At 36.9% G+C, this 114,651-nt stretch overlaps 1 protein-coding gene across 1 annotated transcript; it reads right to left on the bottom strand.

The window, feature by feature from the left end:
* Positions 1-20,524: 20,524 nt before the first annotated feature.
* On the bottom strand, positions 20,525-80,086 carry LOC149816269 (uncharacterized). The gene is made up of 9 exons (XM_089986862.1): positions 79,582-80,086; positions 77,288-77,347; positions 77,161-77,204; positions 28,093-28,993; positions 27,881-27,957; positions 27,344-27,389; positions 26,915-27,104; positions 20,726-20,810; positions 20,525-20,606 (listed from the first exon to the last, which is right to left on the bottom strand). Exons 1-9 carry the CDS (start codon positions 80,084-80,086, stop codon positions 20,592-20,594), a joined length of 1,923 nt encoding a protein of 640 aa, XP_089842988.1. The 3' UTR covers positions 20,525-20,591.
* Positions 80,087-114,651: the final 34,565 nt, after the last annotated feature.

Below are 114,651 nucleotides of genomic sequence, written 5' to 3'. Positions count from 1 at the left end.
CTACCAGATGAGCGAAAGCCTTGTAGGCAATCGATGCTACTGCTTTTTTTTTTGAAAGGCAAGCTGGGGCTAGGCAGACCCCTACCAGTTATACAACCATACCATTGGGTTTTGAACCTGCAACGGCTCAACACAACCGGAGCCCCAGTTGGTCAATAGATGTTACTCAAGGAAAGGATCTTCCAACATTTATTTTCCCTTTTAGAAAGGTAAGGGGTCTTCCTAATAACTAATAGCTTGTGTGATCGCCTGCCAGAGGGTGTGCATGCTCTCTCTCTCTCTCTCTCTGCAATTCGGTGCTACAAAACTTGAGTTCCATCACATCATGCTGCTAGCTGTAGAAAATTTCCGTAACTGGAACAGTTATGTAGCAGGCAGTTGTCCGAGGAATCGGTTTCAGACGTACCATTGATTTCTTCTTGCTCTTCATACATGAGTAAAAGTGGGCGTCGGCACAATCTTTTCTATGCTTGTCTCTTTTTCAAGTCGATGAAGGTACAAAAGGAAATAGGAGGCACCATTGTCCCTTTCCTGAGCTGCCCTCCTTGACCTTACTTGTGAAGCCAAGGTTCAGGTAAACACAAAGATGCTTTGGGGGTGGCTGCCTTGAGCGCCGTTGCTACTTAGAACCGGCACACACACTTTTAGCCTGTTTGGTAAACCATGTCACTTAATGGGCTCGCTCCCATGTGAGATAACCCCCCGGGTGGGGTCACCAACACCCAAGCCCTTACTGAACCCACCACTTTAAGGCACCCACACACTATGCAGAATTCAAACCTAGGACGAAGAAGTCAGCACCTTCTCCCCAGGTCCGCTGCCACTCGGGGGCGGAGAGGATGTTGTGTATTCTCCCCGGAACACAAATTCACGTGTTCTGGTGTGTACGGAGGAATATTTTGGGACCCGCGATAATTCATATCCAATGTTGCCCACGATGACTTTATAATAAAATAATATATAAAAAAGGTAGATATGCTTTTGACGGAAATGTCCTCCCGTAAGATAAATATGCGTTGGACGAAAATGTCCTCCCCCTCCCGCTCCCCCGTAAACAGATTTGCACGTTCCGCCTTTGTTTTTAGCTTGTGTTACAACACATGGCCGCCTTCTCGTTCCTGCCTTGTGTTAGATAGAAAAATTTTCCAGGTTCGTTCCTACCTCGCGGAGATAACTATTAATCGAACGACTGGTTTGATCATTGGTGAGCGTCATAGGGGGATTTGTCGACCATCTCTTTTTACAGTCTTCTATTCTTCTTCATTTTCGTTAGGCAATATGAAAAAAAGCAATGACGCACAAACATTCCAACAAGTGCCATTAAAGGGCGGTGAGTACCTTTCCATGTCATCAAGCTATTGTTGAAGAACGTATGTCGTCGTGAGTGTCATTAAGGCATTGTTTTGTTATTGCAGGTAGATTTTATCGTTTCAATGGTTGGAAACTTGAAGACATTTGTAAGACGCTGGGACCTGTTTACAAGAATGCTTGGTTACAGATGCGAGCAAGGGCCTCTACCCCATCCGGTATCGTCTATTTACTCGGTATATTCAATATAACGCAAATCGCAGTTGTAGTAACACGTATATCGATTTGTAATATATTATGCTGAAATGCCATATATCAATTTGTAATATATTATGTATTTTCTAGTATCGATTTGTGAGATATTGTTTTACTTGATAATATCGATTTGTAATATATTATGCTGAATTGCCATATTCGGTTGAAAATCTCGATTTGTAATATATTTTGTTGAATTTTTCTATATTGATTTGTAAGATGTTATGTGTTTTTCAGTGTCAATTTATGAGATATTATTTTGTTTGTTAATATCGATTTGTAATATATTATGCTGAATTGCCGTATATCGATTTGTAAGATGTTATGTGTTTTCCTGTGTCGATTTGTGAAATATTGTTTTGTTTGTTAATATCGATTTGTAAGCTATTATGTTGAATTGGCGTATATCGATTTGTAAGATATTATGTGTTTTCTAGTGTCGATTTGAGAGATACTGTCTTGTTTGTTAATATCGATTTATAATATATTATGCTGAATTGCTGTATATCGATTTCTAAGATGTTATGTGTTTCCAGTGTCGATTTGTGAGATATTGTTTTGTTTGTTAATATTGATTTGTAATATATTATGTTGAATTGTCGTATATCGATCTCTAAGATATTATGTATTTTCTAGTGTCGATTTATGAGATATTATTTTGTTTGTTTATCTCAATTTATAATATATTATGTTGAATTTTCGTAAATCGATCTGTAAGATGCTATTTATTTTCCAGTATCGATTTGTGAGATATTGTTTTGATCTGTAATATATTTTGTTGAATTGATATAAACGTATGCACTTGCTAACGTAAATTGATGTTTTTCTCGTGACAGTGTTCAGCATATCAACTGGTTGAAGTGAAGATGATATGTCTCAATCACTGGAAAGTCATGAAGCAATGGACATCCGTACTATCAACACATCTGAAGAAGTGAATATCACTACAACAAAGCAGTAGATTAGCGATGACCACATTCCGTCGCTAATCCGTCGCTAACCATGTTAGCGACGGATTAGCGACAACGCGACGACAATATGCTTACGTCGCGAATATTTCGACGCTAACTGGCGACGGAATAATTCCGTCGCCAAGTCCGTCGCTAATTGCGACGGAATAACGAGCGCTATATTCCGTCGCCAATCCGCCGGTACTAAACGGCGACCACGGCGTGGCGACGGATTTAATTCCGTCGCTAAGCCGTCGCAAGATTAATATGAATAGCGACGGAATCATCCGTCGCTAATCCGTCGCAAAAACGAAAAAAAATCAAAAAAAATTTATTTAAAAATTAATTACCGAGAACTGTACAATTTATATTTCCTGTACAATTTATATTTCCTGTAAATAAAAAACAAACCACACAAAAAAATTCATATAACAAGTATCTATAATAATTAATCGTTCCACCTTAAAACTAAGAAGTTTAATTATTTACAATTCAACAATTACAATTAGGAAAAATAAAAAAAATAGAACTTCTTCAACACAGTCCTCTAATGATCGCCAAGATTTTGTGCGTCTTCTTGTTCATTGTCTTTATATGTCCCTTCAGCTCCACTACCCTGATTATCGCTAGCAGCCTACACAAGAAAAGAACAGTCAGTATTGATAAACAAAATATAATGAAATAAATTACACACTATATGTGATTCTATCATGTGCTCATGTGTGATCTAAGGCAATAAAAAAACTCTATATGTGATTCTATCATGCTCATATGTGTGCTAAGGCAGTCAAAAAATTGAATATGTGATTATAGCATGTTCATATGTGTTCTAAGGCATATAAAAAAACTCTATATGTGATTCTACCATGCTCAGATGTGCTTTAAGGCAGGCAAAAAACTATATATGTGATTCGATCATGCTCGTATGTGTGCTAAGGCAGTAAAAAAATTGAATATGTAAATATAGCATGCTCATATGTGCTCTAAGGCAGGCAAAGCCAAAAATTTTATATGTGATTCTATCATAAATGATATATAACATGTTCATATGTGTTCTAAGGCAGTTAAAAAACTCTATATGTTATTATAGCATGCTCATATGTGTGCTAAGGCAGTCAAAAAACAGAATATGTGATTATAATATGCTCATATGTGTTCTTAGGCAGTAAAAAAACTGAATATGTGATTATAGCATGCTTATGTGTTCTAATGCAATCAAAAAAACTTTATATGTGATTCTATCATGCTCATATGTGCTCTAAGACAGACAAAAAGTTAAATATATATATATGTGATTCTATCATGCTCATATGTGTGCTAAGGCAGTCAAAAAATTGAATATGTGATTATAGCATGTTCATATGTGTTCTAAGGCATATAAAAAAACTCTATATGTGATTCTACCATGCTCAGATGTGCTTTAAGGCAGACAAAAAACTATATATGTGATTCGATCATGCTCATATGTGTGCTAAGGCAGTAAAAAAATTGAATATGTGAATATAGCATGCTCATATGTGCTCTAAGGCAGGCAAAGCAACTTTATATGTGATTCTATCATGCTCATATGTGTGCTAAGGCAGTAAAAAAATTGAATATGTGATTATAGCATGTTCATATGTGTTCTAAGGCATCTAGAAAAACTCTATATGTGATTCTACCATGCTCAGATGTGCTTTAAGACAGTCAAAAAAACTATATATGTGATTATACCTGAGAGGGACCTGGAATCGAAGATCCCCTATCCTGAACAGCGGCCTTGATCTCATTTCGGAGAAAGGGGGCGACGGTGTATTGGAAGTAGTTATTCAGTGATTCATTAATGATCTCGCGTACATCATCACCGGAAAGAATAGTCGGCTGCTTGGAGCTTATGTCGGCGCAAGAAGTCGGTGAGCCGTAACTGGAAGAACCAATAACTGGTGAAGTGTTCATATTACTCCCAAACCCGAACACGCGACCTTTTTTGGGTTGACCTGCTGCAGTCACCCATGCTGTAGGATCAAATGATGGATGCTGAGTAGCGTCTTCGCCATATCGCTCTACCATCTGTTGCTCATATGCCTCCTACAAAATAATGTTTAAAGTATTCATTAATAATTAATGATAACATTATGATGACTTGTATATATTTTGCAATGATTATTAATAGAATTAATACATACCGTTGTCGTTCTCGCCTTCTCTGATACGAAGACTCCCGTGGTCTTCCGTTTATGTGTTTCTACAAACACATCCTTATATGGTACACTGCCTCCTTTTTCTGCTTCCTGCGAAGTTAAATGACAAAAGATTTAGTACACAAATTTGCAACAATACTTATAAAATTAATATTATATATTGATGAGTTACCATTTTCTTTAGGTGGCTCCCAAATGTCTTAGATCCACCTGTGTGTAGATGGGCTTCGGGCATCTTCGATCGATTTTGTGAAGCCTTCGCAGAGCGATTTTTAAATGCATCTCCCGCCCACATATCGCACATTTCATCCCAGTAATCTCTCCTGATAGTAATAGGACCATGGCCCTTCCACAGTAATGGATCATCTACTACGCCAGATGCTTTTTTTGCTGCAGTCTTCATAGTGTGCAGCATGTCTGCAAATCGATTGGCAGCCACCTTCTGCCACACCTTTCTTGCATCATTTTCTTCCACCGTAGTTGCAAAGCGATTCGAAGCCTACAAATATTTTTAGAAAGTTAGTAGACATTGCTTAAATAAATTAAATATGAAACACATTAACTATGAGGAATAACTGTATACCATGAATGAGGACCACAATCTGTCTAACACCTCCTTTGGGTACTCTTTCCATTGAGCAACTGGTCCTGGTAGATGTTGAAGAAGTGAATTCCTAATCTCCCGTACTACTTCTTGTGGCTCAAACCTCGTGCTGCACATGAATTGTTACACAGTAAATATCAATATAAAATATTTAAAAGATATGCAATAATTGAAAACAAAATACTTACGGTCGATTATCGATATACACTATTCGAATGAGTCTTCTTGTGCCAGCCTGAGAAGACCCTGTTTCCTGTGTTGGCTGTTGACTTGTGCGATCAACTGGTGTAGGTGAGTCGTGTACAGGCGCAACATCATCTGTAAAAAAATACACACCAAGTTCTCAGAATGTGCATTTGAACTAATCAAGCATCTAATTAGTTATATGATATACCTATCACAGGAGCCCGTGAAGATGAAGGTTGAGCCTGGCTACTACTGGATGAGCGACCACTATAACCTCCACGAACCATATTCTAACAAATAACATATGTCATACAATACATTCAAATAATTCACATCAAGTATTACAATGCATTCAAGTCATTCACATCAAGCATTGCAATGCATTCAAATAATTCAAATCATTGACATCAAGTATTGCACTAATTCAAATCATTCGTTAATTGCATAAATTATAATACATTCAGATAATTGAAATCATTCACATCAAGTATTACAATGCATTCGAATCATTCGTATCAAGTATTACAATACATTGAAATAAAATTTTTAATCATTCACATCAAGTATTGCAATACAACTCACATCAAGTATTACAATGCATTTAAATAGAGGTTTGTAGTATAAGATTTTGCTCACTAGCTTGAGAATTCTTCCTCGTCACTAGTTTGACTTTCTTCTTCTTCTTCTTCTTCATTGTTTGCCCATCCACTTGGTACATCATTTGGATCACATTCCTCTATGAATGTTTCATCAGCCAATGGAGATATGACATTCATATCATGCGCAACATCGTGACCATAAGCGAAGTCACAGACATCATCTGATTGATAGTAATCACTGTCTTCAGCTAACTCATCTTCCTGTAATTGATCATACTCGGGGTATAGTTTGGATTTCACCTTGCAAACTGCCCACAATTCATTTCTATCTGACTTTTTTATACTCGGATATGAAGTATAATAAACTTGTTGAGCTTGCGAGGCTAATATGAATGGTTCATATGTTCCAAACCTGGATTTATGATTCACCTCCACAATGCCTGAAGCTTTATCGAGTCTTGTTGCAGTTGGATCAAACCAATGACACTTGAATACCGTAACCCTGTTATTCATGCCTAAGTAAGTCAACTCCATTATTTCCTCTATAACACCGTAGTAATCATGTTCATTTTCACCGTAGCTGCTACCCTTGACACACACGCCACTGCATCTTGCTCTCGATCTGTCAATAGCCTTGATCGACAACTACCAAATGCATGCCCAAGTCGTTGAAATATCGACAGCTTGTCAGCTACAGTTACTTGTTCTCCATCATCGTTACAGGGCGGGCATGTGTAACGTGTTGAAATATGAGGTTCGAAGTACATAGATGAGAAATTTGAAATCTCTTCTAAAGTGTACGCCTCACAAATAGAGCCTTCTACTCTTGCTTTATTACGAACCTTTTTTTTTAGGTCGAACATGCATCTGACAAGAATATATATTTCAAATTTTAAATATCTGTCATTAAAGAGACAAATATAAAAAAACATATACCTTTCAAATGGGTACATCCATCGATATTGCACAGGGCCACCAACCCTTAGTTCATATGGCAAATGTATGATCAAATGTTCCATAACATCAAAAAATGCTGGCGTAAATATCTTTTCTAACAGACAAACAGTGGTGATGACAGAGTCCTCGAGATTCTTTACATCTGATACAATGACCTCCGATGCGCACAATGTTCTGAAAAATCCGCTCAACTCAGACAATACCCCCCATATAGGTTTGTCTAACATATCATGGAATGCTAGGGGTATCAATCGTTGCATAAAGATATGACAATCATGGCTCTTCAACCCATATAACTGTCCATCGTCAATCTTCACAGCCCGAGCAATGTTAGAGACATATCCATCTGGAAATCCCAGTTGTCTCAACCATTGACATACATGTTTTATTTGATCAGGTCCGAGCACGTACTTCGCCTTTGGTTTCAGTACTTTGCCATTATACTCTTTGAGTTCCAATTCTGGTCTTTTACATATTAATTTTAAATCCATACGGGCCTTCGGATTATCCTTCGTTTTTCCTTTAATATTCATTACTGTATTGAACACATTATCAAACACATTTTTCTCTACATGCATCACATCCAAATTATGTCGTATCAATAGGGTCGGCCAATACGGTAGTTCCCAAAAAATAGATTTTTTCGTCCAATTGTGTTCCTTCCCAAATCCACGGAAGGGTGTAGGACTGCGGGCATCTGTTAATACATCTGGAAAGTATCGCAATCTTCTTAAAATCTCTATGCTAGACAATCTTGAGGATGGACCTTCCATTTCAGTTGTGCCTGCTGTAAATGCATTCTTTTGACGTCGGAACGGATGATCGCTGGGTAGAAATCGACGATGGCAATCAAACCAGCAAGGCTTCCTTCCATGCCTCAATCTAAAAGCTTTGGAATCCTCCATGCAGTACAGACAAGCCAACCTCCCATGTGTGCTCCAACTAGATAACATACCATATGCAGGGAAGTCACTGATTGTCCATAGAACAACGGCCTTCATGTTGAAATTTTGTTTTTTGTGGGCATCATACGTGGTAACACCGTCATCCCACAGTACTTTTAATTCATCAATCAATGGCCTTAGATATACATCAAGATTTTGGCCAGGTGAGGTCGGACCAGGGATCAACAGAGACAAGAAAAGATTTGGACGTTTCATACACAAGCTTGGTGGAAGGTTGTATGGAGTTACAAATACTGGCCAGCATGAGTATGGAGTTGATCTACCCCCAAATGGATTAAATCCATCTGTACATAGACCGAGTCTAACATTTCGCACTTCCATTGCGAAGTTCTGATGAGTACGATCAAAGTGCTTCCAAGCTTCAGCGTCAACAGGATGCGTGATCTTGTTTTCATCGTGTCGAACTTTATTTGCATGTCATCTCATGTGTTTAGCTGTCTTTGAAGACATATACAATCGCTGCAATCTAGGAGTGATAGGAAAGTAGCGGAGCGACTTGTATGAAACTTCCTTTGATCTCGTGCTACCATTGCCTCTTGTCTTTGGCTTGAACCGAGGATGCCCACATGACGGGCATGATATGTCATTTTCCTGCTCCTTGAAATACAACATGCAGTGATTTGGACAAGCATCAATCTTTTTGTAACCCATACCTAGAGCGTTGACCATAACTTTCGCACGATAGAAATTTTGTGGCAATTTCTCATCTTTAGGCAACATACTCTTCACAATCATGCACAAACGGTCAAAACATGATTGACTCAAATTATACTCGGACTTCAAATTCATTAGTTGAAGAACTGCAGACAAGATAGTGTGACTCTCACAACCGTTCCAAAGTGGCTCATCAGCATCTTTAAGTAAATCATAAAATCTACTAGCTGCATCGTTTGGTGATTCTTCATCTACGGCAGTTCTTACATCACTAGAACTCATAGCAGAACCCAGTTCTGTTCCTGCAGCATCAAATATCAAATTCGTATATGGATTATCGTGCACCACATTCACCCGTGCATCAAAATCGTTTCTAAATTCTTCTCCATGAAACGTCCAGTTCTGATAATCACTCACAAAACCCTTCCTGTATAGGTGATGTCTAACGCCATGAGGTTCTACAAATTGATTATTCTTACAAATCTTGCAGGGACACCTAATCTGACCTGTGGGATCTACCGTACTGACACTCGCCGTTGCAAATTCAATAAAACTATCGACACCATCCATATATTCATGCGATAACTCATTGTCCACTATCCTACGGTACATCCATTCACGGTTTGCAGTCATTCTGTCGTATGATGTTACGAATAGTATCCTAACGAATTAAGAAAAAAACAATCAGAATGCTACGATGAAGAAAATATCAAATTTATCATGCAATATACTATGTCAAACAATAACAAGAATTTTGATGCATGCATTGATAACTTAATATTTTCATGTGCAAACTATTAATGACATGATACAATCATTTGAAGCATGCTTTTATTATAAAATTTCACATGGAAGTCAAAATCAAATTGAAAGTAACTACATGCAAGCATGGATACAATTACATCAAACATTGCAATACATCATAATCATTCATATCAAATAAATGGCAAACATGTACCTGCAGCAAACACACTTCAATATCTCACTAACTACTACCATGCTTAGCATGGACTCCGTACTCCAAAAATAAGAACACTTCCATATTTCTACATTAAAATCATGCTCAGCATGATCTCCGAACTCCAACAAAGCAGTCCTAGATATCAACAACTAAGTGAGTGTGTGAACAATAAAGTGCTGCATTCAATAAATTAAATAACATGTGATACGTTTGCATCACTTACTCACCACGGGTATTTACCCGATTTGCATTGTTTTTGTCATTTACTTACCACAGGTGGCCGAGCACGAGTTGGTTCCATTGAAAAATCTGCACAAAAACAAAACAAATTAAGTAACAAACTAACTAATCATGAAACAAGATGAAACACTAACTAAAAAAATTAAAACAAATTAAAACAACTCTAACTAATTGAAAGAAGAGAAAAGAAAAATAGTATATATGTTAAGCCAAATCTAACTAGAAGATGCTAATTTAACAAACCAGCTATAACATGTTGAACCAGTCGACTAACATAAAGTCATAGACAATTTCTAATCTGAACTACTTAGCAAAGGAATAGTAAATCAATCAATTAGTTTACTAGAAAAGATGTGAACTCCGTTTAACCACCACTATCATAAAGAATTCAAATAGCCCTAATCTAACTAACTGATTGTGAGAACATTAAATACCAATCTATTTAAGAAAAATATAATTATAAAAGACTAATAGATTGAAATACTCTAACTAACCAGATTTCAAGAAAACAAATTGAAGTAAAACTAACTACCAGTAGACATTAACAAACTAACAAATTGATAAAAATTTATGAACTACTCTAACTAGAACAAACTAACAAATTGATAAAAATTTATGAAATACTCTAACTAACCACAGTTGATTAAATCTCAACCTAGCCAGTTGATTTCGATTTGAATTTTTTTTTTATAATTAATTTTTTTTTTGAATTTTAAATCTCAACCTAGCCAGTTAAACCACCTGCCTTTCCGGCAGGGAAGGGGGTTAAACCCCCTGCCGGAAAGGCAGTTCCGGCATGGGGGGTTGACCCCCTGCCGTGCCTTTACGGCAGGGGGGGGTCGACCCCCTGCGTTTTCGGCAGGGGGTCGACCACCCCTGCCGGAAACGCAGGGGGTCGACCCCCCTGCCGGAAAGCACGGGGAGCGGCGACTGGCGAGGTCGCCGGTGGCCGGCGCAGTCGACAACAGAGAGGGGGAGACCTGGAGCGAAGCTCGGGGGCCACTGGGTCGCCGGAACTCAGAGCGGAGGCGAAGAGGTGGCTGCAGGGAGGATCGTCGGTCGTCGGCGGCTGAGGACGCCGGTTGCGAGTCGCCGGCGAAGGGGAGACAACACCTCCCGGCAGCAGCCACAGGGAGGAACAACAGGGAGGAGGAAGAGGTCGGCGGCGGGTCGCCGGTGCTCGGGGTCCCTGGCGCAGCCGCTAGCCAAGCAGGGAGGTCGGCAGCGAGGATCGTCGGCGAGGCGGCGGCGGCCGGACGGTGGCGAGAGCCGACGGGCGGCGGGAGGGAGAGGGCGGCGGGCGGGAGCAATACAGCGAAACAGGAAAAAGAGAAAGAGGGATGGGATTAGGGATTTACGCGATATTTAGCGACGGCTTAGCGATGGAAACATTCCGTCGCTAAGCCGTCGCTAAATCAAAATACAAAAACCGCGACAGAATATATTCTGTCGCTACTCCGTCGCTAATTAGCGACGACAGAGTTCCCTCTCTAAATCCATCGCTAAAATGGTGTTCTTGTAATAAAAAGTAGCGACAAAAAATTTAGTCGCTAATCCGTCGCTAAGTAGCGACAGATTAGCGATAAAATTTGTTTCCTCGCTAATCCGTCGCGAATTAGCGACAAATTCTATCTCTAGCTAATCTGTCGCTAATTAGCGACGGAAAAAATCCGTCGCTAATTAACAATTTTCTTGTAGTGTATGTGCACTATTGATGCACATGATAAGAAGGGTGCAAGCATTGGATTCACTCTAGACTTGAATATTCCAGCAGATGAAATGCAATTCGATAATGATATTCCATCAAACGAAATGCAATTCGATAATGAGGTAGACGATCATGACAGTGCACTTGACAAATGTGCAAGCACCTCAAGTCTACATGATATTACACTTGACTCTGTTCCCGTAGAGGGAATGCAGTTTAATAATGAGAAAGCTGCATACAAAATTTATAATGATTATGCCTTAAAACGTGGCTTCAGTGTCAGAAGGTATTCTTAGGCAAAAAATGCACAGGGTGTCATGGTGAGAAAGGCATATGTTTGTTCTAAGCAAGGTTGAAAGAAGTCAAGTGAAATTTCAACAAGGAGCAAGCCAGATTCAAGATGTGGCTGTCCAGCGAGAATGGTGTTCAGAAGACTTCCTAATGAAAAATATGTAGTTCGCACTTTAATCAATGATCATAACCATGAATTTCCCCCTTTATTTATGACTCCTATGTTAAGGTCAGATCGTAAAGTAATCGAAGTGCATGCTGCAGTTGCTAAAATAGCTGATAGCGTCGACATTGCACCAAAGAAGACATACAGTTTATGCGCTCACATAGATGGTGGTTACGAGAATGTACCATTCACACCTATGAATCTAAGAAACCATTTGAGAAGGAAGATGTCAGACAACAAGAAGAATGAAGGAATATGTTCTTTAGTTGATTATCTACAGAAGAATTCAAGCAATGACCTTCGTTTCTTTAGTGCAATGCAACTGGATGAAGATGGGTATGCTGTGAATATATTTTGGGCATATTCAAAGTCAAGAGTATATTATGAATGCTACAATATCTCACAGATCGACACTAGAAAACATATAATATCTTACAAATCGATATACAACAATTCACCATAATAGCTTACTAATCGATATTAACAAACAAAACAATATCTCAACAATCAACACTAGAAAACACATAACATCTTACAAATCAATATACGACAATTCAACATAATATTACAAATCGATATTAACAAACAGAACAATATCAACAAATTGACACTATATCAGGAAGCTTCATTCTCAAAAAGGGGGGCTGAAGATGCCCATAAAAGCAAATCGCGACATAGACATATCCCGTAAAAGTAAACCGCGATAGCACGTGGCCTTCATACGTCATTTTGTAAATCACGATGGTATATGTTATTCACTTAGACAAAGCTTATTATCTAAAAGACATACGTCATTGTGTAAATTGCGATGGTATAACGATTTACACAATGACGTCTATGTCGACCGCATCTTGATAAAAACGTGGTGCATGAGTACAAATCATGTTTGTGCAAATCGTTTCAGCCGTTTATCAAAATTTATGCAAAGCGATTCATTACTAATAGATTGCTTTTAAGTTTCATAATTCATCGTTTCAAACATTTATTAACTCAACTGTGTAAATCGCGATAGGAACAACTCGTAAAAGTAAATCAGTGGCATTTTCACTGTACACAACGCTAAACGATTGTTTGATTTTTATTTACGAATGCCGATCATTACAACGATTTGTTCAGTGACAACGGTTTAGTCTATTTGCCTTTGTTACAAAAATATTGTCATAGTATAACCCAATTCGATGATCAAACATCATACAAATCGATATGGAAATTCCTGTTGATAGCTTATAAATCGATATACAGAATCAACATATAACTCGATATTTAGAATCATAACAATAACATATAAATTGATATTAAAAATCAAAACAATAACTTAAATCGATGTCAAGAATCAGCACAGAAATCAATATTAAGATTCAGAACAATATCTTAAATCGATTTGAAAATTCATTTTGATATCTTAAAAATCGATATTTAGAATCAAAATAATATCTTAAATCAATATTAAGAATCAAAACATTTTTTTAAATCGATATGGCAAATCTTATTGATATCTTAAAAATCATTGTAATGTTTAGTCGATTTGCCTTTGTTACAAAAATATTGTCAGAGTATAACACAAATCAATGATCAAATATCATACAAATCGATATAGAAATTCCTGTTTATAGCTTATAAATTGATATACCGAATCATCTTCATAATCGAGGGTTTAGGTATAGGGTTTAGTTTATAGGGTTTAGGGTTAAGTTTTAGGGTTAGGGTTTAGGGTTTAAGGTTTAGGGTTTAGTAATATATTAAGGGTTTATGGTTTAGCATTACTGTTTAGTAAGATATTAAGGGTTTAGGGTTAGGGTTTAGTAAGATATTAAGGGTTTAGGGTTTAGGGTTTAGGGTTTAGGGTCTAGGGTCTAGGGTTATGGTTTAGTAAGATATTAAGGGTTTAGGGTCTAGGTTAAGGGTTTAGGGTTTAGGGTTAGGGTTTAGGTTTATATTAAGGGTTTATGGTTTATCATTACGGTTTAGTAAGATATTAAGAGTTTAGGGTTAGGGTTTAGTAAGATATTAAGGGTTTAGGGTTATATTAAGAGTTTATGGTTTAACATTACAGTTTAGTAAGATATTTAGGGTTTAGGGTTAGGGTTTAGTAAGATATTAAGGGTTTACGATTTAGGTTTAGGGTTAGGGTTTAGGGTTTAGGGTTAGGGTTTAGTAAAATATTAAGGGTTATAGGTTTAGGTTTAGGGTTTAGGTTTAGGGTTTAGGGTTTAGGGTTTAGGGTTTAGGGTTTTAGGTTTTAGGTTTTAGGGTTAGGGTTTTGGGTTTAGGGTTTAGGTTTTAAGGTTAGGGTTTAGGCATTAAGGGTTTTAGGGTTCCTGCTTTAAACGTACAAATCAGTGCTTCAAACGTACACATCAATGTAGAAATCACACCCTTCATAAGTACATATAGTTGTAACGTTTGGACTTCAACATTAAACATCATTGTACGATTTAGCAAACTTGATTACAAATCTTGGTAACTTTATAAATCATAAATCTCTACTGCATTAAATATATAAATCGTCGCTGCTTTAAATATGTAAATCATAAATCGCCACAACGATTTGCCTTTGTTACAAAAATATGTGTCATTCATTTGTAAAAGAAACATCGTTTCACATCCCGCTCCTTGTCAAAAATTGATATGCCTTATGAGACCTGAATTCCGGTTGTGATGTTTGTGATTTAAGCAATGTTGTCTATGTAAGCAACAACGATTTGCCTTTGTATAGAAAATATTAGAATAGTATAACACAAATCACAGTTGTAGTAACATACTATCAATTTGCAAGATATTGTTTTGTTTGTTAATATCGATTTGTAAGCTATTATGCTGAATTTTCGTATCGATTTGTAATATATTATGCGATATGTATATCAATTTGTAACATATTATGTGTTTGCTAGTGTCGATTTGTATGATATTTGTATTATGATATTGAAACGTGTGTATGCAACATTTACATTGTTGCACGATTGCAGTGGCGATGTGCATATTCAAATCCCTGTTTATTTAAGGATTAAAATTGAAATCGCTTCGCAGCGTCGTAGCTGTCATTAAATAGCTGTTTCTTGAATCACTATTGTCAACACACATATACAATAAGTCATTTTTTTATTGGCATAGTAAATAATAACTCAATGCATAGTATAGTGCAATGCAACTGACGATCATGACAAATAATATGATATGTGCATATAGATTTAATTTTGCATGGTCGACAAGAAGAAATCCTTTTGCCTCATAAGTGCGCATAGTTTTCATTCTCCTTCTCCTTCTTCCTTTGCTTTTCCTTCTCTTCGTCATCCTTCTTCTTCATCTTTAGTTCTTCCTCATTTTGTTTGCTTTTCATCTTCAATATCTGATGGATCAGGCTCCGCATAATAAATATCCAACAATTTGTTTGTCTTTTTTATTCTCAATGTTCTTTATGTAACCCTCACATATATCAATTTGGCGGATGATTTCTCCAAGAGTCATCCCCTCAAACGGCGAAGGCTTTCTTGTCTTACGAATTGTAGTCATTGCAAACCTGCACAACACATAAATTTAACCGCATCATTGTATGTTACAACCGCTTTTCCAAGTATATATTATTACAATTTATCACATTCGTTACACAATCACCACCATTACAAGCCTTCGTAATATTTGGCTTCATAAATAAACATCGTAGTACGATTTAGCAAAATTAAATATAAATCCAGGTAACTTCATAATTACACATCGTTACTGCATCAAACGTACAAATCATTGCTGCTTCAAACGTATAAATCGTTATACAAATCGCACCCTTCATAAGTATATATCGTTGTAACATTTTTGCTGATTAAGTAAACATCATAGTACGATTTAGCAAACTTAAGTATAAATTGTGGTAACTTCATAAATCATAAATACATATTACTACTGCTTCAAACGTATAAATTGTTGTTGCATCGAACGTATAAAGCACTCCTTCAAACATATAAATCATTGTAAAAATCAAACCCTTCATAAGCACATATAGTTGTAAATCATAAATCGCTACTGCATTAAATGTATAAATTGTTGCTACTTTAAATGTATAAATTATGAATCATAAATTGCTACTACTTCAAATGTATGAATCGTTGCTGCATCGAACAAATTGCTACTGCATTAAATGTATAACTCTTTGTTAATTTCAAACTTATAAATCGTCGTAGAAATTTAGCCTTCATAAATACATATCATTGCCTTTCATGACTCTTGTTTCAGTATGAAAATAGGTGTTATTTAGCATGTATAGTACAACCACTTGTAAGACTTAACATTCAGATTTACAAATCGATTTGTTCACATAACGAAAACTTACACAAAACTCACCTTCTAGGACATAAGTTTTGCTAATTCGACAATGGGGAAAAATACCTAGAAGGTAGATGCAGCCGATGGTGGCAACGATGCTTCGACTACGCTTTGTCGGGAGTAGACGATTGCAAAAGGTGCTTCGGCGGCAACAGACGATGACAAAGGCTGCATCATCAAAGGGCGTTCCTGTTACATTAGATGGTGCATCGTCAAAGAGTGATCCAGAACGTTTAGGGTGACATATTGCAAGAAACTCCTGTTAAAGCAGAGGAATTTACTCCTTAGGGCAAAAACAATGATGATTTTAACCCTTTCTGGCGGGAGGAAATTTTTGTCCTTTACTCGAAACATCATTTTATGGTGCCAATGGCGAGAAAGGGTACTTAAGTATTTGCAAACTCTGGCAGGATATTTTTGTCCTTTACTCGAAACATCGTTTCATGGCGCTAATGGCAAAAAAAAGTACTTAATTAAGTCTTTGCAAATGCACCAGACTTTGATGCTAAGTGATGCAGACACACACGGGGAAATGAGCCCCACGTGCTTACATACATGGTGCTCATTCAGACCCGAGAACACACACATGCATGTTCCGGGTGGGAACATATAACCTTCTTCGCTCGGGGCAGGTGTGCAATTCACCATCATTCACCACCATTCTTGATCTTCCAAACCAAGGTCAATCAATGAATACCTACTTGATTGGTCATTGACTTTTAATTTATTTATAATGAGGAGAAACCACCATTATGGTTTGGATCTCCTATTATGGGCCAAAAGGTGCCAGTTGACCATGGCTGTTTTGGTGTCTATTGCGTAAAACTTCACAAGTACTTCCCCTTTTCCCGTTAGGAATAGTTTCTCGTTGGTTGGCACGACCTTGTCGCAAGGGATGTACACCTTGGGTATCGAACTTGCAATGTCCTTCAATTTGAACACCTTAAGCCAAACCACCTAGCCAATGTGCAGGATACAGCATAACAAGAAACTATTTTTTCTTGAGCTAGGCCTGCACAGGTGTTAAGCACCATAAAAGAAAACGAAACATTGGAGACTTCACACCCATAAAAATTTTCACTTCTGTGGAAATTGTTAGTCTCCTGTGATTTTTTCCTCCTAAGATACTTTGTTTTGGTCCACAATTATTTACGTCAAGATGACTCCTGCGAATATATGTGCACAGGTTCCTTGTTTGGTGCAAGTGAGAAGAGGTACAAGTGTGATATCATCAGAGAAAAAGTGCATTTTTGAACGTGTTTGGCTGAATGGGACTTTCAAGGATTGTGTGCTTTTACTTCTTTAACAAGGGCAGTGAAAATATTGGTGGTGGTTTCGATGTGTCATGAATGTCGTCGGGTGCAATATGATTGCACAAATATTTGTTCATTAACCACCCTCCATCTAGAAGACAGGCCTGTCATTTGTGGGTCCCAAGGCTTGATGGAGGACGATGCTTAATGCATAAAATTTGTGCCATGTGATCGCACCTGATCCAGACTCGTCATGAATGGTGCAAGTCAGTCAAGCCTAAATCACGCCCTTGACAGGTTTGCCAAAGTTTGAGGTTGACTATAACATACTACTTCCAGTCTACGCAAAACCTTCCACAATTGATTAGACCTAACATAAACTTTTAAAATACTTGGCCATGGAACAACTGGATCATAGGACCAAAATTCTTTTAAAGCCATCAAGTTACATAGACAACAACCACAATATTAAACAAGACTTGGACCTTAAGCTTGAGAAAAAAAGGGGCCTGGTGACCGCCCCTCTAAGCCATCACCAAACTCAGGAAATTGTTGTAGTGCCAAACTGTTGAATTTCTATATGATATGAATCACATTAGGGACCGGACTCGAAACACACACGAAGCTTTTTTATGATGAACGGCATCCAAGGTACCTTTGACGATTTTCTGTCCAAGATTCCTTGGAACTGGTGCACTCATATTTTACCAAAGTGGCCATCAGGTACACATATTGCGTTTTGATGGTGCCATCAATACAATGTCGAGATGCCAAGGCAAACACAAGCCGGTTCAGCTATAACCATTTTTGTGCTAAGCAGCAACACGGATGCAATGTAAATGAAAATTTATTCTAGGCACCCACCCAACTGGGTGATTATCTTGTGCATGCCATTAATAAAGAGTTTCCAGTGAACTCCATTCTGTCCTTTTTCTCTTTGCTCAGTCAGAGTTAGGGTTTAGGCATAGGCAGCTACTGGCTTATTAATTTTACTAGATAAAAGATATAACAAGTACCATTCAAATTCAAAACCCTAAAAAAATTACAGTAACATAGCTTCTTCTTTTCCTGGCCACAAAAGCCTAGCCCAGCTATAACTTCTGAAAGAAATAAGTACTGTTCCTCGAAGTCACCATATGGTAGCAGTTCTTTAAGTTACTTTCAGTGAGTTGAGAGAAAATTTTGTCCATCTGGGGCCCACTAAAGTTTTGAAAAAGAAATATAAAATAAGATGTCCGTTGGCTAGGTTTTGACCTTTCCTCAAAGGATATTTGAATCTGCAACACAGCAGATGCATTATGCTGCATCGAATCATGTACCTGATCCTAGGCCGTGTTTGGAAGTGGCATGAATATTCATGTGAAAAGATTTCATATGAAGAGCATGGGATGTATGGCAAGGGCTTTTCCAACAAGCAGAGCCACTCGCTCATGTTCGGCTCGTACGTAAAGATCTCGTTCAAACTCATAAAATAGGCCCGGCAAGCTGAATATAAGAACAATAAGTACTCAGCTCGGGTTGACTCGTATAAGCTCGTTAAGTAGTAAGAAAAATATATTTTACATGTATTTTTTTGTAGTCCTATTTCTTCCAGCTGAAAAATAGTGTATTTTTTCTACAAACATGCCAGTTCTAACTAGGCGAGTTTAATTAGTTTGAGCTGATTATGAGCTCAAACTTGGCTTGGCTCACCAATAGAATGAGCCAAGCTTGAACATTTCAACTCATCTCGTATTTTTTTAGGGGGGGGGGGGGTGGGGGTGGGGGGGTCTGTTCCGAAGGGGTTCCGTGGCACCCCATTCATTGACAAGCAAACACCCCTTAAGAGGGCTATTTTGCTAATTGTAGCAAAGAATGCAAGCTCACATGTACATGCACTATAACATACAGGCAGGACACGTGCATGCACACGTGCTGCTGATAAGACTCCAAAAATAGGTTCCTACTCATTCCCCAATCCACGACCCTATTATGAGCGAATCTCTATTATGAGTGATACAAGATTATTACCGTGGAAGAAATTGGACGTCATGTGGTGTGTGTGTGGGAGCTGCCTTCCTTTCCCTTGCTTAGTCTTGAAAACAATATCAGCTTAGTTTGCAGAATAGAAACTTGAGGAAGTTAAATGAGTTTGAATACATAGGAACTTATTGACCTCTTTTAGCATCCCTCTCTCTCTTTCTGCGCGTGTGCACGCACGTGTGTGTCATGATTATATATTACCAAACTGTCCATGAAGAGTTGCCTGCCCCGGGTTGCCCAAGTGGTTAGTTCATCAGTTCTTGGGAATATGGTGGAACTCCATCTTGCCTAGGATCCATTTTCCTTGGGAGCTTGCCCGGTGGGTGTCCTTTGTAGGCTAGGGCACTTACCCGGGGTTTACTATCTAGGAAAAAGGGCCTATTAAGTGACCCCGTTCTTAAGTAGGATCCTTGTCATTTAAATAAATAAAAAAAACCGTGAGTGAAGAGTTGCTAATTTATAAAGAACATGAAAATGATTTAAGCATGTGTGGGAAGCCACAAGGAGCAAAGATGCATGAAATGATGAGCATAACATTATATATATGGTACTTTCAAATGAATGTAATGGTGCTGTGCATATGTCAAAGACCAGAACATTATTTACCTTCCCAACAGTTACATAGTTGTGCCACCATATGACCTCTATCTATACTGTCCCAATCTCTACATGGAAATACCAAAATACTAAACGCTGGAAATCACCCAAACAGTTACATTAAAATCCCTGCGCGTGCGATTGGTCTGCATTTCCCATGTATGATCTGTTTTGGAGTTTGACATAGACAGTGTTTTGTAATTAGCTACTGGAAATCGATGGGATTTACCCATGTAAGTCAATCACAGTCGTTGGCTAGCTAACCGGGTCTTCCTAGGGTAAACTCCAAACTTGGGTTCTTAAGGCTTAAGAAAGGTGCAGCTGAGTCCTTTAGTTGCATATCATTGCTCTCCTGAAATAAATCATTACGTACACGTTGCATCATGTGGCCATCGCCTATACACACACACACATTTTGACAGATAATAGATTGGTGAATAAAAAAAATAGATTGGTGAATAAGTGAAGACCATGTCATATATGAAACCAAACGAAGGGGAAATATGGCCAATTACCTCTCTTCTGTGTTCATATGTTTCTTGAGATGGCACGCTTGTAGGTTCTGCATCCCTTGAATTGTTTTGTGACCAAGCTCCTCTACTGAAGGATGACCATGAAAATAAATCTGTCAGTTTGAAGTCCAAAACTAAACTCATGCCGGATATTCTTGAAAAACATATGAAATCAATTGAGCTCCAAACAAGATATACCGAAGAGCACCAGTTTTTCTTTTCCATACTGCGTCTTCTTGAAGAATACTTTACTCCATACTAAATTCATTAGAATATTATATGTGTGAGAGAGAGAGAGAGTCCGTTCATTTTGAGTAGAAATTAGGTGCGATAATCTTGAAAAAAGGGTGACTTCGAGTTCCTAAATAGGTTGGCTTGATAAAAATGTGTCGTTTACTAAGCTTCCATGCATTCTGCCGGTACTGTCGACATCTTTTTATATTCTGTATTATTATGTTTCTAAAAGCCTAGTTTTTATTTTTTTTTATTCCATGTTGGCTAGTCCTCACATTTATTTTCATCTTCCAGTAATCCACCTTGGACATCTGTTCGTCATTGAGTGGGTCATAGAAAGATGCCCACCAGTGGATCCATTTTGTTCATCCTTGCACAGAGACCTAGAAAGGCTACAGGATCGAGCTGTTGCGTTGGAGATGGAAACTATGTTGGTTTGCCATAAAGGCCAAGGAGCTGGTGTTAGTCAAGGGTTTCAGTTTGACAGTGTTGCTTTGCTTTCCAGTACTCATTCTAGGATTTGCTCTACTCTGATAGCGTGCATGAGAAACCATACCATGCTATAATTTTTTTAAAGGGGTGGCATGCACATGCAAATGCGTCACACACATATGGTTAATATTTGGTGCTAATGAAGGTACAAAATTATTGAGTATAAATCTCCTTTATATATATATATATATATTTGTAGATGGTACCTGATGTGATCTAAAAGGTTTGTTTATTAGAAACTAGTTTTGAATTATGTAATTTGTGACATGTAACAAGGTTTTTTAAGGACTTCAAAAATCGACAATTTACAATGCAGTAAAATTCATGACTTAAACAATTATATTTTTTAACCGAAATAACATGATCCAAGGTTTGATCATTTACAAAACAAACCATGCTGAATACAGCTATGTTGTTAGATTGGCTCAATCAAGCCTGAACTAATGATTTTCAGCTCAATAATCCCATGACTTCAATATCACCAAATATTAACCCACACATATATATAAAGTAGAGAAGAGAGTAGCTGACTACATGTAACGGTGCCTATCGCTGCCTACGAGACTTTTGAAGGGTTCTTTTTCATGTTTTTTTGATGGTACAAATGTGTTCTACGTGTTTGATTTTATAGAAATGAACTCCTGCATCATTCGATTTCCTTGCACAGATAGGTTTTTATAAGGTCTGAAAATCGACAGTGTAAATTTTTTATAAATATCATAAATACTGAAGATTTAAAAAATCATGTTCATGATCCAAGTATTGTTTCATAGCAAATTGACCATGCCAAAAGCATATGCATGATCAGAGATTTGAGAAAAGCAACTAAGAAGCTACTCCCTTCTCTCTTTTTCTCTCTCTATATATGGGTTTAATATACCATGCACAACGAATTTAAATGACCAAAACATTCTTCAAAAGATGATATTTTTTAAAATGCCTAGTTATTTTTAAGGTTAAAAAAAGGATACTTTCACTTTTCAAATTTAAATAAGTACATTTTTTTTGAATAATGAAACATTAAACGCTCTCTTGGGATTCAAACCCAAAACTATCTCATTCAATTCCATTAAAGTATGTCGTATTGCATTTTTTAAAATTGTGTTTGACTTTATTTTCTTCTATACAATAAAATTCACCTTTATCTCAAAAAGTAATTATTTGTTTTAAAAATGACTACTTTAAAGAATGTTTTGTTCATTTGATTCACTTGAACTCGAAAGCAGATCATGTCCAAGGGAGCTTGAACAGTAAACTGGACAAGGTATTTTGGATACTGTCCATCATCAAAATGAATGGCACCTAAGAACCAGCATAGCTTCTTATTTTAGACCAATCTCAGCCATCCATTTTCAACCACTGATGCGGTTCATCTAGAAAGTGAATGGCGTCCAAAATTTCTGTAGGGCCCATCTAAGTGGGGGCCATCCTTTTTGACAACTTTTTGGGTGCTGTCCATCTTGATAATGACTGCATCCAAGGTACCTTGGACCTGATCTGCTCTCCTTGAACACTGCTGATATTAATGTAAAAACTCAGATAAACCCATACACACACTGCCACACATACATGCACACAGGCCGCTAACAAATTGCAGATATAGAGAGAGGAAAACTATGTCACTTCAGCTTCTTTAAACTGCACGCAATGCCCTAGACACACTACATCTTGATTTCCAAGAGCTTCATGCAGCAATTTAGCTATCAATAACAATACAGAAGACTAGTGAGACGCACACTGCAAAACCAATCAAATAGTGCCCCTATCACTCGAGTAGCCAAACCACCGTATCACTGGCTAACAATAGCCATACTGTTTACGATGGATCATACTGTCGAACAATCAACAGGCAACCGCTGATCCACCGGCCAACCTAACCACATGTGGGGCTACCACTAGCCAAATTCTTGGCCCATCTCCTGCTTGACTACACTGCCATGCCTTAGTTCTCATATTTTCAGTTTTGTATATACGACTTGGAGTATCATCGAACAGCATAGGTGCAAACCGTGCACTAAAAACAAACACAAAAACACATTTTAACGGTAGTCACACGGCTGCTAAAGGCCACATTTATGGGTTTTTTTAGCACTGTTGGATCTTTGGGATCGAACAATGCTAGTCCATGTGCTTGCCATCCACAGCTATGGTCTAGGCAGCAGCACCCTACTCTAAATAAATAATTTGGTACCACTTTTTCGGCCTATAACAATAGGTGATTTTGGGTCATTTTTCACATATCTGATGCTGCAAACGTGCATGATCAATTTGCTAGGAAAGACTCTTGGATCACGTTTTTCAATAAAAAACATGATCTTTTAAGTCTTGATTTTAAGACCTTATAAAAATCTACCTGTGTGTTGGAATCAGACGATCCAAAAATCAATTCATATACAATCAAGAATGTAGAACACATCTATGCGGTCGGATTTAAAGAAAACAATAAAAAAACCCTTCAAAAGTCTAGTACGCTAGTGGTAGGCAGCTACCACCAACCATATATATAAAATTTCATGTCTTTACAAAAGATAGAGTTTCAAGTGGCCAATTTTCCCCTAAAGCATATCCATATATCTGTGGGCTTCAAAAGGCTTGTTAGTGAAGTCATTTTCCCTTTTTGGCTCCCATTCTTCATATCCATAATAATCCTCTTTTAGGTTAATTAAGAAGAATAAAGACCACAAAAGGAGTCTAATAGGAAGATACGCTAGAAGGGATAAGGGCTATCAAAACCTTGAGTGCACCCATGGGGTATCGATATTTACAATGTAAAGGTACTTGGGTGTTCCCATTCGAAACATGCTAGAAGGCAATACAAAGAGAAGTATATAACGCGTTAATATAATAAACATAATATCAAAATGCCCTTGGTTCTATATACTTAGTCTAAGAGAAGCTTAAAAAAAGTCTAACCATGTTTCAGATCAGATGGAAGGCATCAACCGAATTATTAATACATACCATTTCCTCAAAATGATTACCCTGCTCTCTATATCAAAGTCAGCTAAACAATGCACATATTTTCTTTTCTAGGAAGAAAATAAATGTCAGCTCTTCAAGAGCTCTTTTGCTCGATGGTCATCCTCTTATAACCATCTGCTCATTTCAATCTTTTGATGATCCAATATCACGTGATTGTCCACAGATACAATAAAATCAATCAGTGGTAAAACTTCAGAACTCTCCCAGTTATCCAACCAATCGAAATCTTCCAAAGCCAAAGGCGTGCAATTTTACCTCATGCATGCCTTCTAAATTTCTGTACACATTCCCAGTAATATATATAGCATGGCATCTTGTATAAATATCTATTGGTACATCTTATTCCATTCGAATAAGAGGACACGAAATGCATATAAATGCTAAGATTCCAGCAACGTACTACACTTTCATATAAAAAATGTAGGACAAACTAGTCTTGCAAATTTCGTCCCTTGCTCTTTACCCTTATCTCTCCTCAGAAACTATACGGCAGCTTCATGGTGTGGTCCCACTACAAGCTCCTACTATGCAGAAATGGCTGATAAAGAACAGAGTATATATATATATATATATATATATATATATATATATATTCAATAGTTTTCTTTCTAACCTGCTATATTCCACCATAATTAAGTTGTCACTAGGGCTGGGAAACAAGCCAAGCAGTTCATGGCTTGGCTCGTAAAGAACTCGTTCAAACTCATAAAATAGGCTTGGCACTCGTAGTAAGAAATATATTTTAGCTATATTCATAGTTACCAGGAAATGAAATAGATACGAGAAGCGATGCATGAAGAGGAAGCGAGTGCTAAAAAGTAGCACGAAACAGGAAGTGGGATACAATTGTCAATTAGGGATTATACAAGCACATGAAAATGAAAAGGAAACACATAAAAAGTAATATGAACCAAGAGTAGAAGCAAATAACAAATAACATAAAGACAAATAGAAATAAATATAAAACCAACACAAACTTGTTATAAAAAATATTTTAATTTTCTAATATGAAAAATGTAAAAAGTAAAAGAGAAGCGAGTGAGAAGCAAGAGAAAAACATTAGGGAAGCTAAAATGAATTGACTTGAGAAACAAAGAAGAAGCGGGCTTCACACTAAAGGGAATCAAGTTTTCCATAATTTGAAAGCGAGTTTTCCAAAAGTGCCCCTCATTCCAAGGAAGGGAGGAGCTTCCCGCTTAGTAAGTGAGCTTCCAAGGAAGCAAGCTTCCCCATGTAGCAATAAGCTTATGGTAACTATGCTTATATGTATTTTTTTTAATCCTATTTTTTTCATCTCTAAAACAATGTATTTTTTCTATAAACAAGGCAGCTCAAACTTGGTTCATTTAACTTGGATTGGTTATGAAGCTCTAACTCAGCTTGGCTCACCACAAAATGAACTAAGCACTTCAAGCTCGTTTCGTTCAGCTCATTTATCAGCACTAGTTGTCACATTGTTTAACAATACAGAACAAATGACTTTTTTTTATTGAGTATTGGAAAAAGAAAAAGAGAAAGATTGCACCATATTATTGTACGTCCACCTTAAACAACTACATCTAAAAACTAGCTAGCGTTCTAGGGCTCCTTGTCTGCATATCTGTGTGCATTGCGTAGCAGCAGATGCTTCTATCAATCACGTACAAAATAGAACCTCATGCACGTATAAGGCTACCCAGCCTAGCTTCTTTAGAGGCATCCCCAAAAAAGGAATAGCTCCAAAACGCCCGCAGAGAGAAAAGCACAAGACGCAGACTGTGACAGTAGAAAGAAAATGGCAAAATGTACGTGGTGGTTGCTCATGCAATCCAAAACATGCGAGATATATCAAGAATTTCCTCACTTTGGGATTCATAAAAATGGACAGAAATCACATTATCTAGCATTCAAGACTCTTGGTATCATGGTAGATCTTGTGATTTATCTAGTGGAACGTAAATACAGGTATTATGGTAGATAAAAAAGAGAAGTTAAGTACTTAACATGCAAATAAAAGGAGAGCAGGGAACTAATGTCAAACACTTCCTTTCATTTTCTAATGGATATAAATATTCTATTTGAGCCATCCCCCTTAAGCTCAAATATTCTGTTTGAGTTTCTTTAAAAAAAAAAGAATTTCTATTTGAGCAAGCAACTCAAGAAACAAGGAAAAGAAAACACTGAAAAGGAAAGATCAGTTTGTGATTAGTTTATTGTTTTCAAGATTAGACTTTAATATAATCTAAAGAATGATCCTTTCTTAAAGCCAAATCAATAAACAAATATTAAACAAAAGGCAAAAGCTCAAAGCAGAAGAAGGGGACGTGATTGGACAATATAAACTTCCCTTTGCAGAAAATCTGATTCGGGAGAGGAAAAAGAATTAATCATAATGGTAATGGAAAATAAAAACGTGGAACGTGTGGCTCTAGTTTAGGAAGAGAGAAGAGAGCCAAGAAGGATGGATTAATTCTTCTTTTTTCTTTTGGTTTATGTGGTGCATACCTTGAAGAATTGGTCCATAATGTGGAAGAGTAATTCATCTCTTGTTGAGGGTGCAATCTGTTACTCTGAGCCATGACATTTGAATCGAGTTTGTCCACGATTTGTTGGAAATTCGGGCCGTTCTCCGGCTGGTTTCCCGGCATGAACTGGTCTTCTCCGGCAGGCCCACTATCGAGCCCATCTGACTGGCCTGAAACCACCCCCACTGAGCCAGCGTCAGCACATTTTGACTAACACGCACTAATCGTGTTTTTAGAGAGAGAGAGAGAGAGAGAGAGAGAGAGAGAGAGAGAGAGAGAGAGAGAGAGAGAGTAACAGTAATTTCTACTTTAGTACAAAGATGAGAAACGAGAGAAAGGAAATGGGGAAGTGGTGATGGAGTCTTAAAGCTGCAGAAAAAGCTGAAGGGGGGCTGGGAATACGACATACCTGAGGAAGCTGCAGGCTTGTCAGTGGTCTTAACAGTTCGATACATCTGCAATAGGAAGTGGTAAAAGAGGGGAGAGAGGGTGAGTGGATGAGTGAGAAACAATGAAGAAAAATGGGGAAAGAATTGGGAACCGTAGTTCAAATCCTTTTTTCTCGGTTGGAGATTTCTTGTGTTTTTGCTGGGATTGTCATTGACCAGCCATGTGGTGCTGTTTGGTAGGATTAATAATGAACCTATTATTGTGAAATGATGGCTTCTTTTCCTTTTATCATGCAGATACCACAACTCTCTCTCTCTCTCTCTCTCTCTCTCTCTCTCTCTCTCTCTCTCTAAGCATAGCTGTCTCTTGTATCAGAAAAAGACCAGACTGAACGATTCATTCATTCGCCACAATCCTATCCATCGACAACTGCGCCATAGGGAGAGAAAAATGAAGAATGCCCCAACAGAGAAAAGATAAAATAACTAAAAGTTTTTATCTTACTTTTATATTATTTCTTTGATTATTCTGGAAATAAGCATTTTTTTGGGTTTACCTGTAGATGGCTCTTCACATGAGCCAGTGTAAGATCTTTGACATCCATGAGCTCAAGAACAGATTTTGGTGTAGCCCCTTCAATAAAAAAACGGCAATAACTTTGATTACCAACCACCAAAAAAGTTCTGATCTTATTAAGATAAAGAAAACAATAATAACAATGATAATAATAGCAAAAAAATAACACGAAAAGAAGTAAAATTGGCATACTTTCATGGCCACCAAGGAGTTCTACAGCATGAACAAATCGAGCATGAAGGGTACTCGTCCAACGCATTCTTGGTGCCCTCATGCTTCTCTTTGTAGGAAGCTTTGACATGAATCTCGATCTCAATATCAGACCATGAGATGCATCCGGTGACCCACCAAAATGATGCTGGTGTGATTTCAATAATTCAGAAGGATTGAACCCGCTGTTGAACCTTGCCGCAGCCGCAAACCGGTATGCGGCAGCATCAGCCCCGGCCGGAGATGAAGAGGAAGTGGGACTGGAATGCAAAATTGCCATCTGATCTAGGCCTCCTCCAAAAATGGGAGTAGAAGCTGAACAAGGTGATGAAGCAGTAGCAGCAACAGTAGATGCTGGGTAAGAAAAGTGGTAGAGATTCATCTTAGGGTCTTTATCATTGAAGCATCTGCCCCGAATTGCCGGATGATCGCCCGAGATGAATGGGAACAGCCGGTTCTGATACACCGGAATCCCTTTGATCGGCCGCAACCGATCAGATGCATCCAACAGTGAGACATCTTCACTGATGTGGTTCATTCTGCTCACTCCATTCAGATCATGATGGAGACTGCTGTAGTGATAGCAGTGAGGATGATGGCTACTTTGCCTGAACGCATCGCTTTGAGCTTGATCCCGACCCCTCACTAGGAAAGTGCAGCCTGGATTCGCCAACGAGAGGTCGGTGTAGGCCTGGTGGAAGGGTTTTCCGACAACAGAACCGTCGGCGTTCGACTTGAGAGTCCGGCGCCAAATCTCGAAGCCACCGTCTAGATCGCCGCTGCCGCGAGCTGCTGTCGGAGTTCTATCTGGGGGACTAATGTGCAATGATAAATCAGGCATGGCAGAGGTTTCCATGAAAACCCCTTGATGGGTTATCCTCTCCTACAGGACGCAGTTCTTTTTTTATTCACTTATTCTGAAATGAACCCACAAGATGCAGTTATGGCTAGATCTGCTATCTGTAATGGCGTAGAACTAAAATCTGCAATTGGGTATCTGTCCTCTCTCTTTGCACCCTAGACTCCTTTTCCAGGAAAGAACAAAAGAGTGAAGCTGGTGGTGTTGGTGGTGGTAGGATGGAGTTGTTTAGGGTAGAAATCAAGGAAAAGGGAAGGAGGCTAACCTATAAAAGAAGAGAAATTTGGGAACTCGAGGATTGAAAAGAGAGAAGGGGGAGGAGATCAAAGATGGGATTAAAAAAAACACACACACACAGATTGGGAATGAAAACAAAGGCACCTTTCCCTGTACAGACATGCTGCATTAGTCGGCACGGAGTATGAGAGAGAGAGAGAGCAGCTACTTGGAAAATGAGAAATACATGGAAAAGAAGCCAATTCTGCTGTCTTCCTCAGAATGAATCAAAGGACAATGACACTCGACCACTACACACACCTTTAGTTGAAGGGAGTGGTAGTCAAAACGCTTAAACAAAACATCAGAATGTGGGGTGACTTCCCCGTATTACTCGGGTTAAAAAAGGAGATATAGCAAACATTAAAAAACAGGGAAAGCAAAGAAAAAGGAAAAGAAAGGTCATGGGGACTCCTTTTCATCCACCCTTTGGGTTTTATTCTCTTTTTAACACCATGAAAATGCCTGGATTTGATGTTTCTGTGCTCCCCAATAGAGGCATCACCTTTAAAAACCAATAAATAAAATTTTGAATAAAAAATTAAGAAAAAGGTAAATCAAGGTTGGCGATGAAAAAAGTTTTTTCTATATGCCATATACTGACTAATACTGGATGTGTGTGTCATTTTTTAATTTTGTAATATGAACCATTAAGTCCACATACAACCTTCTAATTCCTTCTCATCCTCCCAAATATTCCCTTCTATAACCTTTCTACACACTTGTCCTGCATATTAGATTGATTATGCCATACCCACATGATCATTCACCCCCCACACATTGAGTTGACTATTACACACACACATTTCTAACTCTTAGGTTAGATCACATTATATATAGTAGCACCACAAATATTTTAATCCCAAAATGCTCTGGCTTCGATGTCTTAATTACTGCATAGCCAAATACAGTTTGTGACTCGAGGATTCTCTTGGATGACTACATGCTTGGATGATGACGATGCCACTATCACTCAAAGCATGAAAAACCCTAATGCTTTTTACTTCTTAAAAAAAAAGCCCTGACGCTGAGCCACAAAGAAATAGAAAACCAAGCTCACTTCTCAAAGCTCACAGGGTTTTGAAAACTTGGTATTTTTTTAATTCCTCGTCACATGCCCTCTGTGCATAGCATTAATTGGCTGTAGAAGTCCACCTCAAGTTGAGATTTCAATCAAAGGGAGATTAATTAAGAATATTATTTTTAAGCATGTCGTGAACATGATCACTTGTAGCATTTGTCACATGTACAAATAATTAGATAAGTAGAATAGAACATTAACGAATGTACCAATGTACATATTTGATGCATATAGGCAACCAACTTGTTTTTGAATGACATCCACACAGTTAATCACACATAGTTATTTCACTTGTTCTGGTTTTCCTAGTGCTTAAGCTTGCTAGGGTTAGATTTAAGGGTTTCAAAGGCATTCTATAGCATTTGGAAATTAAATTGAGGTTTATTGTCAAATGCTATGTGATAGTGGCCCTTTTTACTATGAATCCTAAATAAGTTGGTTATCCAAAGCTTCTAGATTTTTTTTGAGAGAAAAATATTCAGATATTTCATTTCAGATTGAAAAAATCCAAAGCTTCTAGATTTACATACATAAGAAAGACAAATATAGGGAAACACTAATATATTTCAGACAAAATGATTATAGAAAACCTCGAATATAAAACTTAGGATATAAATGTTTCAGCAGGCTACACATGACATTTATTAAGATGAAAAGACTTTTCTACCCATTGGAAAGATTTCGATACCACATGATCAATATAGTAATTGTTGGTTCAAACATTTCTCAAGTTGTGTTATATTTTGTTTAACCTAGCAATTTGAATCATAATTTTGGTGTACAAATGAAAGGGTCGATAACCTTAAGTTAGCCATATGGAGTGTTTTTCTTTTTAATTCAAAAATATAATTTTGTAAAATAGGCATGAATCAACTTGTACACAAACTTCTTTTTAAAACAAAAAGGTTTTGATTTCAATAGAACTTTCAAACAAAGCATGGCCCCATGAAGGTTAAGAATTTGGCTAAATGGTCATTGGCTCTACTAATATTGTACACTTAAAAATTTACAAAACAATCAAGTAACGTCCTCATAAGATAAGCTACATAATTTAAAAACATGATCCAATCGTAATGACAATGCACCTTAGATTAGAAACTCAAGCATGGTCTGGTGCACGGGTTGGAGACCTAGAGCTAGAGGTGACAAGAGACCACCTACTTCAAAGATGTACAGGAGTTGTTACATTTTGTGCCACATTTTTGTATGGTTGCTTTTGCCTTCGCAAAAAGAAATTAAATAAAAGCTTAAACATTCATGATAGGGATGCAAATGGTTCAGATCCGGAACATCTAAATACATGGAGATTCAGATTGGAATCGGATCCAAAACAGCCAAAGATTGCAAAAGCTCCATCCTGGATCCAACCCATTTTCATCGGTGATTCATGTGGATTTATGTATTTCAATATGCCGTATAAGGTTCAATCTTTTGAAAACTACTAATAATACTAAGCTAATCTAGCTTGATCAAGCGTATTGAACTAGGCAAGGCTTTCTACCACTTATCCAGATTTAGCTAATTCGTTTACTGTACATGGCTCATAGCTAATTCGTTTGCTCATTGCAAATCTAGCCTTTGTTTGTCTATTGAAAAACAAAAAAATAATTCTATGCGGGTTTTCCTAAGTACATGGCTCATAGATAAGTTCTCCACATTCATGTAATTTTTTTTTTTATTTGAATAAGTAAGGCAACCAAGAAAAGAAGCAAAGGACACAAGAACAAAACGAAGTCATGTAAATAACTAAACTTTCTTCTTTCTTTATGAACCTTGATCTATTTATAGCTCTACTCGTTTCATGTATAACAACAATGTCCAAGTTGATAAGAAAGCTGCTTTCTGTTTTTTCAATTACAGTAGTAAAAAGCCTAAAATAGAAATTCTCAAATTCAGGAGAAAAGTGGCTCCTTATTTTTACCTACATCGTTTAACAAATTGTCTAGTCTTCTTGTTGGAAGAAGGTGTACTTTTTTCTTTAAATGAATGCAAAACATCTAAAGAATAGATTCAAGACATACATTCCACATATTTATTACATATTTGTTAAGTGTAGCCAAGACCTTTCAAACACAATTAGGGTTTTGATTTTCATATACATACATAGAGATGTGTATCTATCTATACACATACATATGTGAGACAAGAGATAGACATATTTGTCTACTATTTTTTTTAGAAAAAAATATTATTTTTTTGAGCTTTCATGAACTAGAAAGATATTTGGCATTTGCAAGGTTTGCGTAGAAGAATAAATTATGTTCTAGTCTGAACAAATATTTTCTTTGTCATTTCAAAAGTTTGACAAAATAGCTAATTGCGTACAAAATGTAAATGCATGCACAAAATATCTTATAAAAATCAGCACCAAATAGGTCATCCACATCTTCAATTTGCTCGTATAATCTTGTTGGGTTTGATGCAATAAACAATCAACACATCTTTCCTAACTTAATAACATATGGTTGTTGATTTGGTAGTTGATAAAATGTGAAAGACAAGCATCCTTCTCAAGTAACTTTCTCTCATGAATGAACTTTTGGTTCTCTTGCTAATTCATGTGCTAGTGGCATTTCAAACAAACCTTAGCTTCCTCATAAAGAAGAAGGGCATGTAATTTAGTTTAACTACATTGAAAGATCTAGGTATAAGTTCTTAAGATTTAAATAGGAAATAAACAAGAATATGCTGAAGAAAAAAATTTATTTGTAAAATCTAGAAACTCAGTAGCCAAAGGGTCAGTACAAGATCATTGTAGTATCTTAACTAGTGGCTCTTAAGTGAAAATTACACTCTCGGTGCTAGAAAATAAAAAAAAATGGAAATATGTTTATAGCCTATCAAGCTAGTATGGAGACTTTTTAAAGATTCATTTTTTTAAAGAATAATAAAATTATGAATTAAATCTGAAGATGGAAAGAATTACATCGAAGAATCTAAGTGATGAGATATCATTAAGGATGAGATGATAATTACATTAGATGATACTCACTCATCACATTGGTAAAGTGCCAACGAGTTGGAGATTATAATTGCAGACTAAGTACATCTTGAGGTCCTTCTCCTTGAACACCTCAGACATATTACTTGGAGTTCACATTTAGCATCTCAATTTTAATCTTTTTTTACATGCACACTTTTTTTAGCGCTATCAAGTACTAGCTTGATAGGGGGCATGAAAGAAAACGTATGTGCAAAGGTAAGGTGAGTCCCCTTAATCGATGATCTAAATATTATGTTTGAAGGTAATGGAGCAAGATCACACAAAGGATCCCAGATATAGACCTTAGCTACTATCAGAACCTCTTGCTTCTTAAGATGACAACAACCTAGAGGAAAAGCAGGGTCAGAATAAAAAAAGTTTTAAAAAAAGGTCTCTTCAATGGCATCGTTTATGGTGTGATGCACAAAGGGAAGAGAAGTTGGGCTATCAATGTTTTGGGCAGGGAGGCAATCATCAACTTCTTTATTTAGAACAGACCAACCAACAATCTAAACAACAAAAGAAACATGTTTCCTAAAATAAGAAGCATCATCAAGAGAAACAACATCCTCAATTGGCTACTGTGGGGGAGCAACAACTTGTAACTCTTCCTGATTCTCCTCAAGAGTCTTAAAAGATTTATGATTTTCAGGTGAGACTTTTAGGACCCAAATTCTTGCACAAATGATTTACAATGGCATGCGATTTTACTTTACACATCTCACAAATATGTGCACTTGCATTAGCCTTTATAGAACTTGCCACTTCTACGAGAATCTTTTCATAGTGCAAGTGGACTTAGGAAAATGTCATTTCATCAACAATAACCAACTTTTCCTCTAATGCATCTGTTATCAAACAAAAGACATCATTGCACCAATAAGCGGGTAGAAGACCATGCACTCTAATCCATACAAGAATAGACCTTAAACTCTGAAATTTAGGCATGCCATATCCATCCCAAGTTTTTATAAGCAAGGTGTGACTAACAACCATCCACAATCATCTTCTCAGAAGCGACATCATATCAATATATTATGGTTGTAAAATTTGTTGACTTGTCACTTGACTCATCCTTGAATGACCCGTGACTCCGTTGGGTCATGTTAACTTTATATTTTATATAAAATATATAAATATATGTATATACTATATATATTTTATAACATTTTATCAATATATTATATATAATATGCATTATATGATATTTTATAATATATTTAATTATAATTGTATTAATATATATATATATATATATATATATATATATATATATATATATATATATATATATATATATATATATATATATATATATATATATATATATATATATATATATGACTCGCCCATGAGTCGACTGACTCGTCCATGAGTCGAGTGACTCGTCCATGACTTGGCTGAGTCAACTCGGTGACTCGATCGAGTTTTGTTCAAAATGAGTTCGTACTCATTTTTGACCCAATGATTGGGCAATCCGAACCGTTGACCCGACGAGTTTTTAAATTATATCAAAAACTCACTGTTCAAAAGTGCCAAAAAAATCAGATTAATAGGAAGTTTCCATCACTTACAAAGCTCACAAACATAAAATTCTCGTTCAATTGCCTTAGTGTCCCACTTACAAACCAGACAATGGCTGAAAGATTTCTGTTTCTTAAGACAAAATGATTGAGGAAGAAGAATATTGTGTTTTTCATCAATCATTGAGCGCCTAAGAAGGTTTTGATTAGGCAAAATTGATGAGCAGCCTACCACTTGGGCCCAAGAGCAAGAAGCAACAAGACCACCACCAAAAATATCACTAGCTGCAACCGAAACATCCTCATCCTATGGGTGGGTCTCTCGACTATATCCAAAACTTGGTGAAAGCGATTATAAGAGAAGCCCACAACCAGCAACTGGCACCACCCACCAGCAACCAACGCTCACAGGGAGGAAATGAATGGCTGGAGGGAGCATCCTTCAGAGGGTTCAACCATTAGAGCCCACCATTGCTGGAACCTCATTCTCTGTGAGGGTTCCTTAGGCCCTGACAGAGTCGGTCTTGCTAAGGCACTTCACGAGCTCCATCACCAACCCTTGGTCATCTTGATCGACAATCCTTGGCTGTCCTCCTCACGCCCTTGAGACCCCTTGTAAAGATTCATTTATCATGCAATTCTTGAGAAAGGCTAAATTCATATAACTACTTTGGCTTCAAAGAGATAGAATTACCATTAATTATCAAAAAATATGCAGCAAATGTTTCTCATCAAGAAACTCAAACATGAGTTCAAAAACCATTACTTGCATGATAATATTATATAAATTATACAAAAAAAAGAAAAATGGGCACAATGAAAATTTGACCACAATTTTGAAGTAATTGCTCCCAGATAATAGTGTAATGAACTTGAGCATATTTAATCGCTTATAAATGTAAAAAAAAATTTGAAGGCAACAAAACTCAAATGAAATTGAAGATGATGTACCAACATTTCTAAAACATTAAAGCAACACTATTTTGTCAACGAATTCTTGACCACGAGTTTAATTGTTTCTTACATGACCTCCATTAATCAATTGTGCCTACAGTCATTCTTCAAACGAGTGGCCACAAATAAGCCTTATCTAAAACCCAATGTGTAGCTTTATGCATCTTTCCTTTTCAAATAAATCCAGTTGTCCAGCCATATGAAAATTACTTATCACCCCTTCATAAAGTGATGGGCCCAGATAATGTCATGTTATTATCTTTCTACAGAATGAAATACACCAAAACCTATTCCTGAAAAACATATGATATCAATATGTAGATTACAATGTTGATTACAGTAAGGCATGCTTCATTGCTTTTGTGTTAACATTTTATAAAGGACAATGTGAAAAGATACATTTTCTTTTAGCTAGCTTCAACTTATAAAGGCTCTACTACAAAGATTGATGGCAATTAAGGTACTGTTTAATCACTATAGAGTTTTATTTGTCTAGTCTTGCCAAGGATTTTGATTTAAAATAATAATATATGTAAAAGCACACCGTCATTTATGTATAGCTTAGTTCTTTGAATTACGTCAAATTAATGCCAATATCCTTTGTGCTAATGATTAATATGCAGAATGGGGGAAGGAAGTTAGTGTTTCTAATAAAGAAAAATATAAACTACCTGATCTGAATTCTTTTTCTTCCATATCATGCTCTGCAAGTCCAGCATCACCATATTACATCAAGGTCTTAGAAAAGAAAATCATGAGAATAAATACTTCTAGAGGGGAAATATATATTCAAAGCTTTTGGTATATATATATGGAACAAGGTATTAGTCCCAAAATGTCAGACATGTGGTCGAATGCGTCCCCGACGTTCATATGGGTTAATTAGCGGCGGTCTTTGACCGCAACTAATACTCTAGCATAAAAATACCCTTTAACGCTCAGACACATACATACATATATATATATATATATATATATATATATATATATATATATATATATATATATATATATATATATATATATATATATATATATATATATATATATATATATATATTCTAGGGTTTCGAAAGGTGGCTATATTTTTTTGGTAACTTGACCTCACACACACACGTACATATTTCATTGCTTTAAAATACTTTTACTTATCTAATGTCACAGAGCCCGTTCTTGGGACATCAAAAAGGAATTTTTTTATAATAATTTGAAATTTCTTTTAGGAAGATATCTACGAAACTTGCAATGTCAAAAATAAGTATAAAATAATTAATATGAAATAAAAACAATTCTATTCAAATCATTATAGCGTTGCGATATTTTAAAAGATGGCGATATGATGAATTTATCACAATTTCATTGTGATTCTTAGATTCTATAAATCTAGTGCAATAAATAAGAATTGCCAGCCATAGTGGTGATTATATTTGCGATGCAAACACCTAACCCTTAACTATGATAATATGGACTCCACAAAAAGTGTAAACATGATCAAATCATAAATCTATTAATGGAAATAATAACCATGTTAATTAAAATTACTTTGATAATAGTTTCATAATATATTACTCCATTGGGATATCTATGTTAATTGAAGAGAAGTGATGATTTCAAGAGTTGATCCTTTAATATGGAAGGCAGTGGACCGGGGCAGGGGCGGGGGACAAGGTCTCCAACCCCACCCCGTCTCAAAATCCGGACCTCCATCCCTGTTTCATGTCCTCCATCTCTTGTCCAAATGGGGAGAGGCATGGTGGGGCCCTGTTTCCCCTCGGTCCATTGCTATCCCTAAAGAAGGATTGGGGATGGGGGTAGGGTGGGGCAAGGTGGGGATCGGGATGGGGCAGGGCGGGGATCAAGATGGGGACGGGGCGGGGCGGGGCAGGAGAAGCGTAAGTCCATCCCCGCCTCCGTTTTGATTTTAACCTTCATCCCCATTTCATGTCCTCCATCCTCGGTCCAAACAGTGCGAGTCGGGGTGGGCCCCCGTCCCCCCCCCTTCCACTGCCATCCTTATCCTTTTAAGAAATGCAAAACTAATTAAATGGATATGATGGAACATTAAGAGATCTAATAATTGAGGGTCAACATTAATAAAATTAAAAGTCTCTACTGCTATTGACATAATGCTAAATAAACATCTTATATATATAAGGTGCTTATTGGGTAGCAAAGGTTACATGGAATTTGGTAGTTGGGCTGGTCCGAGGTGCATTGTGTTAATTGTGTCTTTTTTTTTTGAGAGAGCATTGTGTTAATTGTGTCAAAATACATTATTAAGACTTTAATATTGCATCTCTGACTAAATCTTTACGAACTCTCTCTTTCTCTCTCTCAGACAAACATGCGACTATTATCATGGACAAATGTTCGTTCGAAATATATATATTTTTGAAAGAAGTTCGTTCAAAATACTTGAACTACTTGTAATTGATAAAATATGCTGAGGAAGCTTAGACCTTGTGATTAAATGTTTATCAAACAAAGTTTAAGGGGTTCTACTTTGATTTGGGTTCCCGTAAGCTTCAAAACAATGTTACGTGAGTTGAATTATTTCAATAACCATAAGAAGGATTCACATTTACAAATGCTTATCAGTTACAGGTGATGGCCTAAATCATGAAACCCAAGGAGGAGCTAATGTTTGCTTGACACTTTTGTTGACAAAGGTGAGGATTCAATAGCTACTTGAAACTTTCGTAATTAACCCTACCAAGAAGTCCACAAAATTTCCTAAAATTTGAATATTCAAACCCTAAGCACCAAAAATGGCATTGTTATAAACTTTTATGTTGTTAGCAATGACACTCACTCAAACCCTAGGCACCAAGAAAGGTGCCGGTAGTAAAACTAACTGTGTAAGTTTTAGGTTTTCCTTTGGAATGATTATGACAAACCCTTCTATAAAAGGTAATCCAGCCAATCACCATGCATCCCAATGAACACCATAATCAAATCAAAGCAACAAGATCTATGGATGATGAAAAACGACTACATATCTACTGTGGATGCACTCCATGCTTTTGAACCGTACAAGGAATATAAATATGCGATGAAAAGGTTCACACAGCTTATGCTGGAAACTTGTACGAATGATGCATGCATGGCCACATTGCTATGCAGCAATAAGGACATATGCATGTCCATCCTTATCTTGGTACACCTCTCTCCACACAAGAATCAGAAAAGAGGTCAATAAAATAAAATAAATGTGGTTTTCGTTTGTCAAGGGTCCTATAACTATAAACTTTAGAGAGAGAGAGAGAGAGAGAGAGAGAGAGAGAGAGAGAGAGAGAGAGAGAGACTTTGGTAGGGCTAACCTTCTCTTGTGAACCCTATCATATTTTGATCCCTAAGAAGTAGATGGAGGCGTGCATGTTTATTCGTGCCTACCATAGACATTAACTCCTACCATTTTTTTAAAGGCATACCTACATCCAAAAGATATTGTTTGTTTAATAGCTCAGTTCTAGTCAGAGTTCTAAGATGCATTAACTCTTGGGGACACAGTATAGTAGGGCCTAGTTTAAGCTGACCTCCTCTAGGTAGCAACTAGTGCAGCTTATGGCAAGTTGGTTAAGGACCCGACCCGATTGCAGACCGACCTTAATTTGCCTCGAGTTTGGGACCCTAGATTTCAATTTGTGTGTGTGTGTGTGTGTGTGTGTGATATTTTTGTTTTATTTTTTTCAAGAAAGGTTCCTACCAAGTGGGCTCTGCACACTTGGCTATAGGGATGCAAACGGTTCAGATTCGGAACAGCTAAATACATGGGGAAGTCGAATCAGGTCGGATTTGGAACAACCAAAAATTGCAAAATCTCCATCATGAATGCAACCCATTTGCATCCCTACTTGACTTGAGAGGGTGGCACAATTTGTCTTGACATGAAAGCACATTGAGTTCGAAACAGGGGGTATAAGGGAATACCATTCAAAGCATAAGGGTGTGTTTGATTGCTTGTTCAAGCTAGACAGTCTGGACATTCCTGACCCAGCAAAGGGAAAGCTTTTCCAGTGCTCCAGAAAAAGGGAGTTCCCATTGAGTTTTACATGCAGGGCACCGGAATAGGGCACATGTGGTCACGAGATCAGGTGCAATGTGATTGCACACTTTAAGCGTGCTGCTGCATCTGATCACACACCATCTGCTGTTGGGCCCCACAGTTAACAGGCTGTATCCCAAAGATGGTTGGTGATCAGGTGCAGCAGCACACTAGAAGTGTGCAATCACATTGCATCTGATCTCCCCTCGCTGGACCCTTGGGCAATCCAAAACATCTGCGGTTTCTCCTCTACATAAGAGAAAGAAAAGGTTTCGGTTATTGGCAATTTTCCCTTTAGAGGCTCATTTTCAAAATACTCCAAAAACACGCATTAAGTTTTCTTAAAATTCATTTAAGGTCCCATACTAAAACTTTCAAACAGGCTACCTCAGTTAGATTAACCGTGATTTATATTGTGAAATTACTAAACTGACCCTATTCTCTAATAACCAAACATGCTTTTTCAAAGCAAGATTAAAAGTGATATGTCATCATACACATCTTAACCATGGAATGAACTTGAGGTTCATTGAAATGTTGGGTCCTGAACGACTTTTCAGAAACCTTGGGTATGTTTTTGAAATACTATTCAAAAGATGGGTCTCTAAGTGGAATTTTCTGTTTCCAACCACCTCAAAGGTGGTATAGAAAAGTACGTTTGGTATGGAAGAAAAGTGTTGTGATGAATGGCATAGAACAAGCAAGAACAGCAGATTATTGTAGGAACGTATGTACGACATTGAGCAGCGTAGATCTGGATCCAATCACAGCAATCCACGTGTCATGCATATGGTGAAGGCATGAGGTGAAATAATTGAGATAATGATAACAATCTTTATGAGTAAAAAAACTATTGGGATTTGAAGTCCCTTACATCCCGGGAAACGAGCGTGTATCACTCATGTATTTTAGAGAGAGAAAGTCATAATGTAGAGAGAGAGATGAATGAGAATAAGAAGGAGAAGAAAGAGGATTAAGATTTTGTTCGATGCAAGCAAGGAATCAAACCCCTAGAAGAGCGGGGTGTTTTTTCTTTTTTTTTCTTTGTTTTCTTTTCTTCTTTAACATGATTTGAATGGTTGGGGTCAGCTAGATTCATGGAGCCCATGTGACTACGAGGTGTACTCACATGACCCATGCTTTACATTTCATAAGAAAAAAAGATAGACTATGGGCACGGTTGGAAGAGAAAAACTCTAATAGAAAAAGAAAATTTTGCTTAAGAAAGATTTTGATAGAAGAAGTTTTTCAAAAGAAACTTTTTAGCTTGTTTTTGTATTTGTAGCATGACAAAAACAAAGTAAAAAAATGAGAGATGAGGAGGCTGGCGGTGATGGTGGTAGGTGGTGGTGATGGTGATGGTGAGATAATGGGTGGTGGGGAGTGTAAAAATAAATTTTCTCTTGATACAGAACATTCCTCCACCCTCAATGAAGAAATGTTTCCTATAAAAAAATGTACATTTTAGAAAAGCTCTCTCAAGGAAAAGGTCTCGCTCGTTTGGAAGGGTTGAAAAATCTGTATAGATTTTTTCATTTTGCATAACTTTTCCTACATTGATTCCAAACTTCCCCTATGAAAAAAAAACAATAAATTCCCAAGTCAGCATTCACTATTGAGCAAGACTAAACAATATACCCATTTAACATTATTAAATCATGATGAATGCATGAGTATTGATGAATATAATAATGAAGGATTTTTTTTGGTTAGAGATGAATAAACAAAGAGAATATGTTGGAGATCTAAAAGAATCCCATCTGAACCGCCGTGGATTCTGGCCCTGTGTCTTTTTGACCCCCCTCCTCTCCTCTTCTTCTTCCCTCACACTCCACTCCTTCGTCCCTACTGTCTGTTTGCCACACGCTGCTGCAACATTCTTGTGGGACCCACCACCATGCCCACGAGATATATGAAAAGCTACTCATGCATGGTCCTTTACTTTATTTTTTCCTTCCTTTTTTGGGTTTCAGATAATTAAAGACACAAAAAAAGATTTTTTTGCAAAACTAGTCCTAACTTATTGGCGATTTGCAAAATAGTCCCTTCCTTATGAGAATTTGCAAGTTAGCCCCCCTTACAAATTAGTCCTTAAGGTTAACAATGGTTTAAGGATTGGCAAATTGATGGTTCTGCCCTCACGGACGGCCATTTTGCAAACACTGAATAAGGCATTGACTAATTTGCAAAAAAAATGAGCAAGAATGACTATTCTGTCCTCATTGAGAACCATTTTGCAAAAGACAAATAAATCAGGGACTGATTTGCAATAAGAAAAAACACATTTGGTAATAGTCATTTTCCTTAATATATAACCATAGTTAGCATGACGCCAACACAAGGGAAGGACTATTTTGCAGTAACGGTGCAAAAGGCAGGGGTCAATTTGCACAATCCCATAAGGCAGGAACTATTTTGCAAATAGCTAATAAAAGAAAAGAAAAGAAATCTAGGGATGATGTAAAACGGCTCGGACTCAGTTGGGATCCAAGTATTACTGAATATGCTGTAATCGTGTTCGGGTTCGGATCCAGACATCGAGTCATATGAGAAAAATCAATATCAAATACGGATTCAATTAGCTAATTAGATATGTTTTATGTGCAATCGTTTGGTTATCTGTCGAATTTCAGATTCAGATAGGAAAATTTGAATCTAATTATTAATAAGATGGTACCTGCACTGTACAGTGTATACCAAATCATTATATACAACAACAACAACAACTACGCCTTCATCCCAAAACAATTGGGGTTAGCGATATGAACCAAAAAAGAAATTCATTTTGGGTCTTCCACATGAATCCTTTAACTCCAATCATTTCTATCCAATGCCATGTCCTCGGTGAGGTTCAAAGCATTCATATCCTTTCCTATCATCTCCATCCAAGTCTTCCTAGGCCTACCCCGACCTCTTTTAACTAATATATTTTCCCATTTCTCCAACCTTTTAACCGGAGCATCATTAGGCCTTCGCCGAATATGTCCAAACCACCGTAAACGATTCTCTCGCATCTTATTTTCAATGGGTGCAACATCTACCTTCTTACGTATCTCCTCGTTCTGAATCTTATCTTTTATTGTATTTCCACACATCCATCTAAACATCCACATCTCCGCTACACTCATTTTTTGAATATGATGTCTCTTGGCAGCCCAACATTCCGTACCATATAGTAAAGCGGGTCTAATAGTCCCCCTATAAAACTTTCTCTTCAACCGCAATGACATTCTACGATCGCACAGCACTCCAGTTGCACTTTTCCATTTCATCCACCCAACCTTTATCCTACGATTTACATCTCCATCAATTTCTCCATACTTTTGAATGATGGATCCCAAATATTTGAAATAATCATTCACCGGTATTTCTTGCTCACCAAGCTTCACTACACTCCCATCACTACTTCGTTGCTTACTAAACCGACATTCCATATATTCAGTCTTACTCTTACTCAACTTAAAACCTCTAGCTTCCAATGTCTGTCTCCATAATTCTAACTTAGCATTAACCGCAGATCTAGACTCATCAATCAAAACAATATCATCAGCAAACAACATACACCACAGGACATTTTCTTGAATTGATCTCGTAAGCTCATCCATCACTATTGCAAATAGGAAAGGGCTTAAAGCAGATCCTCGATGTAACCCAACCGTTATCGAAAAATTGATTGTTACCCCTCCACAAGTGCGGACATTGGTTACTACTCCTTCATACATATATTTAATTATACTAATGTACTTGAGAGAAACACCTTTCTTCATCATTGTCCACCAGAGAACGTCCCTAGGTACTCTATTGTATGCCTTCTCTAAATCAATAAAAATCATATGCAAATCTTTGTTCCTCTCTCTATATCTTTCAATAAGTTGTCTAAGAAGATGTATAGCTTCCATAGTTGATCTTCCAGGCATAAAACCAAATTGATTCTCCGATATCATGACAACCTTCCTCAACCTAGACTCAATCACCCTCTCCCAAAGTTTCATAGTATGACTCATGAGTTTTATACCACGATAGTTTGTGCAATCTTGTATATCACCCTTATTCTTATATAAAGGCACCAAAGTACTCTTCCTCCACTCATTAGGCATCTTATTTGTTCGCCAAATCAAGTTAAAAAGATTTGTCAATCATTCTAAACTTTTCTCTCTCAAGCATTTCCAAGCCTCGATAGGTATACCATCTGGGCCAACTGCCCTTCTTGATTTCATTTTCTTCAAAGCCTCTGCAATTTCTTTCTTTTGAATCTTGCGCATGAAGTCACGATTTATCTCATGAAAAGGAATGGAGAAGTCTCCAAGATCTTGAGCATGACTATCATTAAATAGCTTATCAAAATAATCTTTCCATCTCTCCTTAATCTCCTCATCTTTGACTAAAACCCTTTGCGTTTTATCTTTGATACATCTAACCATACCCAAATCCCTCGATTTCCTATCTCTCATCTTTGCAAGCCTATAAATATCCTTCTCGCCTTCTTTGATATCCAACTTGTCATAAACCTCCTTATATACCTTAGCCCTCACGTTTCGAACTACTTTTTTAGCTTCCTTCTTTGCTATCATATACTTCTCCAAATTCTCATTATCATGACTCTTACTTAGATTTCTATAACACTCTCTTTTAATCTTAATAGCTAATTTGACATCCTCGTTCCACCATGATATATCCTTACCTAGTGGTGCACCGCCTTTAGACTCACCCAATACCTCTTTAGCCACTTTTCTCATGCCACCCGCTATCTTATTCCACATTGATTCTGAATCCTCCTCGAGACACCAATCAGCTTCCTTAACTACCTGCTCTACAAACATTCCTTGTTTAGCTCCTTTCAGTGCCCACCACTTAATTCTAGGATCTATCCTATGTCTATCCCTTTTGCGGCATTGTCTAATTCTAAGATCTAAAATTAAGACTCTATGTTGTGTAGCTACACTTTCTCAAGTATAACCTTACAATCGATGCAACAACCCCTATATCTCTTTCTAAGTAGGAAAAAATCTATCTGACTCGTATTAACCCCACTTTTAAATGTTACTAGGTGAGACTCCCTCTTTCTAAACCAAGTGTTTGCTAAGATCAAATCATAGGACAAACAAAAATCTAAAATCCTTTCTCCACTTTCATTTCTTTCTCCTATACCATAGCCTCCATGGATACTCTCAAATCCATCCCTACTAATGCCTACATGTCCATTAAGGTCACCGCCGATGAAAAGCTTTTCTCCATAAGATATCCCTTGTACTACTTCATCTAAATCTTCCCAAAATTGATGCTTAATGGAATCATCTAAACCTACTTGAGGTGCATAAACACTAATAATATCAATAATATCCGTACCTAATACTAATTTAATAAGTAAAATTCTATCACCCTTCCTACGGACCTCAACTACATTATCTATAAACTGACGACTCATAACAATCCCTACTCCATTCCTATTCCTATTTATTCCTGTATACCAAATCTTATATCCCCAAGGTTCTATCACTTTAGCTTTCTCACCTACCCATTTGGTCTCTTGTAGACATAAAATATCAATCTTTCTCCTACACATAACATCTACTAACTCTACCAACTTACCAGTTAAAGACCCTATGTTCCAAGTGGCTAACCTAATTTTATGGTCTTGGACTAACTTCTTTACCCCCACCCGTCCAACAAAGTGAGGGAACCCTTGCCTATTTAACACCACACCCGGGCGCCGGTGTGACGCGTCGCTTCTGGGCGACGACCTAGCAACCCTTGCCCATTTATCACTGCCTCCGAGCCTAGAGAGTACAGCACGTCGCTCAGTAGGGAACGCCCCAACAAAATTCTCATATTGGTTCATTTTCATAGGGTATGACTAAGTTTTTATGCTGGCTGTCACAGGCCTACCGCAACCCTCCTCCTTTATCTGGGCTTGGGACCGGCAGTGTATAACTGAACAATATATATATATATATATATATATATATATATATATATATATATATATATATATATATGCACTCATTCTGCCCCCATTAAGCCCCTTCAAAAATAGTAGTTTTTTTAGTTTTTTTCTCACATCTAACACCATAGATGTAATCTATAGGTTTTGTTTAGTGAAAACTGGCTTTTAGATCATCGGAATCCGACCTGTATACAGGTTTTTCCAATGATCCAAAATCAATAGCTATGAAGGCATCAAATTTTTCTGACTCATAAAAATATATTTCTTAGTTGAAAAAACATGATTCAAGAGTCGATTCTCATTAAATCAAGCATGATAAACACATCTAACGGTTCAGATTTATCATAAAATACTTCAAACTATAAGGCCTACCGGAGCAGAACGAGAAAAGAGGGCCAAATATGTTCAGTTCTCTCTCTCTCTCTCTCTCTCTCTCTCTCTATATATATATATATATATATATATATATATATATAATGTCTGTAGGCACATGTGCATATACATGAACACACGGTTTTTAAAAACAAGATTGCCTTTTAAAAAGGGCATGTGCCATGGTTGAATTTTTGACAGATGTTTGGTGGTTTTGATTGGCATCCTTCTGAAGGGTCCTCGTAGGATCCACGATGGTACCCTTTAACCAAAGCCATACGCTTTTCGGGATGGAGGAATATTTACACGTCCCCATCTTTTCTGCTTATTAGCTTTGACACATGTAAAGTATTGAGAATCCTTAGCTACATTAAAAGGAAGAAGCCTCCATCTTTTATCTTTATTACTGTTAATTACCAATATTACTATTGCTAATATATTCATTAATTTAGACTTTTCATTGGCTACCACCGACGGGTCGCCTGAGTGGCCAACGGGGTGGTTGTGATGGCGCTGACATGAAAGCCCCGGCTCAAACCCTATTTACTTACGGGTGTGTCCATAGCTTTCAGAGGTGGGCGAAGTAAGGCAAGATTGTTCATGGAGTCCCACTCGAGGTTTTCCTTGCTTAGGTGAGGGTTTCTCATCATGAAAAAAAAGAGAGTTTTCATTCACTAATAAAGGGCTGCTAGTCAAACCTTTATAACAAGTAATAAAGCTCATGAATTGGACTCTTCACAAAGTTAGATTGTGCTCTTAAAAACCATTTATGATTTATATTTCCCCCTCCTTGTAAAGCCCGCAAGTTCGAAACTCAGAACTGTATAGAGTGTGCTTTTTGGTACAATTTTGGGGAGTGGTGAATCAGAAGACTCCCCCACATGACATATGGGTGCTAACCACAATGTTTCATGCATGAGTGTTCTGTTTTGTGTTATTGGTGTTCTCATGTTATGCTGTTGTGTTTGTGCTTGTGGGTCTCAACGCTTTGTTGAGTTTCACTTTTAAGTAACGTTGATCGCTTTTCGGCACAATGTTTCATGCATGGATACAGCTGAGCAGACAAGAAGTGGGCCCAACCTGGTGCACACTCGCAGATGAGCAGTACCAGTCAGGTCCAGACCCATCTGGGTGTGCAACCGCGTCCTACTCAACCCATGAGTCCATGACTGGACCACATATTTGTCCACACGTAGGGCTCCATCCAAGCGGCAGTACTCTCCCTTGGCTGGACCTGCTCCCCAAGTGGGGAATTCTTAAAATTGATGAAGTTGGTGGTCTTCCGGTATAATATCTATACACACCCACCGGAGAGAGAGAGAGAGAGAGAGAGAGAGTTGTACACTCGCCCCTAGATATAGCTCTGATTCCCAGTAAAAGATTAGGAGCTAGTTAAAAATCAGACGCATCTTATTGTAGTAGCAAATAGCAGTAAAATTGGATCTTTGGTCACATCCATAAAGATGCTCCTGATAACATGCAGTTGAGTATATATTTGCCTATATAGTATTTATATTGGCAAAGGAAATGAAGGAATTCCATAGTGGCTGGGAGTCAGAGGTCGTGTGAGAGAATGAACTGTGTAAATGCATGCTAGACAAATTTGGAAGGATAATCAGAAAAGGGTAAGCAGGGATGTCTGTAGATACCCGTGACTTTTAAGCTGTGTTCAAGTGGGCCTTTCACATTCACCAATTCCCGATTTTTCTGGTTTTCCGGGTCGGTGTAAATTCGTTTTCTGCCTCACCCGGATATCTAGAAATTTTAAAACAAGGTGACTTCCCCTCTTTTGTTTTTTCTGAAAAGAAAGAGAGGGGAATAGAAATCCACTAATGTCGAACACCACAGTTATTAAATCAACAGTCTGAAAACATTGGGAAATGAGTTGAGTGCAGAAGGAAGTGCTTTGGTACTGCCTGTCTGCTTGCAGAAGGAATGGACTGTTTCGTCCCTGGCTAGCTCAAGATTGGTTACCATGTTGTTGCTGGTTGCTGCTAATGCCAATGTGTAGGTTTAGAGGACATGTGAACTCTTCCTTTAGTTCAAACATGGATGCTATGAACTTTGCTGATAATATGAACTTTTTTCTGTGTTTTGAACTTGACATACGTCAACTCAGTTGCAAGCTATGTCGGAGAGACACTGACACAGACCATGACTCTCGCAATTTTTTCAGAAAATAAGGCACAAGGACACAGATTTTTTCATTATTTAATTGGTTAAAAATATTTTTTTGAAAATTTAACATATAAAAATGTTTATCATTGAAAACTATTAATAATTGTATAAAAATAATAAAATATTATCTGTACATGTCATGGGTGTAGTTGTCTCCCTGAGTAATGCAAATGTTAAAAAATTTGCTTTACTTAGTGGGACAGGCAATTGATCTTGAACTAGGTATGCTCAAAGGCACTAGGCACTATCTTTAAAGCAATAGTTACTTCACTTAGAATCAAGTGCTCGGTGCAATGAGTACTTATGCAACTATGCTCACATGATATAATCGAGCTTTCGCCTAGTAAAAAAAATCAATCTATGTCTTGCACTGAGTGAGACCAATAACCTTGACACAAACCACCTTGAACAACCTCTTGAATAGGATGAGATGATCTAGGCTTGAATTGGGTATAGATCCTAGGTTTGGATATAGGTATGAATCCAAATTGCAAGTGAATATTGATCTGAATTGACTACTGGATCTGGATCTTGGTAATAGATCAAAACAATAACTGGATCTAGATAGCAATTGGATATGGTTTCGAATAATAATTGGGTCTGGATCTAAATAGTATATGGGTTGAGATTCAAATAGTATCTGGGTTTGGATTTGAACCGCTATCAGATCTGAATTTCAAAATGGATCTGAACACCGACCTCAAAAACCCCAAAGAGGAGAGAGAGAAACAACATTGCTTGTAGAGAGGAGAGAGAGCACTCCTAAGAAAGAGAGAGAGAGAGAGAAAAATAGGAGAAGGTTGGGGTTTATATAGGCCCCAACCCCAGGCCACCCATAAAGTCCACAAAGAGACCTTTAATGAGTCTAAACAACTAACCATAACAGACTTAGGCTGGCCAAAACAACTAGCCATGAATGTCCAAATGGCTAGCTCAAGAAGGGCACCAAAAATGGATAAAAATGATCATGATAGGATCACTACAAGAAAAATGTGTATTAGCGACAGACTCTATCCCTCGCAATATCCATCACTAACGCGTTTAGCGACGTATAGTGTCCGTTGCATAACCCTAGTTGCTAAACTGCAGCCAAATTTATTTGTCACCAATCCGGCGCTACTTAGTGACATATTAGCAGCGAATCATGTCCGTCGCTAAATAGAGATTGATTTCGTTATGCGACAAAATTTAATCCATCGCTAATCCGTCGTTAAGCTATAACGAGGGATACGTATCTGTCGCTAATGTCCGTCACCAATTTGGCGACGAACATTAGCAACGACTTAAATTTTGTCGCAAGCCATAGACTGATTTAAATTGGCGACAGACGACGGATAATATCCATCGTTAATTTAAAAAAAAACTATTTTTTTTTGAAATATGAAACTCGAGAAAAATTTCTCGTTATACAATTCATATAACCTGCTTATAAAAAACAAAGTACACATAAAAAATATATATACAAGTGAAACAAATTTAACACAAGTTCTAAGTTAAACAACTTTAACAACCAAATACAGTCCTTGCCAAGTTATAATTAGTTACAAGTACGTCAAACAAATTAAACAAATGAATCTAATCCTCGTCAAAATTCTGAGAATCATCCGCTTCATTTTCTTGATCTGCTCCTTCCTTCATGCCTCCATCAGCTCCTCTACGCTGATCATCTCCAGCATCCTACAAGAGAACCAAAATGTTAGTATTTATAAACAAAATATAATGAAATAAATTATATGCAATGCACCTAATCTAATGCAACAAAGTAAATGGCCGAATGACACATAGACTAGCAATAAACTAAAAGACATTAATAGAATTCAGATATGTGTTCTAAGACTGGAAAAAAAAATTATAGTGATTCAACATGTAAATATGTGTTCTAAGGTTGTCAAAGAATGTCATAGTGATTCACGCATGCATATATGGTTTATAAGGCTATCAAATAAATATGTTATGTATCACAATCATGCATATATGTGTTACAAGGCAGTCAAAAACTTCTATAGTGATGAAATCATGCTTATATGTACTCTAAGGTTGTCAAAAAAATTTCATAGTGATTCAATCATGCTCATATGTGTTCTAAGGCAGTCAAAAAACTTTAATATTGATTCAATCATGCATATATGTGTTCTAAGAAAAATTTATAGTAATTAAATCATGCAGATGTGTGTTCTAAGACAGTAAAATAATTTCATAGTTACGAAAGCATACTTGTATGTGTTCTAAGGTTGTCAAAAAACTTTCATAGTGATTCAATCATGCATATATGTGTTCTAAGGTTGTCAAAAAACTTTCATATTGATTCAATCATGCATATATGTGTTCTAAGGTTGTCAAAAAACTTTCATATTGATTCAATCATTCATATATGTGTTCTAAGGTTGTCAAAAAACTTTCATATTGATTCAATCATGCATATATGTGTTATAAGGCAGTCAAAAAACTTTCATATACGTTAATATCATGCTCATATATGTTATAAGGCAGTCAAAAAACTTTCATAGTGATTCAATCATGCCCATATGTGTTCTAAGGCAGTAAAAAAACTTTATATGTGATTCAATCATGCATATCATCTTCTAAGGCGGTAAATTTTTTTTACAGTGATTTAATCATGCATATATGTGTTATATGGCATTAAAAAATTTTCATATATGCTAATATCAAGCTCATCTGTCTTCTAAGATTGTCATAGTGATGAAAGCATGCTTGTATGTGTTCTAAGGTTGTCAAAAAACTTTCATAGTGATTCAATCATGCATATATGTGTTATAAGGCACTAAGAAAATTTTATAGTGATGAAATCATGCATATATGTGTTATAAGGTTGTAAAAAAACTTTCATAGTGATTCAATCATGCGTATATGTGTTATAAGGATGTCATAAAAATTATATAGTGAATCAATCATGCATATATGTGTTGTAAAGGTGTCAAAAAAATTCATAGTGAGGCAATCATGCATATATGTATTCAATCATGTATATACTAGCTTGAAATCTAACGACATGAAACAAATGACATGAATCTTTATACATGACGGGCACCAGAGCTCATGTTGAATGCAGACGAAGTTCTCCTGTCCCGAAAAAAGTTACATAACTCATTATGGACAATGTTGGGAATGACTTCATTTAAAAAATACTGCATTTTGTCCTCAAGACGCTGACAGACACCATCCCAAGACATAGCAAGGTCAATCGAACGTTGGGAGTTGATGCTGGCGGGAGACCTCTACGAGCCATGGCTGCAAGATCAAAAGGCGAACAAACGACCCTTTTTGGGTTCACCGGTTGCAGTCACCCATGCTGCAAGATCAAAAGGCGGATGCTGAGTGGAGTCATCGCCATATCGCTCTACCATTTGTTGTTTGTATGACTCCTACAAGGTAATGATTATAATATAAATTAATAATTAAGAATTACAATGTTTATGATAACGTAATTCATAGTAACTTGTATATTACAATGTTTATTAATACAATAAATAATATCGATGTCGATCTCGCCTTCTCTGATACAAAATCTTTCATGCTCTTACGTTTATGTGTTTCAACAAACACATCCTTGTAAGGCACAATGTCTCATTTTTTTGCTTCCTACAATGTTAAATGATAAAAAAATTAATTAATAAGTATGAGAAAATACTTACAAATTTAACAATATATATATATATATATATATATTGATGAGTTACCATTTTCTTCTGGTGGCCCCCAAAAGTCCTAGATCCACCTGTGTGTAGATGGGCATTGGGCATCTTCGCTCAATTTTATGCAGCCTTTGCTGAGCAGTTTCAAAATTTATTGCTAGCCCACTTATCGCACATGCCCTCCCAATAATCTCTCATGATAGTAGAAGGCCTATGGCCTTTCCACTGCAGTGGATCATCTATCTCACCAATTGTTTTTTTTGCTGCAGTCTTCATATTGTGCAGCATATCGACAAATCGATTGATAGTCACCTTCTGCTATATTACTCTCGCATCTTTCTCCTCGTTCGCAGTCGTGAAGCGATGAAAATCCTACAAATACTTTCAAAAAGCTAGCACACATGAGTATAACAAAAAATTAAATATAAAATACATTAGTTATGATAAACAATTGCATACCATGAATAAGGACATTAATTTATCCAACACCTCCGCCGGGTACTCTTTTCATTGCACGACCGGTCCTGAAAGATGTTGTAGTAGTGACTTTCTAATTTCTTGTATTACTTCTTGTTGCTTGAACCTCACATTGCACATGAATTGATACACATTAACAATGGACTATCGATATACACTATTTATAAGATAAGTATTGAACAAGTGACAATGAAATACTTACGGTCAACTATCGATATACTCTATTTCAATGAGTCATCGTGTGTTACACTGAGAAAACCCTGCATCCGGTGTTGTCTCGTGATGTGTATGAGTAGCTGGTGTAGGTGAGTCATGTGTAGGCAAAACATCACCTACAGAACAATGAGCTAGAAATTCACACAATGCACATTTAAACTAATCAAGTATACAATTATTTAAATGATATACCTATCGAAGTATTGCATGAAGACGAAGGTTGGGTCTATCTATCACTGAGCTGGGATCCTATAAAGAGGATTAATAAGTAACAATGTTTATATCAATATATAAGCAAAAACATAATGAATACATATATTTAAATATAACACAAAGACATTTACCTAATGATGTCCCACGACCTCCACTTGGTCATCGACCACTGTGACCTTCATGAACCATATTCTAACAAATAAAAATGTTATTTGGATCAGTTACATGATATGCAATTTCATGAATACATATTCAAATCGAAAATAACTTCATGCAAGCATGAATACAGTCACATTAAACGTGGCAATACATTTAAATAATTCATAGCATATGAATGTCAAACATGTACCTGCAGCAAACACACTCTAATATTCTGCTAACTACTGGTGTGAGTTTTGGAAAACGGTTTTAAAAATGATATTTTATATAAAAACAATGTGAAATCTAGATACCAAAAATATAAAAACTGGCTTGCACGAGTGGTGGAGTCCAGGTCGATCTCAGGGAACGAGAAATACTCGTATTCAAACACACAAGCTAAATTATTCTTTATTGCCAAAAACAAAAGAATAGTTTATTAATACAATAAATACATACCGTTGTCTCATTTGTTGCTCGTATCATTTGCTGCTTGTATGACTCCTACAAAGTAATAATTAGAATATGAATTAATAATTAAGAATTACAATATTCATGATAACATAATTCAAAGTAACTTGTATATTATAATGTTTATTAATACAATAAATACATACCGTTGTCGCTCTCGCCTTCTCTGATACAAAATCTCCCGCACTTTTACGTTTATGTGTTTTAACAAACACATCCTTGTAAGGCATAATGTTTCCTTTTTCTGCTTCCTGCAATGTGACATGATATTAAAAATTGATTAATAAGTCTGCAGAAATACTTATAAATTTGACAATATATATATATATATATATATATATATATGTATATATATATATTGATGACTTACCATTTTCTTCTGGTGGCTCCCAAAAGTCCTAGATCCACCTGTGTGTAGATGTGCATCGGGCATCGTTGCTCGGTTTTGTGTAGCCTTTGCTGAGCGGTTTCTAAAATCATTGCTCACCCACTTGTCGCACATGCCCTCCCAATAATCTCTCATGACAGTAGTCGGCCCATGGCCCTTCCACTGCAGTGGATCATCTATCCCACCAACTGCTTTTTTTGTTGCAGTCTTTATATTGTGCAGCTTGTCGGCAAATCGATTGGCAGCCACCTTCTGCTACACTACCCTCACGTCCTTCTCCTCGTTTGCACTCGCGAAGCGATGGGAGGCCTACGAATACTTTCAGAATGTTAGCACACATAAATATAAAACACTGCTTGTTATGATAAATGATTGCATACCATGAATGAGAAAATTAAGCTATCCAACACATCTCTCGGGTACTCTTTCCATTGCGCTACCGGTTTTGGAAGATGATGCAATAATGACTTCATAATTTTTCGTATTACTTCTTGCTGCTCAAACCTTGCACTGCACATGAAAATATACACATTAACAATCGACTGTCAATATACATTTTTTATAAGTTAAATATTGAACAAGTGATAATGAAATACTTACGGTCGACCATCGATATACACTATTTGAATTACTTATCGTGGGTCACACTGAGAAGACCCTGCGTCTGGCGTAGGTGGGTCATGTGTAGGCGAAACAGCACCTACAGAACAATGAGATAGAAATTCACATAATATAAATTTCAACTAATCAAATATACAATTATTTAAATAATATACCTATCGAAGGAGCCTGTGAAGATAAAGGCTCAGACTGACTACCACTGGGTGCTCGACGACTGTGTCCTCCACGAACCATATTCTAACAAATAAAAATGTACTGGCAATACATTCAAACATTGCAATATATTTCAATATATTCAAATCAATACAATATATTTCAAATCATTCTAATCATTCAGATCAAATTGAAAAAAACTTCATGCAAGACATTCAAACATTGCAATACATTTCAATATATTCAAATCAATACAATACATTTCAATACATTCAAATCATTCTAATCATTCAGATCAAATTGAAAAAACCTTCATGCAAGACATTCAAACATTGCAACACATTTTAATATATTCAAATCAATACAATATATTTCAATACATTCAAATTATTCTAATCATTCAGATCAAATTGAAAAAAACTTTATGCAAGACATTCAAACTTTGAAATATATTTCAATATATTCAAATCAATATAATACATTTCAATACATTTAAATCATTCAGATCAAATTGAAGAAAACTTCATGCAAGACATTCAAACATTGCAATATATTTCAATATATTCAAATCAATATAATACATTTCAATACATTCAAATCATTCTAATCATTCAGATCAAATTGAAAAAACATTCATGCAAGATATTCAAACATTGCAACACATTTCAATATATTCAAATCAATATAATACATTTCAATACATTCAAATCATTCAGATCAAATTGGAAAAAACTTCATGCAAGACATTCAAACATTGCAATACATTTCAATATATTAAAATCAATACAATACATTTCAATACATTCAAATCATTCTAATAATTCATATCATTCAGATTAAATTGTATTACAAGTTGTATTTCACTAGCTCGTGAATGACTCATCATCACTTGTCTGACTTTCATAGTCTTCTTCTTCCTCATCATCTTCATCATCATCTTCTTCTTCTTTATTTAACGCCCATCCACTTTGTATATCATTTGGATCACATTCTTTCATGCATGTGCCATCAGCCAATAGAGATATGACTTGCATACCATGTGCGACATCGTGATCATAAGAGAAGTCATACATATAATCTGATTGATAGTATTCACCATCTTCATTAATCTTGTCTCCTTATATTTTAGACTTCACCTTACAAACTGCCCACCATTCATTTCTATCTGACTTTCTTGTACTTAGATATGAAGTATAGTACACTTGTTGAGCTTGCGAGGCTAATATGAATGGTTCATATGTTTCAAACCTTGACTTACCATTCACCTCTATAATGCCTGAGACTTTGTTGACTCTAGTTGCTGTGGGATCAAACCATTGACACTTGAATAAAGTTAAGTTATTATTTGTGCCTAAGTAAGTCATCTCCATTATTTCTTCTATAACACCGTAGTAGTCATGTTCATTTTCACCATAGCTGCTACCCTTGATGCACACGCCACTATTCATCATTGACTTGTTGACACCGTAGTTTTTTGTATGGAAATGATAACCATTTACGATGTACCCGTTGTAACACTGCACAACTTTAAACAGACCATTTTGTAAATCACATATTCTTTGATCTTTAACATCACCATGGCAAACCTACAAGCACAAACAAGGACTATGATCACGACAAATTAAGTATCTTATTGTTGTATAAAGGGAAAGAATGTATACAATCGTCCTTACCAACTCTTTCAACCATGCCACAAATTTATTTTCACGTTCTTTCTATACTTCTGCATCAGTGAGTTGTGGAAGTTTTCTTCGCAACTCCAGATCAAATCATCTAGACTTAATATAAACTTATTTTACCGAACCATGTACATACGTATAAAATTTAATGTTATGTATTAACTATACTTACTTAATGTATGGGCCGATTGTTGAGCAATTAAAAATGATATATATTTGTGTTGTGTCTTGCTCTTGATCTTCCAAGAGTCTTGACCGACAACTACCAAATGCATGTCCAAGTGGTTCAAATATAGACAATTTGTCAGTTACAGTTAATTGTTCTCCATCATCATTACGAGGTAGACATGTGTAACGTGTTGGAATGTGAGGTTCAAAGTATATAAATGAAAATTTTGAAATCTCTTCCAAGGTGTACTTCTCATAAATAGAGCCCTCTACTCTTGTTTTATTTCGAATCTTTTTTTTTTATGTCAAACATGCATCTGTCAACAATATACATATCAGATTACAACAAATTTCTTAATAGTATTAAAAAAAATTTGACACTTCATACACAAACTTGGATAAAGGTTGTATGGGGTGACAAATACCGACCAACACGAGTATGGGGTTGATCTACCCCCAAATAGATTAAATCCATATGTACATAAACCTAGCCTAACATTTCTCACTTCCAAAGCGAAGTTCTGATGAGTACGATCAAAGTGCCTCTAAGCTTCTGCATCAACAAGATATGTGATATTGTCTTCATCATGTCAAACTTTATTTGCATGCCATATCATTTGTTTAACTGTCCTCGAAGACATATAAAGATGTTGCAATCTAGGGGTGAGAGGAAAGTAGCGAAGTGACTTATACGATACTTCTTTTGACCTTGTGCTACCATTTTACTTTGTCTTTGACTTGAACTGAGGATGTTCACATGATGAATATGATCTGCTTTTTTCTTGATCTTTAAAATACAACATGCAGTGATTGGGACAAGCATTTATCTTTTGATACCTCATACCTAGAGCATTGACCATAACCTTCGCACGATAGAGGTTTTGTGGCAATTTCTCATCTTTGGGCAACATACTCTTCACAATAAAGCACAGACGGTCAAAACATGATTGACTCAAATTAAACTCGCACTTCAAATTCAGTAGTTGAAGAACTGCAAACAGGATAGTGTGACTCTCGCAACCATTCTACAGTGGTTCATCAATATCTCTAAGTAAGTCATAGAATGTACTAGTTGCATCATTTGTTGCTTCTTCCTCTACCCTAGTTGGTGCATCACTATGTCCCACAGTAGAACCCATTTTTGGTCTTGCGACATCAAATATCAGGTCCACATATGAATTATTGTGCACCACATCCACCCTTGTGTCATAATTATTCTAAAATTCTTCACCATGAAGCATCTAATTTTGATAACCACTAACAAAACCCTTCTTGTATAGGTGATGTCTAACGCTATGAGGTTCTACAAATCGATTATTCTTACACATCATGTAGGGGCATCTGATCCGACCGGTGTGATCCACTATACTGACACTTGCTGTTGCGAATTCAATAAAATTGTCAACACCATCCATATATTCATATGACACCTCATTATCAACTATCTTACGATACATTTATTCACGGTTTGCAACTATTTTGTCCTATAATATTACAGATATTTTCATCACCAGTTAAAAGAAAATCTTAATAATTCTATAATGAAACAAATATCTAATTTATCTAAATAATTGTTTGTGAGCAATTTTTTGTTTAAACTTTCATGTGAAATACACCATCACATCATATTTATACACATCACGAGGATATTTACAAATTTGAAATCAAATTACATAGAATGATACATTCATTTGAACAAAAAACAATTTCACATGAAAGGCATAATCAAATGAAAAATAACTTCATGCAAGCATGGATACAAACACATCAAACATTGCAATACATTCAAATCATTCATATCAAAATAATATCAAACATGTATCTACAACAAAATACTCTAATATCCCGCTAACTACTACCATGCCTAGCATGGAATCCCTACTCCAAAAATAAGAACACTTCTATTATCATACATTAAAATCATGATCAATATGATCTCCAAGCTCCATCAAAGCAGTCCTAGATATCAACAACTAAGTGAGTGTGTGAACAGTAAAATGTTGCATCCAATAAATTAAATAACATGTGATGCGCTTGCATCACTTACTCACCACGAGTATTGACCCGATTTGCATTGTTTTTGTTACTTACTTACCACGGGTGGCGGGGCACAAGTGGGATCTGTTGAGAAATCCACAAGAGACACTGCGTTAAAATGAAGTCACCCTCTGCCAAAAAAAAAAAAAACAGTCAACAAGGCACTTAATCGTGCACCAACAACTTATCTAGAGCTCAAAGCTATAAACTAAATATTGAATAGGATTCATAAGCAAACCAACATACGATATCAGGCCCTTGGTTCTTGCAATACTTTATCAAAACAACAACCAGTCAACCATTCAATGAAGAATAATTTAAATATCACAAAATTTTGATGTTGTGTGAGGATACTTTCATAAGAATGTCGTTTGAATATCAGCATAACATTAAACAAGTCCGAACTTAGTAATATAGAAAATTAGTAGCATATTTACCTTTTTACTCATTTAAATTCAAATGTTTTCTTATTTGTGAAAAATCGAAATGCTTCACCCCTGAATTGGTTTGGTGCCAACATGAGTCAATTAATTAACTCGAGTCACAAGTTGACTCACTAAGTTTTCCAACTATGCTTGCAGGTGTGGTCACCATGGTTTGTTTAGTAGGAAAGGACCTTTCAATGATCTAATTACAACATATGAGTAGGTTTTTATAAAGCTTCAAAAATCAGTGGTCCAAATTTTTTATAAATTTCAAGACTTATAACAAAATCATATTTTTCTTATAAAAAATACATAATTCAAGAATCAGTTCCTAGCAAATAGACCATGTTAAACACATATATTGGGGTCTGATTTAAAAAAATAGAACCTGAAACATAAAGAATTAGCACCTTAAGCACCTTGTGATGCTCTAAATATCATTAGTCATTAAGATAATAAATACGTAAATGGTAAATGATTAACTTTTAATCCTATTTATTTTCAGAAAATACACTGGTGGCTCAAAGAAAAGAAAGGTAGATTTGAGCTTTAAGGTAGGATTTAGGACAATGTCTAAGGTAGAAATAATGGACGATGGCTACAGATGGAGGAAATATGGAAAGAAGTCTGCAGATATGGAACTTAGTAACACCAATGAAAAATCACAAAACAGAGACGCGAAACCAAAACCTACGAGAAATTTCCATGTAAATAAATCATGATCAGGCTTCTTACCGTATGAAAATCGTCAGTAATTCCACCACCACAGCCACCTATCAGCCTCAGACTTAGGAACGAAGTCTGCACCTCTCTTCTCGGCACAACACCCTAACAGGTACCCAATACAGGAGTCAAAATAAAACCCAACCTTAAAATAAAAAAAAATAAAAAAAACTAGACAGAAGGTGGAGCCATCTTTTGCAACCAATCGGTACCGCCATCGGCCTTGCCGGAGCCATCTTCTACAACCGAGAAGGCAACAACTCTATTTTTACAACATCAAAAGGGGATTTCTTCCCTTTTGCTTTCGCTGGGAAGCCGGTGGTGGCTGACGGCGGTCGTCGTCACTATCGACCGACTGTCAGGGCCAACTGCCCAAGTTGGTGACCGACAACCATGATCAATCACCGGTGGAGGGAGAAACCCCGACGAAAACAAAAAAAAAATATGCTAACCCTTACCTTTGCTGGGGTTTCCGTCCTGGGTCGTCCTCCGAACAGGGGGGTGACCTTCGTCGGGGGTCGCCGATTCACTGGCAGCCTAGCGTTTCGACGGAGAGAGGGAGGGGGTGGTAGCCATAGAGAAGGAGAGGCGGTCGGCGGAGAGTGACGCGCGTGCGCGCGCGTGAGAGAGAGAGAGAGAGAGAGAGAGAGAGAGAGAGAGAGAGAGAGAGAGAGAGAGAGAGAGAGAGAGAGAGAGAGAGACGGGTGAGAGCAAAAAAAAAAAAATGAATTCATGCCCTAGGGTGTTTTACATTGACATTTAGCGACGGAGGGGCGACGAATTGTTTATGTCATAAACGCTGTCACTAACTAGCAACGAAAAACAATCCATCGCTATATCCGTCGCTAAGTGCGCCGGGTTTTGCGACATAAAACTTTGATCTTTAATCTGTCGCTACTTAGCGATGGATTTGGCGACAAAATATTTTTCATCGCTAATTTTGTAAATATTTACGCAATTAGCGACAGATGGTTTGCTCTCGCTAATCCATCGAAACGTTGCGACGAAAAAAATCCATCGCAAAGTTCCATCGCTAATTAGCATTTTTCTTATTGTGTATGCAAATTTGAGTCAAGTGAAGAATGATAGAAACAATTTCGTCGGCATGTTGATTTTGTTAAAAATACAAATATTAATTCATTGATTTCATTTGATTCATATGAAAACATGATTTTGTTATCTTTATATACTAATTTGTGTATTAATCCATATATTGATCATTGTAGGTTTGGATATGGGAGCACATACTGATAAAAGATTTTTTGTAATTGAGGGAACATGCAAAATTATCATTCAACATATATTTATGACATAAAATTGAAGAGCCACACACAAAAAGTTTTAACATGGTTTGGTCGATTTGACCTATGTCCACGATAGCTCTCTTGTTGTACTAAACCTTCCCTTAATTCATTTATATGTTGGATGCAAATACATCACTCTAGATAAGGTATTTACACGATTTTGATAATGGCAAGAATACATTTTGATTTATTAGAGATTAGGCTTTCTCCTTAGCTGAGCATATCTTCTAGATTCTTCCTTACATGAGATAAGACTGTAGGAGTCCTGCTATAGCCTGCTTTTCTGATTTGTTTTGGTAACCACTGAAACTTCCATATGTCCTTCACTTGCATGTTTGGAATGGGAAACCTTGTTATATTGTTGCGAGTCTTTGATCTGATCTGATGGTGTACTCAGACTTCCTTTCTCTTTAACACTAACCAGCCTACCAACTACCAAACACTATAATTGTCTAAAAATATCTAGCTTTATATAAGAAAACAAGAAAAAACTGAAAATAACAAAATAATTCAAATAAACTAGAATGATCCCATCTCAAACTCTGATTTGACATTTAGTCTCTCTTCCTTTTAAACAAGATTTTTTAGTTATAAATAAACAAATTACCTGTTAAGATAACCTTCTATAAAGATGAAACATATCCTAAAAATGTGAATAAGAGACAATGATTCAAATACAAAAAGAACCAAAATAACAAACAAAAATCTAAATTGCAAATGGATTCAAATGGATCATTATGGACCCAGTTCTTCTGCTCCTCTCCTGCACCACTGTGTCATGCCGTGTCACTAGACTTGAGGATGAAAATGGTGTGTGCCTATGACAGGTTGCAAGCAAGCCATAAGAGAATTATCCTGGCTTGGACACAATGGAATTCAAATAAGCTCACATTGTGGAGACTAAGTTGTGTCAAACTCAAGACTAGCCAAACCAAACTTTAAGAATTCCAATTCTTTGATCATCAAGTGCTACATGATTGAATCATGTCATTATCCAAGACTCATACACTTCTCCAATAAAATAGGGACTCCATCAATTCATCCGCATTTAGCACTAAACTTCTTCAAAATGGCAGCTACGTGCATTATCTTGCTATTCCTGGTGGGTTGGTGGGAGTACCCGGTGGTGGTTCACATTATGGACACCAACTTGTCCACGGTCCTGACATCTCTGGGCCTATAATCCAAGCCATAGCGTTGGATCTTCTATTGAAAAAAAGAGAGGATAAGACTAAGCATTTTTCATTCTATGCATTATGGATATGAAAGACCAAGTCCAAAGTTACCAAGGATACATAAGACCTTTCAACTAGTGTCTTTAAAGATAATTATCATTATGTCAATATGGGTGCAACATTAATTAGTACATTACTAGTAATTGAATGCAACAGAAGGGGAGCCATCTCTTAACCCTATGGAACCAACGTGAACTCAGTATGGGAGAATGAGAAGGGCAGTAATTTATTCCCTCAAGATAAATGCTAGAAGATTCCAACCACAGTAAAAGAAAGGTAGAAAAAGTAAAAAGATTTTGACTGAAACATAGAGTACCTACAGTAATAAAAAGGTATGTATTAGTTAACGTGGCTTCTATCCGCAAAACAAAACGGGGTCCTTGGAATTATCCCCAGAGTGAAAAATGAGAGGGGGAGAGAATTAAATGGAAGAGACAGAAGTCGCAGGCATAATTTATTATAGGTGACAGACATGTCCCTGGAGACAAATTATTTAATGATGATTACTCTATCATTCATTTTGCATTTTTCTTCTCTGGTTTGCGTTTGACTCGACTCCTCCTCCATAAGACCGTACCACATTCCTCATATATATAAAATCCTGTGAGTATTCTTTTTTTTTTTTTGCTGTTTTTCTTGGCAGCTCCCCATATGGGCGAATACCAAGGTGCCAATTAAAAAAAAGGCCACACGTAGTCCCAGTGGATATGTCCAACTCCAAACCCAAATCATGTTTAGGTGTTAAAAAGAGACATCCGAGTCTAGTTTTTCGAGGGCCAGATGGATAGAAAGGTCCTGGTTGGAGTGTTTTAGGGCTCAAAATATGACATATATATAGTTAATCTAATATTAAACTAATTATGTTTAACATTAGATGAGTTCAACCATATTAAAATAACAAAAATGCCCTTAAACAGTGGTATTATTTAAAAAATATATGGTTACTTTTTGAGGTAAAAAAGACAAAATTTGATGGATTCATAAAGTTACTTTTTTTGAAAAGGTGTTTGAGTTTTCAATTTCCTTCAAGTTCAAAAGACTTGTAATGCCCAAAAAGTAGCAATGCATTTTCAGAAGTATCATTCTTTTAAGGGTATTTTAGTTATTTTTATAAAGTTAAATCAACTAGTTTAATGTTAGTATATATATACAACCACCTAGATGAAATCTAATTTGAAAAGAGGAATACATGAAAGGATGGTCATAAAAACTGGGGAAGCAATGACTCAAGCTCCAAGAAGTATGATCCCAAGAACTAAGTCAACACTGTGAGCTCAAGAGTGTCAAACTGAGGTTAAAGGCAATCATACACATCTTAGAATTAGGAATAACAAAGACCAATTATTCAAAGTCCTATGAATCAATAGACCCTAGAATTCCAAAAGCAAGGGCAACCCAGTTCCAATTGAAACCAAAACTGAACTCAAGATAAGAAGTTTGTCAAGTTTAGGCAATCTTTGACAGAAGTCCTTGAGTTCTTCTTGCAAGCCAAAATGATTAAGCTCCCTGAGGTCCCTAATCCTCATCTAGTCAAAGGTAAGGATCCCACTAAGTTTTGTAAATTTCATCAAACTGTGGGTCATGATATTGAACAATGCATTATTCTCCATCACATCATTCCAGATTACCTTCAAAAAGGAGATCTCGATCTCATAGGAAAAAAAAGTCAGTCTGAAAATCATGACATTGGTATTTACACTAACATGTTCCCTCCCTATCAATCCAACAATGTTGAGATAATGGAAGGACCAGGTAATCATTGTTAGTAGATTCTTTCTCAAGCCAAAAAGTCAAATGTGATAGTTTTACCAGTAGTTTATGTAGATTCGCAAGACAAACAACAATTTGTGGTCATTCCAAGCTAGGCTAAGGTGCCCATTGTCAAGATATGGCCCAGGCCCAATGAAGGTGTGTCTAGCCAACTACAATAGGTCAACATCATTTGCCTTGATCAGTCAATCGAGAGTATATCACACGCTCCCAAAATAGACAGTCAAGAGTCTTCCAGTCAAAAAGTGCTTTCATCTCTATCTTTGTCTTCTAACTGCATGTCATCTCTGTGTATCGATCACCTCATGTGGTCTAAATGGATATACCAATTAGAATATCTCAGAAAGAGCATTCCCCTCTTGCCACATCAAATAGTGCCATACACTGCAAAATTCAAAAGAAGAAGTGTCAACCACTCTAGCTGGCAAAAATCAAAGGAAGAAGGCTCATTTAGCTAAGCTCATAGCTTTTATTTTCATCTTGGAATTAATCAAAGTGCCAACAAAGTACAAACAAGTTGGCAAAAAAATTCTCAATAAAGGCAGAGCCCCACTGTCTACAAAACCAAATGGTCTAGCTGCATTGGTATCCCAAGTCATGACCAAAATGTCGATCACCTTTTCAAAAGATGATATCCCTAGACCTCTCTTTTCCTATACCAAAGCTCCTCATATTATCATTCAAATCAAAAGGTTTTTCATTCTCAATTTCCTAGTAGATGGTGGAGGAGGTTTGAACATATGTCTTCACATTGTCTAAAAAAAGTTAAGCATAACCTGATCTTAATTAGGAAACCATAGAGTCTAAATCAGTAGGTATGATGAGAATATGACCATGAACCTAAAAACCATTATTCTAGACATAGGAATCAGACCCATAGACCATAAAACTCTACTCTCTGTAGTCGATATTCCACCCTCTTATAACCTGCTATTAGGGAGACTTTGAATCCATGATCTAAAAGTTGTCTCATCAATGTATCATAAATGTGTCAAAATCCCATGGAGTGATCAAATAATTATTATCTTTGAAAATGATCCAACCATTAGGCTAGCACAACACATAATCCATAGGTCTGGCAAGTTACCCGACATACCCTTTGTATCAACCTTTGGGAACCAATTTACATTGACAGTTGTGGACTGCTCTAAGATGCCTTAATTTAACAAGTTGGTAGGTCACATTGATAACTCAGACCTCAGAGGTTAATACAAATATCCCTTCTTTGCAAAGTTTGTTAAAGGATGGTCCATGATCCTAAGGAAGTGGTATAAGTCATTCAAGGGTTTAGGCAAGCATGACCAAGGTTTGCAAGATTACAGTGAAGTTACAAGGTCCAACCTAGGCAAATAAAAAAGAAGTCAGTTATTGAAAGTCTCTTCCCAACTTTATCTAGGAAAAAAACATCCATATTATGGTAGCCAATCGTTCAAATTATAAGTCAAAATGTGAATCCAATTTAGAAGATGAAAATGTCAAAACCTTGTCAAATTTATCAAAAACCTCTGAAGGGTTGACTTCTCTCTTCGCCCATTTGCAGACTACAACATTCTTATCCTTTGGCCTTGGGACAACCAACCAGGTCTTATTTTGTCACATGGCCTCTATTTTTTTCTTCATTGCTTCTATCTACCTGTTGTCTTTTATTGCTTCAACATAAGTGTTGGTTTCACCTTATAAACTTGATTTATAAAGGCTTAAAATTTTGACGAGAAAGCTTTATAAGATATAAATCTTTCAATGGGATGTTTAGCTCTAGTCGATCTTACTTTATCAACCTGATTGGGTTGGGAGGCATTTGATGTAATTTTTGCTATTGTCATACTTTCATTTTGATATTATTGTGTGGACTCATTTTTGGCTGAATTATCTTTTCTTCTTCTATAAACTATAACCTCCTTTTGTAGTTGTACTTTACTATTGTGGTTACTTGTAGATGGATGCTAAATTGAATAATTGTTCTCAGGTTGCTCTTTCTCTTTATGTCGGTCAATGAATTGTTGAAATTTATCACCTATAAAAGACTGATCATGAACTTTATTGGTTGTCACATCTATTTTTTGAGCCTGAAATATGAAGAATGGCTCTCAGTGTGCAAAATGATCATTCATGGAATTGGATGTAACATTGATATTTAAGAGATCCATGTAACACTTTGATTCATCAAATGTAACATGACAAAATATATAAATATGTCTCCTTTTCAAAGAGACATTTGTAACCTCTATACTTAGATGAGTATTTGACAAACATTCACAATTCTGATTTCGGACCCAACTTCTTTCAATGGGACTGATCTATGTGCATGTAACACACACAACCAAAACTCCTTAATGCAGAGTAAACTACTTTACACCCCAAAGAATTTTGTAATCAATGCCTTTTGTTGGCAGCCTATTTATCAAATAAGTGGTTGTATGAAAGGATTTTGTCCAAAATATTTTTGGCACACAACTAGTAAATAACAATGTGAGGCCCACTTTCATGATGTTTCGTTCAACCACTCCATTTTGTTGTGGAGTATTTGGACAAGAAAAAGATTTTGTAAAGAGTTTTGTAATCAATAGCTTCTTCTAGCGGCCTATTTATCAAAGAAGTGGTTGTATGAAAGGCTTCAATCCATAATATTTTTGTCACACCACTAGTAAATAACAACGTGAGGCCTACTTTTGTGATATGTCTGTGTTTTCGTTCAGTCACTCCATTTTGCTGTGAAGTGTCTGAACAGAAAAATTATCTCTATTCCATTGTCCCTAAGAAACTATGTGAACACATTGAATGCAAATTTTTTTCCTCCATCACAATAAAGATTACTGATATGCCTATGAAAATGGTTTTTGACATAAGATTTGAATTCCCTAAACTTATCAAACACTTTAAACTTACCGTGTATTTGAAAAAGTCATCAACAAATACCAGAAGAAGAAGAAGTGGGCAACGGGCCTCAAACTTCAGTATGAATAATATCAAGAATGGAGGAAGCTCTTTTATTACTAAAATCAAAAGAAAGTGACATGTCTCTCCAACTGACAACCATAACACATCAAAGCACCAGAACCAACACCAATATTAGACAAAAACCCCTGTTTACACAACTTATTTATGGATTCGACTGACAATGCCTGAAACGATGATGCCACAAATAGACATCTTTACTATGACTCACAAGATAACGACAACTGGTGACATAAGAAGGAAACCTCCTAGAAGAAAGACTGGGTGTCATGTATAATTCTCCATGATGGTTTCCTCGAACGAACATTGTCTTCTACAAATCCTTTAAAAAAAATATAATGAGGAGTGAAAACACAATTAATATTCATATCATCACCCAATTGAGAAACATGTATGGGATTCTTTTTTAAACTAGGAACAAGAAAGACACCCTTAAGAACCAAGCTTTCATTGGGAGAATCAATTCTAACACATCCAATATGGGTAATAGGCTAACATATCCCATTTCTGATGACAATGACTCCTTTATCATAATAAGGGACAATAGAAAAAAAATACCTGGCTTACTGGAGACATGATTTGTTGCTCTACTATCCATGAACCAGGCTTGTGATTTAGAAGAAGAATTCATTGACATATTTTTAAATGATTGAGCCAGATTGTTGATGTTGCTAACATCTTCATTATGGAAAATATTTTCCCCTTGATAGTTAGAATTATAATTTCTCATATTGTTGGCTAGATTTCTACCATTACCTTTTTCATGATAATAATCAACCAAATGATTTCAAGCTCCACATATATAACAACTCATTGGTCCATAATTGTTCCCATAACCAGAATTATTTATGTAGTTGACATTATTATTGTTAAAATTTTGGTATGGTGTGGGAAGAATTTCATGACCCTGATTCTGCTAAAAATTCCTGCAGCCAAAATAGTTATTATAATTATTGTACCTTCCTCTATCGCAACCACAATCATAGTTGTTGAATCGGTCTGCACCATGACATCTTCTGCCTCTTCCTCCTTGGTTGATATTATTATTGGTAGCAAGCAACACATTATGGTTGGGAGTTTGATCTGAATTGTTGGCAGCTTTGTGCTTGCTTGAAAACATGGTTTCATGATGCATTAACATAGGACAAAGATAAAAAAAAAATGGTCAAGGTTAGGTTGTAGTAATAACAATTACAAAGGATTCATATTCTTCACCAAGACCATGTAAAACATATAAAACCTTATCAGCATCATTAACTGGGTGTTGAATCATTTCAAGTTGATCACACAAATTCTTTATCTTGGATAAAATTTTTGATGCAGTCATTTCCCCTTCTTACACTCAATCAACTCCCTTTTAAGATAGAAGGTATTTGCTTGGGAGTGTTGAGCATAACAATTCTTTAACTCATCCCAGACTGGTTGAGTTGTGGGTAAATCAACAACCTAAGTCAAAATGTCTTCTGAAAGTGTTGAATTGATCCACGCCAAGAGACCTTAATCCCTAGATAACCAATCATCATATGCTAGGTTTTGCTTGGCCACCTTTTTTTTCTTATTTTCTCCATCAATCTCTTTTATGGTGATGAGTTTGAGAGGTGCTTTCATGGATCCATCAATGTAACATGTCATCTTCACATGTCGAATATAGGGCAAAACTACGCCTTTCAAAACTATTTAATTGGAGGTTAATTTGATGGCCACTTTGGGAAAAAAAATTTTGGGACATAGGAACTGAAGATATAGTATCGTAAGAAGAAATCATGATCAGCCTGATAGACATAGGCCCCTGCAAGCAAGGTAGAGACGATCCAAGAACAACTGTCGATCACTTGGGTTGGTCAGACCCTCCCAATGGTGTCTAGGTTGAACTAAAACCAAATTCAGACTTGATGCAAGTTGATAAAGTTTCAGTCACATGACTACTGACGATGATCAAGATAATAAATACCAAGAACAAGAAATAGGGTAACAGATAGAAAAAAAGAAATTCAAAATAATATAGATCTGTCGATGTTCAGATCTATGATATTATAACGAAACTGATAGAAATCAAATCCAAAAATAAAGATCCAATAATATGACACGATATCCAATAAAGAAATGATTCACATAAATAAAGAAGGGCACACAAATTGAGATAAAAGAAAATAATGCAAGAAGAAAGGGATCTTGGAAAGAAAAAAATATTTTGAGAAGAAATATATTGGGAGGCAAAGAAAACATCCAAGAAACAAGAAAGAGAATAAGTGGTGAATTAAATGATAAAAGGTGTGAAGATGACAGGGAAATTATACTGTATACCAACAATGAAAATTAGCATATCACACAGATTCATGGCTCTGATACCAGGAAAGTCCAGCCCAAACATATCAAAGGAAGAAGAGGGAAGAGAGAAAAGATAAAGAGAATAAAAATAGTTGGCCCTTGATTACTTCCTTAGGTGAGGGGTGAAACCTAACAATATTGTATTTATAGTGTTGCCCTAATAGGGCCAAATACAATAAGGTACAAAATAATAAAATAAATTACAAGATATGCCACACATACGTCTTACATAAAATATAATAAATTATACACATATCCTTGTAACACAGAATAACAATTCTACTCTTGTGAGACGTTAAGACTAATAACAATTTCATTATGCGATACTATGTTTGGCATGTGAACAAGTGCTCACTTCAAGTTGATGATCTGGTCTTGTGATTCATTCACTATGTGGGCATGTACCTTTTGAAAAGTGGCATCCTAATTAGGAAGGACTATACATTGTCGAGCAAGTCTTACCTGAGAGTTCACACCAGCTAATAAGTTTTGATAGAGTTGAATTGTTGATCCAATCAATGCTATGTATTTGAAAAAGTTGTACCATTGGATTGGATCTTTTTAAAAATTTGCAAAAAACCCCTCTTGTCTAGGGATGGCAGTGGGGCGGGGCGGGGCGGGGGACATGGTCTCCACCCCCGCCCAGCCTCAAGATTTTATCCTCCACCCCCACCCCGCCTCCCTGGCAGGGATGGATTTTATCCTCCACCCCCGCCTTCATCCCCGTTTCATGTTCTCCATCCCTGGTTCAAACGGGGATGAGGCGGGACAGGGCGGGGATATTGCGGGGAAAAGTGGTCGGGGCGGGGATGAGGCGGGGATGGGGCGGGGCGGGGAAAAGTGCACGTCCATCTCCGCCTCCACCCCCGGACAGGATGGATTTTAACCTTCGTCCCCGCCTCCATCCCCGTTTCATACCCTTCATCCCTGGTCCAAACAGGGCGAGGCAAGGCGGGGCGAGGCCCCGCTTTCCCCCGGTCCACTGCCATCCCTACTCTTGTCTTTTGAAAATGTGTCTTTTAGAAAGATTGGTTAGAAATAAAGTTGTGGGCATCAGAATCCCAATGGAAGGTTATCCTAAGAAAGAAAGATTGGTGATGAAATAGAGTTGCTCAAATGATTATATCTTAACTAAAGATTTCTAGAAGTGAATCATGGAGAGTCATAGCTCGATGTGATCTTGAGTCAATAATGTAAGACTATATAGAACTTCATTAAATAACCAACTCTATGAGCTTAAGTTACTTTTTGTTTGAACTTGCTTCTCAATTTACTTTGGTCAATCCTAGGGGATCTCTAATCACTATCCTTAGGTGGACTCCACCAATAGCTAAACCAAAAAACAAAGTAAAAAGGGCCAAATATGTAAAAAAGTGAGAAAATGCCTTGTTGTACCCCTACGCTAGATATCACCGATTGTAGGTTTATGTGGCAATGATCGAGAGGTGAAAAGAGCCAAAACAGCCACACACATAAAAAACAGAAAAAATTAAAAGGGGTCATGTGTGAAAAAAAGTGTGAAAGTGAGAAAATGAGGAGGTTATTAGTTGGGGAAAGCCATGACAAGGTGAACAGACATAGGGTGTCTTCAATCTTTTATATTTTCTTGGGGCATGAAAAATCTCTGTAAGACCTAATATAGTAGTCTATAACTATGGATATCTAACTTTGAGTGTCTATGAGTAGTTGTCTTTTCATCACTATTAGAATCCAATAAGGAGGGTGATGGTCAATGTCAAGCCAGTTTTTTCAACCTGGGATAATCTTGAAAGAAGGTAAAAAGTTGAAATAACCAAGTTTCAAAAGTCAATCTAAATAGAAGTGGATTGAACTAAGATAATCGGGGCATACTTGAGCTCACATAAGTCACGTATTTAAAAAAATCTTAAGGTCTAACGAGTTTTTGAAAGATCATTCATCCAAGTTTGCATGTCGCTCATTCATTTCTTAATATTTCATTCACATGTCACAAAATCACATAGCATTTATTCTTTCATTTATGCATTCATGAGTCAAGTAAAAGGGTCATAAACATTGAATGTCATACCAAAATCATGAATGCACACAAGTCTGTATGTCTCTCATTCATCTCTTGATATCTCATTCACATGTCACAAAATCACATAGCATTTATTCTCTCATTCATGCATTCATGAGTCAAGTAAAAGGGTCAGAAACATAACAGTATCATAATCATGTCATATCAAATTTTCCCATCATCATCATGAAAATTCAAAATCCTGGTCTATCTACTGCTCGAGTTCTTCGTCGTTCTCTCCTACATTTCTTGTCTCACCAAACGAGTAGTTCTCGCACCCCTTCATGTTCATCGAAACTCCCCATCCTGTTGTGCCCTAGTTTCTGTAAGAAAAATTTTGCTTGTTAGAGCTTCCTTTTTTTTCAATGATTTCAAAACGAAGTGTTAGTATTTCATAAAGAGTTTTGAGTCTTTTTCAAAAAACAAAAAAGAGTTTATACAAAAATAAAAGGTCAAAGTCAAAGGCATGATCTTTTATATCATTATCCTAAGATTTTCATACTAGCATTTCAAAATCATGTGATTCTATGAATTCATCTTTTGTGCATATCTCATGAATATTTTATGTTTTTATGCATATTTCGTACATACATGTATTCTTAATGTATTTCTCTATATGCATTTTTATGCATTATTTTATGAGTATTTGCTTGAATTTCTTGTATGTTACTAACATGTTTTTCTTGCAACTAACATAGTTATCAGGAACCAAGTTGTACCATTAAAATGTCTAGCCAATCCTATCTTAGCATCATCCTATAGATAGATGAACATTAGGACCATAGTTTGTAAAACAGATTGATAGAGAAATTTGATACCCATTTGACAAGTGCATAACCACCTTTATCTCCAAGCGTGTCTGGGCCAAAAGTGTCCTTGTCGTATCCTAATGTCTTTGTTATAAAAATTTGTTTTTGTCTTTATCTTTTTAAAAAGTCTATATCTTTTTAAAAACTTGTCATCCATCTTCTGTGCAATCTTACACGACAAGGTACTTGTTTCATCTTTTTTATGACCTCGCCCAACAAAGACTTCTTGTTCACCAGACTGAGTTCAAGGGAAAGCCCTCGTGTGAAACAAGGTATTAGTTTAGACTTCAACTTAAGGTCATAGGGCTAAGATCTCTCTACCGATATAGAAAGGCATCATAGAGAGACCCTCATGTAAAGCTATGTACATGTCTTTAGCTAAAAAGAGCATATTTTTTTGTCATATCATTATCTTTTCACAAATTTTTTTTGGAAAGCCTAGTGTTAGAGTCAATCATTTGTATTTCAAAATAAGTGTGTTTGTTTATTTGTTATTGACCGAGCTTCACATGCTCGATAACAAAGAGGAGCATCTGTAGACACCCCAATTTTGACCAATTAGTTTTTTGGAAAAGCCCCCTTTGAAAACAAGGTGTTTCAGGTTTTTTTTAAGTCAAAATTAGGTTCAAGGTCATTCTTGACCTTTAAAACAACATCTTTAAGGGCATTAACCAAAAGATAAATTAAACTAGAGAGTCTTAGCTTTTAAGTGAGACACAAATCAAATCGATCCAACATTAGAGTAAAGAGTTACAAAAAAAACAAGATGACTTGTTTGACCAAATTTTTGTTTTTAGGTAGACTCCACTTTGAGTGCATTTTTTACAACAAAAACTATAAAATTTTGTTTGAACTTAAAAGATGAATTAAAGTAGAGAATGTTAGCTTTTCAACGTATCAAACTGTGTCTCAATCTGATACTCAAATAGAGAGTTATAGTCAAAACAAATTAGCCTGTTATAATGGATCCAAAGTACGACCCAATTTGAAATGTGGAGATCTGAAATTCCTATATCAAATCTATAGGAAAACTCTAGAAGCCTCATCTATGACCTTAAATCCTTATCTTCCTAAAAATCCCTAGAATCTTTCCTCTTTCTCTTAAAGATAAGTCATTTCTATCCTAGAAAGCCTCTAAAAACCATTTAATGAACCTAAACGTCATTCAAGAATCCTAGAAACTCATCATGATCTTAAAAAAACCTTAGCCTCTAAGCAAGGTAACTCTAGCCAATAGGAATTGGCCTTGCAGACATCAACCAATAAGATTGTGCCATGCAACATTTCTATTGAATCATATTCAAGTTACTGTAAAATAGTTGGAATTGAAGTTTTGAATATCAAATTAATAGGATTAAAATCCATACCCATCTCAAAATCTATAAATATGGATTCACCCCTTTAGTCCAACCTAAAACCAGAGTAAGAAAGTCATGTCGTATTGAGAGCCTAACCCAATCTGAGTGTCATCATTCTATCGAACCTACCTGCCAAATCTAAGTCTAGATAACCTATCATAAGATCCATTCTACTGGATATGAACCTCCCGGAGCTCATGCCCTGCAGAGGTGTTGTCGAATTCGTTACTCGTTTGAGTCAATGTCTTAGGAGGGCTACTTAAGCTCAAGGTGAGTTCACTTTTTCTTATTTTTAATTAATTATTTAATTCATTTAGAATGTAATTGTCTCTAATTTCATATATTTGTCTTTGTTTCATGCTTTTTCAAGCGTTGGTGGTGCCCCGCGCCATCAACCTCACCTTTTTATAGGACCTGCATATGAGGTACAAGCCACCTTGCAAGCCATGTCCTAGTTATCAATGATTTTGAGTCCTTGGTACGGTTGATCCCTGCTCAGCAGATGAGGAAAATTGCACAACCTGAAGAGCAGACCCCATATCTCTTTTTGTTTTCAAAATCCGGATCCATTTTAAATCCAAATCCATTTTCTAATTTACCCAGTTTTCCCTTTTAAAATTTTAGAGATCCACAAGTTTGCATTCTGAACACTACATTTCAGCGCCTCCATTTTCAACACTTATAATTTGGCATAACCATACTTTGGCAACACATGGACATAGTGTTTCAATACCAATGCAAGATTTCCAAGCAGAGCGTAAAAGTGCATACCTTTTGTTATAGCTTGAAGCTGGATATGATGTGAATACCTTTGCTTCAGTGACCCTAATGAGAGTAAAAACTTGATGCATAATGGAATAAGCCTTTATTTGTTTGTGTTTTGAATTTTTCTAATTAAAAAGAATATAAAATATAAGAAAATGAAAAAACCTTGGACCAAGTTTGAGAGTCTAAACTCACATAAGAAGAAAAAAATTTAAGCAAACCAAAATGTTTACGTTCCTCCATTGAGGATAGTCGTGTCTTTAAACTTTGTTATCCAAACAAGAGGCGATAACACCTTATTAAACTTCATTTCAGAGCACCATCCATTCATAATCTAGACTTTATGAAGATTCTTATACCACATTAGGCTTGCTTCACAATTATTCGTGTCTATTTCAATTAGTAAAATGGCTTGGAAAAAGCATGAAAATTTTCCTAATTACCTTGTGTTAAAGAAATTTAGTCAAAAATAACTTGGAGTCTCATAAATAACTGACAAGCTCCAACACATGCAAATAGAAATGACCATGAAATGGATAATATTGACTACAACTGTAAAGGCCAATGCCTGTCAAAAACTAAAAAGTTTAAATTAATAACAGTAGATAAATAAATGATGTCTCTTTACACCTTGGAAGTTAAAGAGAACATCATAGTGCAACAAATTGATTTAATAAGCCCAAAAATACTTTCCCAAGGTGAAACTAGGGAGATTGTTGGCAAGAACTATTTTTAAAAGTAAAACACTACCATCATTGAGGCTGTAACGACCCCAACTCCTACCTTTGAAAAATGCGGAATATTTTTTTTTTCTAAGAGTCGCAGAAAACTTCCCAGAGACCTGGGGTCCCTACAGTTCCAATTTCAGTTGGATAACCACACACCACAAAGCAACTTACATTTATCAATCATAACCAACCAACTGAACTATTTTATTAATGAATCAATAAAAGTCATATTTAATGTCAAAAGTAAAGTATCAAATTGCAGGAAATAAGAAGAACTAAAAGAAAACACAAATAGAGTCACGCTGTCCGTAAGTGAAGCCGTCTGAAACAAATGTGACCCTCGTGTCCCTCAGAAGCGAGTCGACTTCACTGATCACCTGTGTCTGGGAAAAACCAATAAAATAAGAGGGTCAGAAATCCGAAGAATTCTGCGTACAGGTTTCCCTAATGAATCAAATAAGGAAAAGAGCATAAATAAGATTCATGTAATATTTTAGAAAGTTACAACTATAACCAAATTATAAGGAAATTAACCAGTTATGCACAATAAAATAAACATTAAGCATGAGGGAACGCTAAGTAATTAACATTAATTACAACTTAATCAAAAAGGAAATTAAATGCAACAAAGATCAACATCATGCAATGATCAATGTATAGCAACCAAGTGAACAGGTAAACATGCATGAACTAATGCAGAGTAAGAATATGCATGATTTATGTATAATGCATGAACCCATATTATCTTTCATTTAAGTTTTCCTTTTTCCATATGCATGTCCTATTAAATGCATCACTCCTTAAGTTCCTCTTTTTAATTTATCATTGCCCACGGATACACCAAACAGGTACAATCCCCGAGGTCAAGTAGGGTTCTCGGGATAGCTTCACACACAATTTGTATTTTATTACCGGGTTCCAAACTTAGCCCTCAACCGATATCAGGAAACAGCACCATCCATCGGAACCTTGGAAAACAACATCCTAAGTCGGGGACACCAGAGAAAACAGCATCCACTGGCGCCACTTTCTTGGTATACCAAAACAAACTCACAGCTGTGACTAACACACCACTCCCGGGTAAAGTGGCGGATTCTCCCTAAAACCGTGGCTAGGAGAAGAACCTCAATATCGGGTTCAGGGGCAACAAAACGCACACGGAGTTTTTGTATCCTCACGGTTTCCCCTAAACCGCAATATCCAAGATTCCCACGCTAAAGCAGGGACATCAAGGAGAAAGTGAATTACACTGTTCTTTATTTTCATTTATCTGGTTATTAATTCATTTCTTTTACATTTGCGAATTTACATGCAGAATTAATAACATAAGCTTGCACATCAGCATGCTAAGCTTTTCACGGGGCCACCGCCCATGACAACATAGAACAGTGCGGTAAAACATTAATATCACATTTGATTTGTTGTAATGCATCAAAATAACTAAATCAGAGAACAACTGGTTCTCGAGGCTCACCCAGCCCCTGATGATCCAATTGACCATCAATCCATAAGCAAAAATCATCAATCGCATGCTTCCATGCATTATTTTTCACATGCTTTTCAGTGCACATTCGTGTATGCAAATTTTTGTGCATAAACAATAAATTTATAAACACATGCATGAGTTCGCACATATCCAAGTTAAAGATGCATGCTTCCATTAAATGCTTTCTTTCCATACACATGCTCATATCCCATGTATGATTTTATTTAGCCTATGCGTTCCTGTCCATGCATGCTTTAATAAATATGTTCATGTCATATACACACTTTGATGAAATTACACATCTTAATCAGCATGTGAATCCTTCAAATGGTGGTGCATGTGTCAATCCATCAAGTTAGTGTACGATATGCATAAGATGTAACTTTGCAGTAAATACTTTGATTTTAGCTTAATGTGTGAAATGCAGGAAAACAAAACACATCATGCTCTTATACACATAGGTCTAAATATCAGGTAAGCATAAATATGAAAACTTCAAGAAGAACTGAACCTACACAAGCTACTTTAACTCAGCCTAAAATATTTAGTTTAAGCCTTGGAAAACAGCCTGTACGATAACCACCGAAAACATTTACATGATTAGCTAAATTAGGATAACACCCATAATGTTTGTGCCATACAACTTACATGGGTGTATGCCTAACAATCTTTGCGCGTCCATATGCCTCTTAATTACCTTGTAAACAGACATGACAGGATTTATAACAGTCTGCAGCTTGACTGCCAATAGATAATAAACACTCAACAATATTACTATGATGTTGGCTGAACCCAACACTATATGATGTTGTAGCTTAGAAAACCTTTGGAACTGATAATTCTACAGACAGCTAAAAGAAATAAAAAGACCTCAAGATGCAAACCTGCAGCAGTACATGTTTTAATATAACAAAAAGGAAAACTCAAAAAAAAAATTCTGGTTTAACAGTAATAGCACAAAAGAAGAGTTGGGGCCTGTTATCAGCAGGCCAGCGCATGTTTAGGAACATATGCGAAAAACTGGAAGTTGAAACACGCTGCAACCTCACGTAGTATGCATATTCAGCATGCAGGAACCTAAAGTTTTGATTTCTTTCCTAGATGGGTATGCTTCCTGCATGAGTATTATTCATATGCTTAGAACAAGAACACAAGTATAATCAAAGTTTCATCCATGATTCACGCTTACTCAAACAAAGCAACATAATTCAAGTATCCTTCAACATGATATTTCTGAAAACCCAAAATAATCAAGAACAAACACCTACTAACTTATAATTTCTATGTAATAGAAGGAAATCTGGAATTTAGGAAACACACTACATCTAAAAAGAATCGAACCAGTGGCCCAGTCCAAACTGGGTCTAGCACACAGCCAGACCCACCCAACCGACCCAGTGGGCTGGGTCATGTACTCAGCCCAGCCGACTGAGTACCTGGGCCCTAAGCATGAAAATTTTTTCTGTTAACTCTGTTTTTTTTTCTTACAATGGCAATACTAGAGTATTGATGTAAACGAATGCTGAAATGTATATGAGCAACTTAAATATGCCTACACAGCAAGACACCTAAGGCCGAAATCGTGCTCTTGGGATATTATGCTCAACAAAGCCGGAATCCGAAATCGGGTGCTAGAAGACCCATCAGCAGGACATGGGATGCAAATTTTGAAGTCACTATTTCACATAAGAATAACCCAAACATGCATTTTAATACACTATTCTATCTGAATCCAAAAGAAAACATGATTTCTAACTTAATCCTAGCATTAAATCTTGCTGACAAGTCATTTAAAAATGTTAACACATTAGGTCGGCTGCTTGTTATACCTATGTAACTACCTGTATATACCTGTACATAGGCAGCCGCACATATATATGAATATATGTAAAAACCTACTCAAATATACCTAACTTCAAGAAATTTCACCTCTTCCCCTGGCTTTACTAGAATATTACATAGAATGTGAATCTATGCTCCCTTTTTCTATTCAAATCAAAGGAGAGACCCATACCTTTTTAAGAAATTTTCCGGCGATCGGAGGCTGGAGGCACGGTCGGCTGGGTTGCTCCTTGTTGCTGCCGTGACGGGGAGATCGTTGGAGGGCGGCAATGGTGGACGTGGGCTGCTGCAGCTCGCCGGCGACCTCCTCTCACCCAACTCGACAGAGAGAGCGATAGAGGGAGAGAGAGATCGAGGGAGAGAGAGATGAGGGAAGGGAGAAACGAGGGAGATGAGGGAAGAGGGTGAGACCCCCTCTTCCACCTCCTATTTATCGCTGAACCCCCCCCCCCCCCCTTCTTGCCGAGATGGGTGGGGTTTCGGTTATGTCTGCGTAACCCCCACCTCTTGCCCCTTTCTTGATTTGTTGAAGACCTAACGGGCAACCCTTATCGGGTTGCCCCTTTCTTTAAAAAGGGTTACACAGGGGGTGCGGCTCGGGTCCGGACCCGAGGCCCGTAACCCGACCCCCAACCATATGGATCCATCAGTTGGATCCTCGGATAATTAAATAAATAAAAATTTAAATTTTATTCATATATTATATTATTAGTTTTATTATGAATATGGATATAAAGACCATTTTTATGGATCTTAGATCCATATGTTGGATCCATTTGGATCCAAACACGGATCCAACCTTAAATACTCGGTTTTTCTTTTCTTTTCTTTTATACTATTAATTATTTATTTAACTATTATAAGTATAGTTTTAATACCCCATTGTGGGTTATTTACACGTTCTTTTATGGATCCGGTAATGGATCTGAGGCCCAAATTTAGAAAAATACTTGTTATTTTCAAATAAATTTAAATAAATAAATTACAAAATTTGAGGTTATTACAGAGGCTCTCATCTTTCACTAATGAAAAAATTGTTGAATATTTTATTTGTCGCCACTAACGATCTAAAAATGCTTATGCGAACCCTTGTGAGAGAATCTTGCTATTTATTAAGAGAGCATAAATCAAATTCAAGATCTTTGATTGGATGAAAAAGGTAAATGCTAAGACAAAAACTTCATGTACTAGCTTCAAAACATAAAGAAGAAACAAAGAAGGTTCGGGGTGGTGATTCTTTGCCCTAATAGAAATTTTAAGCTCTGATGGTCTGTACGCACAAGAAACTTTCTTCCAAGGAGGTAGGGCTTATCGATGGCTAGCATCTCCTTGTCGTAAGTAGAGAGCGCCTTGGTGTGATTGGGCATGGATTTGCTCATGAACACTATGGGACGACCTTCTTGGGTTAGGACCGCTCCTACTCCAAAATCACATGCATTCGTTTCCACCATAAATTGTTTGGAAAAGCCGGGGATTGCTAGGACCGGGGCTTGTGTCATGGCCACCTTCAATTTCTCGAAAGCCTCCGTGCTTTTGCTCACCCATTGGAAACTATCCTTTTTGAGGAGGCTGGTGAGTGGTTGGGCAAGGTGCCTGTAGCCTCTCACAAACCGCCTATAATAGGCGGTGAGGCCAAGGAATCCCTGGAGTCCCTGGATGGTTTGGGGTAGGGGCCAGTCTACCATGGCCTGAATCTTATCCGGGTCGGCTTGAATCCCATGGCTGGTCACAATGTGACCCAAGTAGCTAACTTCATGCTGGCCAAAAAGGCATTTGGACATTTTCGCATGCAAACGGTTGTTCCTCAATATGCCCAGGACCTCTCTAATTGAATCCCTCCATCTCATAACTACAACTCTCCAGATAATGCAATTAATGGCAAACAACCACCTCTTGCCTCCAAACCATTTCCAAATGATTGAGCTGAGGTGTGGCCTTTGCAATTGAGAATGTTTCAGAATCTTGGCAGCTCTTATCTAGCACGTAAATCTCAAGTTGCAGTCTAAGAAGAGTTTTTTGGTGCCTGCTGATTGCTTCTAGTGCTTGAGCTCCCATACAACTTGTTCAAAATGGCATCGCTTAACTGACTTTTTGGGACTCGGAGGCTTTACAGATAAGAACCACCATCAAACCTAATAAAATCAATTCAACATCTATGAAGGTAGAAATAGGCAACAATAACAACAAAAGAAAAAATGAATCAGCTTTAGAGCTTCTACAACAAAGCCAATTGATTTGTATATTTCTAAATTACTTTTCAGCCAAACATATGAAGATTTAGCGTCATCTCTAATATTGAATATTTGACATAAGGAAAGCTATGATTCTTCAGCCATTATTCAAAACCCTTCTTTCCATTTATTAACCATCAATTACAAATCAGAAACTTAGTCTAAAATGAAATTAGTAATCATGCATATACTGTACCGTAAGCTATGGTGGTACAGTACCACCGTAGAAGCACCCATATATATACCAATTTAAATTCTCATAAGCCTATACTGCCACCATATATAAGCAATTCAAAAAATACTAAGCAACAAGCATAACTTACTGTGATGGCAGAAGCTTTCAAGTGGAGATGAAACAAAAAATATGTTAGGCCCAGTGAGATAGATGAAGATCAAATTGTCGAATGAGAGAGAGTGATAAATGGGAGGCTTGCTTCAGGAGGGTTGTTCGTAATATTAATTTCCTCCTCTTGGTGTTGTCGTCTACCCAGCTAACTAACTCTATCACCATGTCCCACTATCCAATAACCACCCCTACTTTAACTTCACACAAAAGATCCACTAACTAAGTAGTTCATTGGATTCTCTGATGAGACCCAATAGCTGGATCCAATACCCGGATCCTCCAATACCTGAATCTATACTTAGGATCCAATAGATCATTCTTGCCATTTTGTAAGATATATACTTCTTTTTTCTCATATAATACTGAAGTTAAGACCTTTCTTTTTGTTTCTTTAAGATTAAATTAACCATAGTTAGAATGAAACCCTTTCCCTATTGAATACAAGCAAGCCATTCAACCAGTTGAGTTAAAAAAAGCACTTTTGATATTAAATTATACATAAACATTAGTTATGGTCATATAAACGTGCCCATAAAATAGCCAAACTGAGGCGAACAGCCATTGTTGGTGCTTGACTCACATATCCTATATGAGCTGCTTTCGAACCAGCCTTACCAAATCAGAGAGCTGATCGGCTCATTTACCAGTCCTATTCCTGGCTACCATGTGGTAAGCGGGGTCCCGTGTCAAGCTGAAGGCCCAGGATCGAACCCCTGGGTGGTCATGTCCCCAACCCGGAGTTTTACCTTGCAGAGAGGCGGACAGCTAGTGACCTAGTTCTTGGTAAGGGTTCCTTAGTCATAAAAAAAAGTGTATTTTTTCAGTTTGAAAAATCCACCCCAAACGACATAGAGGAAAGCCTAAATATCTGGCCAGAATAACTGTGCTCCCAACCAAGCATGTGGATTTGCCAAAGCCATAAACATTACCTCTATGGGTGGTTTCCACATTCCCATCTTGAGAGCCTTATATTTTTTTCACATATTTGTTCAGGGACATAGAAAAGCATGGTATTCAAGAAAAATGAAGGAAAATATCAAGTTGGTCGTTCGAGTGGTCTATTATAATTATTAAGGTTATCACTAAGCCAAAATAATGTCCAATGAGTAGTCCAAAAGTGGGTGTGACTAAACGTACATCCCAGTGTTAAAAGATAAAAGATGGTACGAAACTTGTTGAGGGTTTAAAACTAAGAAAAGAAAGTATAAAAAGGAGAGAGAGAGAGAGAAGACACAAAGGACGAGGAGGAAAGATCTGTGAAAGGACGGCAATAAATGCAAGCAAGTGTGGGATTGGTCAGGTGGAAGAGATGTGGGCCTGCTTTGAATGATTTTGTAATCCATTGCTTTATGATTGATACGTTGGGGTTTCTCTGACACGCTTACATATTCTTGGCTTTCTCACTCTACTCACCCCCACATCTCTCTCTCTCTCTAGAGCCTAGAGTGCTATGATGACCTTATGATGGGCATCAAGGTATAATCCTTTTCCTCCCAAGTTTTTTCTTGAGGAAAGAAAGTGTACCAAATCGTATATAATCCATGACAGTAGACAGACAGCCTACCCCACTCCCTCCTCTGCCCGAGGTACCCGTAAGTTAAGAGGAAGCAGCGGCAAAGTAAAGCAAAAAGACGCAGGATATGTTTGCTTTTGGAGGTTGTTCCATCACATCCATGGTTGGCTTTTACTCACCCCATTTTTTATTTGGTCACCACATTCTTTTTTTTTTATCAAATGTATATATATATATATATATATATGCATGGGTATATATTGTTTATTTATTTATGATATATACATACATTTATTTATGAATTTATGATTTTTTTTTCAAAATGATCCTAACCTTGCAGCATAAATAAAAAATGCACCTAATGTTTAAAAAAGCACCAAACTTTTGTTTATGAAGGTCAAAAACATATTTCTTCTAAAGTTAACAACAGTTACTACTTACTACTAACCTATCAATGGGTAGTGAAAAGAATCTACCATTTTACCCTCCAACAATTAAAATATACGACTTGCCTTATATGTCAGGTTAGGTTAGCATGGCCTATGAATTAGGTGGGTTTTGATTTGCTACATTCTTATCTCGATTCTTGACTTTATTGTTTCTTATTTAATCTTGAAATGTATGATAGGATTGGATCACCATTGTCCCAATACCACAACAATTTTGTCCAACTTTTCGAAAAGTGAGTCCAAAGTATGGAGAAGAGGGAAAAAGTGATTCATAAAAGTCTTGAAGGTCATGCTTGAAACTTCAATACAATTCATCAAAACCATTCATTTATGCTTTTTTATAGGCAAGCTGAGGTTAGGCACACCCCCAAGTATACAACATACCATTGGGTTTTGAGCTTGCAACGTCCCAACACAAAGTGACGTACACTAACAGCTCATACCAAACAAGCATAACCTTCGTTGGTAATTACTAATGATTTTTTTATTAACCATAAAAATGTATTTTAATTTTTGTAATTTTGAAATACAGGTGTATGTTTAATTATGCTGAAAACTTAAATGCCAATTTGAACAATTTATTTATTTATTTATTTATTTGGTGTTGGTGTAAAAAATAAGATGGAATTAAAAAAAGAGAGGTGGCGATGGTATTGGTATTGAAAGGAGCCGTCGGGTGAGGTGATTTGACCTAGCTAGCCCAACGACTGGATTGAGACAAGACATACTGACAATGTCCTCCTACGAACAACACTGCCCGGAATTTTAATTTGGAGATTAAATACGGGGGGAATGCTAGGGGGGGGGCACCACCAGCCCTCCTCCCGTTCTTTTCCTTTTGTTCATCTATTGCTTGTTGGTTAGGTTAGAGAGAGAGAATTTGATTGGTAACAAAGACCATGACCCACATGTGTAGATGTTTTGGTACCCCAACAAGACTTGCAATGGGCTCCTGACTCTACTTTATCCGGCAAAATGGTCCCATCCAGATGTGAATGGATATGTCCTACAAGGTATCTGAGAGATCCAGATTTAGTGAAGTTTAAAGATCTTTAACTTTGTAAAGCCTGATTGGTTTTGTTGATCCTTGCTCATCAGTGGATCAATAATTGGCTATAGCATTGCAGAATTTGGATCATGGATCAGAACCATTTTGGGAAATTCTGTTTCTAGGTCCATTCCGATCAGCTGCTTACTTTTATGTTTTATTTTTTGAAAGGCAAGCTGGGTTTAGGCAGACCCCTACCAGAACAACAGCCGCCCCATGTGGCAGAGGGATTCGATCCTGGGCCTTCAGCTTGACACATTACCACTCTTACCACATGGATACCACCTCGGTGGTCAGCTGCTTACTTTTTATCTAGGGCTGGTAAATGAGCTGAACGAGATGAGCTTGAATTGTTCAAGCTTGGCTCATTCTTGTTGTGAGTCAAGCTGATTTCAAGCTCATAATCAACCCGAGTTAGACGATCGTGGGCTTGTTTGTGGAAAAAATACATTGTTTTAGTGTTGGAAGAAATAGGATTATAAAAAAATACATGTAAAATATATTTAAAATATTTCTTACTATCTAATGAGCTTATACAAGTCGAGCCAGGCCGAGTACCTATTATTCATCTTCAGCTTACTGAGCCTATTTTACAAGTTTGAACAAGCTTTTTACAAGCCGGACGTGTGCCCAGCCACAAGCGGCTCTGCTTGTTTACCAGTCCTACTTTTTATCAGATGATTTAAGTTTAGGTGAGGAATAGACCAATCAGATAAAGCCAGAATTGTTTGTTTTGGTTTCCTGTAGGATTTTCATTTGAAAGCCCAATTCTGTATTTCTCTCTTGTATCAGTTGGGGACCTAAGAATATTTGGGTCTATCATACATTCAATCCTAGCCATCCAATGAAGTTCTGCTGGATGACTAGGATTGAATGTATGATGGAACCCATCTTATTTCAAACGATGGGATCCGTGTTCCTATGGGAGGGTGGTCGACTGCCGCTCAGAGGATCCATTATCCGGTGGTTGATTTTGTTGGATAGGTTGAAAACAGAAGCTCGGCTAAAGAAAAGAGGTGTTCAACAGGCCAGCAGATGCACGTTGTGCTTTAGGGAGGAGGAATCTAACAAAATGCACACAGGATTTTGGAAGAACCAATCACACACGATAATACACAATTTTATGCGGTTCTGTCAATATGTGACTACGTCCACGAAATACACTTTCTCTTTCTACAACCTTGCTTTATATAATCACTTACATCATTTAGAGTTCTGGATTTATCTTGAGAACATACAAACTAGTTTAGGACTCTATTTTGATTACATTAGATAAATTCAACTTGGTTTGGAGTCTCTCTGGAGCCTGGACGATTTCCATAACTGAGTCTTATTTTTTTTGAGACTCCTTATGAGATAATATTTGTTATTGATAACCATCCTCTTCAACAACCTTATCAAGACAGTTTTCATCAACTTCATCTGAACGATTCTCACAAAGACCGAACTCCTTGATTTGAGCACACATCATGACACACACCCTCAAGCCAACCTCCACGAGGTTGAGCTTGTCTCTGAACTGAGTAAATCGTGGCCCTGCTAACGGTTTTGTGAGGAGATCCGCAACCTGATCCTGAGTTGGAACAAATTGAACTTTAATTTCTTCATTTGTAACTTTTTTCGAATAAAGTGATAGTCGATTTCTATATGTTAAGTTCGAGCATGAAACATTGGGTTTGCTGCCAAATAGGTTGCACCAAGATTATCACACCAAAGTATGGGCAGTTCACCCATAGAAACATTTATCTCCCTTAGTAGTTGTTTGAGCCACATTAGCTTAAAAATGACTCCATCAACGACTTTATATTCAGCTTTAATGCTAGACATGGCAACTGTACGTTGTTTGGTTGAGTTTCAGGACAAGAGATTTGAACCCAAGAATGTCAGATAACCTCTTGTAGATTTTCTATCATATGGACACCCTGCCTAGTTAGCATAAGAATAGGCACTCAACTGAAGCGATGTAGACTTATTGATTTGCAAACCCATATTTATGGTTCCTTTCAAATATCAAAGAATCTGTTTAACATGAGCCCAATGGTCCTAACTTGGTTCATGCATGAACAGAAATGCTTTGTTTATAGCTTAAGCTATGTCAGGCATGATGAATGTAACATATTGAAGCCCCCCGACAATACTCATGTATTCAGTAGGATTTTCTAACAAGACTCCTTCATATCTTTATAACATGACATTACGTACAACATGAGTGACCATTGGCTTGCAGTCTATCATACCTATTTTTGTAAAAATATACAAGATATATTGCCTCTGACACAAAACCATTCCACCTATGGAGTCCGGAGCAACTTCAATTTCAAGAAAATAATAAAGAGGACCCAAATCTTTAATAGAAAATTTAGATCCAAAATTTTGTATTAGATAATTGACCTTATTCTGCGAATTTCCTATGATTATAATGTCATCAACATAAACCAGAACAAACATATGAAGTTTCTTGGTATGACAAATGAATAAGGATGAATCAACTTTTGACTCAGTAAAACCAAGTTTTCCCAAATAAACCAGAAGTCTTTCAAACCATGTTTTGAGAGCATAGAGGGCTCGATCAAGTTTACAAACACAATAGGGATGACTTCTATATTCAAACCCCTATGGTTGAGCCATATAGACCACTTTTTTAAGAATGCCACAAAGAAAAACATTGTTAACATCTAATTGATAAATTTGTCATTCCAAACTAACAACAATAAATTTGTCATTCCAAACTATTTTGACAGGGGTAGGTTCAATGACCGGGCTAAAGGTCTCAAAGTAATCAACCCCTTCTTGCTGACTATATCCTTTAGCAACTAAACGAGCTTTCAACCTAGCAATGGTTCCATCAACATGCCTTTTGATCTTATATATCCACTTGCACCAAACTATATCGGTAACATTCTTTGGAGAAATGAGCATCCAGGTTTTGTTTTGATATAGAGCCTTGATTTCTTCTTCCATAGCCTGATGCCACCTAAGGTTAATATTGGCTTGATCAAAGTTGGATGACTCATGTTTGGTTTGATTAATTTCACTTAGTAAAGCAATAGGATATATGGATGCAAAGAACATTTTGGGTCGTATGGTTTCATCTTATGACCTGGTTATCATATAATGAGTTCGGGTGGGTGTGTGGTTAGAGAGATCTACAATGATATTCAACCCAAAGAAAGAGGATGACAACACGTTTTCACTAGATCTCTCTTCTAAAGAAGAGTTAGTAGTGTGTGACGTGACTCCTCATGTTGGACTAGGTTTTAGAGAGGACGGTTCACCTAAAACACTATACAAAGGTGGCAACTCAGGGGAGGATGGTTCAACTGAATGGTCACTCAAGTGAATATATTCTGTTGGATTTAGCAAATGGATCAAGTTAACTGGTTCCCTATGATTTGGGTTTTCAATTGGGTGACTGGGAGGTTTAGGATTTTGGTTTTGGACCCACTTAACAACTTCTTTTGATGTGAGGGGTTCTTTGCTTTCAGCATAAATAAAATTTTTATCATCAAAAAACATGTCTAGAGACAAACATTTTCTGGGTCACGAGATCATCACACATATATCCTTTGTAGCTAGATTCATAACCTAAGAAAATGAAGGGTTTAGACTTGGGTTCGAGTTTAGATTTGACATATGGGACAAGGTATGGATAACAACAATACATCCAAAAATTTTAAGATGTTCATAATCATGAGTACGATTAAACAAAAGTTCATAGGAAGATTTTTGGCCCAAGGTTGAAGAAGGCAAGCAGTTAATAAGATAAATGACAGTTCTAAATGCATCAACCCAAATTTTTTGACCAAGACCAACATAAAATAATATAGTCAGACTAGACTCAACATGTATGTGCTTTCTCTCAACTACACCATTTTGTTGAGGGGTGTGAGGACAAGAAAGTCATCTTTTAATGCCACAATTATTTAAAAAATTGGTGAAATTGACATTAACAAATTCACCTCCACCATCACTATGAAAAATCTTAATTTCTTTCCCAAGTTTTTTTTTCACTATGTTCATGAAATTTATAAAGCAAGGAAAGGCATCTGATTTATGCTCAAAGAAAATAACCAAGAAAATTTTGAGAATTCATCAAACAAACAACATATAGTATTTAAAACCTTTCCAAGAAGGTGTTGATGCAGGACCCCGCAGATCAACATGGATGAGTTTCAAAGAAGCTTGAACAAAATACTCAGCTTTATCAAAGGGCAATCTATGATTCTTACTTATTGCACAAGAAGAGCACAATTTCATATTATTATTGTTCATAAAAGAAATAGATCCAGTTTTTTCAAGATTTTTCAAAACATAAAAACTAGGATGTCCTAAACAATAATGTCAAATTTCATCAAAAACCCTAAATTTATTTATGCTTATTCTAGTAAAGCAAATTGTAGAAGATGGAGATGGCGCCTTTTAATCATGTTGAACTGATGGCCATAAATATAGTCCTCCCTTAATTGATCATTTTAGGAGAGTAGTCCCACTCATCGGTTCTTTTATACAAAACCCATTAGCATCAAACTGGAATAAACATTGATTATTTTTTGCAAAATGAGATAATAATAAGAGATTTTTCTTAATAGAGGGAACAAGGAGTATATCTCTTAATTTAAAACTTTTATTCTCATGACACAATAAAAGATTACCTATAATGGTAATAGGTAGTTGAGAATTACTTCCGACCATGACATCATCAGTACCTTGGTACTAAGTTTTATTTGTCACACTTTGATCTTGACTTTTAATATGATGTGAAGCTCCAGTGTCGGAGTACCAAGCATAATCTTGCATGTTATTGAGTGTCATAGTTGAAAAAGCTTTTGAAATATCATAGCAAGTGCGGGTCGTGTGATTACGGTGACCGCAAAATTGACAAATAACTTGGCCTTCTTCTGGATTTTGAGGAGGCCTAAAAGAACTAAATTGACCACCCTGAAAATTATAGTTTTGAAAGTTTTCAAAGGACCGACCAACCCCCTTGAATCGGCCTTTGCCTTTACCAAGGGGTCCTCCTATGTCGCATCCTCTTTAAGAGAAAAAGGCAGTAGAGGAGGTTTCTCCATGCAAAGATCGGTTGTTTTCATGCAGAGAGTGGCCGTTTATAATTTGCAATATTTTTTCTTTGTTGATCAACATTTCATAAATATCCACAAACGTGGGCAGATTATCTCGAGTGATAATCGAGGTAACAAAGCTCTCATAATCTCTCGGTGGCCCATTCAACGTACAGTGAATAAGATTCTCATCAGAGACAGGTTCACAAATGGCACATAAAGAATATGAAAGAAATTTTATGTGATCGAGATACTCTATCATACTCTTATCTTTCTTCTTAATATCTTGAAGTTCTTTATTTAATTGAAGAATGCGAACATTGGATTGGGAGGAATATGCTCGCTCTAACATAGTTCATGCTTCATGAGCAGTAGATATCCAAACAATTTGGCCTAATGTTAGTGAACATAGGCTACCAATAGCACAAATCCAACTCAAGGCAAGTTGATCTGTCCTTTTCCAATTAAGGTACTTAGGATTTGATTTCATATTGTTTCCTTCTTGAACCAACTTGTTTGGTGCAGGGAACGAACCATCAACATATTTGAATAGATCACGGGAGAATATAACACCTTCAATTTGAGATTTCGATAACAAGTAATTATGTTTGTCGAGTTTGATCGACAACAAGAATAAAAACATGTTTCATTGAATAGAAGGGTTTGGCATGAGAAAAGCAACAGGTGATGATGATGGCATATAATTGGAGGCCATGAGGGATCAAAACACACAGGGCATAAAAAACGAGATTGAAACACACGGGGCATGAAAATTGAGATGCCCAAGGGTTATGGCTTTGATACCATAACAAAACAGCAAACACGGTTTTGGAAGAACCAATCACACACGATAACACACAAAATCTTACGTGGTTCGGTCAATATGTGACCTCCGACCATGAAATACACTCTCTCTAGACGATTTTGAGAGAGAGGTTACCTTGCTTTATATAATCAGTTACATTATTTAGAATCCTCGATTTATCTTGAAAACATACAAACTTATCTGGACTCTATTTTGATTGCATTGGATAAATTCAACTTTTGGAGTCTCTCTTAATGATTTCCATAACTGACTGTTGTTGATAACCATCTTCTTCAACAACCTTATCTGGATGGTTTTCATCAACTTCATCTGTACGATTCCCACAAGGACCGAACTCCTTGATTTGAGCACACGTCTTGACAGAATCTGCCTCACACTTATTTTGAGAGTGCCAAGTGATGGCCAATTTATTTCAGAAGGCGAGGGGCACCTCCATTTGCAATGGGAGCCAGATGCTTTTTCTCGAAGACGCTTTATTGCTAGCCTGCTGGTTGCAAGGGGAAAGAGATGGAGGTATATTTGGAGAAGCTGGATATTGATCCCATGGAGAACTCTTTGGCTCCGGAGAAACAATCGACTCTTCAGGAACTCAACTGCTTGTATTTTGGCATGGGTGATATCTCATTACCGTTCATCCCTTTTATTTCTTATTAATAATATTTATCTTGTCTTTTTCTCAAAAAAAAAAAAAAGACATGGACGCTCATAGAAAAGCTCATTTTTCTAACTACATTACCACAATCACTCTGCTACTTCCGTGTTCAAACAATGCGTAAAGAATGAAACTTTCTCATAACGTGGAACCGTGCTCAACTCTCTCTCTCTCTCTCTCTCTCTCTCTCTCTCTCTCTCTCTCTCTCTCTCTCTCTCTCTCTATATATATATATATATATATATATATATATATATATATATATATATATATATATATATATATATATATATATATATATATATAGAGAGAGAGAGAGAGAGAGAGAGAGAATATATATATATATATTCAACCAATTTGTACGTCCTCCTCACATGCACCATCTATTTTTTCTTTTATTATGATTTGACTGAACATAAAACAACCACACATGCATTTCTTCAATACCATTCTCTTCTACAATGAGAGAGAGAGGGGACTCTCTTTAAATCGGCTTGGGACATCGCATTCTTTATGAGCTTTTAACATCACAGGTAAAGGACGTTGCACGATTTGGATGAGTCGATGAGAATAGACTAGTGATTTTGTCTCCTCTACAGGCTCGAGTCCCTCTTATCTTTAAAACTCAGTGTATCCCCATATGTGAAATAAAGCTGGCTTTATATCCAAAAGGCAACGTACCTGCTTAATCGAACCCTCTAAATAGGAACAACCCGATTGACAACTCAAGAATTCATTAGGAAATGGTGTTTTCACAAGGGAAAGTTGGTTTCGGAGGACCACAAACAAAATTTACTCCCTACACCAACGTGAAGTCAAGATCCTTGTTGGAATTTCTACACAATCTGGACAGCCACCATGGTGATGCCAATTACCCCTCGGAGAAAAAACTAGGTGCTGAAGGAGAACTGCGACTTCGCTTATGAGATACAACCAAGCCCGCACATCTCATGCTTTTCTCGATCACTTTTCACGTTAAGGCAATCGACCACCATGACATGGTTACTCTGAGTAGCCCCACAAATAAAGAAAAACAACTTTGACACTAGTGAAAATTAGAAGAAAGAAGAACAAAAGATTTTACACTAGTCAAATCATGTCAAGCCTTACCAAGACTAAGGGACCTTTTTTTGTTATTAGAGGTCCATTGACCAAAACCTTTAGCATGCCCAATAATAACTCTTAAAACCCTGCATGCACCTAGTAACATTCAAAACTTTGGGCTAGGTGGCACACTCAGTTATGGTTTAGAAAGGCCCTTATCAGCTGTTCAACCTCTTAAACCATTTTTTGTGTTAAATCTCTTTTAAGACGGTTATTAATTCTCCTTTAAAGAGGTTTTATAAGGTTCAAAAAGGTCCACAAAAATAGTAAAAAGAATCAAGACCAAGTCCAAGTCCAAAGCAAAATCTAAAATTCAAAGTTCAATTGTCGTTTGCCCTCAAATTCAACTCTACTCATTTTAAACCCATTGTGTTCCTAAAAAATGATCAATGTGCGACTAAAAAAATTTCATTAAGTAAATTTTGTCGGTAAAACCATTTCCCAAAAAAGTTAGGCAAAGAGACAGTTATTTGGCCAATGAGCTTGGTTCGAAAGGCTAATAATTTTGAGCCAAAACAACATGGATTCTTTTGTACTTAACCTTTCTTGGCTTCCTTCTCCCCCATGTGGCTGGTTCCAAACCACATGAACCGACCCTTTAATTTTAAGGGGGCATTTGTTTTACCCCATTTCCCATGAAAGAGACCATCTTTCACAAGAAAGAGGGCCTCTTTCTCATCAGGGGCGAAGTGAAAACCCATGTGAGATTTCTTCTCTCTATAACTGGGTTTCTCTTCTATTTTTTTCCTTTTATTTCTTCTATTTTCTTATTTTCTTGGGATTTCTTTCTGAGAATCTCTTTTCCTTCAGTTTCCTCATTTCTTTCTCCTTGGGTTTGGGCTTTTGGATCTTCTCTTAGATTTCAAATCCTTGGACTGAGGCTTATGAGGCCCTTGTGAGCACACCCCAGGTGAATTTGGATTTTAGATACCCTCCTCTATTCTAAGCTCCTCAACTCATGGGATCTCAACATCACTGGTCGGTTCCACAATCAACAGCTTCTTAGGTCTATCCATGGCCTATGACACAAAAAGTACACCTTGCAAGCAAGTTTGAAAAACCTGGGTATCCTAATTAATTAGGTTCTTCGCAAATCAACTTTGGGGTTCTAGGCTCAAAACGGGCTCCCTTCCGGTCTTAAATTGACTCTCTCTCTCACACCCATGTTGCAAAAATGTGTTTCCACACGTCCATAAGGTGAGATAAATTCTTGGTTGGTCTGTGAAAATTTTGAACCTCTGAGAGCTGTTTATTTGCACACTCAATTAGAAACTTCCAAACTTCGTGTATGGTCATGGGGCCCCACCCAGGGTTTTCCTCGCTTCGGAGAGGGTTCTTCGTCATGGAAGAAAAGCAACTTTTTCCATTTATAAAATTCAAAAGCTAACAAATGTCAGAAACCCTCGCAGCCATAATTTTGTCTTTTTGAAAACTTAAAAGCGGACACCAGTAAGCCCATACTTCATGCAGATACTAGCCACTTGAACCAGAAGAAGAAACTTGGTCCCCTAGACCGGTCCCCCCTCTAGTATATAGCATTTAGAGCAAAGTTGGTTTCAGCTTTCCAATACACCAAGTAAACAATCTTCATGCAGTAGCAATAGGATATGGTGAACTGAAACATACAGCTCTATATCTTATTTTGAATGGCTGGCATAAGATGGATCGGTTCAAGATAAATGGTCCTGGAATGTTACCAATGCAAATGGCCATACTGACACATCTGCATGAGAAAAATGCACCTAGCCACATGAACAAAGTAACTTGTGAGATGGGGGTTGGACTGGATGTGAATGAAACTTATGTACCATAAATTATGATAGCATAGTCAGCTCCTCAAAATCATCATAGACCACATAAATGAACTTTTTAGATCATAGAACTTGTGCCGAAAAGGACTTTGAAAATGGCTAAGGTAAAACCAAGCATTGCAATATAGCTTGTTGAAGAGGAGGAGCCTTGGGACCTCATCCAGCCTAATGCTACTCTACCTCAAGCAGAATTAAATTGGGAAAGGTACCATTGGATCCACAACTACTATTGGCTTGAACCATAAGTTGTATTTTATGGTCCTCTTTCATTCATTTTTCCTTCTTTTTTTCAATTGTTTGCTTTTAAGCACATCCACCATGCTTTCCTATTAAATCAATCAATTCGAAAAGATGAACAACTCATCAATTGATAATACGCTCTTCAACGTTTAAAAGTATAGAAAATAAAAAGGAAATAATAGAGTACTTGTGTATCACCTATTTCCTCATTTTTGTGTTTTTCTTTGTGTTTTTATATATATATATATATATATATATATATATATATATATATATATATATATATATATACATTAAATTGTTAAAATTTTATACATGCTGAGATTTTCTTGAGGCTTTCCGGAAAACAAATTTAAATTCATTGCAAGACTTTTCCTTGCCAAGAAAGTCCTGATAATGACATTCATGACATTGATCTGAAGCACGGATAAATATGAAACAACAATTGTCGGAAGCCTAAAGTTTATGGCAGTCATCTTTTTCCTTGACATCTGTGACATTGATTCGAAGCTTGGATAAAGAAGAAACATCAATGTTCAGAAGCATAAATATAAAGCAATTATCTTTTTCTTTGACATCCTTCATCAAAATTCCTCCTTCGCATAACCCTTGCACGCACACACACACACACACACACACAGCGAGAGAGAGGGAACTATATAACAAATGATTCCATATAACCGGTATCAATTATACTTTCGTATTCTCCAGTACAGTACAGTGTGTGTGTGTGTGTGTGTGTGTCCAGTCCTAATGATGTCACATCTTTAATCCTTTGCCAACAACAGAACCTACAAATAAGGAAAACCCATGGTGTAGTCCAAGAACGTTGCCCATTACCGATCTGAAACTACAAAAGTGATCATGTGCAATATATGGCAAATGAACAAACCCCATGCCCATGATATCCCACAATTTCAATAAACCACATGAACTGTTCCTTGAATAAATATACAGCAACAAGAATTCACATTGAGGACCATAGTTACCGGAAGCACCCCGTTAGGGGGGGGAAGCACCACGCTTCACTTGAAGAGGGAGAAGCGTGGGGAAATGCACTTCCAATTTATGAGAAGTGTGATTCCTATATTATAGGAAGCGCACTTCACACTCGCTTCTCAAATCATTTCCCTCTCGCTTCCCTGTTGGTTTTTATGTTTTTCATATCAACATCAATTATTTTTCACTTTCCCCTAGTTTCCCCATCGTTTTCTATATGTTTCTTGTTTTGCTTCTCACATACTTCCACAATTGCTTTAAAAAAAAAAATCCCACTTCACGCATCATACTACTTTTTGACACTCGCTTCCCCCCTTTCGGTTCAAGTATTGCTTCCTGTATCCATTTTGTATCCTGGTAACTATGTTGAGAGCATAGTTAGCATGATACTACCCTCACTGAATGGTTTACAAATAAAAACTTTGACAAAATTTTTCTTTTATGGAAACCAGTGGTTTGCAAACAAGATTAACTTCAACAAGATTTTCTTTTATAAGATATTTTCAATGTGATCTGACAGGCAGCAAAGAATAGTTGTACAATTGTTATAATTTTGTAATCTGTGCATTAAGGGTGATAAATCTATAGCAGGACAAATACAAATATGATCAGTTAACTAACTCTCTTTTAAATCCTCACTTCACATCTCTAGGGTATAGGCTTATCATAATCTTTGGCAGTTTAGTAAATTCCCAGGATTTTAATCAGTAGCAAGTATTTTCATCATGATTATATGCATAACCTTTTCACATTTAACAGAGAATAAGCTTGACACAAAAAATGCAGTTCAGTAGGCTCTCCACTTCTGCAAAATGAAGACATGACTGCCAGAATGGAAAGCTGTATCAGTATATTATGTAGCAGTATTTGAAGAGGGAGCTCGCAATTAAAACAATGTCTTTGTTCTTGGTTTTAAAGTACATACAATTACAAAGGCCTTCAATGTCACAACAGAAAAGACAGAAACAAGAGATCAATCCACAGAAGACATATTTACAAGAAAATGTTCAATGCTGAAATGCAGCCAAGAGTATACAACAAAAAAGGATAACAGTATCACCTCAACCAATGGAAAAGAGGATTAGAAGGAAACACTTTCCATATTTTCTACAAGACCAAAATGGACGCCATTAACCAACTTCCTCTCGCATCCAATTGAGCCCAACCTTTTTATCCAGGTGAATGAGCAAACGGTCAGTGCCTCTTCACATTGAAATGAACTAGCAAGTAGCAAGCAACAATAACCAGATGACTTATAAGATGAAGGAACAACACACAAACATGTGAGAAAGAGATAATGAGCCATTCTCGCCAAATATATATTCTTGATGAGCAACACCTGAGTCTTTCAGAGTATTGAGCCTTTGGTTTCCTCTATACTCAGGTCAGACAGGGACAAGCAATAGGCTAATAAGCCATCTGAATCTTTCTTTGAAATTTTCTCAGACTAATCATTTTTACACAAGGTTCATGCCCAGCATAAGCCAGCAATTGTTTGGATGCTCTAGCTATTTTCACCAAAATTTGGGTTGTCTAAGGTCCAAAGACCCCAGAGAAAGGGTAGAAAGTGGAACCTGGTATGCTTGAAATGTCAGGCTGCAGTTTGCAGCCTAAAGTAGAGGAATTTATTAAAAATACTTCTAAATTTCTAATCCTGGGACCGTGAATGTTCATATGTGAATAACTGGAGAATTCAGTAGTTATAGGAATAGATTCATCTTGTGGAATTCAGCCTTAGAAATTAAAAAGGCCCAGGCTATACTACATCTTCTGCTCCTTTTCAGGTATGCCTGTCTTTGCCTCTGCCTTTTTTGGCTTCTATTCTGTAGTTAGACTTATCATTTTTACATTTTAAGAGTTAATTCATATCACTCCAAATAATTTATTATCAAAAAATTGTTCTTCATTTAACTCATGTTAATCTCACTGCTAATTGTACTCCTAAAATTTTGTACCATGTCTCGAGTATTTTTGGAGTTTGTGATGTTCCTTGCAAAATATTTGGAGAAAAAACATCATGTGTAGCATGGAATCACAAGCTTAAATCAACCTGGTTCTATGTATCAGTATTCCAAAGCCTCTAAATCATTTCATATTTCTGACAAAGCTGTCAAACCCCTTCTCTGTGATGATCGTAAAATATTAACATCTTGTTATGTACCCATGGACATGGTAGAACCAAAAAATTATCATGATGCAAATCAGATAACAATACAACATAATATGCATGTTTAACAATAGATTCAAACTGTAACAGGGTTCAAGCATGTCAAGTTTCATTTTAAACCAAAATCCAGACGAGGACAACAGATCAAACATATGCATAGAACAAAATAAGAACAACAATGAAAACATGTTAATATTCTGCAATACGCTAAGGCATATAAAAATACTCTCCTTAGAGAAGATTTGCCCCCACATACAGTGCAAAAGGGTCCAACGTCCTTCCCTCAGGATACAATAGCCTCGACGATCTAGATTAGTGCACTCCGATGAAAGATCACCCTTCGAAAGCAACCTCTATGAACGACTGCGGTAGAACTCCTCTTTCCGAGAAACGCCCCCAGGGAAGCAAGACAGAGCAAGGAGAGAGAAAACAAAAAAAATCTTGAGTCACTTGCGTATTCATAACCGCAGTCCTCTAACCACATTTTATAATCCCTGAACGGATACTAAAGACGTGAAAGAAATTTGTTACCTGTTACGAAGTGACGTGACCCTTCAATGGAATGATCTGTTATCCATTTTCTCTTTTTCTTTTATTTAATCCAAATAAAACAATTAATGCAAGACAAAAAAAAACATTAGACTTAGCTTAATGGATATGGCCCTAAAGAGCCAATTACTCAGACCCGGACCCGGCTCGGCGCGGCAGACGGGCGTGCGTATGTGTGGTAACCATACCATCCCTCTTGTTCTTGGAATAAATGATTGAATCACCAAGTAAGATATAAACCCCACCACCATTTTGTGATTCATCAATATAGAACTATTCCACATCATCAAAGTTCAAAAAGTACTCTATAAAGGGAGTGGTCCCCAAATTATTTTCTTCTTTGAATTATTTACTCATCTCTTCTTGCATCCAACATTCCCCCACAAATTCAAAGAATAAAAATAGGAGGAAACAAAGATGTAAGATAGAGTAATCTGAAGCAGGATATATCATGCTTTCAGTAATGGTACCTTTCGGTTTGAACCACTACTTTAGTTGGCTAACTTTACCCCCACAGGAACGAAGTAAACTAAAGTCTTGAACTTGAACCTTTAGTGTAAGAGTATCCATTAGCAACAATATGATAAAGGTTCTGGTTGTAATCTTTAAGGGCGGCACGTTAATGGCCATGCACTCGAATCCTGTTTCATGAGTAACTTCAGGAATAACCCAATTCCTTAAACTGCGGCTACACAGTCACACTCACATAGGTGGGATTCTCTAGAGATGCACTGCTAACATCTCGCCTAGAAGGCGTCGAACCCATTCAGAGTTTTCACTCTTCTTTTTCTAGCAGCTACAACACATTTTCAGAATAATCAAGAAAAAAGACACGGATACATAGTATCACATTAAGAAAGTGCTATCCAGTTCACCCTATAGCTTGTTATTACCTCATTGAACCCACTTTGTAGGATCTCTACTCAGATAGGTTGGGTTGCCACTGTAGATGAACTACTAATGGGTTTTAGTCCCATCCCCTCTCTGGATTTCAGGACTAATGACTTATCTAGTCCTTTCGTTAATAGATCAATTGTTTTCTCTTTGAATCCTACATAGTCCATAACAACCACTAACTGAGACATCAGTTTCTTTACAGATTTTATTCTGACTTGGATGTGTCTTCTCTATTTTTTATTATATTTTGTGCTTTTGATTTTTGCAATTATGACCATATTGTCACAATACACAGATATTATAGAAATTGGTTTGCTCATTAAAGAAAGTTCCTCTAGAAGTCTCTTTAACCATTCAGCTTTCATTCCTGTGATATCTAAAGCACAGAGCTCATCTTCAAAAGTAGATTGTGACAAGATGGTCTGCTTTACTGACCTTCAGGCGACTACGCCGCCACCCAAGGTAAATACATACCCTGTTATGCCATAACTCTCAAAGTTCATGGTTATCCAGCTTGCATCACTATATTCCTCAAGTATGACAAGAAATCTCTTATAATGCAAACTCAAGGAAATAGTTCCTTTCAGGTACTTAAGTACTCTGTCCAATGCCTTGCAATGAATGTGATTTGGACAACTTGTGTATCTACTTAATTTTGTCACAGAGAACGCAATATTTGGTCTGGTGCAATTCGCAAGATATATCAAACTTCTAATAATTTGATAATATTTTAATTGAAACACAAGAACACCAGTCATATTCTTATAAAGAGGAGTAGAAGGGTCATATGGAGTTGCTACAGATCTTTCTTTGTTATAGCCAAATTTTTCAAGTACTTTCTCAACTCTCAACATAATGAGATTGAGAAATAGTTATTTCATCAGCTGAACGAGTCAGCTTTAAGCCTAAGATCACATTTGCAATACCCATATCCTTCATATCAAATTTACTACTAAGAAATTACTTCGTCTCATTCATAATTCCCATATTGGAACCAAACAATAGAATGTCATCTACATACAGGCATAAAATGATACATGCATCACTTTTAACTTTGAAATAAACACATTTATCAGATTCATTGACAACAAAGTCAAATGATAAAATAACTTTATCAAATTTATCATGCCATTGTTTAGGGGTTTGTTGTACTTCATATAATGACTTAACAAGTCTACAAACTTTATTTTCATTACCAGAAGCCACAAAACCCTCAGGTTGATCCATATAGATCTCTTCTTCAATATTTCCATGCAAAAAGACAGTCTTCACATCCATTTGATGGATCGAGAGATCATAAATAGAAGCCAGTGCAATAAGCACCCTAATTGTGGTCATCCGTATAACCAGATAATAGATATCAAAATAATTTATTTCTTCTTTTTGTTTGAACCCCTTGGCAACCAGTCTAGCCTTGTACTTATCAATGGATCCATCTGGTTTTAACTTCTTCTTAAAGAATGATTTGCACCTAATAGTAGAGTTACCACAAGGAAGGTCAATCAGTTCTCAAGTGTCATTAGAGACAATGGAGTCCATTTCACTCTTTATGGCTTCTTTTCAATGCCTTACTTCAGGTGAAGTCATTGCATCTCGGAAAGTGGGAGGATCATCCTCGATAAGGTAAGTGATATAATCACTTCTCAAATCCTTGGTAATCTATGGTCTCTTGCTCCTTCTTGATTCAACCACTTCCTCAGACTCATTTGGTTGAGAGTGAAAACAAGATGGCTTAACCCCCACATCTGTTATCCTTTCTACATGTTCAAGAATATAACCGGAAGTTGAAGGTACATCTAAAGAAGAAAGATTCTAAGGTACACCAACTTTCATGAGAAATACATTCTCAAAGAATGTAGCTTCTCGAAGCTCAACAATAGAGTTTACATTTATGCCAGATATTTCAAACTTAATTACTAAAAACATATAGACATAATTGTTTTCTACATAACCCCAAAAGACAGCATCTACGGTTTTAGAATTCAGCTTCTTTCTGTTGTGCTCTGGGACAAGTACCTTTGCAAGACACCCACACACTTTGAGGTATTTTAATTTAGATTTTCTATTTTTTCAGAGTTCAAATGGGCTACTATCCTTATGCTTTTGGGAAACTCTATTCAGAATATGGCAAGCCGTATTCAAAGCATCCTCCCACATATAGGTAGGTAATCCAGAACTCCCAAACACAATATTTATTATGTCAGTTAAGGTTCGATTCTTTCTTTCTGCAATCTCATTAGATTGAGGAGAATATAGAGCGGTAAACTCATTAACTATGCCAATGGATTGGCAATATTCATCTATTTTGTTAGACGTATATTCTTCTCCTCTATCGAACCTCAATTTTTTAAGTTTTCTACCCGATTGTGTTTCTGCTTCATTCTTAAAAATAAGAAACTTATCAAAAGCTTCATCTTTTAATTTTAGCATATACACATAACAGTATTTAGTGCCATCATCTATAAAAGTGATAAAGTACTTTTTATGATTTCTAGTTAATACTTCATTAAACTCACAGATATCTGTGTGCACTAAATCCAATATTTCAAAATCTCTAATAATGGTATGGAATGGTTTTCTATATTGTTTTGCTTGCACACAAATTTTATATTTTTTTGTTTTATCTAAGGAAGGTTCAGGAATCATCTTCAAGCTCATCATGTATTTTACAGAATTAAAATTCACATGACTTAATCTATTATGTCACAAATCAGATGATTCTATATTGTAAGCAACATTAGATAATGAATCAAAAGAAATATCATTCTCTAATTTATTACTGCAAATATGTTCAACACGAAGTTTAAATAAACCATCATCTAAATACCATTTGCCAATAAATGTTCTATAATGCAAAATAATAACTTTATTACATTTAAAGTTAAACTCATAACCCTTTCTAACTAGACATGAACCACTTAAAATATTCCTTCTAACTACAGGCACATGATGCACTATATGTAGAGATAGAACTCGTCCTGAAGAAAACTTCAGGTCCACGCATCCAATCCCCAACACCTTTATAGTTGTGGAGTTGCCCATAGTCACGGATCTGCCTTCAGCAGCCTGATAAGAGACAAAGACAGACTTATCAGCACAAACGCGCACATTAGCCCCAGTGTCAACCAGCCACTCAGTTGGCTCATAAACAAGATAGATTTGAGGGTTAATAGAAACATTCTCAGCGTTGATCCCAACATCCTCAGTCACCATGTTGACTTAAGGAGTACCATCTGTGGTCGCATGAGCTTTGGCCTTTTTGGAAAGACATTCCTTGGCCCAGTGCCCAACTTGTCCACAGTTCCAGCAAGGTTTGTTCTTTGTTTTTTTCTGGATTTTGGCCTTAGGCTTAAATTGGTTTTTCATTGCAGGTTTAGCTTTTTGGCCCTTGCCTTTAAATGATCCGGTTATCATATTAACTTTAGGTTGTTCAGTTGGCATCACAACTTATTTCTAACTCCTATGCTCTTCCTCAATGGTTATGGCTACCATTAGATCATCGAGAGAAATCTTTCTTCTACGGTGCTTGAGAGACATGTCAAAGTCTACCCAAGACTTAAGAAATTTTTTCATGATGGTCATCACTTGAAACTTCTCAGGAAGTTTCATATCAGCCTCAGCCAAACTATGAAGCAATAGCAGAAACTCATGTGCATGTTCAGTAACCGACTTGCCCTCAACCATCTGATACTTCAGAAACTTAGCAACAAAGTACTTTTCAAGACCTTGGTCTTCGGTATTATACTTTTTGTCAAGTTGATCCCATAGGGCTTTAGCAGTGGTAGAAGAGAAACTGTATACGTCAAACAAAGTGTTGGACAGAGCCAACAGAATGCAACCACTACATATACCATCATTCTCTTTCCACTCTACAGTCGTAGTAACAGTGGCGGGATTAGGATCAGTATAAAAAATTGTAGGGCATTCAAACTCCAGAACAAAAATCAAGCCTATAGTCGTGAATCAGATTTTTATACATTGTGGCCAATGGTTGAAATTCTGATCTTAGCGTAGTTCTTTACGAATCAGATAACCAGTTCGCATCAGAATGTCACCAAGTTGACGGGACATCACAAGTTCGAACCCAATGTGGCATCTAATAAGATAAACATACAAGAATCAATCATTTCAAATGATAATCCTCCAGGTTGAAACCTGGAGTTACCATAATTATCGTCACATGGTTATTCTAATGTAGCTAGAGTTACCACAATCATCGACTCACGGTTCCTCTAATGTAGCTAGTCGGTTCCCATAATGTAGGTCGGCTCCTCACATCAAGTTGGTCAGTTCCTCTAATATAGCAACAACCTCTAATCGTCTTCTCTAATGTAGTCATTTGTATATTTTAATATGATTAAACCTTGCACTCATGAAAAAATGTGTGTCTAAGCAGGTTTCCTCATTTGTCGTTATTCTTTCATGGTATCAGGGCTTGAAACTCCCTTGAGGATTTCAATGGCTTCCAGCATTGCCACAACCTAGTGAAATGTCGTTGCAAGTCTAGTATCAATCAAGTTGAATAGAGAAAACTTCCTTCTCTGGAGATCTTACTTAAGTCAGTCATGATAAGTCAAGATCTTCTCAGAGTTGTAGATAGCTCCTCTCCTGAACCTCTCGAGTTTGTCCTCTCAGAAGGCGAAAAACAAGAAGCAAATCATGCATTTTACATCTGGCGCAAGTCCGACCAACTTGCATTAAGCTGGATCAAAGTTACAGTCTCTGACATGGTGCTTAGCCAAATTATGAGAACCAAAATTGCACGTGAAGTCTGGGTCATGATAGAGAAGTCTCATGGTTCTCAATCGCCACTAAGGATTATGCTCCTGAAGAAGGATCTTACCTTCATTAAGAAAGAAAGCATGGATATAGACACCTATCTAAAACAAATCAAATTTTTTGTTGATTCTCTTGATGCCGCAAATAGTTCAGTTGATGACATCGATTTCGTGCAAATCTCTCTTAACAGTCTTCCCATTGAATATGAGAGTTTTGTTATTTCAATTACCACCGGAGTCACTCATCACTTATTTGTTGATTTGTATGATCTCCCAATTAATCAGGAAAGGAGGGTCATCATGTCTTATCCCAAACAGGTAGAAAATCAAGAATCCTCTCAAACTGCTTTTACAACCTCTTAGCGAAGAGGTCGCGGATGTGATCCCTATAGGGGTCATTGGAATCAAGGTCGTGGTCAGGACAGGGGTCCATTAGGAAACTTTAATCAACCCCCAAACAATAGGGCCCTATCATCTGTCAGTACTGCAGCAAGTGAGGTCATGTTGCAAAAAATTGTTGGGATATTCCCAAAGTTTTTTTCGCTATGTCATTACGACAGCCAACTGAAGCCCATTGGTACTCTGCCACTGATGCCATCAATCATCTGACTATGGATGACCAATAGTTTGCAAACAAATTCACCTATTAGGGCAACAACTCCATTATGATAGGGAATGGTAAGACGTTACCCATCTCTCATGTTGGCGATTTGGTTTTATCTTCTAAAGGCTCTATGTTTGATTTAAAGAATGTCCTTCACGTTCCTGACATTGCTAAAAAATTATTGTCTGTGGGCAAATTCACGAAGGATAATGATTGTATTTTTTAATTCACTTCATTTGAATTTTTTGTTAAGGATCGGCAAACAAGCAAGATTCTTATTTAGGGACCAAAAACCAACACGGGACTCTACCCAATTAAGGAGAGTGGCACCTCGATGATGGCAGCATATACAGGACTTCCAGCTATGTTTGATCTTTGGCACCAACATCTCAGTCGCGCAAATAAAAAGATTGTTTCTTTCCTTAAAAGTAATAATGTTATTTCTCTTAATAATGATAAGAGTACCACAATTTGTGAACACTGTCTTGTTGGAAAAGCTAGAAAACTTTCATTTGGACATTTCTTATCATATAGCTCACAACCCCTTGAACTTTTTTATGTTGATGTTTGGGGCCCTGCTCATGTTATCTCTCATGAAAGTTTTGGTTTTTACCTTTTAATTGTGAATGATTTTAGTCATTTTTCATGGCTCTTTCCTATGAAAACCAAATCTCAAGTGTTTAACTGCTTCAAAGGTTTCAAATCTATTCTGAAAAGTCAAGTTGGGTTTCGCATTAAATCTTTTCAATTCGATAATGATGGTGAATTCACAAGTGATGAGTTCGAGACTTATCTTCAAAGCAATGTTATTTTTCATCGCTTCTCCTACCCCCACACGCCCGAACAAAATGGACTGGTTGAGCGGAATCATAAGCATGTTGTGAAAATGGGTCTCAGTTTCTTAAGTAGCGCATCCTTACCCTACAGCTTCTGGGTTGATGTTTTTTGAATTGTGGTCTATCTTATCAATTGTTTACCTACTCTAGTACTTAATCGTAAAACTTCTTATGAACTTCTCTTCAACTAGTCTCCTGCCTATCATCATCTTTATGTATTTGGATATGTCTACTACCTCTTTTTTACCCACTACAACTCCACCAAGTTTTAACTGAAAACCAAATCTTGTATCTTTCTTGGTTACCCCCTCATCATAAGGGTTATATTTGCTTTCATTCTCCAACCTCTTGTACCTATGTCACTCGTCATGTGCTCTTTGATGAGTCTCTCTTTGCTCCACCTGGTCTTTCCTCTCTTGTCTCTTAACCCGATCTTGCACAGTGGGGCGTTTATCCCATGATGATTTTGATCAATCTCTTACCCTCCTCTGATACTATCACCCCATCCCCCGCTACCAACCTTGTGCCTGACCTGCCTGATCCCTCCTCCTTCTCAGCGTCTCCTGCCCCAGGTTCCACTGCGCCTTATTCACTCGATTCTCCTCTAGTTGTTTTTGTCTCTTCTGGCCCATTGATGCCCTCTCCTGCACTCATTTCGTCTGTCTTTGTCCAGCCCATAGCCCATCATTCTGATCACATTCATCAGATGGTGACACATTCCATGATGGGTTCTCTTAAACCCAAATTTCTCTCTGCATCTTTGTACCTCATTGCTTACACTGCTTTCAATGCCCAACTTCTCAAGCCTGAGCCCACCACCTACAAGCAAGCCATCAAAAATCAACATTGGTGCTCTTCCATGGAATATGAATACATTGCCCTCTTACAAAATTGCATGTTCCCCCATAGTCATAGTTGAATGTTGTCGGCTATAAATGGGTGTACCGCATCAAACAACGTGATGGTTCTATTTCTCGTTATAAGGCTCATCGTGTGGCCAAAGGTTTTCATCAAAAGGAAGGGGTTTATTTCTTTGAGACCTACAGTCTTGTTGTTAAGCCAACCACCATTCGCGTGGTTTTGTCTCTCTCAATATCATTCAAGTGGCATATCTATCAACTAGATTTCAATAATGCCTTCATTAATGGCTTCTTGAATGAAAACGTTTATATGAGCCAACAGCCTAATTTTGTGCATTCTCAATTTCCTTATCATGTTTATAAGCTTGATCACGCTATCTATGGTCTCAAGCAGGCTCCGCGGGTCTAGTACCACCACCTTAGCTCCTACTTGGTCTCTCATGGCTTTGTTTTTTTTCAATCAGATGTTTCTCTTTTTATTTTTTAATAGGGTGGTCTTATTATTTATATTTTAGTTTATGTGGATAACATCATTATCACTGACAACTCCTCCATAAAGACCGCTCGCCTTATTTCTCATCTTGGTGTAGCCTTCTCTATTAAGGATCTTGGGTGGCTCAGTTATTTTCTTGGTATCGAGGTGTTATATTCCTCCACTAGCGTGACTCTCTCTCAAAGACTCTACACTTTCACTCTACTTCAATGAACATGCATGGCTGATGCCAAACCCGTTTCTACCTCTATAGGCTCTTCCTCCAAGTTATCCAAAGATGGCTCGTCGTTGTTTTAGGATCCGACACTCTATCGCAGTATTGTTGGTGGCCTAAAATATCTCTCTCTTACTCGTCCCAACATCGCCTTTGCTGTCAACAAGGTCTGTCAGTATATACATCAACCGACTGATGCTCACTGGACTACTATCAAAAGAATCTTACACTACTTGAAGGAGACTTTGCATCATGGCCTCCTCCTTCAATCCTCTTTTTCTCTTCAGCTCAATGCCTACTCAGATGCATACTGGGTAGGTTGTCCCAATGATCGAAAGTCTACTATCAGCTTTGTTGTTTTTCTTGGTCCAAATGTCATTTCGTGGTTGTCCTGCAAGCAAAAAATTGTGGCTCGCTCGAGTACATAGGCTAAATATAAATTACTAGCATGCGATGTCTCTGATCTACTTTAGTTACACTCTCTCCTATGTGAACTTGGGTTTCCTCCTTGAGTACCCCCTGTGTTATGGTACAATAATATCGGGGCTCTCTACCTTGTTGTCAATCCTGTTTTTTATGCTCGGGCCAAACACGTTGAAATTGACTTTCACTTTGTTCGTGATCACGTTCGCAAGGGCCATCCTCAAGTCCATTTTATTTTCTCTCATGACCAGCTCATGGATGGTCTAACCAAATTGCTCCCGTTTGTGCATTTTGTCAATCTTTATCACAAGCTCAATGTGCGTCCCCCCCCCCCCCCTCTCGTTGAGCTTATAGGGGTGTGATCAAATAAACATACAAGAACCGATAATTTCAAATGATAATTCTCCAGGTTGAAAGCTGGAGTTAACATAATTATCGTTACGTGGTTCCTCTAATGTAGCTGGAGTTACCATAGTCATTGACTCACAGTTCTTCTAATGTAGGTCAGCTCCTCACATCAAGTTGGTCGATTCCTCTAATGTAGCAACAACCCCTAACCGTCTCCTCTAATATAGTCATTTGTTATCCTATAAAGTGATTTCACCTTTTCCGAGTTTGTAGGAGTGTTTATCATTTTTTTTAACCACTGTATATTGGATAACACTCACAAAATGTTTTAATATAATTAAACCATGCACTCACTAAAAATTGTGTGAGTCTAAGCAGGTTTCCTCATTTGTCGTTATTCTTTTATCTTCCCTTGTTGCAAGGTCAAAGCTGAGTGTACTGATTGGGGGCCAGGGAGAATCTCAAGGGCTTTTCCTTTTTTGAATTTGCACGTTGTATCGAGTAGCATGAGAGATACATGTATCTTTGTGACAGAATTAGGTAGCTGACTCAAATAATTAACAACATTGTATTTTATCTTCTAATAATATTTATGCTTTGTTCTTGAATTTTTTTAGGTAATTTATTTATTTTTTAATCCAATGTACCTCATCTCAATGGCAACCACTGGCAGCGCACTATGCACTTGGGTATGGTCTATGAATTTTCAAACCAAAGATGCATTTGACTTTATTTCCAATTTTTTTATATTTACACAGAGAAACCACCCTCAGGATCACTGGCTTTGTCTATCGTATTTACAGTCGTTGTTCTGGTAGGGAGTCGTTACGCTTCGGCTTGCACAATCGGTGATGCCCATAGGATTTGAACTTAGACCACATGCCTAGCGGCCTAGGTCCCATCCCACTACGCCAAACCCCTTTGGGGCTACTTGATTTCTAATTAACATCTAGTATTTTCGAATATAAATTGATAATAAACTAAGATTGCACTAGGTCTGGTTTATGCTATTTATATCTGACTAAGATCAGCTAGGTACAGTCAGACCATGGCAAGTCCAAGTCCAACCCAATGAAATGAAACTGTCAAATATAAACCTTAATTAATCTGATTATCTTATACTATTTAGGTTAGGTTAAGTATAAACTCCTCCATCACTGATAGCACATTGGCAGGGCTACAGTTGGTAAAATATTGAGGTTCCTCCAGCCCATCAGAAAGTACACCTAAGTTGTGGCCTTGACGCAAAGGACACCTCATGTGGGTTTTGAACTTGTGATGTTCTGACTAGTTGGTGACGATCACAAGTAACCCCTATGAGATGAGTGGATCCCTCATGGGCCTGATTACCTTATGCTTATTGCGACATAATAAAATTGCTAAACTATCCCTACTGTACAAGAGCATAAGCAAAAGCACACTTTTCTTGCTTTTTTTAGCACTTTTTTTATAATTAGGATTGATTCATTCTTTGTCAATTTTGGGCTTTTTTGGTAGTTTCTAATTTTATAAAATTGGACATGACTAGTTCCATAAAAGGCAGTTTGTTGTGTAATTTTTTTTATATTAAAGTAAAAATAAATTTCTTGTTTAATTTAAGATTTTTTTTATCAAGTAAAATTTTTTCGACAAGGAAAGCTAGGGTTAGGCAAACCCCCTACCTGTTTATTATAAACAAAAAAAAATTACAAAAATACCAAAAGTTACAGAGGAGGAACCCAATCATGGCTCATATCACACCAGTGTTTGTCTTCATCCGTTGATGCCGAAAATGCAAGGGATCTCGCAAGGGTATTGTGTTGGTGTTCTTCAAAACAGAACCTAAATGTAAAAGCAATAATACGTACCAGTAGATGCCATATATAAAATGATACGCGGGTACTTGGCATTCTCCTTAGCCTATCAACGCCCACGATGAGTCCAGGCCATCAAGTTGATGGTGAGCCAGACCCTCAACCCCAACAAAAAAAAACACATCTTAGTTGCTCTTATCAAGCAACCATGCCTCAATTTATAAAAGAGAGTGTAGGGGGTTACATGCATGGCATTCATGTATGTGAACCCTTCACCCGATCTGACATGTCCAACATATTGAACTCCTTCAGTAAATATAAAGTGAACATAGCATCTTTCAAACTACCATAGTCGTTAGAGCAGACGTAACTGACCACTTTGAATAATAACTCCCTACAAACATTTGTTAATGCTACTTATATGATCTTTCTCTGATCACCATAGAAGATCCATCAAAAATACCATAATATTTTCACCTAGTTGCAGTAATCCTTCTCTCAAAAATTAGAGTTGTTGTTAGGAATAATCGATATAGGGTGTTGATGTTGCAACAAAAACACATACAAAGATATACCACAAAATTGCCAAAGCTAAAGAAAAATTATAGCCAAATCTTAACGTGGTTAGGCAGGCAATGAGTCTTCCTACATCCACAGGCAAAAACAAGCAAAATCCACTAAATTTCCAAAATTAAGAAGACCAATACACGACTCTATCTGAAAACCAAAGAATAAAGAAGTGTAAGCAACCAGAAAATGGAGGTGGTTACAAAACCCACTATACAAGGAAGTGGAAGCAGTTACAAGCCCCACCTTCTAAATGGGTTGACCAAAACAACCTCAACAAATCTCCACATTTGGCTTGGTCAACACGGATGATCTTCATAACTTTTGACACAAACTCCTCCATGATGTCTTTGTAAATGCAAACAATGAAAAATGTTGTGTAGAGAACACCAACCAAGTTCAAGCAGTGCTTGAACTTAGTCACTGTCAGAGGCTTTGTCAACATGTTAGTTGGATTGTCTTCTGTACCAATTTTCTTCATAATAATTTCTCCTTGAGAAATAACCTCGCAAATGAAATGGTACCTGATGTCAATGTGTTTTGTCCTTTCGTGATACATCTGATCCTTAGTCAAGTGAATAGCACTCTGACTATCATAATAGACAACAATCACCTTTTGACATAAATAAAGCTCACAGAACAAACCTCTTAACCATATTACTTCCTTCACTACCTCTGTAATTGCCATATAGTCAATTTCTGTAGAAGATAATGAAACAGTAGATTGTAAGGTAGCTTTCCAACTAACAACACATCCACCAACTGAGAAAACATACCCAGTAAGCGACCTCCTTTCATCAAGGTCTCCTGCAAAATCTGAATCAACATATCTTGTTATAACATCACCATTTCTTCCAAACTCTAAACATGTATCAACAGTACCCCGCAAATACCTGAAAATCCACTTTACAACATGCCAATGTGCTTTACTTGGATTTTCCATATACCTACTCATAACACTAATCGCCTATGAAATATCTGGACGAGTGCAAACCATGGCATACATCATACTGCCAACTGCACTGGAGTACGGTACATGTGACATATATTCTTCTTCTTCTAGAGACTGTGGTGATAGTGAAGTTGAAAGACTAAAATGAATAGCAAATGGTGTAGCAACTGGCTTGGCATCGCATATGCCAAAGCGCTTAAGTACCTTCTCAATATACTTAACCTGAGTCAAACAAAACTTACTTCCACTCCTATTTCTTTGGATCTCCATTCCAAGAATTTTCTTAGCTGCTCCTAAATCTTTCATCTCAAACTCATTGTTGAGTAGTGCTTTCAACCTATTGATCTCAAACATTTCTTTTGTTGCAATTAACATGTCATCCACATATAATAACAAATACATAAAAGAGTAGTCTGATAATTTTCTAAAATAGACACAATTGTCATATTTACTTCTATAGTATCCATGTTGAATCATAAATGCATCAAATCTCTTATACCATTGCCTAGGAGATTGCTACAAACCATATAAGGATTTCTTTAGCAAACAAACATGGTTCGCTTTTCCTTCAACAAGAAAACCTTCAGGTTGCTGCATATAAATTTTTTCTTCAAGTTCACCATGCAGGAATGTTGTTTTCACATCCATCTGCTCTAACTCCAAGTCTTGGGAAGCAACTAAAGCTAGCAAAATACGAATGGAGCTATGTTTCACAACAGGTGAGAAAATATCATTGTAATCAATACCCTCTACTTGACTGTATCCTTTTGCAGCCAATCACGCTTTATATCTAGCATCTTCAACACCTGAAGTACCTTCTTTCTTTTTGAAGACCCACTTGCAGCCAACTACTTTCTTTTCCTTGGGAGCCTCCACCAACTCCCAAGTCTGATTTTTGTGAAAAGACTCAATCTCTTCTTCCATAGCAACTAGCCACTTATCAACATCTCCATAAGATATAGCTTCTGAACATTTTGAAGGCTCATCAACATCAATTGTCTCCTCTGCAATAGATAATGCATAAGCAACCATGTCTGCATAGCCATATCTCAAAGGTGGTCTAGTCTCTCTTCTTTGTCTATCACGAGCAAGAGAATACTATTGTACTTGTGGAATTTCCTCCACTTGTTGTGTATCAGGCACTAGAATGTGCTCTTGTTGAGAAGTTCTCTGATGTGAACTTGTAGACTCGAAATTCACTTGCTCTGCAATACCACCTGGAGAACTTACATTTAGTGGGACATATATCTCTTTCTTTGGATGTAAGGTTATAGACTCATCGAAAGTAACGTTCCTCTCAGTAAAAAATTTAGGTGACTTCAGGTCAGGACACCAAAATCTATATCCTTTGACACCTGAAGTATAACCATGGAATATACACTTCTTTGCCCTCGGTTCTAATTTTTCGTCATTCACATGGACATAAGTTGGGCAACCAAAAACTCTTAAATCAAAATAGTCTGGAGGATTACTTGACCACATTTCTTCTGGAGTTTTAAAGTTGATGGCGGAGGCTGGAGATAAGTTCACCAAGTAACAGGGTGTGGACACTGCTTATGCCCAAAAGTCCTTGCTCAGACTTGCATTTGATAGCATACAACGGGCTCTCTCTAAAAGAGTTTTGTTCATTCTTTCCGCAACTCCATTTTGTTGTGGAGTGCATCTTATTGTACGGTGCCTGACAATGCCTTCAATTTTACAATACTCATCAAATTCTGTGGAGCAAAATTCTAGACCATTATCTGTCCTCAGCCTCTTAATTTTCTTTCATGTTTGTTTTTCAATCAAAACCTTTCACTGCGTAAAATGCTTAAACACTCCATCTTTATGTTTAAGCATAAACACGTAAACTTTTCTAGAATAGTCATCAATGAAAGTTAGAAAATATCGTGCACCACCTTTTGATGGAACACGAGAGAGACCCCAAAGATCTGAGTGAATATAATCTAGAGTAACCTTAGTTCTGTGTATTGCTGACTTGAAGCTAACCTTTTTCTGCTTCCCAAAAATGCAATGCTCACATAACTCTACCTTTCCAGTACTTTGTCCACAAAGCAAGCCTCTCTTGCTCAATAGGGTCATTTCCTTCTCGCTCATATGTCTCAACCTCATGTGCCATAACTTGGTCACATCTTCATTTGACATAGAGGTAGATGCAACAATAGTTGTACCAGTAACAGAAGTGCCTAATAGGGTGTATAATCCACCAGATCTTTTTCCTTTCATCACAACAAGGAATCCTTTGTTGATTTTCATGACTCCACCTTCAGCTGAATATATTCATCCATTTGAATCAAGGATGCCTAAGAAAATGAGATTTTTCTTTAAATCAGGAACACGTCTGACCTCTGTCTATGTCCTCACAATACCATCAAACATCTTGATTCGGATTGAACCAATCCCAATTGTCTTGCATGGAGCATCATTTCCCATCAAGACAACTCCACTATTAATAGACTCATATGTGGAGAAAAAAATCTCTACTAGGAGTCATATAATATGAACAACCAGAGTTTAAGATCCAATTATCCTTGGATCGAATGACTATCTTCTTTGGCAACAATAGCCTCTGCTGAATTTTTATCTTTATTAGGCTCCTTCTTTTCATCCTTTTGATGCTTTCTGTTGAGTTTCCAACAATTAGCTTTTATATGTCTCTTTTTATGACAATAATTACAGACCTTGATTCTATTTTTGGATTTAGATCTAAATTCCCCACGATTTTCCTCAGGTGGGTTTCTCACTTTGGGTCATTCTCTAGCAACAAGACCCTCAGATTGTTGTTCACCAGTCAAATCTTTATCCATCAACCCTTTCGAAAACAAAGATGATTTTATATCTTCAACCGAGATAGAATCTCTTCTATATAACAGAGTTTCTCGAAAGTGCATATATGATGGTGGTAAAGAACAAAGCAATAACAAAGTTTGGTCTTCATCATCAATTTTTACATCAATATTTTCCAAATCTAGTAATATAGAATTAAATTCATCAAGATGTAATTTAATTGATGTATCTTCTGCCATCCTTAACATGAAAAGGCATTGCTTGAGATGTAGCTTGCTGGTGAGAGACTTGGTCATATACAACGACTCCAATTTCAACCATAGTGCAGTCGTCGTCTTCTCATGAATGACCTCTCGCAAAACTTCATTAGACAAGCTTAATTGAATCACAGCCAAAGCCTTTTCATCGAGCTCTTGTTTTTCATCTGCAGACATAGTGTTTGACATTTTCTCTTTTCCGAGTAGTGCCTTTTGCAACCCCTGATGGGTCAAGAGAGCTTTCATCTTGACTTGCCATATGCTGAAGTTGATGCACCAATCGAACTTCTCGATTTCAAATTTTGTAGACATCTTACGCCACCAGTGTTAGAGTACACTCAACCTGACTCTAATACCAGTTTGTTAGGAATAATCGATATAGGGTGTTAATGCTGCAACAGAAACACATACAAAGATACACCACAAAATTGCCAACGCTAAAGAAAAATTACAGCCAAATCTTAACGTGGTTCGGCAGGCAATGAGCCTTCCTACATCCATGGGCGAAAACAAGCAAAATCCATTATATTTCCAAAATTAAGAAGACCAATACACGACTCTCTTTGAAAACCAAAGAATAAAAAAGTGTAAGCAACCAGAAAACGGAGGTGGTTACAAAACCTACTACGCAAGGAAGTGGAGGCAGTTACAAGTCCCACCTTCCAAATGGGTTGACCAAAACAACCCCAACAGTTGTCAACCATCCATCCTGTTGATATGTACCGGGCATTGGAATCATGGATCACATACCTAGTTTGCCAACAACCGCGAAAAAATGTAGTGAATATTCACCTTGATCCAATGCATAGGCACAGGGCTCCATTGACCGGCCAAATGCCATCACAAAATTGAGGGATGGTTATGTTTTAATAAACACCCAAAATACACTCTTTCACAGCATGGAAACACTTGGTCTTGCTCTTCAAAGATGATCAGATTGTGTATTCCAAATTCGTCAAATGATCACTAGAAATGCAAGAAGCCATGATTGTTTAACAAGAGTTGGTTTAAGCCTGCATCTTTCTCATCGAATCAAAGATTTCTTGATAGGTTTGCTTGCAGAGAAATGCTGACCAAGTAGGTGACAAACCAAAGATCATACATGTTGTGTCCCTGGACAATGTAGGAAAAGATAATCAATTGTTTCCTCGTGATGACCACAAAGGTAACACCAGGTCGCCATAGAGAAACTGATATGTTGTAGACGTTCTTGACTCAACAGTCTACCTTTCAGGGCCAAATACAAAGTGATGGCAGCCTATGGGTCATGGTTTTTACCCTGATCAAATCTGTCATTTGGTATATTGGGTGTGGCATTGTCTGCCTTCCACGCCTCTCTACTGGAGAAATCCATGCCATTACACAGTCTGATCTTGTTTGGTTCTGCTAAATTCGTATGCAAGGCATGCGCAAGACTACCTGCTTGAGACAGCATATGTTGGTCTGTGACCATGTCATGATAGTTGTGATGAGTTGTGGAGCCTGATTCAGAGTTTTTGCCCTTGTAAGAAGGGGGGTCTGAGGGCTCCTCCCAAGCGTGGG

The sequence above is a fragment of the Nuphar pumila genome, chromosome 14 (assembly GCF_984573655.1).
Source record: "Nuphar pumila chromosome 14, dmNupPumi1.hap1.1, whole genome shotgun sequence".
In the NCBI taxonomy this organism is placed as follows: Eukaryota; Viridiplantae; Streptophyta; class Magnoliopsida; order Nymphaeales; family Nymphaeaceae; genus Nuphar; species Nuphar pumila.
Note: the sequence above shows the minus strand (reverse complement) of the source record. Positions and strands in the feature narration are given on the sequence as shown.

Excerpts from the sequence above, each read along its gene's own strand:
- LOC149816269 (XM_089986862.1), bottom strand. The coding sequence starts at position 80,086 with ATGTCCAAATGCCTTTTTGGCCAGCATGAAGTTAGCTACTTGGGTCAC. Across the intron at positions 77,348-79,581 it reads TGGAAGAAAGTTTCTTGTGC|GTTTGCATCTTGAGGTCTTT; the intron begins GTACAGACCATC and ends GTACTGCTGCAG. Across the intron at positions 77,205-77,287 it reads TAGAATTATCAGTTCCAAAG|TCAAGCTGCAGACTGTTATA; the intron begins GTTTTCTAAGCT and ends ATCTATTGGCAG.